The sequence below is a fragment of the Microtus pennsylvanicus genome, chromosome 14 (genome assembly GCF_037038515.1).
Source record: "Microtus pennsylvanicus isolate mMicPen1 chromosome 14, mMicPen1.hap1, whole genome shotgun sequence".
Taxonomy (NCBI): domain Eukaryota; kingdom Metazoa; phylum Chordata; class Mammalia; order Rodentia; family Cricetidae; genus Microtus; species Microtus pennsylvanicus.
The window spans coordinates 14,638,427-14,782,605 of record NC_134592.1 but is presented as its reverse complement, the minus strand read 5'-3'; the positions used below and the strand labels follow the sequence as shown (position 1 = coordinate 14,782,605).

At 40.9% G+C, this 144,179-nt stretch overlaps 2 protein-coding genes across 3 annotated transcripts; one reads left to right on the top strand and one right to left on the bottom strand.

Annotated features, from left to right (window-relative positions):
• Nucleotides 1-31,117: 31,117 nt before the first annotated feature.
• Nucleotides 31,118-128,874, top strand: Ppp4r4 (protein phosphatase 4 regulatory subunit 4). 2 transcript variants are annotated; one of them, XM_075947734.1, is made up of 25 exons: nucleotides 31,118-31,594; nucleotides 32,957-33,030; nucleotides 61,082-61,184; nucleotides 82,373-82,520; nucleotides 82,950-83,023; nucleotides 85,116-85,222; nucleotides 87,261-87,368; nucleotides 90,975-91,096; nucleotides 93,197-93,319; nucleotides 94,433-94,602; nucleotides 94,913-95,032; nucleotides 98,159-98,236; nucleotides 98,864-98,947; nucleotides 100,396-100,578; nucleotides 103,565-103,670; nucleotides 105,110-105,257; nucleotides 107,868-108,012; nucleotides 108,845-108,886; nucleotides 108,980-109,054; nucleotides 117,750-117,819; nucleotides 118,733-118,816; nucleotides 119,541-119,634; nucleotides 121,584-121,654; nucleotides 124,820-124,967; nucleotides 127,401-128,874. In XM_075947734.1, the coding sequence occupies exons 1-25, from the start codon at nucleotides 31,472-31,474 to the stop codon at nucleotides 127,423-127,425; spliced, it is 2,625 nt and encodes an 874-aa protein (XP_075803849.1). In that variant the 5' UTR covers nucleotides 31,118-31,471; the 3' UTR covers nucleotides 127,426-128,874. The 2 variants fall into 2 exon arrangements, with proteins under 2 accessions (XP_075803849.1, XP_075803851.1); XM_075947736.1 differs by lacking the exon at nucleotides 61,082-61,184.
• Nucleotides 128,875-131,173: 2,299 nt separating this feature from the next.
• Serpina10 (serpin family A member 10) lies at nucleotides 131,174-136,448 on the bottom strand. Its single transcript, XM_075947737.1, has 4 exons — nucleotides 135,749-136,448; nucleotides 134,056-134,329; nucleotides 132,912-133,062; nucleotides 131,174-131,520 (listed from the first exon to the last, which is right to left on the bottom strand). The coding sequence occupies exons 1-4, from the start codon at nucleotides 136,431-136,433 to the stop codon at nucleotides 131,329-131,331; spliced, it is 1,302 nt and encodes a 433-aa protein (XP_075803852.1). The 5' UTR covers nucleotides 136,434-136,448; the 3' UTR covers nucleotides 131,174-131,328.
• Between the last annotated feature and the right edge of the window lie 7,731 nt (nucleotides 136,449-144,179).

Here is a 144,179-nt window from a genome sequence, read left to right as displayed (position 1 = left end):
CAGATACTCTAGAGCAATGAAATAGCATTCGCACAGAGATTTGCACACATCGTGCAGAATGACTTCATTTATAAAGGTCCCTGGCACAAACCCACATGAGTAAACAAGGGATTTATGCAGGTGACACACATTCATTTAGAACAGTCAGAAGGTATAACTATGCCAGTCAAGGACCCGGTGAACCAGTCCTGGGGATACGCCATCCACCCGATGATGTGGCTGGCGGGTCAGGAATTTTGAGCTCAGGCACCTGGTTAAGAGCCTCTGCCAGTCCTACAGACCACCTAACCTACAGCTGAGGGGCTGGAGTCTTGCCAGCTAAGTTGGGAGGATTTGCTTCTGTGTTGACGTGTCCTCTTGTGTCCGTATTTGGAACTGCAAGCAAACAGCTGAGGAGTTAGGTAATAACCAAGATTGGGTTGGGGTGAGGCGGTTCTGAGGATTGATTAGCCTCTTGCACAGATTGAAATGGTTGCAGGGGTAGCTGTGCTCTTTGACATATCTATATCTATATCTATATCTATCTATCTATCTATCTATCTATCTATCTATCTATCTATCTATATATATATATCAAGAAAGCTGGTATTTCTCACAGAATTCCCACCTATGTTTTCTTCCCTGCTCCTTCCTGGTGGCTCCTGAAAACCATGTTGTGAGCCTGACCTCACTTCTCAGACCACAAATGGGAACCTGGAGAATCCAGTCCAACCAAGGTTCTTTCCCTGAGAATTTGGAAGCACAGAGATGTAGAGACAGTAACCGCAGGTTCTTTAGCATCTGACAGGGAGGGATGGAGCAGCCACATAGTCTGCACTGTATGTGGGCCGAGTGGGAGAGAAAGCCAATTGTCTGAGAAGAAGTGTGACCGTTCTCACTGAGACCTCAGAGTGCTGGCTGAGACTCCTTCCTGCCGCCTCTCATTGCTAGTCAGCCCTGCGGTGTGGCTGCGAACCACAGGTTCTGAGAGGCTCCTGATGTGGCATCCTCACTGTCAACTTGACTAGATCTGGTCACCCAGGAGACACTATCTGGTGTGTCTGTGAAGGAGTTTCTTTTTTCTTTTTTGTAAAATTCATTTATTTTTTATTGAAAATTTCCACCTCCTTCCCTCCTCCCACTTCCCTTCCCTCCCCCCAATCCCCTCCCCCTCCCTCTCCAGTCAGGGTTCCCTACCCTGTGGGAAGTTCAAGATCCTCCCTGTTCCCCCCGCCCCAGGTCCAGGAAGGTGAGCATCCAAACAGACTAGGCTCCCACAAAGCCTGTCCATGCAGTAGAATCAAAACCCAGCACCATTGTCCTTGGCTTCTCTGTCAGCCTCCACCGTCAGCCACATTCAGAGAGTCCAGTTTGATCACATGCTCCATCAGTTCCAGTCCAACTGGCCTTGGTGATCTCCCATTAGATCAGTCCCGCTGTCTCAGTGGGTGGACGCACCCCTAGTGAAGGAGTTTCTAGAGATGTGTGTCTAAGAAGGGAGACTGACCCTGAACCTTGGTGGTGTCGTCCTGTACCCAGGGCTCCCAGTCTGAATAAACAGGGAGAAAGAGAGTGTGCGCTCAGTGCTGTCTCTGCTTCCTGATTGCAGACTCCACACAACCAGCTGCCTCATGCTCCTGCCAGCACGCCTCCCTGACCATAATGGACTGGACTCTTCACTTCTGAGCCAAAATAAACCCTCCTTCCTCAAGTTCCCTTTGTCGAGAAGTTTGTCATCACTATAAGTAGTGAATACAGTTCCTCAACCTTTCTAACTAGGCTGCAGATCTCTTCTTGCTGGCCATTCCTTGTGCCCCATCCATCCATCCATCCATCCATCCATCCATCCATCCATCCATCCATCCATCCACTTATTCAGTCAGCAAACCCTTACTGAGACGTTCTACATGCCAAATGCTATGGTAGATACAGAGAAAAGAGCAGTGGAATGCTGTCATGTCAGGGAGAGGAACATTAAACTAACCAACAAATACACACACAGCCTGTTGTCGATGGTGTTGGGCATCTTAAGACAAGCTGAGGATGAGAGACTATTTCGTCTGCAGTGTGGGTTGCTGAAACAAGATTCTTGAGGCTAGTTAACTCATAAAGAAGAGAAACCTGGGAAGTCTGGCTATCCAAGGTGGACACCTGGACGGCTGTACCTCAGAAGGGATAAATACTGCCACCTAATGGTGGAAATCAGAAATGCAGGGGAATCCAACTGGGTCCCAAGTGGAGCCCCTTGGAAAGGCATGGCACCTCACCGTGCCCTCCACCATGGATTACCTATCAAAAGTTCCATCTCTTAATGCTGTCATAGTGGCAGCAGCTGGCTGACGCTTGGAGGAGATACATTCAAACCGCAGAAGGTAATATATCAAGAAGGCTTCTCCCCTAGGGTGAGGCTTGAGTCAGAACCTGAAGGAACTACAGAGTCAGAGGGCAGAGGGGGCCTGTGTGTGTGTGTGTGTGTGTGTGTGTGTGTGTGTGTGTGTGTGTGTGTGTGTGTGTGTGTGTGTGTGTGTGTGGTGTCATCTAGCCTACACACACAGTGCACTCACACACACACACACACACACACACACACACACACACACACACACACCCCACAGCAAGCACACCAAGACTTGCACGTCCCCAGACTGGGCCTCCTTGCCTTGGGAGAAAAGCCTTTCCCCAATACCCTCTCCACACAGTGTGTCACCTTAGGACGAGGCACCGCCCCCTCCTTTGTTCGCAGGCTCCCTTTTGGGTTTCCTCCATCCTTGGGAATTATGTGGTACTCCCAGCAGGGTGCGGAGTATCTCAAGACCCCACTGCTGGGTTATTAGAAGCCACATCTGCTCTGAGTTTATTTCCTCATTCAGGTGCTGTTCACGGACATCGCTCAAATGCAGTCTGCGTTAACTGTGAACAGCAGCGTTAACTGAGCCTGTTTCCCAAACCTTCCCAAGGAAGCACGTGAGACGGAGCGTCAGTCGGCTACCGGATGACCTGGAATCGACCGTGGTGGCCCATTTCCCCACTTTATTAATCTATAAAAGACACTGTCATGGAAAATGAATCCCAAGCCACAAGCCCTCATTTACACAATAGTGGGACAGTCCCTCACCGCACAGCCACCTACCTGATGCTTCCACGCCTCTGCCGAAATCCCGCCACCCGCTTCCCGAGTGAGCAGCTACAAGCACGGGGTCCAGGCAGGGAGGGGGCGCTCTGTGGTGCTCTGCCCAGCTCCAGTCTTGGCCCCTCTTCCTCCGTCCACATTTCTTTTTTTCCCTCTTCTTTTGTCCCACAGTGTTTCAGTCTGTGACGGGTACAAAGATGCTACTTGATAAAGGGTCCGCCGGCTGAGCCTGGCTAAGCCATGGTCCTGGTGATCAGGCTCCGGCTGTGGCAGCTTCAGCAGTTCCAATGCTTGCAGATGGTCTGGGGATCAGCAGAGGTGGCTTTGTCCCTGTGTTCTAGAGTGCAGCCAGATAAGAGACCTTCTTACAGAGATGGGAGAGACAAATAGCTCCTTCATTTTTTTTTCTTTTTCGGATTTTAATTGAGACAGGGATTCTCTGTATAGCCTGGGCTACACCGCTGGAACTCACTTTGTAGACCACGGTGGCCCCGGACTGATAAAGCTTCACCTGCTTCTGCAGACCTCTGCTGGAATTAAAGGCATGTGCTACCATGCTGGGCTTACCATTTTAACTTTCTATTTACAATTTTTTTCCTTAAAGAAGTGTGTGTGTGTGTGTGTGTGTGTGTACACAATAGTGTGCTGCTGTGGCAGTCAGCAGATAACTGGCAGGAGTCAGTTCTCTCAGTCTTGTGTGTATCTCGGGATCCAACTTAGGTCAGCTTGATGGCAAACATCTTTACATACCAAGCCATCTTGCCAGTTTCTCTCTCTCTCTCTCTCTCTCTCTCTCTCTCTCTCTCTCTCTCTCGTATGTGTGTGTGGGGGAGGGAAAGATAAATGATATAATCATATTTTAATTTCAAAAAGAGGAACGAGTCAAATGTCTTAATGAGACCCATTACTGTGTATACGAGAATAAAAACAAATTTTAAAAAAGAAAGAAAACAATACCTTAAGTAGCATATCAAATGATTGTGAGAAAGGGCATCTTTTAACTTGACTTCCTTCAGCTATGGAAAGCACAGAGGACCAAGTTTCCCGTGGTACTTGCAAAGATCAGAAGGGCTTTTATCGGAGAAGCAGCCTCAGCCAGGAGTTAGGCCTTCAGGGTGGGTTCTACCACCATGGACTTGAAATATCCATTAGCAAGGCCATTAAGTTGCAGCTGCAGTTGCTAGGGCAAGGGCAAGGCTGGGGAAGGGGCCTCCTGGCCACAGCAAAGCTTTGGATCCCTCTGGAAGCGACTAGCAAGCCTGTGGCAAGAAGCACTTCCCACATGATCTCCTGTAATGCTCACCGCAGCTCCATAAAATTGGTCATTTTAGACCTTGACATTTCAGTGAGGGCTCCCATCCCTGCAATTTACAGCCACACTCCTCATGGGTAATTACTTGAGTGGACTCTCATGGAGGACATTTCCCAGAACTGCTGGAGAATCTGGGGACACAGGTCACGCAAGTCCCCTTTTCTTCAGGCTCAGTGGAAAGGCCAGTGTGCTGTGTGTTTCCATCACTAAGGTGTCTGCTCTGCAGCCCTGTATCCAGGAGGCACCATGGCCGCACACGCTGTCTCCCCACTTCTCTCACTGACCCCAGTCCTGGGTCTTCGGGTACCATCCGGGAGACACTTTGTGGCCTGGAACAGATGGAAATCCCTCCAACCCTTCCAGTGCCATTCTGGTGTCTGAGAGCCAGGTGCTTGCATCTTCAGTGGAATCTGGCCAACAGCTGTCCTGAGAGTCTGTGCCAAGGCGCTCTGGTGACTGGGAAGGGCCAACGTGGAGGCCAGCAGGGTTGGCAGCAGAAGCCCTGATCTGTTTCTAATCTCCACCGTCTCATCTCCTCGGTATCCATTTCCTGTCTGGCCACCGCCAGCCCTCCCAGCCCTCGCCCCCCTCCCCCACCCGGGAAAGGGCTGTGTTTCACATACTCAGCCTAAGGCACACTTAACTGTTCTGTGCTTGAGGAAACTGGGGCTCCAGTGGCCAGCGAACCCCATGAAGATCTTCTCCGGCTGAGCTGCTTTCATACTAAGAGTGCAAGGCTCCAAATCTCATTCTTGCCCATAGCTCCAAGCTTGCAGACTGTGGTACCCCTCACATAAGTTGGGGGAAAACACAGATTCTGAATCAATAGGTCTGGGAGAGCCCTGGGAATTGGCATCTCTTTTTTTCCCCTACTGTTTACTTTTAAATATTTATTGTTATTTTATGTGTCTATTTGACCTGCACATAGATATGAGTATTGCGTGTGTGCAGTGCCGGCAGAGGGCAGAAGAAGGCTTTGGATCCCCTGGAATGTCATGTGGATGGTAGGAACCAAAGCTGGATCCTCTGCAAGAACAGCAAGTGCTCTTAACCACTGAGTCATCTCTCCAGCCCTGGATTCTGCATCCCTCACAAGCTCTAAGATGAAGCCCTTGAAGTAATCTTTGCCTAGCAAGTGTGTGTTGCCTTATCTATTTATTTTTAAATGTATGTATTAAAAATTTTTTCCCTCTTGATTCTTACTGTAACCCAGGGTCTTTGTTAGGGTTTCTATTACTGCTATAAAACACCATGACCATAAAGCAAGTTGGGGAGGAAAGGGTTTATTCAGCTCATACTCCCACATCATTGTTCACCACTGAAGGCAGTCAAGACAGGAACTCAAACTGAGCAGGATCCTGGAGGCAGGAGTTGATGCAGAGGCCATGCAGGGGTGTCTTATAGAACCCAGGACCACCAGCCCAGGAATTAACACTACCCACATGGGCTGGGTCCTCCCCCATTGATCACTAATTGGAAAATGCCTTACAGATGGCTCTCATGTGGGTATTGCCTCAACTGAGGAGCCATCCTCTCTGATGACTCTAGCTTGTGTCAAGTTGACACACAAACCAGTCAGCACACCCAATGAGACTGGCAGGGTATTACAAATGTATTTGTGTCTTCTCTTCTTTTTTGTTTTGAGTTAGGTTCTGTTGTGGTTTGAATGAGAATGCCCCCCAAAGGATTATATATTTGAATTCTTGGTCTCTCATTGGTGGAACTGTTTGGAAAGGATTAGGAGGTGTAGTCTTATTGGAGGAGGTCTGTCACTGAGGGCGGGCTTTGAGGTTTTCAAAGCCCGTACCATTCCCAGTTAGTTAGTTCTCTCTCTCTCTCTCTCTCTCTCTCTCTCTCTCTCTCTCTCCCTCCCTCCCTCCCTCCCTCTCCCTCTCCCTCTCCCTCTCCCTCATTCTGTTGTCTCAACATGTAAGCTCTCAGCTACTTCTCCAGTGCCATGCCTGCCTGCTGCCATGTTCCCTGCCATGATGGTCATGGACTCACCCTCTGAAACTGTGAGCCATAATAAACTTTTGCTGTGAAGTAGTTTTTAATTAGGCAAACATGTGTAAGATTTGTTTATGCTGCATTTGTCCAATTATGTAAAGATGTGTTGTTGTTTTACCTTGCTGGCCTAAGAAACCTGATTGGTCTAATAAAAAGTTGAACAGCCAATAGCTAGGCAGTAGAGAAATAGGCAGGGCTGGTGGGCAGAGAAAATAAATATAAGGAGGAATCTAAGCTCTAGCAAGAATGAGGGAGAAATAGAGGGAGACTTCTGGGGCCAGCCAGCCTGCCAAGAGAAGCAGGGAATGGGACAGAGAAAGAGAGAGAGAGAGAGAGAGAGAGAGAGAGAGAGAGAGAGAGAGAGAGAGAGAGAGAGAGAGAGAGAGTTTGTAGGACAGGCATAAGAGCATAAGATAAGGCTAAGCATTCATAGCTAATAAGTCTCCATGTCTTTATTTGGGAGCTTGTTGGTAGCCCCAAAAGAAAACCTGTTATACCCTTTCTTCTGTGAGTTTCCTTGGTCATGCTGCTTTGTCACAGAAGTAGAAAGATAACTCAGACAGGGTCTGATATATCTTAGGCTGGCTTTGAATTTGCAACTTAGCTGAGAATGACCTTGAACTTCTGATTTTTCTGCCTCCTTCTCCTCTGGAGTGCTAACAAAATAGGCGTAAGCCACCAGGCCCAGTCTGTATAGTTCTGGGGCTGAGACCCAGGCTTTTGGGCAAGCTAGGCAAGCCCTTCATCAACTGAGCCACATCCCTAGCCCACCTTAGTGTTTTACAGGCTAGTTGGCTAAAGTCCAGAGAGTTGACATGCCATCGCTGAAGCCCCCTGCTGAGCAAGCAGCATTCGGGAAGAGGGCACAGCAAATGATTCAACTTCTTGGGCTTGGCCCATCACACTGCTCTCCTCCAATGTTGCATAAAGACTTGGCCCCAGGCTGCCAGACAAGATCCTGTAGCTGCTGCAAACCATTTCATGTGTTTGATGTCACTTGAACCCTGCTGCTGAGAAGCAGCCTTGAGATTGTGACAACTGTTCCATTATTCTGAGGTGCCATTGTTCTGGCCTAGTGAGACACCCCATTAAAACAAAAAGAACCCTTAGAGAAGTTGCGAATGGCTGGAGGTGGAGAACACACACATCCTAGTGGGCCAAGCTTACTGTTTTCCTGTGCCGGATCAAGTGCGCTCTGAGAGCTGTCCTTGGCAGGGAAAATGGGCCAGATAAATGATACACTGAAAGAATAGAGGCTGCTGATCCGCCAGAAGGGCTGTGATGGAAGAAATGACAGACTCCTTGTAGGAGGACTGTGGGCTGTGCCAAGGGCACTGAGCATGGTCAAAAGAGGGGGCGGGCTGAGGCCAGGCGCTCAGTTTCTACATTTTCAATCGGGGCGGAACATGGGCTTTTATCTGCAATTAAAGCCTTCTAGCCTTTAACAAAAGACCATATACTCTAGGGTTCAGATCTTGGGGAAGAAAAGAAGAAAAACACTGAGTGACAGCTGAGCCCTCAGGCAACCGAGACTGTCTAGGTTGGAAGGTTGGACATAGGACAGACTAGCTGAAGAACAGAGGCCCAGGGATGGAGGTGTTAGCCCTAGGGCTGCCGATGCTGGTCCCAAGTTTCCCTGCTTGTTATTACCTCTGTACCTTTTCATGGACCAGATCTTGTCTGACTTTTCTTTAAATAGTTCAAAGGGGATCTGGGCTTAAGAGACCTGGCAGGAATCTATAAGGTTCCTATTCAGGGGTAAGGGTGCTAACTTCAGTGTTGCCGAAGGTCTACATAGTACAGTCCAGTCCCCAGTTTATGGCGATATTGGGAGCTGGCGGAGGCTTTAGAAGGTAGTAGAAGATACTGAAATCTCAGGGAATATGCTCTCGATGGTGACACTGGGTCCCAAGCTCTGTGCCTGCCACACATCCGAAGCAACAAGGGCTTCAAGTAGTGAAACCATGAACCCAAAGAAGCGTTTCCTCTTTTTAACTTGATTGTCTCAGGGATTCTGTCACAGTAACCTCTGACTAACACAAAGGGGTACGCATGAAAGGGGGTAAATCCTGGATATGGCCCCGGGGTGGGGGGCACATTCCAACAGGCTGGCATCCCTTTCTGTCCCTGTGCAGGACATATTCTGTCTTAGGTCTCTGCTGAGCTGCCATTTCTATCTGCCTTGTGTTTGTCTGGCTTCGAGTAACGTTTGCTGGTTGAATGAAGGGCTGTCTGTGCGTCAAGGCTTCTTCCCTTTTAGTTCTTATTCTCTTTCCTCCTAAGCTGGTTGACTCCTTCCTGTCTGTAAGACAGGTCCTGGGCTTGGTGCTGGCTATTTTTAAAAACCAGGGTTTTGTTTTCTTACTTGCTGAGCTCACTTACCAGTTTGGAGAGCATTTTCTTTTTTGATTGTCTTTGTGGGTAACAGCACTCTACATTTCTCTTGTGAAAAATTTCCCCCATGGCTTCCCCCTTTAGATTCTTCAGATAGCAGAGATCATGCGCACTAATAGCCTAGTCTTACTAGGCTCCATACAATCTCAGGAGCTCAGGTGCCCTTTGTCCCTGGATTCTGTGTCCTTTGTGGGGATTGAGTTTTCCCTGCATCCCAGTGTCACCAGGAAATTCTGCTCATATGTAAAACTGCAAAGAAGGCTGAGAAACGGGTCTTTCTACCGTGTAGCCTTTGGCCTTTCTTGTTAGACAGGATGGGCAGTAATGACAAGTATCTGCCAAAACAAAGAGTTTCAGAAAGTGGGACTAGCTGGTTGTGGTGGTGCCGGTTGGTAGGATTTACTGTATGAGGCAGAGAGACAGGAAGATCATGGTTTCAAAACCAGTCTGGGCTAGACTTTGGGGGAACAGTAGTGGTGGTGGTGGTGGTGATGCACACATTTAATCCCAGAACTCAGGAGGAAGAAACAGGTGGAACTCTGTGAGTTCAAGGCCAGCCTGGTCTACAGAAAGAGGGAGAGTTCCAGGAGAGCCAGAGATACACACAGAGAAACTGCCTTGAAAATGAACAACAACAAAAATGTGGGGCTGGAGATGTAGTGAGAGCTCTTGCCTAGCATTCAGATCCCTAGGTTTAATCCCCTCTGCGGTATAAACCCAGGGTGGCGGCACATGACTGTAATTCCAGAGTTTGGAAGGTGCGGGCAGGAAGATCAGAAGTTCAAGGACATTCTCATTTATATAATTAGATCAGGACCAAGGTGGAACAACTGAGACCCTGTTAAGAATCAAGAATCCAGACCAGAGAGATGGCTCTGTGGTTAAGGGCATTGACTGCTCTTGCAGAGGGCTGGGTTCGGGTCTCAGCACCCATGTGGTAGATCACAAGTGTTTGTAACTCCAATTCTGGGGATCCAACACCCTCTTCTGGCCTCAGCAGCCACCAGACATACATGTCGTGCATAAGCACACATGCAGGCAAAAAAACCTCAGACACATAAAATAAAATGGATCATTTTTTAAAAAAGTACCTCAATTCTTTGTTTAAAATCAAATCAAATCAAGGGGGTCTGGAGAGATGGCTTAGTGGTTAAGAGCACTAGCTACTCTTCCAGAGGACCCAGGTTCAATTCCCAGCCCCCCACATGGCAGCTCACACTGTCTGTAACTCCAGTTCCAGGACACCCAACAGCTTCCCACAGACATATGGGCACACCATGCACATGACACCAATGTAAACAAAGTAAAAGTAAATTATTAAAGTCAAGCCAAGGGCCAGTGAGATGGCTTTCTGGGTAAAGGGGATTGCTGCCAAGCCTGACTTGAGTTCGATCCCTGAGACTCTCATGGCAGAGGAAGAGAGCCAACTTCTGAAAGTTATCTTCTGATCCCCACTTGTTGTTACAGGGAGCCCACCAGGGATGACCACACAGACACAGTTTATAGACCGTTGACAGCTGACTGGACTATATTCAGGCATTCCTGACCTAAGGGTAGCCCTTAGCATTTACACCAAGGGGTTTTAAAGGCAGAGAGCACATCCTGATATCTTGCTCTGCAGCTGCAGGGGAAGGTTTGAACAAGAAAGCAGTTTCACAGAAGCTAAGATCGCTAAAACATTCTGACCTCGGGTTCCTAGAATAGAGTTGGGTAGTTTTCCATGGGATCCTCCATCAGGGAGATCAAATTCTAGCTAAACCTGAAATGGCCTCAGCAAGAATACGAGATGGAGGAACCTGTGCACTATCTTGCCCTGTCACAAGGTGTATGTATATACACATACATGTACATGAGGGCACAATAAATAAACGCGATAAAAATTAAACTGAAGCAAATGAAATCTGGCTTGCAATTGCCACTGTCAGGGACTGGGCTTGGCTGATTATCAGTTTTGTGGTGAGACTGCCTCCCACATACCTGTCACTGCTGTTAGAGTAACTACACCTTGGGCGTCATACTCTTTCTGCTCAGGGCCCTGAGAGGGCACTGCACCTCTGAAGAGGGAACAGGAGACAACAGCTACCTAGGGATTAGTCACAGGGATGCCTGCCCCTGCTGTGACAGCCAAATTTTAGATCAGGGTTCTTGCAGTGTCCCTTCAGTCACCCCTCACCCGGGGTTGTTATAGAATATTAGTTTCAGATGTGTTGTATTCATTTATGCTGTGGAATATTTGTTGAGTGACGAAAAATGTGTTGCATTCTTTTATGTTACATTTAACTCTATGAAGCTGTGTTGCTGTGCCTGTCTAAAACACCACATTGGTCTAATAAAGAGCTGAATGGCCAATAGATAGGCAGGAGAGAGAAAAAGGTGGAACCGACAGGCAGAGAGAATTAAAAAAAGAGAAGAGTGAGGAGTGAGAAAAGGAGGAGAGGAGGACGCCAGGGGCAGCCACCCAGCTACACAGTTAGCCACAGAGTAAGAAGGAAAGAAAGATATACAGAATAAATAAAGTTAAAAAGTGCAGAGGCAAAACATAGCTGAAGAGAAATGGGATAATTTAAGTTAGAAAAGCTGGCTAGAAACAAGCCAAGCTAAGGCTAGGATTTCATAAGTAAGAGTAAGTCTCCACGTATTTATTTGGGAACTGGGTGGCAGGCCCCCAAAGAGGAAAAAAAAAAAAAAGAAACTACACAGGGCCTCTTTTATTTGCTTTTGCTTTGGGGCACTGTGTGATGGGGGGGCCAGTGCATCTGTGGGTCCCAGGATACCCCAATATATTCTTTGGAAATGTTGAGGATAAATATTTAATCATTTCAAATGTCTTACAATTCATATTAATGATGCTGTCTAGAAGTGTCATTATAACTTTTTAAAGTGTGCTTAAAAATACATCTAGAAGGGTCTCTGGGAACCTGAGGGAACCCATGACCTTTATCTACACAGAGTCTCGTTATGGAGATATGGGGAGAGTGGGTGGCAGTCAGGGACTGGCAAGGAAAGTTGACATTGTTATCGTGGGAGAGTTCAGATGAATTTGATGAAAGGAATATTCATAGAGGTGAAATCAGGTGTAGGGGAGCCACAGGGCTATCCTTCAGGATACCAGGCAACCTGAGGGGACAGGAGGAGCTGTTAGGAAGAGGCCTGCGAGGATGGAGTCTCTGCCTGATGACTGCCTCAGCCAGACACAGACAGAGAAGGCCTATGGGAAGCGATGTGCTGACCACACTGTCCCCTCCTTCCAGCCCCTTACCAGTTTTTCTCTTTCATCATCAGCTGAATCAACTAGGAAGTCAGAGGCCAGGGAACAGACATCATGCAGGGGTCTAGGAACTGTTGAAGGTGCAGTATGGAGAGACAGATGGACAAGGTGAATAGCCAGCTCTTCTTCAGTGCTTGCCCCCCGCGGATGAACTCCGAGGCTGTTAACAGGCCACAGAACAAGACTGAGAACAGTGTGTGCATCAAGGGTGAGGACTGAGGGCAGCTTTTGCCGAAAGGCCCAGGGAGGACTTGCAGGGTCAGGTGGCATCTAGCTGGGTCCTGTAGGTGAAGTGGCCAGCAGAGGATCCCAGATAAGGCACAGGGGAGGAGCAAACAGCATTCTGGAATGAATGGAGCAAGGACTCTCAGGACTCAACAGTAGCCGGTGGCATTGTGTGGACACCGAGAGGAAGGCTTGGGGGTGGGAAGGGTTTGCATGTTCAGACAGGACTGGGCAGAGGAGGAAGAAGGAAATCACTGCTTCTGCTGCAGCAGCTAGCAGGCTACACTCTCTTTGAGAAGGCCAGAAAAGGACATTCAGAGGTCGTGAGCACCATCACTGAGTTCCCTATGTGTATGCCAGGGGCATCTGTGCCCATTCTCTACACTAATCACCACACTCCTGCAAGATAGAATCATTGCTTCCTTCTTATAGATGAGGAAACTGAGGCCCAGAGAGATGAAAGAACTTTACCAAAGCCACACAGTTAAGGGGTGGCAAAGTCAAGATTGTGTTCCAGACACAGTGAGTTTCCCATTGTATTGTTGTTCACATTGGAAACAAAGAGCAAAATGCGGGCTTACAGAAGTTGGGGGGGGGCAGGACATGCAAATCACTGAGGAGAGGTAAGGTGAGGGTGTGAGGCACTGAGCAGAACAGGTGCATTGCCCTTTGAGGGACCAGCTCTCATGACCATTGACAGACATGGGGTGGGCAGAGCTCCTTTATAGAGAGACTCCCAAAGCACATGGCAGGATTAGTGTGGTTACTAATACCCAGCAGGAGAATCCTCCTTAAGAGCCAGAGTCTAAGTCTGGAGGGATTTCGCCATACAAGGCATGGGGAGAACTTTTGGGTTAGCTTCCATTAGATTTAGGTATCAGCTCAAATTCTTGAATAGAAAAATGATGACAGCAATTAAGGAAGTCTAAAATCCAAGGTACACAGTGTACCACCCAGACTAGGCTTTGAGAACAACCCAGTTCCGTGAGCTCCTCAAGACAGGTGGCTCGTGAACACTGGCGTTGTCTATGTTTTCCCTGTAGCATCAGGCACAAGTGAAAACAGGGTCAATACAGCTAACACGCAAGCAGGGGTGTGCATTTGCCTCCTTCTCTGACTTGATAAATTTAAAGGACACTGCTATTCCTTACCTGGGAAATGAATGCTCACAACCAACCACCCACCCCGTGCGTGTGTGTGTGTGTGATGTGTGTTCACCCAGTTTAGACCAGAACAGCAAAGGATCCCCTCCATTGAGACAAGGTGAGAGCCCGGAAGGCAAATTTGGCATGGTGTTTGTTTGCTTTCGCTTTAATGAAACTGTCTAGTTCAATGTGTACTCTTACTATGGAGATTGAAAGTTGATGGATGAGGAGCGGGAGGAAGGTGGAGTGGATTGTTGAGCTGGTATGCAGGTACTTAAGATGCCTGGGCAGGTGACAGAAAGAGCCAGTGATTAATATTAAGACACATCTAGTCTGCAGGAGGTGCTGCATTCACCATAGGGAAGAAGCAAAGAAATCAGAGTTGCTGATCCTAGGACATCAACTCATCAGGGACCCTTCTACCTTACTCAGTGTTAGACGTCTAATGAGAGGTCTAAACCAGACCTGGGTATTGATATGGATCAACATCGCTGGAGTCAAGGTGTTAAAGGATTGTTTAGTAAAACAGACAATAATTTTGAAGGTGAACGTTCCCCCAGAGGCTCGTGTGTTTGAACACTTGGTTCCCAGATGTTGGCGCTGTTTTGGAAAAAGTTGTAGAACCTCTAGGAGGTGGAGCCTCATGGGGGAAGTGGCCACTGGGGGCAGGCCTTGAAGCTTTATAGTCTGACATCACATCCATGCCCTCTCTCTCTGCTTCCTGGTGGCCAGCTGTCTCACACTCCTGCGGCAGTGCCTTTCATGTTATGATAGGGCTGTAGTCTTCTCAAAACAGAATCACCCTCCCCCTTCCTTAAATTTCTTTTGTTACATGCTTTGTAACCGCGATGAGAAGAGTAACCAACATGAGGAAGATGGCTTTAATGCTGAAGTGGGGACCTGAAAAGGTTAAAGCCACAGAACGGAGTGGAAGGACAGTCACTAAGGATCAGAGGTGAAGAAAGTGGGGGGACATTACTCCAAGGGTCCAGGGCACAGAAGTACTGCAGGTCTGTGAGAACTAGTGCACAGCAAATGACCAAGCTTATTAATAATGCATGAATTCCGTCGGTGCAATGTGCTAAGGGAATAGGTGTGAGGTCTTATCACACAGCTAGGAGAGGTAACGGGTGGTAAATAGCTTGAGTGTGCTAATCATTTCAGAATGTATAATGTAGCAAAACATGATGTATACCTTAAATGCAGGCAACTTTGTAGGAGTGTGCATGTGCGTGTGTATGTGTGTGTGAGTGTGTGGGCTCAGGTGCACACACGCATGACACGTGTGCAGAGGTCAGGGGGATGATTTTAGGTATTAGTCCTTGGACACTTTTCACATTTTGTTTGAAGCGGGGACTTTAATTGGTCTGGGATGTCACCGGTAGGCCAGGATGACTGGCTCATAAGGTACTGGGACCTTCCTTGTCTCTGCCTTCCATCTCGCCATCTCTGGGAGTATATACCCATTTTGCCCAGCTTTGTCCATGGGTCCTGGGGAGCTGAACTCAGCCCCTTATATATGTGATGTATGTGTTTTACCCGCGGAGCCATGTCCCAGCCTGCACACAGCCTTTACTTCGCGGTCATATCCCATTAAAACTGGGTAGTAATGGATGACTTACAGTTCGGTAGGAACTGTTTGCTTTCCTAAGAGAAGTGATAGGTTCCTGAGTGACTGTGGAATTCTGGGAAACTTCAGTCGCCAAGAGTTTCCCAGATCCCAGCTTCAGGGACACGATGATTGCAAGAAATTTCCAGTTACTTTTGCTTCTCTTGCTCTTGAAAGGGAAGATGGTCATCATATTGCTAGTGGCCTGTGTGTCCCGTGGGACTGGAGAAAGCTCTGACCTCTGCCTCACTCTTCTGGTCTATGTACTTCATGATTTCAAGTCCTAGGTGCCCAGACATACAGGTAGACAATGTTTGAAGGGGGAAGGGGACAGGAAGTGGTTGATTGCTGACTGGTTAATCCTTCCTCCCTCACGTTCACATTTCTTCCTTGGTGTCTCCCTCCTTCACTTTTTCCCAGAAAATATTCTTCAGGCTCATAGGAAGTGTAAGCTTTTAAAAATGAAGCCCCTCCTGTTCCATTCTCCGGTGTTAAGGCTGTGCAATTAAGTTGGTGCGACAAGTTGAAGTAAGAAGCAGTAGCCACACACTAATACCACGCAGTAGTGGTTGCTTAGCAACGAACAAGAAGCCGTCCGTGTAAAGCAGGTTGTGTTTGCGTCCAGGCTGTGCTGTCTCTGCTAGAGGTAGAAGGGCCACTCAGCTCAGCATGGAGCTGGTTCTCCAGAACTCACTGCAGTCAAGTCGCCTGTGGAGTTGGAGAGGTAGTAGTCGTAGGCCAGAGCTGATTTTCTGAGCAACTAGTCTTATCTGTCCATGTTTGACATTTACACTGTGCTGGGCTCAGAGCAATTCTCCTGCAGTAGCTTAGAGGAGCTTAAGGTCGGCTTTAGCATCGAAGTCCATCAGATCCCCCTGTTTTCTGTTGCCGGAGTGGTGTTTTATTTTTGTTTTGCCTCTTGAGGTAGAGGTACAGAAAGGAGAAGGCAGGTGCCTAGGGTCATAATTGGGCAGCACTGTATTTGATGGATTGCTACCTGGTCCAAGTGTGGTACTCAGAGTCCCCCCAGATCATCAAGTTAAAAAACATATTTGGGCATGGGAGGAGAGCAATTTGGTGAAGTGCCTGTCTTGCAAGCATGAGGACATAGTTTTGCATTCTAGAACCTGCGTTTAAAATAGGCAGTTGTGGGGCTGGAGGAGTGGCTCAGTGGTTAAGAGCCCATGCAGCTCTTGCAGAGGACAGAGCCTACACTGGGTGACACAGTCATCTGTAACTCTAGCTCCAGGAGCCCCTGACACCTCTGGCCTCTGTAAGCACCTGTATTTACACGCATATACCATGCCCTTCCCCAACACTCACTCTCACACACTCAGAATTAAAAATAACATATATACATATGTACATATATACATATATACACATATATGCACACATATACACATATGCACACACATATATGTGTATATGAATATATATTTATAGTCAGATGTAGTGACATATGCTTATAATCCCAGCAAGGGGGAGGAGGTGGAGACAGGTGAATTCCTGGGGCTTCTTGACCAGCCAACCAAGCTGAATTGGTGAACTCCAGGCCAATGAGAGACCATGTCTCAAAGAGGAGCATGGTGTTCTTAAGGGTGGCACCCAAGGTTGACCTCTGGTTTCCACTTGAACCTGAACACATATGCACATGCACCTACATATACATATGAACTCCCATAACACATGCATTAAAGGTGGTATACTTTTGCACTATTAGCTCATGAAAGAAAGCATATTTTCCTTCCCTTTTCCATGTGATCTCAATTCTTCCTTGACCCCAGATCTGCCTACTTTGTCCCATGTATGGGGTCTGTATGAGTGTTATGAGAAATCCATGTGTGTCTGTTTGAGGGTATCAGGGATTTATTAAGATATAAAAGGTGGAAATACACTCACCAATCACCAATACAGGATATGGTAAATCCAGGTGCAGAGTCCTTGGAAAGCTGGGGACCAATTACATGCTGCTGCATGCTGCCTGGTTTGGTCTCCACCACCGAAGAGAGTGCGACCACCCTACCTCCTTCTTTATAAGAGGTCACTCTGGTTTGAGGTTTGCACTGTGACTCCTCATGGTATTCCTGGACGTCTATGATGTGTGTTTCCACTATCTCAAACCCAGCATGAAATGACGACTGCTCTAGCAAACCTTCTGGGTGAAGATGTGGGAAGAAATGAAGCTAGGTTGTCCTGTAGTAGGGTCCCTACTGCCTTCTGCATGCCTGGGACTCTAGGAGTGTGTACCGAATGAATGAGGAGATGAACGAAAGATTCCCATCCCATCCCATTCACAGCTACTTTGCATGCTCGCCATACAGACCAAGGCAGAACACAGTGGTTTCCACTACCTGATACTCAGGAGATTATTTTTCTGTAAATGACACTACATTTGCCTGTTGCTAGAGAATTATAAGTTCTCATTGTTAGAATTATTGTTCTCTGTAATTATTGTGGTGACACAGGGAGAGGAGTGGCGCTGCCCCCTCTTATGAAACAGGGAGTCGGTGTGAGTCAGGCGTGAGTCTTAGTGAGTGTTGTTGGTGAGTGTTGCAGGGAAACAGGTGGCGATGGACTGCCTCTGGTACCTTGTGCCAAGACAGACGCCATGCTGGCACCAGCTCTCAGGAGCCTCTCAGAGGCATGCTGAGAAAAATGTGGAGGTATTCACATCCTGGCTCCGTGCATCCCATGCTGAACGCAGCCTTGCTCACGTGGGCTTGATGCTCAGGTGTTTCAAGATGTGTGTTTAGGAGCCTTCTCTTCAAACACAAGTAGGCAGGTGTTGGGAAAGATGCGCAGTGGGTGGTTTCACCTGCTGAGCCCGCTAGCTTGTGAGAACTGGAGTTTGGATCCCAAGAATGCATGCAAATGCTGGATGGGCATGGCAGCCTGTAGTCTCAGCCTATGGGGAGGGAGAGAAAGGGCAGACAGGGGCTTCTTATAGGAAGCTGGATAATTAGAGACCCTGTCTCAACATAGAAAGTGGAGCGAGATCTAGGAAGACACCGCACATTAACCTCTGACCTCTACAGGCACACAGAGTTGCATCTCCACACATGGGAACATGCATGCATATACACAACAAACACACACACACATATTGAATAAATAATAAAACAAGCTAGTAAAAAATCCAGCCCACTTTTGATTGTAGATCCCACCTCCCAGGTCTCATGGTATTTGTACTGACTCTCTGCACCTCAGGTGTCCTCTAGGTGTCTGTCTGGACCACATGCAAGGCTCTGTCTCCTCTGCCCGAGTCTGAAAAGGTCCATTTGCCAAACACAGGATCAAAGTTGAGATGATTAAGCACAGCAGGATCCTCACAGCAGAAAGTCAAGCTCAGAGCATTTTGTAGCTCTGAGCTTGTATTCTGGCCCTGCCTGATTAATAAACCATTGAACATTCCTCCTTCTCCCCCTCCTCTGTGCTGCTGCTGCTGCTGCTGCTGTAAGGTAGCCTCTCTCTAATGTAGTCCTGGCTGACCTGGAACTTGTCAGGTCCGAAAGAGACTCCAATTTCCCAAATTCCAAAAGGCCGTCCAAATGTTTAGAAATGGCCTTTGGCTTCTAGGAGGATTTCTGGTGTTCAGACTGGGCTAGCATTAAATTTAAATTCATAGAGATGCCTGCTTCTGTCCCTACCTCCTGAGTGCTGGATTAAAGGTGTGCACTACTACATCCGGCCCAAATACCGCTTTTTAAGGACAGGCCTATGAACTAATATCCAATGACAGACGTAATAATTCTTTGGATAAATTTTTAAAATTGTCTGAGCAAGAGTTTTAATTATTTTTTTTTCTTATGTAAGGTTAGTTGACCAGCTACAGTGCTGAGCAGATTTGAGTTTTACCAATTTGATTATGTTTTAGGGGGTGGTAAGGGCTTAGGCAGTGCTAAAGAGACAAGGGGATGGAGACTGATGAAGTGTGAAAAACCCATGGTTGGAGGAAAGAAGTCCTTGCAAGGGAAATATTAACTCTTTCATCGTATATTGACTTTGGTGTATTAATAACTGTTATGGTCCGCAGGGGTTCACCCGAACAAACTTATGGAGGCAAAGCTACTTTAAACACTTGAGTCCTGGCTGGTAGGTTGTGTCTGCATGCCTCAGGCTTTCTTAGGGGGGCCCTAGTATTAATGCCTGGGGGACTAACTATATAAAGGGGGCAAAATGCCATCTTTCCAAAGGAGACAGGTGGGGAAAAAAGTCAGGGAAAGGACCTAGAAACACTGTTTTTCAGGGCTGAAATGCTCGAGAAGAACAGCAAAAGGAAGGGAATGTCTTTCTGGCGCCACAGCACAGCTTCAGAGACTTCCGAGACTGTGGGTAGCTGGTTCTGAGGCAGAGTGTCATGGCAACAGGGCACAGTAGAGCAAAGATGCTCACTGCATGGTGGCCAGGAAGTAGAGAGGATGGGGAAGGAACTGGAAAGGAGGTCGGTCATTTAAGAGAAGGCCTATAACAGTCTCCTCTAACTGGGTTCCTCTTCCTTGTCTCTACCACCTCTCAAAAATGCTAGCAGATCATGAACTCACTGACGGATGAGTGCTCTGGGAAGCCAGTGTCCTCATGGTCTGAATCACTGCCTCAAAGCCCCATCTCTGGTTATTTCACTGGGGACCAAGTCTTCAACACTTGATCCTTTGGGGACAGGGGCATTTCATATGCAAATCATAGCAGAGTCTTAATTAAATTCTTTCTCTCAAAGGAAGCTCATTTTAGATTAAGGGGTCCAGGAGAAGCAGACCTGCATTTGATTGATCCATTGAATCAGCATTTATTGAGTGCCTGATGTATGCCAGGCACTGTGTTATGCTCTGGGACTTCCCGGAGAGATTCAGCCAAGTCCTTGTCTTAAGTGTACCCTGAATGATGGCTGGAATGGTGGGCGAAATGTGAGTGGGTAGGAAGTGCTCAACCTCTTTGTGTTCTGTGAAATGACTTTTTCACAGCCCTCCCATGGTGGAGGAAGGTCTCCCCCCCCCAACCAGAGGTTGTTGTGGCTGTGTTCACCATGGTAACAAACAGCTTACGGAGAGCTGGAGCTCTGGTGTGGAGCCCAGCTGTTAGAGCTGCCTCCTCTGCTGTCTGCCTGCCAGCCTGATGACTCTGCTCACTGCTAAGCTCACATCATTTCCCTGGATAGGAGATTTGGCTGGAGGACAGTAAGCAGATGGGACGGGGAGAGGCCTAGTAGAGCCACTGTGGGTTCACAAAGAATAAGTAAGCCAAAAGCCTGACACGCAACGGCACTGAGCTAGGCAAGTGGCTTCGTCCCGTCTGAGCCTCTGTGAGACTGGTCATCTTAGATGGTGACAGGTTCATGGGAAGACAGAGCATCTGTCCTAACCCATCCTAAAGTCATAGCTCTCTGAGCCTGATGACTGTGGTTCAGAAAGGCAGGGCAGCGCACCTGGGGGAGCAGTGGGTAGAAAGGACAAAATGCAGATTCCCAGGCTTGGGCCTCCGACTAAGTTACTGTCTGGAGGTGGGACCCAGGAATCCTCCTCACCCCAGTGTGGCTTAGAGAGGGGAAAGTGATCTGTCCTTGTTGTAGGGCTAAGTAGTTAGACTAGCTCAGTGGACTCAAAAGGAATGAATGTAAGAATGGGTTTTTTAACAGAGAATCACAAATCGCTGGGGTCAGGGTCCAAATGCAGAAGGTCATTCCTCGTTTACAATGGCAAGGCTCCCTCTAAATGATGCTCCAATCAATAAAAAGAAATGAAAGAGGGAGAAAAAAAAACCCTCTAGCTGGTGCTTATTATATTTTCTTCTCAGCATTTGTGCCTACAAAGCCAGCCCACTTCCCAGCCCAGTCACCAGGGCAACCAGCACCCCCACCTTGACAGCTCAGCCTCATAGGCAGCTTCTTGCACCCACAGCCAGGGCCGAGGGACCCAGCCCTATAATCAGCCTCCCGCTGCCTGTGCAGGCAGCCAGCAGCAAGTCTCAGCCCATCACAGCTCCGCGGACACCCCCTCCTCATGCTCACATGTGGCGATCTGCTGGTTTGCCTCCCAGGAGACGTGGGGCAGTTGATTCTGCCAGTGTCTCATCCCTCTGAAGGGAGGGAGGGATTTGCCATGAAGGGCACAACCCCAAGTGGCAGCCTGCGCAGGAGAAAAACACACCCTCCAGAAGGGGAGTGGTGGCAGGTTCCCTAGCGGAGGAGAGGAGATGGCTTTGGGGGTGGTGGGAGTTGAGGAAGAGTGTGCAAAGTGATGAGCTCGTGGGAGGCTGGGCAGCACAGGGGAAGCGGTGGGGAGCTGGGCTTCCACTGCTCCAGTGTTATGGAATTGGCTCCCAGCTGGGCCTTCAGCCAGTCCAAGGCCACACACACCTAGAGCCTGACCCAGAACAGTTTCACGAGGCCAGGGATTGTCTGTCAGGGCTGTCGAAGGTCACCATTCTATCCAGCTCTTCTGGCTCCGGTGACCCATCAGTTGGCAGGTAGTTTTTTACCAGCCTACTAAACCCGGTCTTTCACTGTTAGAGTTCACCAGCACTTCTGGGCAGCCCTATCCCCACCTCTGTTTTCCACTATCCAGCAGCTGCCTTCACTTTTCCTATCTTGGCCACGTTCTTGGCCAGGCCACCTATCTGAGGTCTTACCGGTCCACAGGCAACAAGAAATGGATCTTTTCAACCCTTCTTGCTTAGTTCATGGCAGCCTTAGGCCAACCTTTGCAGGCTCTTCTGCCCCTGGACTAGGATGAAGCCTTCCTCTAGTGGACTGAGGGTCTGGCTCCCTCCAGGCGGCTTAGAGCCAGCTGTTGGTGGTGGTTGCGGTGGTGGTGGCAGCGGTTGCAGACCTTTAATCCCAGCACTGAGTCTACAGAGCAAGTCCCATTCATACACAGAAAAAACTCTGTCTCAAACACACACACACACACACACACACACACACACACACACACACACACACACACAGAGAGAGAGAGAGAGAGAGAGAGAGAGAGAGAGAGAGAGAGAGAGAGAGAGAGAAGCCTGCTGAGACCATTAAGTTGCAAGAACATTAACTAACTCTCCTAGCTGGTCAGAGGCACAAGAGGAAGCCACAAATGCCCTCTTGCCTTAGGTGGTTCCCAGGCCTGTGCTTTCTGTGCAGCCTGTTTGGGATGGTCTGTGTGGCCTGATGCTGAATGGAGTGGAGCCCGTTTGTCTGCACAGTGTCCTGGACTCTCTTCTCACCCTCCTTAACTCATTTCTTTCTCCATCTCTTTGCTACTCCCCCAATTGTGCCCTCCCCATTTAGAAGCAGTTAAAAGGAAACATTTCACTCATACTGTTTTCTTGAGAGCCTAGGATAGATTAGTGCTCCTATGCTAGTAGACCTAGGATAGATCAGTGCTCCTATGCTAGTAGACCTGGGATAGATCAGTGCTCCTATGCTAGTAGACCTAGGATAGATCAGTGCTCCTATGCTAGTAGACCTAGGATAGATCAGTGCTCCTATGCTAGTAGACCTGGGATAGATCAGTGCTCCTATGCTAGTACACCTGGGATAGATCAGTGCTCCTATGCTAGTAGACCTGGGATAGATCAGTGCTCCTATGCTAGTAGACCTGGGATAGATCAGTGCTCCTATGCTAGTAGACCTAGGATAGATCAGTGCTCCTATGCTAGTAGACCTGGGATAGATCAGTGCTCCTATGCTAGTACACCTGGGATAGATCAGTGCTCCTATGCTAGTAGACCTGGGATAGATCAGTGCTCCTATGCTAGTAGACCTAGGATAGATCAGTGCTCCAATGCTAGTAGACCTGGGATAGATCAGTGCTCCTATGCTAGTAGACCTAGGATAGATCAGTGCCCCTATGCTAGTAGACCTAGGATAGATCAGTGTTCCTATGCCAGTAGACCTGGGATAGATCAGTGCTCCTATGCTAGTAGACCTAGGATAGATCAGTGCTCCTATGCTAGTAGACCTAGGATAGATCAGTGCTCCTATGCTAGTAGACCTGGGATAGATCAGTGCTCCTATGCTAGTACACCTGGGATAGATCAGTGCTCCTATGCTAGTAGACCTGGGATAGATCAGTGCTCCTATGCTAGTAGACCTGGGATAGATCAGTGCTCCTATGCTAGTAGACCTAGGATAGATCACTGCCCCTATGCTAGTAGACCTAGGCTAGATCAGTGCCCCTATGCTAGTAGACCTAGGATAGATCAGTGCCCCTATGCTAGTAGACCTAGGATAGATCAGTGCTCCTATGCTAGTAGACCTGGGATAGATCAGTGCCCCTATGCTAGTAGACCTAGGATAGATAACTGCCCCTATGCTAGTGGACCTAGGATAGATCAGTGCTCCTATGCTAGTAGACCTAGGATAGATCAGTGCTCCTATGCTAGTAGACCTGGGATAGATTAGTGCTCCTACACTAGTAGACCAAAATTCTCGTTCTGTGTTACCTAGCCTGACCCCCTCATCTGATGGAGGGAGCTGAGGAATACAGAAGTAAAAGGATTTTCCCAAGAGTGCAGTTGGACTGTGGAGAAGTGGCTCTTGCTCCTGTCTCTAACAATTATAACAAGTGTTTGTCATGTGCCCATAGGCACTGTGAGTGCAGCAAGGAATGAAACTGACAAAAATCCTTGGTTGTATGGGACATGACATTCCAGTGGAGACCTGGAAGAGAAAAAGACCATAATCCATACAAAAAAATAAAATCTTCAAACTGTTGGATTGGTCACTGCTGATCTGGGGATGGTTGGAATCAGGGGTTGAATATGACACCCCCTAAAATTCCTGAGTGCAAACACCCCAAGATCTCAGAGACCCTGGAAGCCCTAGGTGGCTAGGTTAAATGATTAGTGTCCTTGGAGAAACTGGGACAGGTAATCAGGGATGCCTGTAAACCTAACAGAGTGATGGACTGACCAGGACAAAGCTGAGGTTGTCACTGCTTCTGGAGATGGCAAGTCTGCGGGTACTTTGGCTCTGGACTTTAACCTCCAGGACAGATTGTAGCAAAAACCTGGAAACAACCCCACCAATGATTAACAGACAATTAAATAAATTAATATTTTTAGGCCCAAAAATAGGAAACTGAGAGTGAAGATGAATGGCTCTATCATCCACGAAAATAAATCTTATGAGCATGTGGAACTGTTGAATGACAGATGTAAACTGCTGAAGATTATCTACACCTTGACACCATTACAGGGCATTCTAAGACAATAATATGCATGTGATCCAAATGACTCCCCGTTCAAAAAAATGATGAGATGATAACACAAAAGGCAGCCTATTATTTAGCTTTAGTAATGAATTGTAATCAGAGGGGAGCCCATGGAGAGCATTAGAATGTTCTGCTGGTTTTTCTTATTTGATTTTGTTTTGTTTTAAGTAGCAACCTGTGTTTTTGTTTTATCTTTAAGATAATTTGTGTAAGAGTTCATATTTTAGATTTTATTAAGTATGAAAGCTTGGTCTTATCTTAAGCTTGTTAGCCTGTAAATATTAATCCGTGTTTTGCCACATGGCTCGTTACCTCCCCTCCATGCTGGACGTCCCACTTCTTCCGTGTCTGAATGGCAATTCTCTGCAGCTCTGATTCCTTCCCAGAGTTCCTAGCTCTTCCTGGAAGTCTCGCTGATCCTCTCCTGACTAGCTATTGGCTGTTCAGCAGAGACACATCTTCACAGTGGACAAAAATATCATACCGTATGCACAAGTTCTCTTGTGCGTGTCTCTATGGGAAAACAAGTAAGAGTTTCTCCTGGGCATATGCTGTAAAGAATGTACACCTAGAAGAAGTGATATGTCCTATTTTACAAGCAAGTGACAAATTCTTTCCCCAAGTGGTTGTACCAGTTTTTGCTTCAGCCAGCAATATGTACATGTTCTCCTAGCTTGTCATCTGTACAACATATGGCATGGTCAGAACTTTGCATTTTTGTCTGTTTGGTGAGTATGTAAATGTGTTTATCCTATTTTGTTAATGAATGTTTGTTGAGCCTAGTTATTAAGGTATTATTTATTTATTTTGTTTGGGGTATATACATGTACATGTTCATGTGTATGTGCACATATGTGCGCAGGTTTACATATATTGGTGTGTGTAGCCTGGAGGTCAATGTTGGGTATTTTCTTCAACCTTGTATTTTGAGATGGATTCTTTCATTGAGTCTGAAACTCCTCAATTTGGTTGGTCAGAGAGCTCCAGGAATCTGCCCATCTCCAGCTTCCTTGGTGCTGGGATTTCAGATGTGTGTCATGAAGCCTAGCTTTTACATGGTGCTGGAGATTCAAACTCAGGTCTTTATACTTGCTCAAAGGCATTTTTCCAACAGAATCATCTCCCTAGCCATTGTTATTATTGATGACAAATTATTGGTTGTCATGGGATTACAGGCAATTATTCTGGAAAAGGTTTGTTAATCCCATAGATGCGATGAAAAAGACCTCAGATCCAAATAATAGCCTTTTAAAAAAAAATCGTGTACATGGGCTGTTTTTCCTTAAAGGTGGGGTTCAAGAGGTCAGCATTGGACATGAAGAAAATAAGGATTTTTATAGCTCAGGACTAGGGTTTCCAAATGGGAGATTTGATGGGCAAGTAGGCAGGGTCACGGAAGCAGAACATAAGCATGACAAGGTCATCATAACAACTTTTGAAAAGAAAACATGGTTGCAAGGAAATTATAACAAGTCCTGAAACAAAGGCACAGTTGCCATTTCCTGGAACAGGCAGTACAGAATCATTTGTAGTTAGTCACAGGTGGGGCATAGCCCAATCCTTGAGAAACAGAGAATGAACATGGTTTGTCTTTACTATGAAATGACTTTCAAGCCCAAGATGGAGGCAGACTGGTTTATCAGGTTGTATACATATTTTGCTCACTTTTTAATGTTTACTTGATTTTTAAAGAGTTCCCGGTTCTGGACAGTAATCCTTTCAGGATGAATTTGTCGCAGGTTTTCCCAGTCTATGATATGCCTTGTCACACTCTTTGATGATACAAATTCACATTTTTGAAGTAGGTTATGCTTTTTTATTAAAGAAAACACTTTTCTTATTTGGATGTTGTAAAAATAGTCTCATATCTCCTTTCAAAAAATTGAGAGATTTGTCTGCCAGTTTCAGTTGTTGTTTTCATTCCTGAAATTGTTTCCTGGGGTCTGATTCAGGTAGGAATCAAATTCCAGTTCATTTTCTTTGTGTTCTTCCTCCTGCTGCTGTGACCAGTCACAACCAGCCGGAGAGCAGAAATGACAGCTTTGTTCTCACAGTCTGGGAGGAAGATCTGGGAAGCGGTTTCCACGGCGTTGAATCTGAGGTGTCATATGAAGATCTAGGGGAGAACCTTCAAGGTTTGGGGGGGGCTTGCCTCCCCTCTCTTTTTGTTTTTGAACATGCATAGTGGCAAGCCTGGTCCTCCTTATGTGGACTTGCTCTGCTAGGACTGGCAAAGTCTGCCCTCTTTCATGCAAAAGGTCCTCTATGGATAGACCTACTCTGACAAACAACTGAGAATATTCACCAGAAGATCACCTTGAATCATAAATCAGTCACCTCAAAGACCCTTTTCCTTGCCAGACATCATGCACAGGCTCAGAACTAGGTCAGGAACATCTCTGGGGTCTGGAGAAGCATTACTTTACCTCCCACAAAAACCAAAGAGTTTACTACATCTTATTGAAGCTTTTCTGAACCTGAATCCACATGGTTACTAGTCTGCAGCAATAATAGTAATAGCAACCATTTATGCTTGGAAATTTTTAAAGCATCGAATGCATATTATCCTGTTAATTCTTTCAACCACAATTGATCCTAAATACTATTATTATTTAAGATTTACTTTTAATTGTGTGTGTGTGTGTGTGTGGGTGGGTGTGTGTGTGTGTGTGTGTGGGTGTGTGTACTAGTGCACATGTGAATACAGATTCTCAAGAAGTCCAGAAGAGGGTTCAGACCTTCTGGAGCTAGAGTTACAGACTGTTATGAACCTTCTGACATAGCAATAGCACTTAAGTCTTCTGGAAGAGCAGTATGTGATCTTAACTACTGGGCTCTTAAACATCTCTAGCTTTTATTGTTATTCTCTTTTAAAAGACTTATTTATTTATTATGTATACAGTGTTCTGCATGTCTGTGTACCTGCACGACAGAAGATCCCATTATAGATGGTTGTGAGCCACCGTATGTTTGCCAGGAACTAAACTCAGGATTTCCGGAAGAGCAGCCAATGCTCTTAACTTATGAGCCATCTCTCCAGCCTTCTTATTGTTATTTTTTTTTGTGTGTGCATGTGTGCATTTGGTGTATGTATGTGTGTGATGGGTGTCTTTCTCTACTGTTTTGAATAATATTTTTTGGGGACGGGCTCTCACTGAACCTGGAGTTTACTGCTTTGGTTAGACTGGCTGTCTCTGGAGCCTCCCATGATCCACCTACCTATTGTGGAGTAATCTTTTTGTACACTGTGAAAATTTGTCACTTGGATTGGTTTAATAAAAAGCTAAATAGCTAATAGCTAGGTAGGATTTTAGGGGCAGAGAGAATGCTGGGAAGAAGAAGGGCAGAGAAGGTAAACAGATGGGGAATGAGTTGGACATACAACATGGGATAAAGGTAAAAGTGACGTGGTAGAATGTGGGTTAATAAAAATATGGGTCAAACTAAGTTATAAGAGCTAGTTAAGAAGAAGCCTAAGCTATCGGCTGAATTTTCATAATTAATAAGAAGTTTTGTGTGGTTATTTGGGAGCTGACAGGCGAGACAGAAAAATCTGCCTACACCTGCCTTCACCTTCTCCCCGGCATGTGCCACCTATGTAGCTTTTACGTTGGTCATGGGGATTCAAAGCCAGATCCTCACTGAGCGCAGCAAGCTCTTTACCCACTGAGCCACCTCCCCAGTTCTCTAAATACTATTACTGGTTCTAACTTAGAGACATTAAAGGACAGAGTGACATTAATTAGGGTGGTGGGGAGTAACTGAGCCCTGACTAAAGTCAGGGCAGTAAGCTTCAAAATCCTTGTGTCTGGCCTCACGTTACTAGTAAATGAATAAATGAGGCAGAGCTGTCTAGTTTTCCTTAGTGTGCTCTTCCCTAGATCACATAACTTCTCTGAGCCTCAGTTTCATGACTGGTCAAGCAGTAACAGTGCAGCGTCTTCTCTGCACGTTGCAAGCCTGCTGTGAGTGCACACTGAGTCAGGTGTAAAAGCAGGGCAGGAAAGAAACCCAGCGCCCTGAGCACTGCTCTTCCGCATCTTACTGGTGGAGACAGAACTGAGACTCAGGTTTCCTAGCAGCCAGGCTACTTCCATTCCAGGATGGTCATGGGAACACTTACAGACGGAAGCCATCAAATTGTGCATTTTCTCTTCACCAACCTCCCTTCTATTAGCCAGCATCAAAGCCATGTCTATGTAGTTAGTCAAGCAACCGTGTCAAAGAGTGTCACCAAATCTCAGATGACACAGTTATAGCGTCCAAATATGCAATCCTTCTTAGCTGGAGCAGGGTCAGGTTCATAAGTAATATTTACTTTTCATGATTGATCAAGGATCAAAGGGAAAGGGAGGGGAGAATTTCAGAAATTAACAGCAAATGGAAGCCACATGGGCTTTGGTCCCTGCTGCAGCAAGCCTTTCTGTCGGACTTTCTTTTGTGGGCCCGCCAGCCCCAAATAATGACACAGAGATTATTATTAATTATGAAAGCTTTGTCTTTAGATTAGACTTGTTCTGTGCTAGCGTTCATAACGTAAACGAACCTGCTTTAATCAATCTATGGTTTGTCATGTGACTTTTTCCTCTCTTCCATTCTGTATGTCTAACTTGCTTGGCATCTTGCTGGCATCTCTCGTGTGCCTCTGGTTCAAGCTCTCTGAGTTCTCCTCCCTCTGTCCGGAAGTCCTGCCTAACCTCTCCTGCCTATCTATTGGCTGTTCAACTTTTTATTAAACCAGCTACAGTGACACATCTTCACACAGTTTAAAGAAATACTCCACAACGCTCCATGACTTTGCCCCCATCCCCATCATATTTCTGCTCCTTTCCATGGCTCCTTGACTACTACTCTTTGTAGACGAGGGAACATAAAATCAGGATGCTAGCTGTGGGCTCACCACCAATGATTTCTATTTTGAATTTCAAAAGAAACATTGGGAGAAAAACAACAGTGAATAGTGGGGAGACGCACTCTATCAGATATTAAGACAGACATTAGTTCCCCCTGCTATCCTTAGGGAATATATTTCAAGATGCCTACCAGATGCTTGAAACCTAAGATAAATATCTGACTTTGTATATTCTGTTTTCCCTCTATATATACATATCCAAAATAGTTTATGAAGTAGACACCTTAAGGGAATCATAATGGGAACTAACAATAAATAAATAAATAAGTAAAATAAATCTAACCTAAACACAAGTACTGTGGCACCACAACAGCCTACCTGATAACCAAGATGGCTGCCAAGTGACTAATGGGTGGTTGGTGTATACCATATGGATACTCTGAGCATGGGGTGATTCATGTTCCGTCTCAGCTAGGATGAACAGAATGGCATGAGATATCTTTACTTCAAGTAGAGCATGATTTAAAGTGTTGGGAAGTTTTCAGACCACAGATGATGGGCAGTAAATGAAACCATGAAAAATGACACTGTAGCTGGAGGAGTACTGTATAACTAAGGCATGGGAATATAAAGACAGGCTGGAAAAGTAGCTAAGTTGTTGGCCTGTGCATGAAGCCCTAGCTTTAATCCAGGGCTTCACACCAGGAATGGCATGCATACTCTCACTGAAGCTGAAGGCACCCTGTAAGCTCCAGAGATTCTTGTGTCTCCAGTCCCTACAGTGCTGGGGTTGCAGGTTCAAGTTTCTCTCTCTCTCTCTCTCTTTCTCTCTCTCTCTCTCTCTCTCTCTCTCTCTCTCTCTCTCTCTCTCTCTCTCTGTGTGTGTGTGTGTGCTGGGATCTGAATTCATTTCTTTAAGATTGCACAGCAAGTGCTCTTACTCACTGAGCCATCTCTTCAGTTCATCTTAGTCTTTAAAAAATTGTGTGTGCTTGTACACGCACGTGCACGTGCATGCAGGCATGTAAGATGGAGAGAGTGTGGAGGCTATAGGACAACTTGTAGGAGTCAGTTCTCTCTCTCCACCTAAGTATGTTCAACAGGCAGAACTCAAGGTGTCAGGTGTGGCAGCAAGCTCCTTTATCCACCGAGCCTTCTTGATCCCACACTCTCCTTTTCCTTCAAAAAACTAATGTGTATGGTGTTTTGCCTACATGTATGGTTGTGTACCACATGTGAGCATTGTTCAGGAGGTCAGATGCCCTGAAACTGGAGTTTCAGAAGGGTGTTGGCTTCCATGTAGGTTCTGGGAATTGAACTCTTGTCCTCTGGAAGAGCAGCCAGTGTTCTGCTCACCCGCCTTATTCTTGCTAGAACTAAATATAAACTAGTCTGCGAGCTCCTCTAGAGCAAGGCACTACTCCACCAAGGTCTTAAGTATCACTTTCCACTCACCCCACCGTGCCAAACACTAGCTTCTGGTACCCTAGGAAGAGCCGCTCTCGTCACAACCTGAACAGGTCCATGTTTCATTCTAAAAGGGCTGGCTCTAGCATCTCTTAGTAAAGCCTTACTATTTTTTCAGGATTCAGTTTAGGTCTCTCTTCTAGGAGACCCTTTGGGACTTTTCCCTTCCCCCAATGTCAGCGCCGTAGGATTGTATTCCTATACCTTTGTCCCCTACCCTCAGACACACATTGCGCACTAATCGTCCGATTTGGCCACTCAAAGTCCCAGTAGGCCCGGGGAGCTAAGCTAACAGGTGCTTGTCCGCATCAGCAGCGGGGCATCAGGGAAGACAGAGCAGCCCTCAAATAACCGGAAAGTTACTCTCACAGGTGCATGACAGCCCAACCCACCGTCCTCTCTCCACCTCTTCACTCTCATTGGCTTAGCCTGCCCGCGCCCATTCCCCGCCTTCAGCCCGCCTCCCGGTCGCCTGGGGACGAGGAGAGCTCTGCGCACGCGCCGAGAGGCGGGGCGCGCCCCTTGAGGGCGGGGCGCGGGCCGAGGGAGCCCGACCGGGGCGCGTCGTTGCGAGGCAGTTGCGTCCTACGGCGCGCGCAGCCCCCCGGGCGGGGGCGGGGGCGGGGCCGAGGCGGCCGCTGAGGCGGCTCCCTGCTCTGGTCCCGCCCCCTCCGCGCACCCCGCCCCCTCCACCCACCCCGCCCCCTCGGCGCGCTGCGCTCGGGCTCCCGCCGCGCTCGATCTCTCGCCGCCCGCGGCCTCTCGCTCCGCTCGCCCGCGGCCGAGAGCGGGACCACAGAGTCCTTCTGGTGGGCGGCGCGGGGCTACGCGCGTCCGGCATCCCGGGGCCGCTCGGGCCGGCCGGCGAGGGAGCCCCCCTCGGCGGTCCATGCATCCGCCGCCGCCCGCCGCCGTCGTCGCGATGGATTTCGGGCAGAACAGCCTGTTCGGCTACATGGAGGACCTGCAGGAACTCACCATCATCGAGAGGCCGGTCCGCCGGAGCCTCAAGGTGCGCAGGGCCGAGAGACGCTTCCCTCAGGGCGGTCCGCCCGACCCGGCGGCATCCGACGTCCCCGGTCGCCGTGTCACCGCAGCCGCCTTAGAGCCTCACTCTCCGCCGCAGCCGAGGGTCGGCCTGTCCCTGTCCCCTTGACTGAAGCCTGCCCTTTCCCCTGACTGAAGCCAGCCCCTCACTCTGACTGGAGCTAGCCCTGTCTCCTCGCTGAGGCTAGCCCCTTCCTCGGACTGGAACCAGCGGGGTCCCTAGACTGCGGCCAGTTCTGTCTCGGAACTGAAATCAGCACTGTCCCCTGACTGGAACCAGCCCGTCCCCCGACTCGGTCCCTCGACTGCGGCCAGCCTGCGCCCCACCCGGCTCCGGCCTCCCCCGCGAACGGCCAAGCCGCTGTTCTTGTAGCCAGCCTCGGTGTGTCCCTCATCCGCAGCAGGCTTCTCTCTGGGTCTGTGTTCCCAGGTTCTGGATGCTGGCCCACTTTCGGGTTCACACAGCCCTACCTCGGTCTCTCAACCGGACATCCCAGGTCCCATCCATTCACGGTCCTCACCCCGACCTCTTCATACGATCAAGCTTGGGTCTCCTGGTGCCCAGTGCGGCATGGCTTCCCTTCACCTCCCGAAGACAGGCACCCTTCCCAGAGTTGTCCTAGTTGAGGGTTTTAAAGCCTCTCCCATCCGGAGTCACCATGCATCCCTTTCCTCCCAGCCCCTCCAGGACTGTAGGTGGGACCCTGCTCCTCAGCCCCCTTGAGGGAGTCAACCTTTATTTGTCCGTCCCCCCCCCATTAGCTCCCCCACCCCGCAAAGTCATCTTCCCAGCCTTCTGAGACGCCAACCCTCATCCTTACAGACGGTAAACCTAGTTTCAGGACCCTTTCCCTCCTCATCTGGCCACTCCCTCATAGTTCTCTTGAACCTTTGATTTCCTTTCAGTCTGAGTCTCTTGGGCTCCCAACCGAGCTCCAAAGCTTGTCCTTTTCGATGCCATTCAACTCGTAGTCTATACCCCCCCCCCCCCAAAGCATTCTCTGGTGTGGAAAAATGCTTTAGTCTTGGAGGATTCTGTTGGAGATAAAAATATGTGAATATATGTATCTGTGTCCACATGTGGTATATATGCATATGAAGTTGGTTCCAGCAAGGTCCTGGACTCTGCAAGTTAGAGTAAAAACAGTCCCCGCGCCCAACCCCCCACTGGAGACCTTGATGTTTGCTATAAAGTAGAGGAATCATCAGACTGAATGAGTTGTCGTTGCTATAACTGAAACCTTTTCACCAATAGGGTCTTTGAGGGTCTTTGGGAGGCAAGAGGGACCAATGTTTGCACATCTAATTTGCATATTATACTTGACAGACACCAGAAGAAATAGAAAGATTGACCGTTGATGAAGACCTCAGTGATATTGACAGGGCTGTTTATCTGCTCAGGTATGTCTCAGTCTTTCTGTCAGATTGCCGCTCTTTGCCTGTGGGGCAAACAAGCACTGTTTCTGAAATGTCATGTTTCAATTGTCGATGGTGTTCAGATTTACTCTCCCACTTGAACAAAGTACTTTTTTTTGCATGCATCATAATTATGTTGTGAATTAGGTTAGGCTTGGGCTTATGAATTTGAGAACTGAAATCAAATAACATATCTAATTTAAAGAACATTGCCTGGAGGAAGAAAAGCAGAAGAGCTAATGGTTTGAATTGAATCACATCCTTTTAAAATTACTTTCCAACTTTGCTCATGCAGGAGTCAGTTAGGATAGATTAGATTTAAGGGTATCCAGTGATTAATTTTAAAGCTCATTGTAGAGAATGAATATTACATGCTATTTCCTATATAGAAAAATTCACAAATACAGATTTGTGCTCAGGATATATTTATATTAGTTTTGCAGTATTAGTTTACATTGCACAAGCGTTTCTTTTTTTAAAAAAATTAAATTGAATCTGGTCTAATTTAAGTTTCAGACCATCTCAAAGGCTCTATAGAATAGCTTCAGACAAATGGTTATGTTATATTATGTATGCGTCAGATGATCCTACATTATATCAAACACAAAGGTCTCTAATCCTGGGGGTGGAGGGCAGGGAGCGGGGACTGTTCTTACTCTTCTAACTTACAGACTTCAGGACCTTACTTGAATCAACTTCATATGCATATATGAACATACTAATACAAATGTTCAGAATCATTTAAAAGGTAAATATATTGATGAAAAGTCTTCAGAAATAGAAATGTCCTAGGCATTTTGTATATATTTAAAATTATTTTTATCTATTATGTATTTTTTTCCTTTTGGTAAATTAGTCTTCACTTTTGCTGTTGGGAATCAGATTTTGAAAACTGGTATTACCTCCTACAATGTCTGTTCTCCTTGTTTCCTTTGCTTACGTCTACTTTACTAGCTTCAAGTGCTGACCAGCTTCTTATTCTGTTCTTGATTATAGACGATGGATCACATTTCCAGTCCCATCATGTTTATTGAATGAGTATATAAGAAATTCCTTTTCTAAGATTCTTCCTCCTCCTCTTCCTCAGACTCCAGGCCTTGCCCAGTGAAGCAAACTGTTCACCACTGATCTGTATCCTAGCCTCTCTCTAGGATTTTTCTTAATTATTATTTATATATTATATATATATATTTTCTTAATTATTATTATATATAACCTGGTGGCACCTTGAGTTTCTGTTCTTGCTATTTATCAATATACCTACCATTCAGACCCTGTTGATTATGGTTTTCAATGAACATAACAAACAAAAACCAAGCCAAACAGATAGACAGGCAGACAGACAGACAGACTAGCACAAGGAAGCAAGCAAAGTGAAGGGGAGCTTGGTGGCCACACTTGTAATCCCAGTGTTTGGGATTGATGCAGGAGAATTGCTGAGAGTTCAAGGACAGCCTTGGCTACATAGGGAATACCAGGGCAGCCAGGGCTTCATAGTGAGACCTTTCCTGTCCATTGGCTTTCACCATGATTCTTGTGCACATGACTAAACAGTTGAAGAATATTGGATACATTTCTCTTGATATGCAGCCCCTGATGATTGCAAATAAGTCCTGCTTATTCCTGTGGCATACTTTTCTTTTAGTGTAAACCCTTACTTATGATCAGGAAACAGAGAGTTGTACAGACGCCTCACTCTAGATGTCATTGATAAACCTGTTTTTTAAGTTTATTTTTTACTTTGCTTTTACTGTTGATTAGAGAACTAAGTTGCCTGCCTGCCTTCCTTCCTTCCTTCCTTCCTTCCTTCCTTCCTTCCTTCCTTCCTTCCTTCCTTCCTTCCTCCCTCCCTCCCTCCCTCCCTCCCTCCCTCCCTCCTTCCTTCCTTCCATTCTTTTTTCTTTTCTTCCCTTCCTCTTCTCCTCCCCTTCCCTCCCCTCCCCTCTCCTCCCCTCCCCTCCCCTCCCCTCCCCTCCCCTCCCATTCCCTCCTTTCCTTTTCAGATATCCAACATAAATTTCCCTTATGGACCCTCATAAAGGCCTTATGAGACAGATATACCTCATACCCCTTTTCAAAGAAGAGAGTTTAAAAAGAAATACCTGTCTCCTTTGGTTTCTTATGGATAGGGGAACACTAGTTTGCTTATGTGTGGGTTCTTTTGTATTACTACCCTCTCACCACCTCCTGGGGGCAGGTGTGTTTGGGAAAAGTGGGGTTTCTCTAGAGGAATTAAGGCAGGATTACCTGAAGGGTTCTTTCTTCCCCAGGACTCAGGAGGGTGCAGGGTTGTTTTTACAGATGTATTCAAACTGTTTCTGTTAAAGCTTGCTTTCTTATCTGCTCTCTTGGAGTGAGCTTTCTATTTTAAATAATTTATTCTCTTAAAAAATTGTCTGAATATTCTAGAACCTAAGTAGGAACGTCAGTCTTTTCCCTCTGTAGATGATTTTCAGGTTTAATTTTGAGTGCTTCACTATTCCTAGTATTGGATTTGTGTATTTACTTGTGTGTTATATTTGCTTCTTTGGTTCTCTTATTGTGTATTTAAACTCTGGGACTCATTTAAAATATTTATTTATTTTTGTATATGGGTGTTTTGCCTGCATGTCTGTGCTCCACGTGTAGTCAGTGCCTGAAAAAGGCATTGGATCTGATGGAACTGGAGCCTCTATCCTGTGAAAGAACAGCCAATAATTATTAACAAAATTAATAAATCAATAATTTTATATAAAATAAATTAATAAAACAAATTAACCACTAAGCTATCTCTTCACCGACCCCCATTCTTGAAATATTAATAATACTGAATTAGAATGTGTAAGCATCAGTAGGCGAAGCTTTACATTTATGGAGGTTCTCATAGCATTTAAATTGAATCCAGCATCTATTAACAGACAAATTCAGTGTTTACTTTGAAAGTGTGACAGGCCAGTTATCATTGCCATTTTAACAGAAAGTTTAGAACATTACGATGCTTGAAGATTTAGCACAGATGATTTTGTGGTTTTGCATAAATATGATGCTGATAGACCCATCTGTGGCATTTAGAACCGAAGCAAAACAACTTCCCAATAGTCACAGCTTGTGTCTTAGTCAAACTCAGAGCACAGCATCTTTTTCCTGTTCTCTCTCTTCTGTGTGATTTTGGCATGTATTTTAGGAATGTACTCAAAATATGTGAATAGTTTTATTAGAGAAGAGTCTAAGTATGCATACTGTATTTTCATTAAGTTTTAGCAATCTTAGTATACAGTTGTTCCCCCCCCCCCTATTTAGAAATTCAGTTTCTCATGTAAAGGAAGCACTTCATGGCTTCTTTCTGGCATATCCAAATTGCCAGCCCTACTAGCCCAATGCTTTGGCCATTACTAAATAAGGAATACTTAAACACACACACACACACACACACACACACACACACACACACACACACTACTATATTGCAAGACATTGCAAGAAGAATTTTTTTCATTTTTTCAGAAATGGCATGCTATTTATAATTTATGAATTTTTTTTATTTCCGGAATTTTCCATTCAGAATCTTCTAATAGTAATTGTGGGTGAATAACAAACCACAAAAAGCAAAATCTTCGGTAAAGAAGAACTATTGTACCACATTTCGTTGATCTGTTCATCAGCAAATGAACATTTTAGGCTGTTTCTAGTCAGATCTGAACCTTTTGGAGCAGTAATGTTAATTTTTTTCAGTGTCACTTGGATCCATGTGGTCACCCTTCACTCTGCCTTTCCTCATTCCAGAATATCCCTTGTAGACCTGTCTAATATTTCACATCCCAAGGTCCATCTGCAGTCTAGCACCAGGAGGCCTTCCCCAACATTAAAGCTTCTCTCAGTTTCCCTATTGTTTTAGTACTTGTATCTCTCAAAAGACAAGTCAGGCAGTGGTGGCGCACGCCTTTAATCCTAGCACTCGGGAGGCAGAGGCAGGTGAATCTCTGTGAGTTCGAGACCGGCCTGATCTACAAGAGCTAGTTTCAGGACAGGCTCTAAAACTACAATGAAACCCTGTGTCAAAAAATAAAAACAAAGACAAATACTCTTTTATGCGCCTTAACTTGTATGCCTTTTCTTTACCAGATTTCACACTTATTGAAGGACAAGTCAAGTTCTTTTTAATTCTTTCTTGTTCTTTTTGTGAACTGAATATATCTTTTTGTTTGTTTGTTTGTTTGTTTTTGAGACAGGGTCTCTCTTTGTAACATATTCACTGCCCTGGAACTTGCTTTGTAGACCAGGCTGGCTTTGAACTCACAGAGATCCACCTGTCTCTGTCTCCCGAGTCCTGGAATTAAAGGTGTATGGCACCATGCCCACACAGTAAAGTATATTTAAGATGGTCAAAACCCCAGAGGAATTAAGCAACTTGTGGTATGTGTGTGTGTGTTTGTGTATGCGTGCACAAGCATTTATCGTGGGCAGTGGAATCAGGCTATATCCTTTTCTATTATTCATTGCTTTTGTGACTATAGGAAAGTTACTAAAGTTTTGGAGATTGATTTTTTTTCATTTGCAAAGTGAAAATATCCCTATTTCCCAAAAATGTGAACTGTGTGGAGCACTTAGCACACAGTGGGTGCCCAGTTAATTCTAGACTTCAGTCTCTTTTCTGCTTTCCCTGCTTCTCCATCTCTCAGAGCTTAGCATACATTTCAAAGTCATAAAGAGAATACTGCTATTATTTTTTTCTGCCAATAACTTAATAAAGTATAAGTAAACTTATCAACTGAAGTTTGCAATAGATTACTGTTAGCTTCCTTTGCTGAGTGGGATTGGCTTGCAGATGTATAGCTATACTGCAAATGATGCCCCATCTTAGCAATATGCTACTGATATTTTGCTTTGAATGTGTTCACTAGATAGTGCACCTAACCCATATTTATATGTTGCTTACTTTTAAAGCCACTTGAAAGTATTTTCTACTTTGTACTGTGAGTTTTTAAACATTTTGTACTCTGGCAGTGAAGGAGGTTCAGGGGCAATGAACACAGGGCAGTAAATTATGGTTCCCACTAAGAGCTCTACCTCACTCTGTAAGGTGGTAGCCAGGGATAGTACCAATGAGTAGCTTTCTGTCATCTAGGTTTTGATTTCTATCTTACAGAATACCTATTCCTCTTAAGCAAAAATTTGTATGGAAAACCTTACTGGATGCCTACGTTTTAAAGAGCTTCTATTTCTTTACATGTCTTTGCTTTTTCTTTATTATTATGATTTCTAGTTTTGAGGTCTTCTGCTTTCAGTGTTGTTTTAGTCGTTTATGGTGAGGTTCTGTTCTGTCTACTCTTTAAATACTTAAGGTAAAATTAATGAATTTAGAATCTCATTTAAAGAGGGACGTGTGTGTGTTATCTTCTAAAGAAAACTTTGAAATTACACAGAAATGTTCAAAGGTCATAAATATATAACTTGTTTAACTTTCATAAATGAACACAGCTAAGGAACTATCATCATTAAGACATATTACATTAAGACATCAAACTATCTATTTGATTGACCCAGTAGCCTCCCACAGACTCATTCCTTTCCCTCCAGCTTCTTTATAGGAACCACAATCTGTTTTTTGTTTGTTTTTGTGTCTGTGTCTAGTCTCTTTTGCTCAACATTAAAGAGAGGTTTATCCATATTGTTGCAAAAAGCAATAGGTAGTTTGTTTTTGTTGCTGTATGGTATTCTTGTAGGAATGTATCACAACTTATAATGCCAATGATGGATGTCTACCTTGCTTCTAGTTTGGGGCTTTTATGCATAATGCTGCTATATGCATTATATATAAGTCTGAGGTAAATAGATATATTTCTTTTAGTTATCTTTTCTAGAAATAGAGTAATTGGTCATAGCATACTCCTATGTCCAAACTTGAAGAACTGACTGATGTTCTCTGAAGTGCTTTTATCAGCTTCTAATTATGTCAACAGTGCATAAGTGGTCCCACTGATATATTTTTAGGAAACAAAGCAACAAACTTCCTAGCCCACCAGAGATAACTTAACCGTCATCTCAGTTAACAGTTTTTGTGTGTTTCTGTCCTTTGTCTTGACTTTCTTATGTCTGTTAGCTTCTCTTCTTCCCCACAGGAGAATTTCTGTACACTTTCACAATGGTACTTACTTTGTCTCGGCTGTGCTTAGAAGACTCTTGGTTACATGAGTAATGAGATGTTTTATGTGTTTTTTTTTTTTGAAAAAGAAGCAAAGCGAATGTTGGAGCTTTTTTTTTTTTTTCCTTGAAGGTACCACCCTTGTCCTGCTGCTTTTAATGAGCCCCAGAAGTCCTATTTTTTTAAAAAACTTCTGAGGGACATCCTCTGTGAAATTGATGTCCAACTGACTTACCCTTTTACATAGAAATTCCAGTACTCCTTTTATTTGTTGTTTGTATAGGACCATTGTTTTCTGTATTAAGAGACAGTTATAGATACAGCTCAGCTACTTGTCTTCCATCATAACAAATAGCAAATGACTTTAGTATTTGGTAAACTGTGAAGTCCCTGTTCTGGATTTCTAGGTCTCTAAATAGTAAGAGGCTTGGGGATGATGCCCATCTCTTTTTCCTTGTCTTCTGTTCTGAGGACAACTGCAGGAGGTATCTGCTTTCTTTTCCCCTCGTTCTGAAGCTGCAGGAAGCTCTTTCTGGGAATCAGAAGGCAGAGCAGCCTCATGGGATCTGCAGGATAAGCTTCAAAATAAAAGGTGAACTATTTTCATCATTGTAAAGTGACCCATATAAAGTCATTGGAGAGGTTTGGAGTTTAATAGCAAGAAACTGTTATGAGAGAGCTAGGCAAGTTTTCATCTTGTAAGTACAGTTATCTGACTACTTACGAAAATGCTTAGAAATTTCTATAAGAAACTATTATAGAATTATTTAAAATAAATGATTATATACATTTGAATACAATATAAGCCAAGTCATGTAGCTACAATAATGTAGCTATAATAAACATAAGTAAGTTTTACATACATTTATATTTTTACAAATAGCTAATCCATACATACTTTGGGGATGAAGTTAAGGATTAAATTTTATCCTAAAGAATACAAAATGGGCTCCCAGTAAACATTTGGAATTGTATTCCTTAGCTTGCAGCCTTAGATGAAGTTAACAGTGGTTTCTTAGTGTTTACATCAAGAATTAGTGTTTATTATACAAGTGATAAAAGTCATACCTTTTAAGTCTTCAAGTTGGGACTAAATGAAGGCCATGAAACCATTGAACAAACTCTATTGATCATTTAAATCTGTACATTTTTGGACATGGACATTTAATTTGTATAGTGTCTTTCATAGGTCATGTTGGCCATCAGAAGTAGGAGGCAAGGAGAAATGATGAGGCTTAGTTTCTCATAGTCCCTGTTTCTGCCATTTCCTCATAAGATTCTAGTGTATGATAATTACATCAGAATTGTTAAATATCTTATGCCCTTCTTGATAACATGCCTCATAATTTAATCTTCCTTCCAATCAGAAATGTTAATAATGGAAGAGAGTTGTAGTGCAGCTAGAGGTTACTTTATAATGACTCTTATGAATTTAAATTGAAGTATACCAAATATTTATCAAGCATGTACATGCTAGGCTTTTCCTGATAAATAAATGGGTGTGCATTAACAAATAACTGTATTCAAGGAAGTCATTGTTTAGCAGGCAAATAAATTTTATGAATTTTCAATGGCATAGAAGTCATTCCTAATTATTCACAAGTATTTTTTTTATCATGTGGAGACTGAGGCTTATTCACTTACTTTATTAGACCTTGGGTAAATTGTGTCTCTTCTCTGAACCCAAGCCTTGCCTAATCTAAGTAGGAATATTAATACCTACTTGTAGGATAGGCAAAAGGATTAGAGGGAATGAATGTAGCTTGATACAGAGTTGTGTCACGGAGGTTTTCTGCCCCGCTCAGTCCTGCAGCCATTCAGTCCCAAAGAAACACAGAGGTCTACATTAATTATGAGCTGATTGGCCTATTAGCCCAGGATTCTTATTAACTAATTCTTACATCTTAAATTAGCCCATAATTCTTGTCTGTGTTAGCCATGTGTCTTGGTACCTTTTATCAGTGAGGTGTTCTCATCTTGCTTCCTACAGAGGTTTCTGCCCTGCCAGGTCCTGCAGCCGTTCAGTCCCAAAGAAACCACAGAGGTCTACATTAATTATAAACTGATTGGCCTATTATCTCAGGCTTCCTTATTAACTATTATTTTAAAAATATTTATTTATTTATTATGTATACAATATTCTGTGTGTATGTCTGCAGGCCAGAAGAGGGCACCAAACCCCATTACAGATGGTTGTGAGCCACCATGTGGTTGCTGGGAATTGAACTCAGGACCTTTGGAAGAGCAGGCAATGCTCTTAACTTCTGAGCTATCTTTCCAGCCCTTACTAACTCTTACATCTTATATTAACCCATAATTCTTATCTGTGCTAGCCATGTGGCTTGGTACCTCCTATCAGCATGGCATTCTCATCTTGCTTCCTCTGTGTCTGGGTGACAACAACAGACTCAGCCTTTTCTCTTCCCAGAATTCTTCTGCTCTTGTTGCCCTGCCTATACTTCCTGCCTGGTTGCCCCGCCTATACTTCCTGCCTGGCTACTGGCCAATCAGCATTTTATTAAATCACTACAATATAAGTGACAGGGTACAAGACCATTGTCCCACAGCAGAGTTGTGTGGTCAGCAAAAGGTGATTTTTACTGTTCCTTTAAATTACCTGTTTTCAGGGTACAACATATTTTACTTTTGTTACAGAGGAAAATTTCTGTGCAGAAACTTTGTGTGGTCAGTTTTCTAGGCTATGATATCCGACCCCTCCTAAAATGTTATGCAAATAGCTTTATTGAGTATACGTCAAATAAATAAATTAAGCATACAGTTTAATGATTTTGAAAAACAGATACCTCGTCTGACCAGCATTTCAGTCAACACATAGAACATTTGCACTAGTATCCTTTTGCAATTAATCTTTCTCCTGACCCTAAGCAACCACTCATGTTTTTTTGTGACTGTTGGTTAGCTTTACTTGTTCTAGAATGTAGACATGTGTCTTCATATCTCTTGGATAAGTGCTTTAGATATAATACAATGAGTCATTTGTCAAGGATATTTTTTAATTTTTATAGCTTTGAGATACACTTGACATCCAGTAAGCTATATCTGGTGAGAATTTACATGTGTACTTATCTGTGAAACTATTATGAATAGGTAATAAATAAATTAGTCATCCTAGGAAGTTATTTTGTATTCTTTTGTCATGATTTTTACATCTCCTAGTTTTTCCTCTACCCAGAACAATTGTTGATCTGTTTTCTATTGCTATAGATTAGTTGTCAATTTGAGGGATTCTATGGACACGAATAGTGAAGATTATCTACTCTTTGCCCAGCTTCCTTTATTCAGTATAATTTCATTGAAATTCATAATTTTATGGTAGTGAGACATTTTGTTTATCCGCCATTCATCAGTTGATGAACATTTGGTTAGTTTGGGGGGAATTTTTGTAGTTTTTGAGTATTAAAAAACAAGTGACTATAAACATTAATTTACAAATCTTTGTGTGAGATGGCTATGGTGGCACATACTGTGATCCTACAATGTGGGAGCTAAAACCAGGAGGATCAGTAGTTCAAGGACAGTCTTAGCTACATAGTGAGTTTGAGGTTAACCTGAGATACATGAGACCATGTTTCATTTGTCCTTGCTCACTGTTTAAACACCAGAAGTAGAGTGGCTGGGTTGTATGCAGGGTCTATTATTACACTTTTATGAAATAGATAAACTGCTATTTTTTGGCAGCCTGTGTGAACAATCTCCTTAATTTTAAGCCAAGATAATGCAGATATAATGATGTTCCATAATAGCTATAATTTGGATTTCACAGTGGCCAGTGGAGGACATGTGTGTTAATGGAGCAGCCATGAACAGTCTTTTTTGATGATGTGTCTGTTTGAATCTTTGCTCATTGTTAGATATCCTTTCCAAGTGTTTTCTTCCAGCTGGTGGCTTGCCTCTTAATTCTCTTAGGTGTATCTTTTGAAAAGTAAAATCTTTTAAATTTGTTGAGACATAGTTTATTGATGTTTTTCTTTATAGTTAGTATTTCTGTGTCTTATTTAGGAGACATTTGCCTAACAGATCACCAAGATCTTTCCCCCTTTTTTAAAAAAAGAAATGTTAAGAATTTAGTTTTATCTGTTTTAGATCTATGCTCTTCATTTTAAGCTAAATATTCTAAATGTTACAAGTATTCGTTGTAAATGCTAAAAGGATTAGAGTTAATGTTTCTTCAGTATGTGGCTTTAGTGAGGGCCAGTTTGCTTTTATAAGACAGGTATTTGGGTTCTGTTTCTGTCACCTAAGCTCTTCAGTTGCTATGTTTCCTGGTTCAGGTGTTCAAAGTGATGACTGAGCCTGATTAAGACTGAGTCTAAGATAAGGAGATTGGACATCAGTTTCATATTCCAACCACTAGGTGGTGCCTGAGGAGTGAAACTGATAAAGTGGGCAGGAAAAAGCTTGTGAGGCCTCAACCCTACATGAAGAACTATAGGCAACCGAGGAAAGCTGGGAGCAGGAGATGTGATTTTCCCCATGGAAGAACACAGCAATGGGTTGTCTAGTGTCAAATTGTGTGTGAGTTAATTGATAAGTTAATTAGATTGATTCTGGTATCCACTCAACAATGTGTATGTTTCTCAAAGCATCCTGTTGGCCGTGTGTGTGTGTGTGTGTGTGTGTGTGTGTGTGTGTGTGTGTATGTAAGTTGTCAGTTTACTTATAAGAGGTAAGACCTCACTATATTCTATATCTTGATCTTACACAAATGTTGTCAGTTATGCCTCAGTTAATCTTAAAATCCCCCTTTTTATAGGTTACTTAGGATTTTGGTACTTCATATGTTATTAAGAGAAATGGTAAACTTGCCTAAAATAGTTATTTTACTATGAGGAATATCAAGAAGAAAATTGACTTTTTCTTGAGGAAAACATGCAGGTGTGAAGTGAAGAGTTCTATAGGAAGTCGTGGAAGATCCTAGAGGATCAGTAAGTAATTGTTTTAATCAGATTCTTGCTTTGTGGAAATTATGCTTTCACACTGACAGTTGGATGACTTTGAACGAGTTTCATAGTTGCTTTCTTTACTGTCACAAAGTGAAGGCCATGAGAGAGGTCATTTGTCTTTCTAAATCCCTGTCTAACTCCCACATTCTATTATGTCCTGTTGTTTCTTGTTCTTCATGTCACAGATAACTGGTTGAAGGTCTCTTTGTTCTTTTGGGGTAGAAATCACAAACAGGCAAGAGAAGTAGCTTCCATAGTGTTGATATCCCTGAGCTCTTGAGTGCCAGAGGCTTACAGACCAAGCTTTCAAATCAAGAGCCCGTTTGAAAGCTATACAGCCTTGAAAACTAGGGACTCATGGCTCCATGCTTTCTAAGCCAGAGACTTACTTACAGCTTGGTGCTCAGGTCAGTGGTTTACTGTTTGGGCTGTGAATGCCTGTGGCTCCTTGCACTCAGCAGCTAGTTTTGCAGAGCTTGAACTTGGGTGTTGGTGCTTCTTAACCCTGGGCAGCCCGATAGACCCACTTTTAGCAACTCTGGCTGCGTCCTCCCCTACGTGGTCTTTCTTATTCTGCTGTCCTTTATAGTCACATTCCTTAGTCTGTATTCCCTGCCACTCTCTGGAACTCTGAAGACATCTTCTAACTGCTGAATAAATAGAGTGGCCTGGGTTCTTTTGAATGTTATTCTGTAGCAGGTTTTAGTTGCTGCTTCAGGATGCTTGGGATTGAAAGCCCAAGGGTTCATCTATTCTTGGTATTCTTAGCTCAGTCTGCTCCACCTGTAGTAAAAACCCCAAATAGGCAATAGAAGCTCACTTGGGAGAAACCTTTATTGGTACCTAGTGTTGCAACACAAGGGGCAGTGCACCAGAGAGAAGCCCCTGGAACAGGCCTGAAAAGAGTAAAACCCAGCATGTTTATATAGCCATATGGGCATGACGTGCTTGTGAACAGCCTGTCACCAGTCACAGCCTTACTTCACAGTGCCTGGCTTCTAGTACCAATAGCATACTTTACATATACACAATAAGCACCATCACAGGCCTTTTGATGAGACAATGAGGAGGTGCTCCTTTTCCCATCTTAAGTGAGATTAACTGCAGAGTATATGACATCAATCACCCAGTTCACTGAGGCTTATTGTCACTGCACATTGGAGTGGTTGTTCCCGAGCAAAGCCTCCTGAAACAGAAGTCAGAACTTCTGTTCCTGACAGTTGGAGTGGAGTTTCCTCAGAACAATCATAGAGTGTTCAAAGTAGCCAACTGCTATGATGACAGGTTAGCTTATTGCCAAAGAAAGGACTTCTTAAAAACATTCCTTTACTTATTTTTCATATGTGTGCATGTGTGCATATACACGTCATAGCACACATGTGGCAGTTAGAGGTCTACTTCTGAGAATGGGTCTCTCTTTCTCCTTTGTGGGTCCTGGGGCTTGAACTTAGTTTGTCAGGTTTGGCACTAAATATTTTAGCTTGCAGAGCCATAAAACTGACCAGGAAGGGACTTGTTTATTGATAGCTTTAGGCAATCAGGCACAAGGTTTTGCAAGCTGTCAATCAAGTGGCTGCCTGACTCATCCCAATAGGTTTTGACCATTTAAAAAAAAATCAGAGGGGCTGGAGAGATGGCCAAGAGGTTAAAAGCACTTACTGCTTTGGTAGAGGACCCTGGTTTGATTCCTAGCATCTACATGGTGACTCACAATTGTCTGTAACTCCAGTTCCAGGGTATCCAGTGCCCTTTCCTGGCACTGTACACCTGTATGTGAACATGCATACATACAGGGAAAACATTCATATACATAAAATAAAAATAAATATTAAATAAACACCAAAAGATACTTTACAATAATGACTGCATAAACTGACTTTCTTTTAAAAAGTTGGCCTATGTTGATTTTACCAAGAGTTCTGTACATGGCTAGAATGCACTTTGATATTTCCCTATTACTTTTTCTTATTTTCCCCACTGCCTGTCAGTTCATATTCCTAATAGTCTCATTTTTACTTTCAGGTTTCCCATCTCCTGGATTACATGAGAAAAAACATGCAGTACCTGTCTTTGTGGGACTGTTTTAATTCACTAGCATGATGATTTCTAGTTCCATTTTCCTGCAAATAGAATAATTTCATCTTTCTTTATGGGTTGGTATATATATATCGCATATATCACAAAATGACGTATACAATGAATCTTCATCCATTTATTCATTGAGGGGCACTTAGACTGAGCTCATAACTTGGGTATTGTTAGTAGTGTATCCTTAATTATGGGTTTGCTGGTCTCCACAGTAGCTGTCTTTGATTCTTTTAGGTTTATACACAGCAAAGGGAATTCACATTCCTCACAGTACCTAAAAAGGCCCAACCCCCAGCTCAAAGCCTGGGTGAGGGGTTGGGTAGAGAGAAGGAGTCCTTGTTCCACAAAGCCTTTCCAGACTGACTTAGTTGGCTCAAGATCTTCTAAGTGTTATAATTGATTTGTTTGTATTGCATTTTTTCTAACTCAATTCCTTATTTACCAGCATATCTGTCAGCTGATGCCAGGAACTATTATGTGTTATTTGGACTCTGTGTGGGTCATATTATTCACTCTGGATTTTAGTCATCATCTCCATGATATCACTTCCAAATCTGGAGTTTAGGTAGCTGTCCCTGACCTTTTCCCCATGAAATTCAGGCCAAGATACTTTGCTGGCCCTCTGGTGTTGTAGTTCCACAATGTGTCTCCTCTAGAATGTCTTGCTGGCCTTCCAGATGTGAAATTGAATTCGTCACTTTTTAGTCTAAATGTGTTTACTTGTCATTAAAGCCTGACTGTCCTTTTATATCAATTTTTCTCTTCATTTTCCCATCAGTACTCTAAGTACCCAGCCACTAATTGCTACCTGACAAAATCTAGTCTAGGCATAAAGCATTATTAGGTTGTGCTAGAGAATTGAGACCAGTACCTGGTAGCCAGCATTTCTGAATAAGTGCTTCCTTCAAGGCTGATCCCATCAGTCCATTTGTCTTCTGTAGTTCAGTAGCTGAGTTTTGTCCTTTCCTGCAGAAGTTACTTATCACCTCTTTTTTTATAGGTGCCAGACTTCAGGTCTCTGTCTCCCAAAGGTTGCTTGTCTTGTTACTTCCCTTCTGAGCTCTTCTCTTACATTTTCTTGCTTGATCTATCTCTCCTGTTATGCCATAACATATCAAAAATACGTCTTAGAAACATTTTTAAAGGATTTTCTTAAAATAAAAACAAACCTAAACTTATCTTAAAAACCTAATAGGGAAGAGCTTCTAGACACCTTTGCATTTTGCATACCTTCAAACTTTCAGCACCCAACCTCAGGAGCAAAAGCAGACCTTCAACACATCCCATTTACTATGCAAAGTACTACAGAACTACGGTCTTCATTATTATAATTTTCTGCCTGTATCCTCACCAGTAGGAATACATTTTAAGTTGTGATTGGCTATATACAAGTGCATGTTTGTGTGTGTGCTTATTAGTATATGTATTTATAATGAAAATTTAATAGTAATTATTTTATGTCTATGTCTAATAAAACATCAATGTTAACACCAAAATAATCTTAATATGGAACTATAAAATGGGAAAAATCAAAGTAAATTACATAAAATTAAGATTTAATGATACCTCAGGTGTTACTGTATTTTATAAGTTAGTCCATTCCAGGTAAGTGAAGGTTTTGTCCTCTGTAAGTGTTGTGAGGTGTGAGGAGAGGGAAACTTAAGCTAATTCTGTGATGTGTATTTGAGAGTCAGAGGGCTGTTTTGTGTCTCTGGTAAAAAGTTGGCTGGAAAACCAACTCCGTTTTAGGAAGCTGGAGGTCATTCCACAGCCAGTCATCTCTTTGACTTGCTGATGTGTTTAATAAAGTTGAGGACTGTGGCTCTTTACAACTAGTACAAACCCCTGCTGATAGCAGAGGGCACATAGCAGGAATCATCAGTAAAATAAATTTTATAGTACTGATATCAAATAATCCATCTGACAACCTTTGTGGCAATATCAACTGAGATTCTGTTGTTGGTGGAATTGGGGATCAAACCCAGTTGTGTGTGCTAGGCAAGTCCTCTCTCATTGAGTTAATCCTCATCCCAGAGAACTTCTTTTAAAAAGATTGACTGTTAATCTGATTCTTGTAATAGGATTGTGATCTGAAGGGATGCACAGCCATAGATTATGGACTTAGAAATTGTAGGTTGAAATCTTGCCTGTAATCTTTACTAGCTCATAACTTTGAGTGCACTACTTTCATTCCTTGCATCTCAGTTTACACAATTATAAGCTATAACTATATATATATATTTAATGTAAAGACTAATAAGATACTTAGGGATAGCATTTTGCCTCATTTTGTAAACAGGGCCTGCAGTGTATTCTTGCTTTAGTTACATTAAAATAGATATGTTGATTTTTTTGTGATACTAAGCATGGTGATTATAAACAGGTTTGATGGTTCTCTGACTTTATAAATCTTTTAAGGCATCATTTTGAAGATTTAATGTTGGTTTTGATGAATAAAGAAATAAGTAACTATATAAAGCTTAGTTTTTGTTATGATATCAAAGCAAGGTCTGTTTAGCAACCAGTTCCTCATAAATTCAAACACATTGTCCCAGTAATTTCTGTGTGATCTTAAGTGAGAACTCCTAGGAAGGGCTCCTTGGCTGTGTATGAGCTAAGGTCATAAACCCTGCACTTAGTCAAATAGTAGTAGTAAGCAGAGTTCTCAGATATAGTAGTGACTGTGTTATCCCATCTTTTGTGGGTAGCATCTACTTCACTTCTTTCTTTACTGACTGGTTTAGGATTAAGTAAACTATGTAGGAAAAAGGGAACATTATGCTGTATAGTTAATATTCTTATCATGGGAATCTGTCTTCTTTTTGAATTTTGAGCTTTTAGATGGTTAGAGTAGGGTACTAGACTAATGACAATATTTTAAGAATATAAATTCATTGTAATTGCTGGGGATCAAACCCAGAGTTCCTCATATGCTAGGCAAACTTTCTGCTATTAAGCTACATACCTATCTTGACCTATTGTAACTTTGTGGGATTGGACAAGAATTTTATGAACTAGAACAGGTAACCTCATTTTCAGAGACTAGAGATAATGAATTTTCCTTCCCTCCTTCCTCCCCCTGCTCCTCCTTTTTTCCTTCCTTCCTTTCTTGATAGAGTCTTGCTATGTAGCCCAGGCTTCCCTTGAACTTCTATCTTTCTCATTCTCTCTGCTGCTTAATATTATAGGTATGTGCCACCATACTCTGCCCTTCCCCCTCAGACAGACACACACACACACACACAAATACTCAAATCAGCCTGCCTTCCTTTGTTCCTTCCTTCCTTCCTTCCTTCCTTCCTTCCTTCCTTCCTTCCTTCCTTGGTTGTCTCAAACTGATTATCACTTTTTGTATCTTTCCACAGTAGGGCACATAGCCTAGCTTAGGAGCAAGAGTGGAGTGAATGAAGTGGAAGGAGAAGTTCGAGCTTGGTTGTACATTATTAGTTATTTTTCTTGTTTTGTGGCTGTGACAAAACACCTGGTAGAAATGACTCAGTGAAGAAGATTTGTTTTTGACTCATGGTACAGTGGGATGGTGGTGGAGGTAGAATAGTGGGTGGCTTCATTTTTTGGTGGAGAAAATTGTGACATGCTACACCATGGTAATAGATGTGAGCAGAGGTAGCTAGACCAGAACCCTTGATGGCTGTAACCCTTAAAGACTGGCCTCTAGTGTTCCATCTGCCAATGGGGCTCTATCTCCTAAGTGTTCTGAGGTCTCATCAAATAGCACCCCCTTTTGGGGACCAGGGGTCCCAACATGAGTTTGTACGTATCCACACATCCAGCTATAGCAAAGGCTGTGTAATGTAGTGATTGGAAGCATAGGTTTTGAGTTGTGCAGACTGATAGCTTTGGAATCTTTATCTTCCTAAAGAGGAAATAGAATGTAGCCTGTGATAGTATCTATCCACTTGCTAAGATAACTGTGAGAATTAGCTTACGTTAAAGTAAGTCAGGTGTTTATTAGCACACCACCTGGTATGCAGTATAGCAGACACTATTTTATCTTGTTATAGGGGGAGAAGCAAAGATATAACGTTTTTGGTGAACATGTAACTGATGTAGTAGTGAGGGCAGGGTTGGCACAGAAGAAAGAAAACTAGCATGTTAATATTAGAAACTGGAGAATTCAGAGCTGAGGAGTTAGGATTGTGATGAGTGTGAAACTGGTCTTAACCATGAAAAAATGCAAAGTCAAGGTTCTGGCCAGCAAGCGAGATCAGAGTTTAAGCTTCTGAACATGGTAATAAGATCCAGCTTTTGACAACAGGAGTGGAATGCGGATGTGAAGTAGAGATAAATAACTATTTGCTCTGTGCCTTGTGCCAGGTATGGGAGTGTATAAGATCTGGCCCAAACACCCTTGACTAGAAGAGGTTGGAAACTGCCTTTTTGGTCCCTTAGTCACCTGAATGGTGCTTACTATCACAGCAGAGGGGTGGCAACAGTCACAATCAAACTTTATTGTGGTAACAAATGCTTGAATTTTTATTGGCTTAATGTATCACTGAAGAGGCTTTTAAAATAGGTGCATCTCCCAAAGGAAAGCAAATAATTAGTAGCACTAATTTAGAATTTGAAAGATAGCTGTCCTACATCCATTTATTTAGTCTTATATTTTTCCCTCTTCACTTTTTAACCTCTAGTGTACAGCTTAGATGATTAACCCAGTTCTTTTCAGTGTTAGAGAAATGGCTTGCTGACTGGCTTTAGAGTGAATTGTTTGAATCCTTTTTGTTTCTTAGTGAGTATCCTAAAAATAAGCATGCCCTAAACACTAGGGCAGAGGGAAGCCATGGGGCAGCCCATGAATGTTCTTCATGCATCACTTTCAACAGAAAACTGGAGGCTTTGAAGTCTTGAAAACTTAATTTTTTAAACAAAAAGAGTAAGATTAATTAGATAATTATTTAAAGATTATATATGCTGCATTAAGGAAATGATTTTACACTGACACCTCTATATTGTTCTGGGTCCCTTCCACTAAGTGATGGTAGTGCAGATATGAATTAATTGCACACACTTGTTATGTTTACCCTGTCACCAAAGTTAGCAAATGCTAATCACAGGCTCATAGCCTTAAGAAATTCTAGTTCAGCACTCTAATTTAGCAACCAAGCCTACTGTTCTCTGTGTCTCTTTTGTCCTATTGGCAACCATTTTCAGATTGTTCCTCATACTTTTCTTGTAATGTGTATTTACGCAGAGGCTCTTAGTTAGGGTTACTGTGCTGAAACACTCTGACCAAATCAACCTGGGGAGGAAAGGGTTAATTCAGCTTACAAGAACTCAAGCAGGGCAGGAACCTGGAAGGAAGAGCTGAAGCAGAGGCTTTGAGGGGTGTTAACTACTGGCTTGCTTCTTGTGGCTTGCTCAGCCTACCCCCCCCCCCCCAGGGAAGACACCACCCACAATGTACTGGTCCCTCCTCCCTCAATCACTGATTAAAATGCCATTGCTGGTGGGAGTGCAAACTGGTACAGCCAATTTAGAAATCAATATGGTGAGTTCTCAGAAAATTAGGAAACAACTTATCTGAACACCCAAAGGATGCTCAATCATACCACAAGGACATGTGCTTAACTATGTTCATAGCAGCATTATTTGTAATAGCCAGTACCTGGAAATAACCTAAATGCCCCTCGATCGAAGAATGGATAAAGAAAAGGTGGTATATTTACACAATGGAGTACTACACAGTGGGGAAAAATAATAACATCTTGAAATTTGCAGGCAAATGGATGGATCTAGAAAACATCATTTTGAGTGAGGTAACCCAGACCTAGAAAGACAATTATCACATGTACTCACTCATAAGTGGCTTTTAGACATAAAGCAAAGAAAAAATAGCCTGCAATTCACAATCCCAGTTAACCTAGACAGCAAAGAAGATCCTAAGAGGGACATACCTGGATCTAATCTACATGGAAAGTAGAAAAAGACAAGATTTCTTGAGTAAATTGGGAGCATGGGGATTAATGAAGAGGGTAGAAGGGGAGGGGGAAGAGGAGGGAGCAGAGAAAAATATATAGCTCAATAAAAACAATTAAATAAATAAAAATGTATACAGAAAAAAAGAAAAGAAAATGCCCCATAGACTTGCCTACTGCCCAGTCTTATGGAGGCATCGTCTCAATTGAGGTTCCTCTCTGATGACTATAGCTTGTATCAAGTTGACTTAAAACTAGTTAGGAGACATTTATGCTGCTTTTGTTTCTATCCCTATCACAACATCAGTATTGGGAGGATGGATGAAGGAAGTGAGCACGTGTGTTTGACAGGCTGCTTCATTCGTGCAAACTGCTACTGTGATTGTGGCTGGTTCCACTCATTCTGCATCTGTGGTAACTCTGTAGGCTCTTTCTACTTTTATGTCCTACTTTGCATTTTATTGTTGTGAGAAGCACCATAGCCAAAAGCAACTTGAAAGGAAAAAGTTATTTAATTTTATAGCTTATAGTCCACCTTGAAGGGAAGTCAGGGCAGGAACATGGAAGCAAAGACTGAAGCAGTGGTCACAGAGGATCACTGCTTCCTGGCTTGCTTCTCCCGGTTTCTTCAACCTGCCCAGGGGTGGCTCCTTCCCAGTGAGCTTGGCCCTCTCATATCAATCAAGAAAATGTCTCACAAATTTCACAAATTGCTTACAGGCAGCCTGATGGAGGATATTTTCTTATTTGAAGATGCTTTTTTGAGACAACTCTTGTTGCATCAAGTTGACAAAAAACCAATCAATATACTTTTTAAAATTATTTTTTCATTATTAAAAATCATCTAGAATGGTGGCTCCCAAAATGCATGGCCCAGACCACAGCAGCAGTATCACTGGGTACCTGTGAGAAATCAAGTCTTTAGGCCTCAGTGAGACCTATGAACCTAGAGGATCTGGGATTTGGCTTAGTATTATCAAGTGCTCTGCTGATCTCAAACATGCTAAGTTTGAGAGCCACTTCTCTAGTGTGTCATACTTCCCAGCTTGAAGTTAGCACCTGTGTATTTCTGCTAAACTGAACATGTAGTCAAAAATAGGAAATAACCATTTTAGCTAAGTAGTTCTCTAACACTGCTGTTCACATTATTTAGCTAATAGTTGTTTTCCCTAAACCAGAGTTTCCTGGATTTTTGTTGTTGGGAAATGGATGTTCTTCGTTGTGGAGAGCTGTCCTACACACTGTAGGATGTTTAGCAGCATCCTGGGCTCTACCTGCTGGGTAACAGTATATTGTAAATGGACCCCAAACAGGGGTAGGAAGGAAAGGAGGAGTTCACTGACCTGTTCCCTATTAACTGATGATGCCCACTATGCTATCCATAATACCTTTTTCTCTTCCTGTCAGGAGAAGAGCCAGGTATTAATTGATTATAGAAATTTAGTTTTTGTGTTTGTCAGCAATTATGAGAGTTATAGTTTAGGTCTATTTTCTTTTTTTCCTGTTTATATCCTAGGTATAGTAAGCAGTGTCAGCCTCTGAAGCATCACTGCTTTGTTAATATCATATTGCTATCAAAATCAATGGCAGTGTGATTTTCTGTTGTTAAGTAACTTGTTCATTTTATTTGGATTCCCAAATAATTTTTATTTTCTTTAAAGTTCAACTGTTTATGTAAGTGGTGGTTGTACTGTATTGATTTCTTGGGAATATGGTATGCTCTTTCATTTTTTTAATTTTAGAAAAAAATAATTTTAAAATTTATATGTGTGGGTGTTTCATCTGTGTGTGTATGTGTCTGTACACTACATGTATCTTTGGTGCCTGTGGAGGTCAGAAGAGGGTATCTGATCCCCTGGAACTGGATTTGCAGATGAAAAAGAGCTACCATGTAGGTTGTGGGAATCTTACCTGGGTCCTCTGCAAGAGCAGCAAGCGCTGTTAACTAATAAGCCATCTTTGCAACTCTTAATTAAAATTTTTAAATATTTACTTAATTTTTTTTGACCATGGCATGTATGTGGAAGCCAGAGGACAACTTTGTGGAGTTAGTTTTCTCCTTTTTACCTGTATATAGGTTCCAGGAATTGAATTTAGGTTGTCAGACTTAGAGGCAAGTGCATTTGTCTGCTGAGCCATTTTGCCAGTCTTTAAAAAACACGTTTTCTTTGACCATTTCATACATGTATTTAGTGTACTCTGGTTGCTCGCCCTCTCCTCCTGCCACCCTCCCTTCTTCATACAAATGTCTTCCATATTTATGACATGACTGTAGCACAAATAATAAAAATCCAGAGACAGATATTGGGGTTCAACCAGAAAAGCAAATCAGCCAAGCCACTAGAGAAGTCTTACCTCTACCAAGACTGGGTGATCATAGACTAAGCAACTAAGCAGCCAGAGCCCCTCTCTCTCCTCCAAACTGTATTCCCTCTAGTGCTGGGATTAAAGGTGTAAAACTTTCTAGTATTGGGATTAAAGATGTGAGGCGCCACCAGCTGGATTTGTTTCTGTATTGATCTTGTTTAGCTCAGGATAGCCTTGATTTTACAGAGATCCATCTGCCTCTGTCTCCCAAATCCTTGGATTAAAAGTGTTTGCCACCACTGCCTGTCTTGTAGTGACAAGCTTTATTTATGAAAACAGAAATAAAATATCACTATATTTTTTCTTTTTTATCTAAAATTAGAAATATATAACTAATATAAGAAAAACTATATACAATAAATATAATAGCAGTATAGAGTATATACAGGCATACAGGCAATAAGTACATTAACAACGTCTAGTCCATTTGCATTTGACAAATTCAGAGAAAATACTCCATATCAATCCTATCTTGGTGAGTCCAAAGTCTTGTACCTTTACTTTCTATCAGAACTTGCTTTCTGCATCTGGTAAACAAGGAAAACTATAACTATCTAGTTTTCAATCCTCTTAGAGACCCATGAAGGAAATAATATTAACTGAATAAGCGAGCAAGCAATTTTCAAAAACTGTGAGAAATGACAAAAACAGCTGACTTCCTGGACTCTCACCCAAAGTTCCTCTGCAATGTTGGGGTATGCATCTTCAGCCTACAGGCATAGCATATCTGACAGACTTTTTTGTGAAGCAGGATATTGGGAAGGGCAGTCCCTTCTTGTCTTGACAATGTTTGGTGTCACTTTCTTTTGTGTCCTGCTTGTTCTATTAGGACAGCATACTGTCAGCAGTCAAAGCAAGGATATTTTCTTGCTCCATGGCTTACTTTTGCCACAAAGAAAGTAAACTTCTTGTGGAGTTTCTTCAATGCCTTTATCTTCTCTGAAGTAGAATGGTACTGCCGGGGACAGACCTGCCTCATTGTCATAAAAAGAGCCTAGGTTATTTTAACATCTTAAATGCTATGTTTTCTAGATCTCTGAAGTGTTTGAAGATGTATCTAAAATATAACTTTGACCTTGAAAACATACCTAATTAAGTAGAATGGTACTTCCAGGGGCAGACATGCCTCATTGTCATAAAAAGAACCTAAGTTATGTAGAAGGAGCTGTGGGCCGCTTCCCACCGCCTGGCTCCCAGCTAGCTTTACCCGAAATAATTACACGGAAACTGTATTTTTTTAAACACTGCTTGGCCCATTAGCTCTAGCCTCTTACTAGCTAATTCTCACATCTTGATTAACCCATTTCTAACAATCTGTGTAGCACCACGAGGTGGTGGCTTACCAGGAAGGATCTTAACCTGTGTCCATCTTGGAGAGGAGAGCTATATCGTCTGCCTCATTGCCTTCTTCCCAGCATTCTGTTCGGTCTACTCCACCTATCTAAATTCTGCCCTATCAGGCCAAGCAGTTTTCTTTATTAATTAACCAATGAAAGCATAGATAGATAGAAGACCCATCTACATCAAAGTTATTTTAATATCTTAAATGCTATGTTCTCTAGATGTCTGAAGTATTTGAAGATATATCTAAAATATATCTTTGACCTTGAAAACATACCTAATGTGACTATAAGTTTGATTATAATAGGTGGCTAATTACTAACCTGCACTCCCTTATTATCCTAGACAGTTGGTAATAATAACTTTCAAGGACTAGAAATTTGCCTTATATTGTTAAATGAGCTATATAGTTATAATACCTTGAAAAAGAATAGAAATGTATGTACAGTAGGTTCTAACAGAATTAATCTCAATATACAAAGTTTATATACAATATACAAAAGTCCAATCCAATGTAAAATTTTTTTGTTTGTTTGTTTGTTTTTTTTTTTTTGAGACAGGGTTTCTCTGTGGCTTTGGAGCCTGTCCTGGAACTAGCTCTTGTAGACCAGGCTGGCCTCGAACTCACAGAGATCCGCCTGTCTCTGCCTCCCAAGTGCTGGGATTAAAGGCATGCGCCACCACTAAAACTAGTAGTTGATTTTTAGAAGTAGATTCAATAGCCTACCCTTTTATCATTTCTATATCCTCCCTTTTTTCAGAGTAGATTCAATATTTACCCTTTTGTCCTATCATATCTATATCCCCCCATTTTTTTCTTTTCAAAATGAGAACCTTAAATCTAATTTCTTTTGTTTAGCTTTTTTCCTGACCATTACTGTTGAAGGAGCTGCGGGCTGCGTTCCTGCCACCCAGCTCCCAGCCACTGGCTAGCTTTACCCGAAATAACAACACACAAATTGAATTCTTTTAAACACTGCTTGGCCCATTTCTATTAATGTGTGTAGCGCCACGAGACAGTAGCTTACCGAGAAGGATTCTAGCCTACGTCCATCCTGGGTCGGAGCTTCATCGGGTCTGTCCCAGAGAGGAGAGGAAATGGCGTCTCCGCTCACTTCCTCTTCCTACCAGCATTCTGTTCTGTTTACTCCACCCACCTCAAGGCTGACGTATTAAATGGGCCAAGGCAGTTTCTTTATTAGCCAATGACCTTCCTCCATCACATTACCAAGAATAACTTATTACTAACCCCCCAAACAATAACAAATATCCACAATCCATTGAATGACCAAACACCACCCACCCCACCTCTTGGGAATGTGAACATTGTATTTTTAAATTTACTTCCTGCTGTCTGGGGGTGATGGTATCTTTAGGGGATCCTGAAAAGAAAAATTTGAGTTAATTGTCAAGTCCTGGGAGAGGTAGCTGTATCTTTTTATTTTTTGTCCAGTCTTTGCGTAATGGGAAAGTGTAGGCCTTATCTCAAGTCCTGGCTAGAGTAGCTTTTAGGTTGGATCATCTCAGCTAGCCACCTTGAAATTATTCTGAGCAGTTTGTAGTCCAAAGCCAATAATTAGGTGGTGTTTTTCAGCTTAGTAGTGTTATCATTGTCCTGGAGGAGTCATCGTCATCGCTGTGGGGCCCCATGCTCCCTATGGAGACTTCAAAGGTTGCTGTTAAGTATGCTCATGGTTCACTGGAGAAAACTGGAGAGACTCAAACCAAAATCATGTACAGGAAGGTAGATGAAACATTTTTCTAGAATTAGTTAATACTCTATATGACCATTAATACATGACAAAAAGTTTAAAGTATATCTCTTAAAAATGTTATACCTTAAGAAAACTTGTCAAAGGGTCAATATAAAACTAAAGGATTATGAGATTAGTAGCAATAAAATAGTCCTTAAATTTTTGTTTTTCTTCTGTCCTCTATCAGGTGACTCTTCTGACACAAGAGAGAGATTTTAAATTTCACTTTAATAATCATGTTTTGGTTTAGAGAAGGAGAGAGCCACACTCCAACTACAAAGCTAGTTTTAAATTGGACTAGGACTACAAAAAGACCATATTATATGTCTTTAGAACAGCAGAAACAAACATTTGTGAAGATTTATGAAAATTTACCATGTTGCAAATGTGATATTTTGATAGGCTTTTGGGATAGTTGTACTATAAGCTCTTTGTCAGGGTCCACTTTCTTCCCATAGTTCGTTAATTTCATCATTAGTAAAAGTTAATATAATTTCTGCAGGGACTATTGCTGCTAATTGACAAAGTATCACTTTTCCTTTTAGAATTAACTCAGAGACCTTTTCCATATAAGTTTTTAATTTTTTACTTGGTTTATGTGGTAAAAAGATCCATTCTAAGATAATATCTTCCCTTTGCATTAAAATTTCTGTAGGAAAATGTTTGGAGGGTAATAGGACCAGAATGCGTTTAAGATTCGGATTCACATGATCCACATGTGCCTTCTGTAACTTCTCTTCAAAGTCAATTCTCTTTAAAAGATCTACTTACAAAGGTAAGAAAGTGAAATGATTGTGAAATCCTGTATTCCATAGTCTGCTGTAGTGCAGCAGGTCAAGACTTGATCCTGGCAGCTTTCTTACCTTTGTAAGTAGATCTTTTAAAGAAAAAAATGAAGAGAAATGAGAGCAGCATGAAATAAGGGACTGTGCTAATCTAGGAAGATTGTCAGAGGTGGAAACTAAAGTTGTCCAAAAAATTACTTGTCATACAATGAAAGGTAACCCCTAAAATTTGTCTACACCCTAATCTAGAATGCTGGAGTGTATTCTTTTTTTTTGTTTGTTTTTTGTTTTTGTTTTTTCGAGACAGGGTTTCTCTGTGGTTTTGGAGCCTGTCCTGGAACTAGCTCTTGTAGACCAGGCTGGTCTCGAACTCACAGAGATCCGCCTGCCTCTGCCTCCCGAGTGCTGGGATAAAAGGCGTGCGCCACCACCGCCCGGCTGCTGGAGTGTATTCTTAATTTTTAGAAGAATCCTGAAATGAAGAGATCATCCTATATTATCTAGGTCTAGTAACATGCGTATATAAAGGAATTATCCAGAGTAAAACGTAGGACAGGAGAAGGCAATTTGACCACAAAAATGGAGATGCAGGAAGCTAAGAGGGCCAAAACTGGGTACCACTGATTTCTTGACTTGGGGCTTCTGGTCTACAGAGCTATGAAAACAATATTTCTTGTTGTCTCAGGTTACACATAGACAAATACACTACTGTTGTGATTTATATGTGAGTAAAGGCTCATGTGTTTGAAAACTTGGACCTCAAAAGGCAAACATCACATGTTCAAGATTACAAAAAGTAGCAAAAAAAAAAAGACTCTAAAATAAGAAGCTATTCTGAACCATACCTTCAGGGTTTAAAGATTATAATCCAATTCCGTGTGTGTGTGTGTGTGTGTGTGTGTGTGTGTTTAATGAGAAAGTAAGGCAAAGACTAATAGTTCTTATCACAATAGACAGAGACCACAAAACATATAATTATAACCTACTATTTGTCTGCAAAAGAAAATTAAGAAAATAAATAAGACACAAGACCATCACAGTCATCATTAATTATGAAAATGTAGAATTGAGGTGATAGAACTCAGTAGAAAGTTGGAAAATGACTCAATTAGAAAAGATAGTGAATGAAACAATTACTGTTGAAGAGAAATGGGGAAATTTTAAATATAAAAATAGAAGGTTTGAAAGTAAAAAGAATATGAGAGAACATAATACAGAAGATGAACAAAAATACAACATGATGATAGGAGGAATCTTAAGAAAAAACTAAGCAAAGCATTTTATTTAAAAAACTGGCTGTGATGGTTTGAATAAAAATGCCCCCCATAGGCTCATATATTTGAAGGCTTAGTCACCAGTGAGTAGTAGTCTGCTGTAGTGCAGCAGGTTAAGACTTGATCTTGGCAGGATAGCTTCATTCACAACTAGAACATGTTTCTTATGACTGGAAAAAACCTGAATAATTCTGAAGAAGCAAACATATTCCTTAAACTATTTGAAAACCTTATATTTAAAGTTCACATACATTTTGTAAAACCATGAATAATTCTTGTCGTAGTTACTTTTCTGTTGCTACGACAAAACACTATAAAAGAGTTTACTGGGGCTTACAGTTTCAGAGGATTAGCATCCATGACCATCATGGCAGGGAGCATGGCATCAGGCAGCCATGGTGCTAGAGCAGTAGCTGAGAGTTTACATGTTGAGACACAACCTTAGGACAGAGAGAGGGAGACTCAGAATGGCTCTTTGGAAACCTGAAAGCCCATCTCAAGTGTCACACCTTCTTCAACAAGACCACACCACCTAATCTTTCCCGATCAGTTCTACCAACTAGGGACCAAGTTATTCAAATATATGAGCTTGTGGGGCCATTCATCTTCAAATGACCGCAGTTTGAAGAGAAGTAAAAATAATTTTAATTTATTGAAAGTATGTAAATAAATAAAATTTATGCCATAATCATTTAATGTGTGTGGTGTCTGTTCAGAACAGGTGGCATTTTCTTCAGTACTTGACATGCATCAAAACTTGTATCACTCAGACTGTATTTTAAAGAACTATTTGTAGTTCATGGAAGTGTTCTTTCCAGAAGGATTTGAATATTTCCCAAAGTATTTAGGCCTCTAGAATACTACAGATATTATTTTGGGAACAAAGCTGTAATGCATGTTAGACCAAAAAGACATTATATAAAATGTACTAGTGGCCTGTAAGAGCTTTGAGTGTATCTTTCAGAAGTTTCTTGCATTTCATGAAGCCAAACTATATAAGTCATTTCAGTGAACTCGGCATTGTGGTTTTGTGTAGATTATTTTAATTGTTGCTATAATTATTATTTTACTATATTCTATCATTATATATTTTTATAAAATATAGAAAACTTTCACATCACAGAGAAAAATGTGGTAGATATGTAAAGTATTAGTAAAATGGTTAATACTTTATGACACGTATATTAACAGAAAATTGTATTTTAGCATATCTGTAATGTCTATATGTATTTGTTATAAGATTTATTTAATAAGATTTTATATCTGGTTTTACTTTTATATTTCAATGATGTGGTTGAAACATTGTAGGAAGTCATTAAAAACGGTTATTTTTTTTCAAATTGACCCATTAAATTTAAAATTCAGCTCCTAATTTTAAATTTAAAAATTTGCATTTTCCTTGTAAGTGCTGGTCAAGATATCCAAGGAACAAGTGTGATTGCAAATCTTCCAATTTTGATGCGACAGAATCCTACTGAGACCCTTCGGAGAGTCTTACCCAAAGTCAGAGTAAGTTGGTATGAAATAAGATTCAAGTTTATCGATTTTTTTTCTTTCCCCAGTAGCATGTTATCACTATTAAGAAAAAATTTTGGAGCTTTGATGGTTTATCTTTTACACCTACTAATGGAGTAGAAGAAATGTTATGTTTATTTTCAATTATAATAAACATATTTAGGGAAATTAGTTGTAAAGGGTTCCTTGGTGATTTTCAGTAAAGACATTCTAAAGGTAAATTTGTAATAGCTTAAAAATGTAGCTATCTTTATAAAATTATAGATATATCATTTGATATTGTTTTCAAACATTTCAAAAATTAGCACACTCATTTTATGCCTTTACTACTGATAGTAATTTAACTAAGATCCTGTGGATAGGCTTGTGCTGACTTCTGAGGAATCCTCAAATGGAGTTCATTATGATCATCTCAGTTTTAGTTTACATGGATTTCACTCCTTCCTAAGTTTCTTGAGAATTAGTTTCTTGCTGTGACCATAAATATTTTCTCTACTGTCATATTTCTCCTCAAGTATGTAATGTCCATTGATTACTAATATATCATGCTAGATATTAATAATTGATAGTTATTATTTATTTGCACCTGTATGCATATGAAGAACTCCCTTTTTTATTTTTTAACAAGTATTTTGTGAGCAATCTGGACAGCTGTCTTTATGTTCTCTAGCATCATAATCACTAATGGGCTCAGAGGTTGCCTGCTATGGGAGATAATATTTGCTAATATTTACTTACCTTCAGCTTTCCATTTGGTTATAACTGCTTACAAATGAATTTATAGATATTTTCAAACTGTAATCATTAATATATCTTTGAGTTTTGTTTTTGAAATTATTTATAGCATGGTTGCAACTACTGTCATTTTCATAAGAAGCCCACATTTCTACAAGTCAATATGATTTCTTACTGGCTACCATGTTGATTTATGAATTCACTGAGCTTTGTTATGTCTCTTTCCCAGAATCATGTCTAATTTTGAAGTGGATAAGTATATAGATCAAGCCTATTTGTACATTTGATTTTGGTAGTGTTAACTGACCTAACATTATTATCATGACACCAGAGGCACGAAGTAAATGGTTGAAAGAAGTTCATATAAGTAAGAAAATTAATTTAATGTAAAACATCTCTGCATACTGTGTTGAGTTGACTAAGTCTAGTTCACAGAGATCAGAGTGTCCAAAGTGCATACCTGGTTCCCAAAGAGGTATTATGATCTCCAGGACTAGAGTTATAGATAGTTGTAAGCTGCCTTCTGGCTTCTGGGAATTGAATTTCTGGTCCTCTGGAAGAGCAGCCGTCTCTCCAGCTTCTAGCATCCAGTTCTCCAAAACAACAATAGAGGATGAAAGGTAGACAGCAGCAACCTTTGTAGGTTCTGAAATAGTTCTGACAAAATTTTGCTAATGTGCTCATAGTCAAGGCAACTAAGTATAACTACCTAAGAAATTTTGCATATATGAGGACCTGAGTTCATCTCAGTTCCCAGCACCAAAATACCTCCCCTTTAGAAAAAAGAAGAAAGGAGAATATACATTCATTTCGTATATACAGTGTATTTATATGCAGTTTCAGATGTATCTTCTGAAACTATAAGATATGCTTGCATTATGGAAGATATGTTTGCTTTATGTTCTTTGAGAAAGAACTTCTCTGTGTAGCCCCAGATATCCTGGAACTCTCTATAGATCAGGCTAGCCTCAAATTCAGAGCTCTGCCTGCCTCTGTTTACTGAAGCCTGGAATTAAGGGTGTGTTTCACCATGTCTAGCTGAAGATTTTTTTTCAAGACAGGGTTTCTCTGTAGCTTTGGAGCCTGTCCTAGAACTAACTCTTGTAGACCAAGGTGGGTTTGAACTCACAGAGATTTGCCTGCCTCTGCCTCCTGAGTGCTGGGATTAAAGGCGTGCGCCACCACTGCTGGGATGAAGATATGGTTTTAATACAGAACATTAACTGATTAATTGATTCAAAACAAGTACCCACTAATGAATTTGTTTTAAGAAAACCTTTATTGATGAATGATTTCTTTCTTTTTTATTTAATTAATTAGTTTCTAGTCAGAATCTCATGTAACCCAGGCTGGTGTAGAATTCAGTATGTAGCTGAGGATGATACTGAACTTCTGATGATTTTCCTGCCTCCACCTCCCAAGCATTAGTATTGGAGGGTAACATTCCTGTGGCCAGTTTGTGTAGTGCTAGGGCTCGAACCTGGGGCCCTGTGCAAGCTAGGCGAGTACTCTGCAGCTGAGCTATAACCCCAGCAGCTCTTCATTCTTTCTTCAGGATAACTAGTAAGCAAGCATTTATTAGGACCTTCGTCTCTCTTGCCTGCACTGTGTGGAGGAGATACAAAAAGGTAGAAAGGTCTCAGGTGGGATCCCCCATCAGGAAAGTCCTTAAGTCATGCAGCTGGGTGAAGGAGCAGCAGAATGTAGTAGAGTACTGTGACTCCAGGAGATCTGATGCCCTCTTCTGGCCTCCATGGACACTGTACTCACATGTGTGAATGTGCACACACAAACACACAATTAAAAATAAAATCTAAAAACAAAATAAATAAAATATTAAAATTCCAGCCAAAAAATTAGGATTATAGTTGAACTAATTTCAATTATTTCCAAAATTTTCTTTCTAAACTGTATCCAAAGTGGATGTTAAAGGGTTGTGTACTTGTCTCAACGTAGAATTTTAGTAAGAATCAAGAAGGAAAGTATTTGTTGACTTCCAATTTAAGTTCTAAAGATGTGAAAATATTTCAAGATATAGTTATTTTATTCATGTTATATAATTTAATTATATGATCATTATTGATCTAGTATTTTTCCAGAACTTAATAAACTGAATTCTGAGACATTAGACTTTAATAATATACTTGTGCTTATGTTATCTGGAAGTGAATGGATTTTGACTGTCAAGATAAATTTCTAAATTTCTGTATCCTTTTATAAAATTACAAATGAGGGTTATTGTAGTGGCATTTTATTTGTATTTTATTTGGGCACCAAATGAAAGACAATTAATAAAAACTCAGAGACAGAAATTGGGGTTCAACCTGAAGATCAGAAAAGCAAAACAGCTAGCCACTGGCTCATACTTCTACCTCAGTCCAAAATGACGATCCTGCCTCCAGGAATCTCAGGATGAGGCTGTGGCTATGAGCCACCTCCTTTCATTTTATATTCTTCTCTAGGCCTGGAATTAAAGGCATAAACCACTAGGATTAAGGGCATGCACTACCTGGTTTTTATGGTGACTAGTGTGCCCTCTGGGACTAAAGGCATGTGTCATTACTGCCTGGTCTTTAAGGCTAGCCAGTGTGACTGTTTTACTTTTCTGATCCTTAGACAAGCTTTATTTATTAAAATACAAATGAAATGCCACTACAGGTGATATCATTACACTTAAGATAGCATAATGAACTTCATTATAATACGGCACCAAACATTTCTTCCTGTTGAACTTTTGAATTAATCTCATTTGCTTGTATTTTGTTCCAAAACTGTGTCATAATATTGTACAGTAGAAAAGGTGTGTCGTTAGGCTCAGAAAATGACTGTAATGAATATTTACTAAGGTCTTTGTGGGTGCCAGATGCTGTACACTATTGAATGTTTTATACATTTGAATCTCTGAATTCAAACAACAGTTCTGTGATGCCTGTTCATCCCACGAAGGGACAGCTTAATCAACCAACTTCCTGTGGCAGTTTAGTCAACCATATTTATTTGTTTTACATTCAACCAAAGTTTCCTCTCACTCCTTCCCTCCCATTTTCCCTTCCCCTGCAATCCACTTTTTCTCTGTTTCTGTTCAGAAAGGGGCAGGCCTTCCATGGATATCAACAAAGCATGGAATATCAAGTTGCAGTAAGGCTAAGTTCCTCTCCTTGTTTTAAGGGGCAGGGTGACCCAGTGTGAGGAGTAGGACTCCAAGAGCCAGTCAAAGTGCTAGGGACAGCCCCTGCTCCCTTTGTTAGGAGTTCCACAAGTAGACCAACCTACGTAACTGTAACTGTCACACATTTGTAGAGGGCCAAGGGCAGTTCCATGCAGGCACTGTGGTTGTTGGTTCAGACTCTATGAGTTCCTGTGAGGCAGGTTAGCTTTTTTTTCTGTGAGCTTTCTTGTGATGCCCTTGACTCCTGACTCCTATAATCATTCCTCCCTCTCTTCAGCAGGATTCTCTGAGTTTGGCCTAATGTTTGGCTATATATCTACATCTGTTTCTGTCTGTTAGTAGACAATGGCTCTCTAATGACAATTGGGGTAGTCCCCAGTCTGATCACAGGAGATGGCTAGTTCAGGCTACATTTCCACGATTATTAGAAGTCTTAGCTGGGGCCATTTGTGGAAGTTTCACTTGCATCAGGTTTCTACCTGACCCTGAAATGCGCCATCCCCTCATTTCCAGTTATCTTTTCAGTACTCTCCCCCTCCATCTACCCCTCAACCAGTCTCTCAGGTTCCCATCCCCACCAGCCCCAGGCCACCCAACAAGTCTCTTCTATTCCCCTTCTAGGAAGATTCGTACGTCCCCTTCTTGGGTCCTCCTTACTACCTAGTCTCTATGGGTCTGTGGATTAAAGCATGGATATCCTTTACTTTATAGCTAATATTCACTTATGAGTGAGTACAAACCATGTTTTCCTTTCTGGGTCTGGGTTACCTCAAAATGATATTTTTTTCTAGTTCCATCTAATCATTTTCAAATTTTCTGATGTCATTGTTTTTAACAGCTGAGTAATACTCCATTGTGTAAATGTACCATATTTTCTTTATTCATTCTTCGGTTGAGGGGCATCTACATTGTTTCCAGGTCCTGGCTATTGCAAATAAAGCCGCTATAAACATAGTTAAGAAACTATCCTTGTATGATTGCGCATCCTTTATGTATATGCCCAAGAGTGGTATAGCTGGGTCTTGAGGTAGATTGATTCCCAATTTTCTGAGAAACTGCCATATTAATTTCCAAAGTGGCTATGCAAGTTTGCCGTCCTACCAGCAATGGAGGAGTGTTCCCCTTACTACATATTCTCTCCACCATAAGCTGTCATTTGCGGTTTTGGTCTTAGTCATCTGAGCTTTGTTAACCTCTTGACTGGCTGATCTGATTGCAGAGATCTCTAATGTGTAATTCACTTCTCAGGCCTCAGCTACTTTGTCTGAATCTCAGCAAGCTACACACAGGACCTATTGCTTCTAGTTTGCCTTCTAGAAGCTACTCACCCAGAGAGGTCTTTAAAAAGTACCAACCAATTGTGTTTTATACTCTTGTGAGAAGAGTATTACTTCAATGGTGAAGTGAAGTGACAGAATACTATCCCCTTCCCTTCCCTCCCTTCTGTTCTGTTCCCTTCCCTTTATTCCTAAGAATCAAGCCCTCTTACCAGTAAACTGTAAATGTTACCTTATTCTAGAACAAGGTAATTTCAGGATGTGGGTAAATAACAGATCCGGAGATAGGGAGATTGTCTTGGATCCTTTGGATGGAGCTTAAATGCTGTCACGTGTGATAGCTCAGTTTTAACTGCTGCTTAGTTTTGCTGTCTCCCAGCCTTAGTAGAGGTAAGACTTCTCTAGTTGCTTGGCTGCCTTGCTTTTCTTGTTTTTGGGTTGAACTCCAATTTCTGTCTCTGTTTTCTTTTTTTTTTAAGATTTATTTATTTATTATGTATACAACATTCTGCCTCCATCTATGCCCGCACGACAGAAGAGGGCGCCAGATCTCACTACAGATGGTTGTGAGCTACCATGTGGTTGCTAGGAATTGAACTCAGGACCGCTGGAAGAGCAGCCAGTGCTGTTAACCTCTGAGTCATCTCTCCAGCCCCTGTCTCTGGCTTTTTATTATTCATGCTACAACGTATCTCTTAGAAGAGGAAGGCAGAAGATGAATGAATGGGAAAGACAACAGTAAAGATAGGGAAAGATATACGGAAGCCAAGAAGTGACAGCATAATAGCTGGAAGTGGTAAGGAGGGGAGTGTGGCATTGAACATCTTGGCCTGAGTAATACTGCTTTAGCACACCTAGAACTGTGAGAGAGTAAATTTCTGCTGCTTTTACATATTTAGCTTCGGTTAATTTTTAATAGTAACTACAAGAAAACTGAAGGAAACAAATTTCATTTCAGATAGAATAAAACTTGCTATCATGTCCTTTCTGACCTTGGCACCTATTAGTCTTTCTCTCTTTTCCATAAAGGTAGAATCTTTGTCACTCTAGTTTGCCATTTTATCCTCAGAGCCTGGAATGGTGTTTGGAAATAACAGGCACTCTCAGCCTGCTTGAGAAAGAATGTTGATTAAACTGAATGTCCTCAGAGAATCAGTATCTACCCAAAAGACCCTTTGTGTGTTTGACACTCTGGCCCCACTCACTGAAGCCTTCTTGACTGAAGACAGCATTGATAGCATGCTACGACACTGACTTTTGCTCTCAGACATTTTACAGGAGTAAGAGGAGAAAGTGGAAGTACATAATAGAAGACAAAAGAGACATAGTCTATAAATCAGTGTGAAATTTGATTATTTAAAGTTGGTAGATGCGATTTAGCAATATTTTGATTCTGCAAAGATGTACCACTTCTTTTATTACTGTTTGTGACTTTATTTTTATGAGTGATACAGTAAGAAAATACGAAAAATATCTCCTGATGTAAATGATACAACATTTATACTGAATAGAGATAGATTCTTAAATGATCTCATTTTGAATTTGAATAGAAGTCATTTACTTTGCAAATAAAGATATTTGTGAATGAAAACATGAATACGCTTTTTAAAAAGTCTTATTTGAAGTAGTACAGTTGAATGGACAAACAATAATGATTCATGGAACACTTAATGTGGGGCAGGCACTGTGCTGCATGCCTCAGACACATCCTGTAAACAATTGTCAGTTCCATATGATGTATTATACTCATTTAAAGTTGAGGAAATATGCACTTAAAGCTCAATATTTGACTGCAGTTTTTTGTTAGGAGGTTTCTAAGAAGTATGAAAGAATATATAATTGGTTTTGATAGTTCTCTGAAAAAAAAGTCTTAACTAAGGAATGAAGGAATACAAATGAGCAATACAAATTGCTTCTATCTTCTTTGGTTTGCATCTCAGAAAACGTTACTCTCTTCCTCACCAGAGTTGACATTTTTTGAGATAAAAGTTTAAATTCCGAGAAAAGCAAAAGGGTTTTATGAAAGCAGCACTATTATATATCTGAAACAGAACATGATGTTCCAGGAACCCTGCAGGTCACAGATGGCCTGTGGTGGAGCATAGCATTCCATTGGCTGACACTCTGATTGCAGGCAGGCAAAGAGGGGAGGGGGAAGATTCCCACAGTGCTATAAGGTTAATGGAGGTTTCCAGCATCGGGGTAAGAATCAACTGTGCAGTGCAAGAGGCTTTGTGGTCTAGAGGTATGAAGTTATAAAACACTCTCCCAGTTCACTAAGAGAGAGAGACAACTGGAGAAACTGGAGCAGGGACAGACTCTGGGGACTGCTCTTTTGTGCGTTATAGTGTAAAATAAAATTATGTCGATTATAATCTTTTAAAGATAATGCCTGTGTTATGTTTTTTTAATCTTATCTATTTGTAAAGGATACAAAGGCTATTTTATTTTAAGGACAAATAGATTAACATTACTAATTACTTTATAATAACAAAGATCTATGGAAACATTTACATATGTAGATTGGACAAAAAGGAAAATTAATATAAGCAAGTCTGTAACGGTGTAAATGAATGCAAACAGATTATAAAATATATACACAGCTTTAATGGGGAAATTAGACTTACAGTACCACGGTTCCCGTAGAGAACTGGAAGCAGAAGGGGCAGCTGGGCGCACGCCTGGCAGATTTATAGGTAAACATTCTCCGGAGGTGGACACACCCCCTAAGGCTGGGCTTAACCCTACATCTCCCCCTTTTGTCTAAATAAGACAGAACTAAACCAAATACAACTATAACAAATAATAAATATAACAAACAATATTGAGAACAAAAGTTTTGCTAGACATTCTATCTCAAGGAGTCTAAATGTAGAGAGTAACTACAATTATATAATCCTCAACTCCGTTAAAGATCTGAGAAGGGAATAAATATTACTTAACAAACGAGAGATATCCAAAATGTGCAACAATTGACAGAGACAACTGACTACCTGGGCAGTCACCCAAAGTCTCGTTTGCAAGGTTGAGTCAACCAACTTTGGCTAAGTCCTAACATAACTGACATACCATTATTAAAGGCAAGGAACTTTCTTAGAACTATCCTACCCTGTCTTGGCAGGATAAGACAATCCTGTTTCATCCACTTAGGGATATTCTGTATCTTTTTCAGAAGTTGAGGTATTGGCTTTTCTTTTTTTTCTTTTTATTTTAAGATTTATTTATTTATTATGTATACAATATTCTACCTCCATATATGTCCACACGCCAGAGGGTGCCAGATCTCATTACAGATGGTTGTGAGGCCCCAGTTCTGCCAAGAAGACAAGCTCCCAGTGGAGTGTCTTTGGTGCTCAACATTCTCTCGGGAGTAGAGTGGCATTGCCAGGAGTAATTGTGTCTCGTTGGCACAAAATTCTAGGTTAGATTAAAGGCCATTTTCTACAGCTCTTCGAAGAGGCTGAAGATTATACTATCTATACTAAATATAATCTCTATGTATCTAAAAGACCTGATTAACCTAAAAATAAATATGACAAACATATAATTCTCATACCTATCTAACTTGAAGACTAAAAGAATAAACAACTGTGCAATATATGAAGGCAATGATCTTCAACTGTAAACAATGTCATTACATATCAAATGTAAACAATGTTATTATATAAATAGTATCGCCCGCCACTCTTACAACACAAGACAGTTATTTTTTTTTCTTATGAGACAAGGTCTGAGGTAACCTGGCCAGTTCCAGATTCTTTATGCATCAAAGAATGGCCTTGAACCTCTGATCCTCCTGCTTCAGCTTCCCAAGTGTCAGGGTTATAGGCCTGTGTCACCATGCTCAGCAGTTAATATTTTTAATAGATCTAAAATTTGATTTTTGTTTCATAAAATTCTTGTAAAGAACAGTGTTCCTATATTTGTTCCTTGGTCATTTAGTCATCCATCCTGACTGTAATAAAAATGAGGTGGATTTTCTGAAATGCTTTTAAATGTATAGTTGAGCTTAAAAGAGTATGAAACAATTCCTGGCCTCAAAAAACAGTTAGCTCCATTCCCTCTTAGGTTGTAGAGGAGTTGTATGAAAATATTATTCTCTTTCTATAACTAGGTTAGCTACTAAATCCACACGCTCATATCTTTTCTTGAGCCTGTCACAGAAGTCCCAAGGCTGCTTCATGAGTTGAATTTTAAAGAGTAACATGTTGCTTCGTTCTTTAAAGAAGGTGGGACATGGGACCACTGGCTTTTTTGTTTGTTTGAATACCAACTCTTTCTTTGTTGCTCTGGCTAGGCTTGAACTCACAATCCTTGTCTCTACCTTCTGAGCACCAGTTGCAGATGTGCTACTCAGAGTCTGTATCAGGTTGGGATAACTCATGACTTTGTCCTCACCAGTGCAATAGGTCTCCCTTGTCAAGGGCAGAGCAGTAACAAGAACCCTCCTTGGTGCTGTAGGTATGGTGGTGATTAACTACTGTTGATAGAAGGAAGCAGCTGTGCCTACTTCCCAGAACCTTCTCTTTGGTAAAGCATAGGCTTGATGAGGGAAGAGCAGTGAAGCTGCTGGTCCTCTGTGAAGATCCATTGTTTTTGTGGGAGTGTGAAGAAACAGCAGCGTGTTCTAGGAAAGATACTGTTATGATTTATGGTGCAGGTGACCCTGGCAGGTCCAGGTAGGAAAGGCTGCGGCAGGTGACAGACAAATTGGCCATACAGAGAAAACTTGGTTACAGAGTTTATTTAGTGGGTATTGGGAAGGATATAAGGGTAAGAGGGTTATGGAGGGAAGAGAGAGAGAGAGAGAGAGAGAGAGAGAGAGAGAGAGAGAGAGAGAGAGAGAGAGAGAGAGAGAGAGAGAGAACGGAAAGAAGGAAGGAAGGAAAGAAGGAAGGAAAGGGGGAGGAAGGAAGAAGGCAGAGGCTGCCTCTTCAGAAGGAAACCTGACAGGCACAAGAACAGCTTGCCTTGGTGGGAAGGGGGAAATTGGAGGTGGGTGGAGCTTGTATCTTAAAGGGACAGAGTACCAAGGTGACAGGGCAGGCCAGCAGAATTATAATTGTAACATTTCTGGCTTTCTTTTATAATAAAAAGGTGAGGAGTTAGGCATGACAGGGAATGAGGGCATCAAGTTCTCAAGACTGCTTCCTGCTGATTTGTGGATGTCAGAGTCTTGGGGGACCTGAGAAAGCTGGGGTAGCTGATGGCTTCACTCCTGTTCAGGATTTGTGGTGTGGAACTGTCTGGAATCTCTTGGACCTGGCAAGGTGTTGGCAGAACATTGGACAAGGTAAAGTTTAGGGAGAAAAAAAATTTTCTTTAGGTCCTTGAGGAGGAGGGTGTCAGGACCAGGGAACTGAGAGAGGGGTGTATCTGACCTGTTTTAGGTGAATCCTTCAATTTGGCTCCCTGGAACTCACAATAATTCTTTGAGTTTATGAAAACATAAGTTTTAGACACATTGTATAAACAGCAGCATATTTGTGCCAGAATGACCATGATAGATGTTTTGTACAATGAAAACATTAGAAACATTAGAAAACAACCAGAGACAGTTTAAAATCTTGATCTTGCAGTAGTGGTAGTACTCTGTCAGAGTTAGATTAATAGCTTATCAGCATTTTATTGATAATGTTAAGACTATGAATAGCAACACAATGAGAGAGAAAAATTTGATAATTTGTATTTGTCCTTTATAGCGTGCAGATACACACCTTAATAACTTGCATTTGTATACCTTAAAACACCTTCTTGGTTTGAGATTTTGCATCTTAAAACACCTTTTATTTAAAACATGGAAAGAACAATGGCAATGGGTTTTTGATCCTACTGCACGTACTGGCTTTGTGGGAGCCTAGGCAGTTTGGATGCTCACCTTACTAGACCTGAATGGAGGTGGGTGGTCCTTGGACTTCCCACAGGGCAGGGAACCCTGATTGCTCTTTGGGCTGACAAGGGAGGGGGTCTTGATTGGGGGAGGGGGAGGGAAATGGGAGGCGGTGGCAGGGAAAAGACAGAAATCTTAAATAAATAAATAAATAGATAAATAAATAAATAAATAAAATAAAACATGGAAAGAAGTTATACTGAAATTTGTTTGGTGAGGTTGTCCTTTTTAAACTGGCAAAACCTCTCAGCCATCAAATTGCATCAGAGATCATTAAGAAGGATAAAATTTTATTTGAGTTATTGATTTAAAAAATGACAGAGAACTCTTGATCAGATAGCACATACACCAGTCCTACAGTTTCTATGGGCCTATGTTTGGAGTTAGACTTACTGCTCTAAGTGAAGAAGAGAACCAAGCCTCTAAATGATCAGTTCCAGTGTATGCTGTTATCTGCTGTTCTGGTCTTGGGGTAAAATCAGAGCAGCAGCTTGGGGAAGTAGTACTATGAATATCTTAGATGGAATGCCCTATGCCTGGATACTGACAGGAAGGCAAATCTCCATGCTTATCTAGTGGAGAGGAACAGAGGCCTGGCAGTGAGAAACTGTTCTCACAAAACAGTTCTGAGCTGTGGAAATTAATTCCCAAATATGTAACAGAAAAGGGAAGTCAGCTCTAGCAAAAAATCTACAGCAAAGCACACTCACTTTTTCACAAAGCAATAATGCCATAAAGCCTTGCCTTTTGGTTTAGTCTTTACTAGATCCCTTGGTTCTGATAAGTCACTCATGAGAAGATGACTGAGCAATTACTGTATAATGTTGCTACTTGTAGCACTGACCAGCCTTGCTGGCTCCTGCCTGAGATCCAGTCACAGACAAACTTGGCCTCTATGGGAGGCAGCACAGCGGTGGGATAAGCAGATGGGTGTGAGATGCTGGTGGAACAGAATTTAACATGACTGGATTGAAACTTTTTATATCTGCCTGTTCACTGACAGAAATTAGAAAGCTTCCGTGTTGGGGTCTGCCATTAGGTGGCCAATATAGGTTGTTATTTAAGGGGTACATAGGCTGTTTCCCACAGCTGAGGGAGGGATGAGAGAAGAGATCCAACAGCAAAATATTCTAGGTGTCCCTAAAATAATGCAAGGGTAGAGCATATTGGTCAAGCCATACTAAGGCTTGTCAGCACAGAGGACCACTCCGAGTAGTCTGAGGGACAACAGTCTGAGACAAGAAATGAGATCCTAGTCCTCAGCCATGGGGAATTACCAGAAATGAAAGTCAGCTAAAGCTGACTTGGAGAAGGTGGCCTTACCATTTAGTTGGTGTTGTGTGCAGCGATGGAGCGGACACAGGAAGTTGGAAAATGGTACTAGTTCAGGATCCTCATGGGCCTCAGCCAGTCTGCCCACAGGTGGGAGGGAACATGGAGGGATCCTGGCTGAGTCATGCTCCAGTGTTGTCATTTATGATTTATGTTAGGTGACCCTGGCAGGTCCGAGTATGAGACCACAGCAGGTGAGAGACAGACAGATACACCATGCAGAGAGAGCTTGGGTATAGAGTTTATTTGATGAGTATTGGGAAGGAAGGGTATAAGGGTAAGGGGCTATGTAGGGGAGGAGAAAGACAGACAGAGAGAGAGAGAGAGAGAGAGACAGAGACAGAGACAGAGACAGAGACAGAGAGACAGAGGAAGAGAGGAAATTGGAAGAGGGGGAAGGGAGAGACAGAAGGTGCCTCTTCAAAAGAAGGATGAACAGAGAGAGAGAGAGAGAGGACACAGATCAGCTTGCCTTGGTGGGAAGGGGGAGATGGGAGTGGGTGGAGCTTGTATCTTAAAGGGACAGGGTACCCAGGTAACAACAGGGCAGGCCAGCAGAGTTATAATTATGACAGATATCAGGTGTCCTTTCTTCATGACAATGCAATGGTTACTTCTTCTGGAATACAATGGAAACAAGCCTCTTGACCTTGAGAGAAAGGAAGGAAATGTTAGATCCAAGACTCTGTACCCAAATAATGCATAGAGATCTGCCTGTGGGGAAGTGGCAAGAAATTTGACCCTGCCAAATACTGCCCTGCTCCAAGAAATAGTCAGATAGGTACACTGAAAAAGCTTCATTCCTGCAGCCTGGTCTCAAAGGTCCTACTAAGATGACACAGAAATAAGGAATGAGAGTCTCTTCTCCCACAAGGCCAATGTATAGCTATAAGCAACGGTGCTTTATAAATAGGGAAGATAAAGTATGAAAAGAAATCTCTGCTTGAGAGTACTGTTGGGTTATGGGGAAGAAACCTGTGGCATTTCAGACTGCATGCTAAACACAAAGTAACAGTGCTACACTGTTGAAGGAATCTAAAACCAGCGATGCCATAGAAGTTACCATAGCAACAATAAAACTTGAACCTTTGTGAGTTACTGAGTAGATTTATTTGCCACCCCCAATAACCTTGGAGAGGAGGCATGTCTGTTTCAGAGTTGTTGCATCTCTCTTCAGTGAATAGTATTGAATAGAAAAATTGCTAACCCCCAAAATAAAGGGAGGAAATGACCAAGTATCAGTGATGGCCCAAGAAGTATGAGATAGAGATAGGTAAATTGAATAACTATGATAACTTGTTAGAAAATTTGGTGGAAAATGATATGCATGCTATATAGGAATCTCAACAGAGAGGTGGTTCAATAAAAATAATCAAAAGGAAATGCTAGAAGTAAAGAGTAATATCAGACATGAAGCATGTGTTTATTGGAAGTTTGGACACAACTGGGGAATCAGTGAACATGAAGACAGATGTTATCCATGCCAACCTCAAAGACAACAAAGAGTATAAAACTTAGCAAAGAAGTGACCTAGTATTCCAGTTGGATCTCAGAAAGACAAACTGGTAAATGGAAGAAATAATGTCCAAGACTCTGGAATTAGTAAAAGACAAGAAACCTTAGCTCCAAGAATATATAAGGACACCAAACAGGAGAAAGACACACAAATGCACATAGTCACACATAAACACACAAACACTCTCTCTCCCAGGAACACAGTGATAAGGGAAAATGAGACAGTCTTGAGATCAGCCAGAAAGAATGGAGCAGGAAATACTACTTAGGGTAACATAGGTAAGAACTGAATTTCTGATTAGAAACACATTGCTGGTGGGAATGTGAAATGACTCACCACATGGGAAGACTGAGTTTCTCAAAAATTTAGACATATACTTAGTATGTTACTCTGTTGCTTTCCTTCTGTGGATTAAGATTGACACTCATGTTTGCATAGAGACTTGGTCATGAAGGCATTGAAGTTTATGGTTAGTTACTTGCAGCTACTGCTGAAAACAACTGAAATATACATCCATTAGTAATGGATAAATAGATTGTAACAGCATAACCATGGGGTAATACTTTTGTTTTTATGAGACAGGGTTTTAGTATGTATTTTAGTTTGTCCTTGAACTTGTATAATTCTGTACCTCAGATTCCCTAGTGTTGGTACTATAGGTGTGTACGACCATACCTGTTCTTCATGCTCATTTCTAAACATATTTCATTTTAGGTACCTACTGGCAGTTTTTTTTTGTTGTTGTCTTTTTTTGACACACATATGGCTTCTCTAATCCATGGTTTATTTTATGTTGCTAGTTTTGGAAAATTCTGAACTATAATTTTTTTTTAAAAAATCAAATGTGCTTCTACTTCATCCCTTCCAAGTTTCCCATTTCTCATATAATTAGACCTCTTCTTCATATCCTTTGTCTTTTATTTTTTCTGTCATTTTCTTCTTTGTGATTTATGTTGAGTGTTTAGTCTTGACCAATTGTCTAGTTCAATAGTTTGTGTCTAACCTAATTTTAATTTTGATAACTATTTTTCAGGTCTGGAAATTCTACTTAATTTTTGTAAATCTTCTACAACCCATTTAAATATATTGGAATTTTCTGTTGAAATTCTTAATTGTATTTTTTGTTTTCTTTAACCAGGCAATGTATTTGATAACATCAGGACCTGGCACTCCTTTTAGTGTATTTGTTTTTAAGACAGGGTTTCACTATGTAGCCCTGGCTGTCCTGAACTCTTTCTAGAAAAGGCTAGTTTTGAATTCACAGAGATCTGCCTGTCTCTGACTCTGGAGTATTTGGGATTACAGGCCTGTGCCACCAGGCCTACCTAGGGTGTTTCTATTTCCTGCTGTTTTGCTGATTCTTTTTTGTATTGTCTAATATCCTCACCTTCCTGGATATTATGGACTTTGTGCCTGATCTTTTATTTGCCAAGTTATTTGTTGATATGGTTTCAGCCCCACAACATAGCTTCATTTAGAAGGGAATATTTTTCTTTTATCCAACTACTTAACTATTGTACTAAAGTCTCTTGTAATCCCATTTCAGGTATAGGATGTATTATGATTCAGGTATAAAATAACCTTGAAGGTACTTGGGTCGAAGACTTAGTTCCCATCTGGTGGCACTGTTGAGAGGTGATTGAATCATGAGGGTGCTAACTTTATCAGTAAGTCAATCATTGATGATCATAGGTAATGATCTTAGGTGATGATCATAGGGTTACTGGAAAGTGGGGCCTGCTTGGAAGAAACAAGTCACTGGGTACATGTCCTTGAAGGGTAGGTCCTGTCCCTGGAACCTCTCCCTCTGTTGTATGGCAAAACTGTCTTTGGGGAGATCCAATACACATGTACTCACTCCAGATAGGAAGCCCATAACAGAACAAAGTATGGATACCATCAAAGTCCAACTTGACAAACAAGTGAGTTTTATTTGGATTACTTACAGGAGTATGGGTGAGAAGTTATTTACAATAGCAGAAGTGACTCAAAGACAGCTGCCTCACCAAGGTCCACCCCAGCATGGGTGACAGCTCATAAAAACTGGGAAACCTGGAGCAAACTGTACAGCTTGCAGGCAGTTCAGCAGGTTGGAATGTGTTCTTTCCAAGAAACTCTGGTTTAAACTTTTTCATTAAGCTTGGCTGCTTTCTGTTTCTCCTAGGCAGCTGGTCTGGTCTCAGAGACATCTTTGTAACCTCACTTGCCTGAGAGTCTTGCAGCTTTATTGTTTACTCTGAGAGGGAGGGGCCTAGTGAATCTGGTCAGTCTCAGGGACTTCCTGAATTTATTTTCAGTTCTTTACCTTCCTGCTTAAGAACCATTTCTTCAAGATGCATAGGACACTTAGATGCTAGCTTCCTCTTCTCCCCTTTGTTTCATTCATGAGTAAGTGACTCTGCCCCCTTTTCTGGACACTCTTCCCTCTCTGCCTTAATGTTCTGCATCATCACAGTTGTGGAGCCAGCCACCCATTAGCTGAAGCTCTGAGCCAAAACACACCTCTCCTCTTCTCAGTTGCTTCTGGCATTTATCCAAGTGCTAGACTACCAACTATAGCCAGAGTGCTCCTCTCTGATGGCAAGATGGCTTCCTGGGCTCTGAAAGCCTAGCAGAGCAGCCAGTCTCTTAAGCTACCAACCTCTCCTGTTTCTTTTCTCAAATCAGCAACTATTGAAGAGGAGAAGCAATTGAAAATTATGTGCTTGCTTTACCGTGTTTACATAGGCTCTTGGGGTTCAGTGGGTGACTTTTCACTACCTTGTTAATGTCTATGTGTTTTCATGGAGACAGTTTTTATATTTTTGTCTAGATTTTAAAAAATCCTTGTTGGGAGTATTAATGAGAATTACCCATCTGCCATTACTAAAAGAAGAAGTTCACTTTATTTTTCTTTGTTTTAATTTCAGAATGTTAACATTGAGATTTATTTATGTGCACATGTGTATAGGTATGTGCATATGTGTACAGGTGCCTGAAGAGACCCTGGATCTGGAGTAACTTCCTGTGTGAGTGCTGGGGACTAAACTTGTATCCTCTGGAAGAGCAGTATGCACACTTGACTGTGGGGCCTTCTCTCAAGCCCTCAGACTGTTTTTGTTTATATAACTCTATAGGTTTTAGGTATGCATATCTTCCTCTACTATTTCTGTAATAGTACTCACACAGGCCAATTAATTAATTTCTAATGATATGTTAGGAATACTCCGGAACCTGCAGTTAAATATTTTGTAGTTTCCCACTTTCATCTCTATTTTCTCTTTGAGAAATCTCATAAATCTGTGCCTTTAAATTCATCTACATGAATTCACTTACTGTCTTACTTTGGTTTTCTATTATTGTGATAAAACACTGTGGCTATGAGCAGCCTGGGGTGGAAAGGGTTTATTTGGTTTACATTTCTTGACTCACAGTCCACTGGGGGAAGCCTAGGCAGGACCCTGGAGGTGGAAACTGAAGTGGAAGCTATGAAAGAACCCTGCTCACTAGCTTGCTTTCCATGGCTCACTCAGCCTGCTTTGTTGAACCAGCCAGGGCCACCTGCTGAGAGGAGCCCCCCACTTCCTATAAGTTGTGTCTTCTCACACCATTCATCAAGTTTGCTTGTAGGTAATTTGATAAAGGTATTTTATTAACTGAAGTTTTTCTTCCCAGATGGCTCTAGCTTGTATCAAGTTGATAAAAATCTAACTAGGGTACTTAAAGAGTATGAGATCTGTATATGTAGCGTTCTTCTTGTGATACCTATTTATGTCTTAATCAGCAGACCTAAAATTGAGCTTGTAGAATTTCTTTTTGTTGTTTTATATTTATTTATTTTATATGCGTGTTTGGGTGTATTTTCTGGTGTGCGTGTGTGTGTGTGTGTGGTGTGTGTGTGCGCACACAAAACTTGGCAAGAGTTGTCTCTCTCCTACTGTGTGGGTTTTGGGGAATCAAGAATAGATCATTACCCATGGAGCCAGAGCCATCTTGCTGGCCTGCTTATGGCATTTCTCCCAACATATGGATTTCCTTCACTGTCTTCTCTGCCAAGGTGTTTCAGTGTTTTCTTGGCTTAAGAATTATCCAGATACCTTTGGTTCTTATACTACTTATTCTCTTATGTAGTCTTGTTTATTTTTTGTCATAAATGCTTCTTGAATGTATCCACTTTTCCCAGCCACACTGTGCCAGTGCTGGTCCCAGCAGTTGTGATGGTTTGCTCTGGTAAGCACAGTAGCTTTTCAGGGTTTCCCTATCCTTGCTTCCCTCTCATGGTGTGCTGCTTCTCTACTTCTAATTCTATTTCAACTCTTAGTAGGCAGGACATTTTAAAGCATTTAGAACTACACTGTATTTCTTTTTATGTTTAAAGGGTCTGGTGCTTTGCCTAGTTGAGCTGCCTATTTACTGCCAAAGCAAACCTACCTCTTTGCTACAAGCAAACGGATCATTTTTTTTAGTTCTCTTTTTCAGCATGTTTCTCCACACTTCCCAGTGCTGGATGCTGGGACTGCTCTCTTTATTATGCTTCTTGCTTTCCTGTCTTCTCCTATTGCAATCTCTGTATAGGTTTTTCTTTCTCTTTAAACAGGCTGTTACTTCTCAGGAAAGCTTTCTTCAACTCCTCAGTTATTATCTGCTAGGGCTCTCATCATTAGCTCTCATCACAATTTTAACAACAGAATTAGCAGAATATAAGGCTCACTCCTGGTCTTGATTGGTTGCTAAGTCTCTAGCACTCAGCATAATCCTTGAATGTGATTGGCTATTTCTTGAGTGTCTAAATGTCTGAGAAGAGCAGTGGTCATTTGAAGGTAGAGAACCAGATCTTTGATTTTTCCCAACTTCTCAGTCCTTAGCCTGACTCTGGTCCTTAGCAAATGTGAATGAAAATATTCTGTCAGCCTAGGAATTTGATTCTTGAAAACACCGGATCTGAGAGTAAATGAGGTAGAGTCAACATGGAAGCGCTTCAGCATTCCCTGCCCTGCTGTATCCTGGCTCATCAACACCACAGGCACAATAGGGAGCAGCACCAGGTGTAGATGGAGTTTTCTTTGGGCCACCAGCTCACAAATGACATGGAGACTTATTAATTATGAAAGCTTGGCCTTAGCTTAGGCTTGTTTCTAACTTTCTCTTATAACTTAACCCATTTCTTTCAATCTACCTGCTGCCACAAGGTGGCTTTTACCTCTACTTCTGCATGTCCTGCTTCCTCTGCAGCTTGTGACTCTCCTACGCCTAGATTCATCTCCTCCTTTCTCTCTGCCCAGAAATTCTACCTAAGCGCTTCCTGCTTGTGAAAACAGAGTTGTAGAACAGGTGAGGAAGGTGACAGGAAGCTTAGGTTTTAGGACAAGACCAGTGAAGATGTGGGCAAGGTGCTGTTCCTTCTATGAACTCAAGGGTAGTGTAGAGAAAGATACTGGGTGGACAGTGGTCATTATTTAAATGGTCGTTTGCACAGTAACTTGGTAAATTGTATAAATAAAAGCTGCTTAAATAATTTAAATTTGTATGATGGTCTGTTGTAATTGGAGCGGCGGGGCTGCGTCCCCAGCACCCTGGCCGCCTGGCTAGCTTATACCCCGAAATAATTACACGGACACTGTATTCTTTTAAACACTGCTTGGCCCATTATATCTAGCCTCTTCTCGGCTAACTCTCGCACCTGGACTAGCCCATTTCCAATCATGTGTGTAGCACCCCAAGGTGCGCTTACCGGGAAGATTCTAGCCAACGTCCATCCTGGGTTGGAGCTGAATCGCGTCGGCCCGGGAGAGGGGAGCATGGCGTCTCTGCTCCAGAGAGCAGAGCTGTCGAGTCTGAGCTCACTTCCTCTTCCTCCCAGCATTCTGTTCTGTTTACTCCACCCACCTATGTTTTAACCTATGAGAGCCAAGCAGTTTCTTTATTATAATTAACCAATGACCTTCCTCCATCAATGGTCATGTTGTAATTGACTTTTATTATATAAGAAAATAATACCAGAAAGGTTAGTTTTCTCAAGATCACAAAAATTTAACTTTATGACAAGTATCATGATATTCTGAAAATTTTTCTCTGCCAGTCACAAAGTTGCTGTATAAGTGAAATTCTCACAATTTCCATGATTGAGCAAAAAAATTCTGTTCTGCCTTTATATTATACACACATCCTTAAAACTTACAGGCTTCTAAAGAAGTACAGTTATCTCAGTATTTGGTAAGGCTCCTTAGGTTATTTTTTAGCCTTTGATGTACTAAAAGTGTATGTTTTAGTATATGCTTTAAATTTGAATATGTATGCTCACATTTTTAAATGTTTATGAATATAATTTATTGTTTAGAAACATCCTTATGTTTAAGAAACTCCCTTAAATTTAGTTTACTTCATGGTAATTTATTCTCTGATCAGTTGTATCAAGGGGAAAGAAGCCACATTTATACTTTTTTTTTTGAGACAGGGTCTCACTGTGTAACTCTGGCAGGCCTGAACTTTCTCTGTAAACCAGGCTGGCCTGGAACTCACAGAGATCCTCTTCTTCCCAAGTGCTGGGATTAAAGGTGTGTGCCACCACATGGACCATTTGTACATTCTTAAGTATTTCCTTTTATATGAGAATGTATAAGTTTATTTATTTATTTTAGATCTGTTCTATTTTTAATTATGTGTAGTCATGTATGTATCTGTTTTGAAGTATGTGCATATGAATGGAGTTACCTGCAGAGGCAAGAAGGATCCATTGTATCCTTGGAGCTGGAGTCACAGGCAGTTGAGAGCTGCCCGACCTGGGTGCTGGGAATTGAATTCAGGTCTTCTGCCAAAGCTGTACAAGCTCTTAGCCACTGAGTTATCTCTCCAGCCCTTATTTTTGAAACAGAAATACAGGAAATGAGAATACATGAAATTGAGCTTTAACATTATTGTGTTCAGTAGGATGACATTTGCATATTGACATTAGCAGTGTAAAAGTTCAAATCCATCAAAGCCACCTACTCTGTTCTTTAAAGGTTTACATGTGCTTTATCATTTTCATCCAGTAAAGCAAAATAGCATTATATTATATAAATTCTTAAAACATTTAAGATTTCTTAAGAAATTTATCATCAAATGAATTAAATATTAGGGACAGATTAATACGGTCCTCTTAAGTAATAATGGTGCCTATCCCTAAAAGTTATATTTAGTGATTTGTGGAGTATGACTGTTGGCTTTCTGCAACCTTGGCTCTTTTAAACATTACCCTTCTGACCTCTCATCTCTGTAAATAGCTAATTCTTTCTGATCATACAGGAAGTCCTGCATGTTGCAAGCGTGGAAATGCAGCTAACGGCTGCAGTGTCATTTCTGACCATTCTACAGGAAGAATCAATGTCAGTCCACACCTATGCACACTCCTTCCTGCAAATCATTCTCCTGAACCTGGAGCACAGGGACACAGGTCAGGTCCACGTGTACTTAATTATGCTCTTGTTTATGGCAAATGGCTGTGGTTCATTTGCCATCTATGGGGCTGATGAAAATAGCTGGGGTCCCTCTAAGAAATGCCCTGGGAGAAAGAGAACACACTAGAGCGTTCTCAGGGGTCTTCTTTCCTTAGATGTTTTCCTGTACATTTATGTTCATGGAGTTATCATACAGTGAGAACAGAATACCTTGAGTTAGAATTATCTCCCTCAAATTATATTTCAGTTTTTTAAATTTTCTAAAGTTAGTCAAGACAAAAGTTGTGGAAAATGTCTTAGAATGGTAATAACAATTATTACTCGTACTTTGTAATACAATGTTATTGCAGCTGTTAATGGATGAGTTGAGAGTGCATTTGCACCTGAGATGCTTTAACCTGGCATGTCATGTCTGTGCCCATTAGGTGTCAGCAATGCATGGCTGGAAACGCTTCTCTCTGCAATAGAATTATTACCAAAAGAAACCCTGAGGCATGAGGTAATACTGTGCTTTTTCTTTTTGTAAATAGTCAACTTTATGATTTTTTTAGTAATAAGATTATTTTTCATTGTGAAAGCAACAATACTCATTGCAGAAAATTTAAGTAATTTGGAAAATGTAAGAGAGAAAAATAATGTATACTTCTGTAGTTAGCTGCTTGTAAGTGTTTGATAGATATCCTTCAGATTTTTCCCTCTGTGGTCACTGCTTGTCATGTCAGTAATCATATTGAATCTGGGTGTGGTCACTTTTCACGGAGCATTATTTTCTGTGCATAGTTGCAAATTATTTTATTTGTTACATGCTGGAAGCTATTTTGAGCCTTAAGTTTTGCTATTGAAATAAGGCATCTCGGTAGAGCTTTAGGTAGCTCTTTAACTGTAGCATCCACACAAGTGTCACCTGGTGAGAGGATATTAAGATTCTTAAACTCTACTAAATATGTGAAATGTAGTCACCCTGAGTTTTTATTAAAAATAGTGTTTCACTGGGGATGTGGCTTAGCTGGTAGAGTGCTTACCTAGTGTGCGCTAAAGCCCAGATTTGATCCCCAGTTCATATGCATATGACCGCATGCATGTGAACCAGGCACAGGGTCATATGCCTATAATTCTGGTGCTCACAAGGTGAAGATAGGAAGATGAGGAGTTCAAGGTCCTTCTTGGCTGCATTGTGAATTCAAGGTCAGCCTGGGTTACATGAGACCGTGCCTCAAAATCAATTAACAAAAATGGTGTTCCAATTTAATTTGATAGGCTAAAGGCACACCTGCGTTTTAATTGGAAAATTTAAATTATACTGTCTGCTGCTTTTTCATATATTATATCAAATTAGTTGTATTTTTTTCCTTTTTGAGACAGGGTTTCTCTGTAACAGTTTTGGCTGAACTGGAACTCACTTTGTAGACCAGACCAGCCTCTATTCACAGAGATCCTCCTGCCTCTGCCTCCTCAGTGCTGGAATTATAAGGGTACACCACCACTGCCCAGCTAGAGAGCTTCTGTATCTTTTTTTATTGTTTTAGTTGTGCTTATTCTTTAGAAATTATCTGATCATATCCTTTAGCACTATTTACATATACCATCTCTCTGCCATCTTTTGTTATGTTTGTACATATTTGTATAAGAATTATTGCCTTTTAATTTCCAGTATGGTTCATTCTGTCCATCTTGAAAGGTCTTATTATAAATTAAGATGACAGACTAGAAAAAATAGACAGCAAACTGTCCTCAAGCAATCTTGACTATTATCCCTGTATATATTTCTTTGCAAACATACCATGGTAAAATGTTATTCATTGAAATATCTTCCACCGACTGATTTTATTATGTCTTTTGTCATTATAGTTTGTTATTCTATCACGACACCAGAATACTCTTTAAGATGACATGTTTTAGCCAGTTAAAAGAATCTGTACCTGATGGCAAGTATTTAGACATATTGAACTGCTGAGCACAGTGCGGAGATGTTTTCTTTGTGTTTTTGAAGAACAGTGTAAATGTAAATGAGGCCGTTGCTACTCAAGAGTGCTCAGCATTTTTAGCATGTGCTCTTTGATAGATTCCTTGTGATGAGAAATAGCAAGGTTAAAAATTGAAGAGTTGGTGCTAGGATAGTAGATCACTATTCATAATTCTTTACAGTGTGTCATGCTATTGAATGTTTGAGTGCATAGTATGTGCATAATATAGCACAAGACTTTGGTCATTATGTAACAGAATTTCAAAATAGATTTTTTTTTGTATTCTTTAAGATAAATATAAAACTTCTTCTGAAATAAAATTCAGAGTATCTGGTAATTAATTTGCTTTTCTCTGTTAAAAATGTGTTTTTTTTTAAATTGTCTTTGTATGCACTCAGATCACTGCAGCATTTGCCATGAGCTTTACTTCAGTGTTTTCTTCTAATTGGTTTTAATTCCATAGTTTGACATCTTACCTTAGCCAAGAAGACAAAGAAACTGCTCCAGGTCAAAAATGGCTGTGTATCTCAGTTGTAATGAATGTTCTTTAAAAGTGTTCAAAACATGAAAATGTTCTTTGAAGAAGTTGATGACTTCCTACATTTACTCTAACTTGTTTCCTTTCAGATTCTGAATCCACTTGTTTCCAAGGCACAACTTTCCCAAACTGTCCAGTCGCGTTTAGTTAGCTGTAAAATTTTAGGAAAACTAACCAACAAATTTGATGCCCATAGGTAAGTAAGTATATGTAATTTTGTGTTTTTTATCAAATGAGTTTATTTAAATATGTAATGACTGTGTCAACAATGGTTACTTTTGTATTATTCCACATTATTCACAGACTTAACCACTCTAGCTACCCTTCTCAGACAGAAATCTACTTGTTGGAAGCATTTCTTCTCAGTTTCATGGATTTTCTGATCAAGTCTTCTCTGTCCTATACCATGTTTTCTTGGAACTAGCTCTTGTAGACCAGGCTGGCCTCGAACTCACAGAGTTCCACCTGCCTCTGCCTCCCGAGTACTGGAATTAAAGGCGTGCACCACCACCACCCGGCCAAGACAGGGTTTCTTACATCACTATTATGATGTATGTCTTTTCATCTCTGTTTCTTATATTCTTTTTCAGCATTCCCTGGTTCTTGTAGGGCTGTCCAGTTTGGGGTTGAACACTCAATGATCACTACTTACTCTCAGCCCTTTGACTAGATATGTATCTCTGCGCTTACTTCTCCTACCGCCAAAAGAAATATCATTTTTAATTGAGAGCAGCACTAATATATGGGTATAAATATAAATACTTATGAGGCAGTTTGAAACTATTCATTTAGAAGAACAGCTGTAGTATGCTTCCACCTAAGGCCTATACCCTCCTTAGCTGTGACTTTTGACCAGATTTACAGTATAGGCATGGATCCCTTCCCATGGAACAGAATTAAAACCCAATCAGAAAGTAGTTCATTACAACTACAACAGTCTTGCCACTTTTGTATCAGTAGTCACATCTTGTCTCATGGGTCAGTATCAAGATCAACCACTAGGTATTCTATTCTCCATTGGTCACCTGCATTGTACCTTCTGACACCATGAAATCTAGCCAGCAGGGTAGAAGTTTTTATATCAGTTATGGCTTGATTTCTCTATGTCCTACAACTAAAATATGTTGTATCTTGAGTATTAGGGTCTTAATATATTATTACATGGGAAGCCAAGAACAGTATCACTAATATGGAGCTATCCCACATCTAGCACCAAGATCATCATTTAATAACCCATGTCTTCTGTAGAAAGAAGTATTGTATACCCATACAGAGCACTGCCTTTCAAACTCCTTTATAAAACATTGTACCTTAAAAATTACGTGACAAGCTGGGCGATGGTGGTACATGCCTTTAATCCCAACACTCAGGAGGCAGAGGCAGGCAGATCTCTGTGAGTTCGAGGACAGCCTGGTCTACAAGGGCTAGTTCCAGGACAGGCTTCAAAGCTACAGAGACACCCTGTCTTGAAAAACAAAAATAAAAATAAAATAAAATTATCTGACAAAGCAGTTATTTTCGTTAAAGCTTTTCCATATACCCTTAGTTTTGGTTAACCAACTGTCTTAGTCAGTGTTCTGTTGCTGTGAAGAGATGCCAGGACCATGGCAACTCTTATACAAGAAAGCATTTAATTGGACAATTTCAGAGGTTTAATCTATTATCATTATGGCAGGAAGCATGGCAGCAAGCAGGAAGGCATGGTGCTGGAGAAGTAGCTGAGCCTTCTACGCCCAAATCTGTAGGCAGCAGGATGAGAGAGACACACTGGGCCTGGCTTGAGATTTTGAAACTACGAAGCACATCCCCCAGTGACATACTTCCTCTAACAAGGCCATACCTCCTAATTCTTTTCAAGTAGTGCCACTTCCTGATGACTAAGCATTCAAATATATGGGCCTATGGGGGGTCATTCTTATTCATACCACCACACCCACCTTCCACCTTATTTATCCCTCCATTCTCCCGCCTCAATCCCTGCTTAAACCTTTAATTCCCAATATTCCTCCTTTTCTGTTTTCATATCATATGAACTCTACTAGTCTTCCCTCAAGGCTACTTCCTCCCCCATCTTATTTGCCTGTTCTAGCTTCCTGATTTCTACAGACACTCCATATTAAACTTACAAATCTAAAAACTCTCTCATATGAGGCAATTTGAAATTTTGAAAATCATTGAAAAATTAGTCTAAAATGTTCATTCATTTACATGTTTTTTAAATCTGTCTTTCTCAGCATTAAAAGAGAAATACTTCCCCTGGTAAAATCACTCTGTCAAGATGTGGAATATGAAGTTCGATCTTGTATGTGTCGGCAGTTAGAAAATATAGCTCAGGGCATTGGGTAAGTGTACTTCCAAGTTCTTATTCCACACAGTCTTAGATCCAGATTGTGTGGCAAGCATATCCTGCTCATGCATTCCATGAAAGTGTGTTATTCATTTTTATGTGCTTTCTTCAATTGCAGGCCTCTCCTAATGAGTCTACAGTAAAAGAGATAAGAGGGGATGTGTTTAGCATAGCAGTATATATTCAATTAATGTCGGTTTCTTTCTTTCTCACCATGGTTACTCAGTAACCAAGTCCAACAAGGGACCATATCCTAGCAGGAACAATATCTGGAATATGTTGAGCATTTCTTTTAGATGACCATATTTTAAGTGTTTTAGGTGGGTTTGCTGTCATTGAAGTATGCCCCTGTACAATTCCAAGCTTTGTGTGCTTCTGGATTTGTGGTTCTTCTTTTCCTTTGAGCACAAGAAGAACCACATACTGTTGAGGAAGTAGAAGCATAGGACAGGCAGTTCACCCTCTGCTTAAAAACAGCTCTCAGGTCAGGGTACAAGTGTAGTATTAAAGGAAACATCTAAAAACTATCTTAGGAAGTGATTTTTGCTTTAAGGATTCTAAAGTCATTGGTGAAACTCTGAAGTCTTATTTTTAGTAGATACTGCATTGATGATTTCATCTGTTATTGTTTTTCACTGATAAGGACAGTGAGTCTATGGTAATGATGGTTTTGTAAAGCTTTAGGATGTTGCTAACAGACTCGGCATAGTCATGTACTTTGTGTTATGTCTGCTAATCAGTTCTTTTGTTTTGATCTCAAAACTATTTTTCTGATAGGTCTTTTGAAATTACATTATCCATGTTGAATTACTGTGGACTATAATTAACTCAGGTTTATAATTAACATAGGTTTAGGTTTTACCTATGCTTATGAGCCAGAATCAGAATTTGGACAATGTACTGCTTCACTTAATAAAGATGAGAAATATGTACTTATTTGCTTTTTTAAACCACCTAACATTTTTCTACTGTTTTAAAAATGGGAAGGCTAAGTTTCTTAGTTATGGTTCTATTGCTATGAAATGACACTGTGACAAGACAACTTATGAAAGAAAAGAAGGCATTTGGCTGGGGGCTTGCTAACAGTTTCAGAGAGTTAGTTCATAGTCATCATGGTGGGAAGTAGACAAGCATGGCACTGGAGCAGTAGTTGAGAGTTTAATATTCTAATCAGCAGGCAGAGAGAGGGAGGGAGGGGGAGGGAGGGAGACAGGGAGGGAGAGAGGGAGGGAGGGAGGGAGGGAGGGAGGGAGGGAGGGAGGGAGGGAGGGAGGGAGAGACACAGAGTCTGGTGTGGCCTTTTTATGCTCCAAAGCCCACCTCTAGTGATGCACCCTCACTAACAAGGCCACATCTTCAATTCTCAAGCAGTTCCAGCTGGTGACCCAAGCATTCAAACAATCAAACCACCACACCAAGGATGTTCAAATCCAAATTGGATTATCCCTTAAGAATTAATTAATGAAAGTAAAATTACAGAGAATATATTCAACTTCTGTAGGTTAAAATATTTTTAAGGAACCAATTTTCTTGATCATATATGTACATTTATTTGCTGAGTTCTTTTGTCCTATTAACAAATGCACTTATAGGACTTAATGGTATAACTGAAAAGTAATGGTACCTTATTTCTAGTTGTGACAGTCAGCTTTCCATTGTTGTCACAGATGCTGTAACAACTTATGGGGAGAAAAGTTTTATTTAGAGTCATTCTTTGGAAGTTTTTCTCTTACTTTTGGGTCTCTAGGGAAGCAGCCCATCATGGTGGAGAGTGTGGGGGAGCACAGCCATCACTTCTTAACCAGGAAACGAAAATGAGGAAGAAGGGACTTTCTGCTTCCAGTGCATGTCTCCAGTGTCTGGAAAACTCCCAATATGTCCTATGTCATAAAGTTCCCATTACCTCCTTATAATAGTCAAAAAACAAAACTGTTTTTGGCTTTAATGAAAAGAGAAAATTAATTATCTTATTAATATTTAAAAGTATGTAAATTCTCATTAATACAATGTGGTTGAGGATTTAATGAGGTGACATTTTTGAGATGAAAAAGCTGTGAGAATGAAAGTTTAAATAAAGCTAAAATTAACTCTTTTAAAAATTAAAATAGGATAGAAAATTCAAATGTATAGTGAATAGTTTTACACAATCATTCTCCGAGTTCAGAAGAGAAAGATGCATTTATGAATTGCTTAGAGGTATGCTATTAGATGTGGTGGGGCAGGAACTGTCTACCACGTGGCCAGCTGCGGTTCATGATGATGTCCTATCTAATAACAAATGCAGTAATTGCAGACAGCATAGAAGGAAACTTCATTCAAAACTTGTGTGAGGAAACTGAAGGAACAATCTTCAGTTGAAAGCTTTTTGTTTGTTTTATTTAGTTATTTATTTAATTTGACTGGGTCTCACTATGTAGCCTTTACTGGCCTGGAGGTCACTATGCAGAACAGGTTGGCCCCAAACTTAGAAATTCACCTGTCTCTGCCTCCCAGTGTTGGAATTAAAGAAGTGTGCCACCCCTCCCAGTTTTTTAATGTTTTTTAAAATTTATTTGTTTGTTCATTGTGGTTGTTTGTTTTGTATTTTGAGGCCGGGTTTTGCTGTGAAACAGGTTTGGCTGTCCTGGAACTCACTCTATAGACCAGGCTGCCCTTGAACTCACAGAGATCCTCCTGCCACTTCTTTCTAAGTGCTGGGATTAAAAGCATGTGCCGCCACTGCCTGGCTATTATTATTATTTTTTTAAAGATGGTCTTACTGTGCAGCCCTGGCTGGCATGGAACTTATTTTAGAGGCCATGCTGGCCTTGAACTCACAGAGATCTACCTGCTTCTGCTATTTTTTTTAAAATTCTGTCAATATGCTATACTGGGTCTAATTTATGCTATCTTCCTTACTGCATTTAAGAAAGCCGGTTATGTGTCAAGACTTCCTTTATCTGAGTCTGAACCCTTGTCGTCAGTAGGAATGAAGTGCTGGCTTTTTGCTGCTTATGACTATGTTCTAAATGTTATTTATTCTCCAAAAGCATCTTTGTACCTTATTCTTTTATGTTGAATATCCAGTGTTGCATGTCAATCTTCTGTGTGGAAACTAATTATTGTAAAGTTGTACTTCAAATGATTAGAAAAATAACATATGCCCCAAAATCTATCAAATGATTTTGCTTGAATTTCTACAAATACTTATAATATATTTTTTCTTAATTAGTTGGAATCATTTCTTGAAATTTCTTTAAAATAGAAAATGGCATAATTTATAAAGCTTAATATGCGTCCAGGTCATTAACATTTCTATAGTTTACAGTAGTTTACAGAAGAAAATAGAATTAATTTAATAATGAAATTAATATTAATATTTATTTAAATATTTTTAATTCTTTGAGAATTTCACATGATATATTTTATTTTAATTATATTCCTTGACAGTCCTCCATAACTCCTCCTGCATCTACCCTGTATTACTTACACCCTTGGCTGCTTTCCCAACCAGATGGCACACCTGGGCACCGGGACTAACTGTGCTAATCACTTGTGTTCATTGGACTCTTGCTGCAGGTTTGTTGGTCTGACTTACTTTCTTCTACTGCTTATTGTGCAGGACAGAACTGACAAAGAGTGTGGTGCTCCCCGAATTAATAGAACTCTCTAGGGACGAGAGTGGCAGTGTGCGACTTGCTGCTTTTGAAACCTTGGTTAACATGCTTGACATGTTTGATACAGGTAAATCTGCATGTGCAGGTATCTTTATTTCTGAAAGACTATTTTCCATGTTTTATATTACTAATAAGGAACAGAGACTAATTCAGATTGTTTTGTTTAGTTTAGAGTTTTATGATTTTTTTTCCTTTTTGATGTCATCCATGCTTCTACTCTTACCCTCATGGTATCTAGTGCTGCTGTATGTCTCATACTTCTCACTTCTGTCTTCTAAACGTAACTGACATATGTAGAAGTTGAAGAATTTGTCCTGAGAAGTAGCCCTTAACTTCCTTAACTAACTGATGTCAAATCCTGTAATATGTCTAAATGACTATAACATGATCATAATATGCCTAAATGAATTCTTTCTTAATAACATTTTAATGCCAGAAATCTGGTCATGGGAGGAGAAATTTGGAATAGATAATTCAGTGGGGATGTGTAAGAAGGTGTTTCTTGTTCTTATGCAAACCAAGCCACAGATCAGCTAGCTGCTCTACCAAGTGTATACCTAGACCTAGACTGGTGCCTAGCTCTGGACAAGTAGTTCATCACGACAAGGTAACACTTGGAGGGCTAAATGTCAAGACTGAGGTGTGAAAATCAGTTGTGTAATTGTAGGACTGGGTTGACTGGGACTATCAACATTTTGTCTGAACTGGGAGGGCCCCTGGAGATTATTGTGGTATAGACAATAATTTTGTGTAAATATTTCAGAATGATCATTGAGGTAATATGATAAATCACAGGAGCAAAACTGCACATAATTGGATGAATCTTTTTGCCTTTAATACTGGGGGCAACCCCAGAATCCAGACTCAAAGGAAATGTTGGCATTGATTTTTTTTCCTTCTTCACTGCCCTGGGCTTTGATTTTGCAGACCTTACTTTATTTCCTCCTGTTCTTCCTCCTGGTGCTCCAACTCCAGCACATCTCTCGCTATGTCCACTTTCCTCTCTCTGATGTTGCCTCTAAGTTTCTTTTCCCTCCTCTCCTCTATTTTTGTCCTATACAACTTTTAGGCTTCTTGTAGTGTCTAGTTCAAATACATTTTCCTCTCTTTTATCTTTTCAAGTTACTTATATGAGAGCTTGGAAGGTTACTTCTGTGTTTAAACCCTATGTCTTTAGCTAAAGTTTGTTGGAAATTAGCTATGTTCACTTGTGTATATATTATGTGTGGCTATTTTGGTGCTATGGGGACAGAGATGGGTGGTTGGAATAAATAGCCTACACAAACTAGATCATCTATAAAACCTGCTTTCAGATCCCTGCCTTTGCCTTTAAAATGGTGACCACATTGTCTCATTATTTTGTGTGTTTAGTTTCTTTGCTGATTTGTTCTTCAAGTTATAAGACCATTTATTATTCTTCACCTAATGAAACTTCTCCCCCTTAATATTTTGCTTGTATTGTTAAGCAGGCAATACTGTATGTATTTCATCTGGTAACAACTGAAGATAAGGCCCTGAATTATGATATAGTAGCAATCATAAGAACAGTAACATTTCTGCCCATTAGAGCTTCTCACTTCTAAGTGCTGGTGCATGTCTAATAGCGTAATCAAATTTTGAGGGTTTTCAAGAGTACCTGGAAGGAAGACTTAAATATTTCTAACCTATCAGAAGCATATGACCTAGATAGATATATTTAAAGAATTGGTCAACCTCTAAAGAGCCATCTAAAAACTAAAAACATAAAATTAAGCAGGCAGACATGTTACATTTCAAACTGACTTTGATAAAAAAAAAACATGGCATGGAATGAATGAGAGAATTAGAAGTTTCCTGGGCCTGCTGTCTGTCTACTTAAATTGAAAATGTTAGAACTCTTCCAGTTATTCAGATTCAAGACCTCAGGCACCTTATTATGTTGCTTGTGATGACCCTATCTTCATTCTTGCGTGACTCCTTTGAAGCCCAAACTTAATATTTCTGGTGATCTTACTCCTTGTCTCTAGTCCTCTTCCTGTCACTGTTATCAGACATTTCTATCCCTGTTAGTCTAACAAGGACATTTTTCTTCTGGAGGGGATATGTGTATTAGTTTCCACGTGGTAATGTGAGCAACTAGCTCTAAACTATATACTATAACTATATGTTATTCTGTTTTGTCTTTCAGATGACAGAAGTCAAACTATACTTCCTTTAGTGAAATCATTCTGTGAAAAATCGTTTAAAGCAGATGAATCCATTCTTATTTCTTTATCTTTTCATTTAGGAAAGCTCTGCCATGGACTCTATGGTATGTTGCAAAACTAGTTGTTTTTCTCTTTAGCTCCTACTCCTTTCGTTTAGCTCTTTACTCATAGCACTTGTTCCTAAGTATGTGAAGTCTTTAGAACACACTTAGAAATGGCATTTTCACGAATGGAACCTTATTTGAAAGAGTCAAATAAGCATAGCTCTTGGAATTTCTGGTCATGTTGCATGTTTAAGTTGGAGTGTGCTAATAGAAGGTCAGGTATGTTAACTGTTGGTGTGAAGTGAAAATAATTTTAAAAACCTTTTTTGTTTTTGTTTTTTCGAGACTGTTTCTCTGGAGCTTTGGAGCCTGTCCTAGAACTAGCTCATGTAGATAAGGCTAGCCTTGAACTCACAGAGACCTGCACGCCTCTGCCTCCCGAGTGCTGGGATTAAAGGCGTGCACCACCATTGCCCAGGAAAAATTAAATAAATAAACCTTTTTTCAAATAATAAATATAGCATGTGAATAGTTAAGCTTAGAATGTAGACCAATACCCAAGAGTTTAGGTATTTGAGAACATCCTTAGTTTACTGTAACCATGTAAGAATTGAGCTGGTTTCTAGCACAGTAACATACTTCATATGGATTGTAGACACCTAGTAATTGAAAAGTGTTTTACAATTTTCCACAAATCCTTATTTCTATGAGAGCTGATGAATGTGCAGTCATTCTGTTGATAAATAGTATTCTAATCACTGTGACATTCTCCAGACTACGTTCTTAGGTTCCTTTTCGTAGATACACATGCATTTTTTTCTGCAGAGACTTAAAACATATACCATAAACAAACAGCAGTATTGTAAGTACAATCCTGATGATGATATCTTAGTTCTTTACAAACAGTGTTAACTAATGTAGACCTGATTCTTGTTTTCTCTAGTTTATGTTTTTAAAATTAAAATATTATTCAAGAGAGCACAAGGTGAAAAATATGACCTTTAGCTTTCTTCAGAGTAGTTCCTTGTTCATTGCTATAATTGTGAACCATCTGTAAACATTTGGCTTAAATATTTTGTTCTAAACATGTTTTTATTGCACTTTGAGTTTCTTATTTTAAATTTTTGTTTGCAATTGAAATGTTGGACACAGGTTTCACATTTAATGTTTTAGGAATTTTCACTCCAGATCAGCACTTGAGATTTTTGGAATTTTATAAGAAACTTTGTACATTGGGTTTGCAACAAGAAAATGGTCACAGTGAAAACCAGATTCCATCCCAAATTATCGAGCAGGAGAAGAAATACACTTCAGTACGGAAGAACTGTGCTTACAACTTTCCGGTAACAAAATGCTTCTTTGTATTTACAGGCTGTGAAGATTATGACATTAGAATATAAGAGCAGAATCCATTAAACTATTTACATACTTGACACCTGCTGTTTAGCATTATATCTAAATATATAGGAAATATGAAACAAATATTGGCAGAATTTATATTTCTGTATATTATGTGCATGCATTTGGGTTTATAAACAAAATTTTATTAAATATGCTTAATAGGATATGATTTCAGTTTTAGCGAAATGATTATATTAGGTATTGATGCATGTTTTTCTCTCCTTCCCATTCATTTCCTTCCACCTCCACTAGGCCATGATTGTTTTTGTTGATCCTAAAAACTTCCACATGGAACTCTATTCTACATTCTTCTGCCTTTGTCATGACCCTGAAGTACCAGTCAGATACACTATTGCTATTTGCTTTTATGAAGTAAGTCTGAGAATGAATTCCATGGTACACATGTTGATTCTGTCTGTATATATTAGATGCTGTTTTAATATTCTGTATGCTGTATTTACAGACTTGTTATAAGATAGAGATCCCATAGCTCTTTCATGCTATAGTTTTAAGTCTTATTTTTGAATTCCCATAATTCTCTTTTTAGTGTGTTTACAAAATCCATTTACATAAATACATTATATTCATTTACTCATTAACCTATTTTTCAACATATTTAAACTGAATCCTTAGTTTAGGGCAGACACAATAGCTATAATTTTATATGCTTTGTATTTTTTGTACCCTGCCCTTATGTTTAAGTAGCCTTAGGATAAATGGAAATTTGAGTAACAAATTGTTTACATTTATTGTTTTTACTGTAAATGAAATATAATGAGCATAGCTTTTAGCACATTCCATAAATTATGTACAAAAGTAAAACAAACTTTTGTGGTGAGCATAACTGATGTTGAAATCAGGGGCCTGTTTCTTAGAAGATGGCAGTAAAAACACATGTATGTAGCAGTTGCTAGGCATATGTTCATTCCTCTTCTAGTTGCTATGACAAAATACATGACAAAAGCAGTTTAAGAAGGAAGGTTTCCTTGAGGTTACAGGTCGGGGCACATTCCGTCATGGAGGGAGCACAGGCAGGAAACAGAGAGCACTGAATGCTGCTTCTCAACTTGCTCTCTCATTTTTATTTAGTCCAGGGTCACAGGCCACCAGATGGTGCTGCTCGCAATTAGTGTGTCTTGGTTTGCTTCTCTAATAAGTCACATGACCGAAAGCAACCTGTAGGAGAGAGGGGTTTATTTGACTTACACTTCCATATCATAGCCCATCATTGAGGGGAGTCAGGGCAAGAACTCAAGTAGAAACTCAAAGCAGAACTCTGGAAGAATGTTGTTTTACGGGCTTGCTCTATGACTCTTTCACCTAGCTTTCTTACACAGTTCAGCCTGGGCTATCCCATATCCACCATCAATAAAGACAGTGCTCCACAGAAATCACCCAGTCTAATCTAGGCAATTCCTCAACTAAGCTTCCTCTTCCCAGGTGATTCTGTGTTGAGAAAGTTGACAACTAAAGCTAACTAAGACATTGTGGGTCTTCCCACCTAAGCTACTCCAATTTAAAAATTCCCTCACAGATGTATGCTGAAGTTTGTCTGCTGGTGTTAAGTCTAGATTCTGTCACATTAATAGTCAGTAGTAACCATCACAATATGTAAACTATAACTTGTCAATTCAAAATAGTTATGTGACAGCCTCTTTATATTGATATAACATCTTTTCTTTCCTTATAAATGGTATAGTAAATTCTTATTGCCAGTAAGAATGTTTCATCATCTTCCTTGCACTCTATCCCATGTCAAAGCACCACTAGATTAGCTGAGAGAATGAAGGCTATTCATAGCCATTATAAATGTTATTTAAGGTTCTTTGGGATGTTGAGTTGTATTCTTCTTTAAAATATCACTTTTCTGGGGCTAAGGAGATGGCTCAGTGGGTAAAGTGCTTGCCTGAGTGTGAGGATTAGTTCAGATCCCATGTAAACCTTGGTGGGCATGGCAGCCTGCCTGTGATCCACGCCCTCAGGAGGCAGAGACAGGACATCTCCAAGGCAAGCTAACTAGCTAAAATAGCCCAACCTGGAGTCCTAGGTTTAAGTGAGAGACCTTCAGTATATAAAATGGAGAGTGATCAAGGAAGATACCCAATATCAACTTTATGTGCCCACATACATGTGAATATGCACACACACATGCATACTCCCAAACACATGTGAAAATGAAAGCAATGAAATAAAAATGTAAAAATTCCACTTTTCTGAAATGTATGGATGAAATCATAGTACAAAGTCTAGAAAATATTCCTCTTAAATGATATGATTGTTTAAAATAATCACGTTACACAGTTGTATCAGCTCTGTAAATTAACCCACAAATGCTTGCTTTTGGAGGAGGAAAAGGCAGAATGTGCTTCCGGTGGGTCCTGCAGGTTATTTGTTCATTTAGGGTGGTTTCCATGCAGTCTTCTGAAGACTGCATGGGAGTCAAGTCTGAGAATATCTATGCAAATGTTAGTTTCTCTTATCTACTTTGTTTAACCTTTGATTTTAGTTATATTTCGTAGCAGACAAAACAACACACACATCAGTATTTCTGTAATAGGAGTCACTTTGGAGATGGCTGTTCTATATATTTTATGGATGTCTACTTTTTGTATTTTCATAATGTGCGTAGGCTGAAAGAAATGTTCAGTTCCCTAAAATAAAGGGCTTATTTTATTTTGCCCTTTAAATAATGAAAATTCCCAGTGTATTTACAAGTTTTCTAATCTAGTGTTAATACTAGATTTGATAACTGCTAAATTGTAACTTTATTCTTATTTTTCAGAAAATGCCAGTTTGAAAATATTTCTAGCAACTTAAAAACAACCCAAAGCCAAAGATTTTAAAGTACTGTCTTTATTCAGGCATCTTCCCATCCCCAACCCCTGTAAACAAAACTGACTCAAGCCCACTATAGTATATATTCTTTTCCACCTTTAAAAGGTAAAGTACAAATAGATGAACTCCCTTTGCAGACTCTGAGTTTATTCAGAGGAATGAAACCAAGAGCACTGATCTAGACTGACTGTGACTCTGTTAGATCCTCTCAGACCGAGGACAGTCTGACAGGCTGAGGACGACTGTTCGCAGTTGAGAGTTATGACACCCCAGTGGCCACCAATCCAGTTTCTGTCTTTGAGAAGCTTTAGTGGAGATGTATGCCTATATATCTCAGGTATTCTTTGAGATGCCTTTGATTGTTCTAAGATTTAAAGTGTGAGTAATGGCATCTGTGGGTTATTATGAACTGTGCAGAAGTTCCAGCTCTGGTAATCGTATCCTTTGCACTTTCTCTCCCAATTTATGCACATCTCGCCCTGTGGCCGTACACACTATCATGTTAGGAAACAGACCTATGCAAAACTCAATTTACTAGAAATTAACTTTATATTTATGTTGTAACTTATTTTTAGGAGGAATGTTTAATAAGAATGTAGCTTAAAATATGTATCTTAACTTTATATAGTCTCAAATCTGAGAGATCTTATTGTTGTATTTTAGGTATCTAAACTTCTGAATTCTGGCGTATATTTAATACACAAAGAACTGATAACATTATTACAAGATGAATCACTGGAGGTAATATATGTTCCCACCCTGGTGTTTACTTCTTTTGTGGTGAGCCAGACTATATCAGTGCTTGTGTCACTACATCACTGGGAGGGTCTTGGAAATTAGAACTTCCAGGACATCTGCTTTTAAAATGGAAGTGTGTGTTGTTTATTAAGGAAGATTAGGAAGTGCCAACAAGTAGACAAGAGAGGACCTTTAATTAAATTACTGTTGACATTTTGTTACATTTTTCTCTTAATAGGTGTTGCTTTTTTTCTGTTCACAATTGTAATCATAACACATTTTGGATTTTTGCTCAGTATTGTTTCAGGAGTATTTACCTTGTACATAGACTCATGAAGATACTGAAATTCTTCCATCTGGTGCTGTTTGGCACATTTTATTCACCAAAATGACCATTAGCTTTAGAGGACTTAGCTCATCACATGATACTTGAGGGTGCCACCTGATGTGATAGTTTTGAGGAGATTAGTCTTCTCCAGTTTAGACAAGTAGATGCCACAATTTTTTTTCATAGAAATATACCTAATGTTGCTTGGTCAAAAATATTTCTGTATATAAATTGAAGTATGGAGTTAACTAATTTAGAAGACAGATAATAACCATTATAAACGTAATCAATATCTCTTTAAGGTACTAGATGCTCTTATAAATCACCTCCCGGAAATCTTGGAACTTATGTCTATTGGTGGAGAAAGCAGTATTCAAGAAAATAAGGTAAATCTCATTTTTCAGAAAAGATACAAGTCTGTGGTCTTATTGTACAGGGTGATTGTGAGGAAACGGTGAATGCATGAGAAGTATCAAAATAGTACTTGCTGTTGTGCTGGCCAATGTCTGCCTTCTGTGCATTTGTCAGGACCCAGGAATGGCAGGTAGTGCGTCCAAAGCTGGCTTTAAAATTTACACAAGGGGTCTAGAGAGATGGTTTAGCAGCTAAGAGCTCCACTGCTCTTGTAAAGGCCTGGCTTTCATGCCAGCATCCTTATTGGGCACCTGATGATCACAGGTAACTAAGTTCTGTTTCCAAAGGAATCTAATGCCCTCTAACAGCCTCCTTTGGCACTGCATTCAAGTGTACCATCCCCCATCACCACACACATGCACATAATTAAAAAATAAAAATAAATGTATATAAGCAAGTTTGTGTGAGTGTTATGCTATAGAAAGGAAGCACAGGTTACTTTCATAGCTCTGAGTCATATTTGGAAGCATTACTGTGAGACACAATTATTTTGAAATGTCTCAAGCTCTCAGTTTTTATCCTGTTATTAAGGAATTTGAAGGCCCAAAAGCCATAGGCACCTGCACACCTGTATTTCCACAGATGGTGAAATGATGTAAGAACAAAATCTTCCAAGTTACCAACTCCTTTCCCCTCAGGCTATTTCCTGTGCTTCTGCTATATGGGTGACACACTGAAGTGGGTAGAGTATTTGAAAACTTCTAAAGAAAGGCCCTTTTCTTTTCTTTTTTTAACATTTATTTAACTTTATGTGCATTGGCATCAGATCTCCTGGAACTGGAGTTACAGATAGGTGTGAGCTTCCATATGGGTGCTGGGAATTGAACCCGGGTCCTCTGGGAGAGTAGCCAATGCTCTCAACCACTGGGCCATCTCTCCAGCCCCAAGAAAGGCCCTTTTCAAAAACATTAAGCTTACTGGTTATTTACAATAAATTAGTGACTAAATTAAATAGCACTTGCTGCATAGCCATGTCTATGCCTATGAATGCTGCCAGCATAAACTGCCCTCTGCAGCTACTATGTAGTGGTTCCACCTACCACACAATTCTTATTATTGCCCTTGGAATTATATTCATATTTTCAGTATTAATGTTTATTATGAGCATAATAAGTGGGACAAAGGGTAGGAATTTAGAAGGTCAAAACTTGCCCAGAGTAATATGTAAGGGTTTTTGCATTAGTTAGTATAGTGGCCTTGGTAAACTACCAAGGGAGAATAACAAGTCCATGCTCTAGAGATTTCATTTCCTGGTGTCATAAATTTTACTCAAGAATTTTTAAAATATTTGTTTCTGTCTGGTGACTACCTCCCAGTGACTTCTGAGATGACTTCTGAACTCTGAAGTCCTTTGGTGTATGTTTACATTATAGGCTGCAGTTTTGGATTTAGTCACCATCACCCTTCTATTGCTTTCCAGTTGTCTTCTCTGCCTGACTTGATTCCTGCACTCACGGCTGCTGAGCAGCGAGCTGCATCCTCTCTGAAGTGGAGGACCCATGAGAAGCTGCTGCAGAAATATGCCTGTCTGCCTCACATCATATCAAGCGACCAGATTTATTACCGTTTCTTACAAAGAATGTTCACCATCATGATGACAAATGTGAGCTCTGAATTTCCCCTGATGGTTTTGAACTTGGGGATAATTTTGTCATTACCAAATTCTTTACCTGTTCAAGATATGTGAACCTTATTTCCTGTCAGCTTGGAAGGGCAGCATCTCCACAGGTCCCTGAGGAGGGGAGTCAAGTCTCCTCTGCTTCTCTGATATACTCTTTGCTCTTTTACCATTAGCTGCGGGGAGGTATGAACTCCATTTACACATACTCTTTGTCCACTACCAGAGGAGTGTGGTTAGACTCACCTCACTCTTTTGTGTTGTTTTCAGAAGCAGTGCATGGTAGCCCAATCTGTCCTCAAATTTATTACATAACTGAAGATGACATTTATCCTCCTGCCTCTGTCTCCCAAATGCTGGTCATAAGTGTGTGGCACCATACTTAGTTTGTGTGGTGATGGGGACTGAACTCAGGGTTTACCTTAAACTTGTTAACAGTACTTCTGGAGAGAAAGGTTGACAGGACTCAGTAATGTCAACTGCAGAAGAACCTCTGCTTTGCTCTTTCTTCTGAATGTACCCACAATGTCAGCATCTCACATCTGCCAGGCTTTTATTCTCAAAACTCCCCAGCAGTCCCTGTTAGTGTGTCTTTTATAGGGCCTAAGTACAGTTGCACTGAAAGTATGGATGCCTTAGTGTAGATAGCCCATTCAAGTGAAGGTAGTAACAACTTGAAAACAGCTATGTGAGAACCTCGTTGTCCACCTTTTACGACACTTCCAGGAAGGACTGTTTAGCCTGTAATCCACTGTGCCTGCACGATGGCATCCTAAAAACAGTTTTGAAAGTTGTTTTTATTTATTTTTGAAAAATCTGCAACTTCTCAGGATGTAGCTTAACAACAGGGCATTTGAATCGTGCATAAGGTCATAGGCTCAATCTCCTGTAACGGCAAAAAACAAACAAACAAAAGCTTATTTATGTTTCTACTTTACAATCTGAACTGAAGTATCTTAACTTTTTATTTCATAAAAGGGAAATGAGGAATCCAAGAATCATCTGCAAAATTCTAAATCAGTTTTAGTTTCAAAGATTTAGAAAGGAGAAAAATATTACTGATATTTATCAACTTAAAAAAATAAGAAGCACAGTATATTACCTACTACCTAACAAGTTCATCATACATAGCAATGGAAATCTGAGGAATTGAAGGTTGTGCTATAGATATAATAATCTTAAAAAATGATTTGTTAAGAATAACTTCTGTAACTTATTTATTTATTTATTTACTCTGTGTGCATGTGAGTATGTGTAAGGGCATACAGATACCATGACAATTTATGGAAGCTGTTCTAAGGCCCTTATCATTGATTTCTGTCCTAAAATGAATATTTACCTTGCATTATAAGACATATTACATGAAGAATAAACTGAGCATATTTTCATATGTCTTGAATATATGGATTTGAAAGTTTGTCATACTAAACCAAATGCAAGAAGAGAGGAACAGGCTTTTATTTAGTTCACTGTCTGAAATCCATTTAAGCCCTATATTTCTGCTTATGTGCAGTTCTTAAATTTTCAGTTCTAAACCAAAGCAAATACTGTCCTTTTGTATCCAACAGTTAACAATATCACATAGCATAGTGCCCAGTATAATGGACACTTGTGTAGATGGAAAAGGGCCCAATCAGCACTGACTCTACACTACACAGCTGTGGTTACCTGTCAGAGATTACCACTATATAGTAGTCTGGGTGTTAGGTGAAGAAATATTATAATATTGATAAGTATGTCAGGATGGTGAACATGAATTTACAATGGAAACAGTATGCTTGGGTTACAGATTTTTCTTAAAGGTATTGGATTTTTCCCTCCAATTTCCAGTAAAGTTTACTGGTTGAATTCATTTAGAATCAAGGTTCTGTACAGTGGTGTAATGAAAATCTTAAGGACAGAGAGTTTGGAATACTGGTTGTAACATGGAGTCCTGCTAGATGGGGTTTCTGTCCTGCCCAGTTCCCACAGTCTTTAGGTTCCAAAGAAGATCACACAGAGAGTCTACATTAATGATGAACTGATTGGCCCATTAGCTTAGGCTTCTTTTTAACTCTTATAACTTATATTAACCCATTATTCTTATCCACATGGCTCAGTACCTTTTTCATCAGGGCAGGTCACATCCTGCTTCTTTGGTGTCTGGACAGGACTGCGGGAAGAACTTCCTTCTTCCCAGAATACTCCTGTTCTCATTGCCCTGCTTCAACTTCCTGTCTGGTTGTCCCACCTATACTTCCTGCCTGGCTACGGGCCAATCAGTGTATTTAAAACATAATTGACAGACTACAGAATTGTCCCACACCAACTGGTGATGCTACCTGTCAGCTGGCTGGGTCCTTTTGCTCTGTCTGGTGGCACTCTCTAATATTAACACCCTTGTGGAGTGTTTTGGAACCTTTACCTCCACACTGACACATGTTACAGCTTTTGTGTAGGCATAGGAAATTGAGCTTCCTTAGCCCTGAACAGTGAATAGCATTGCACCTCCTGGGCTTAGATATTTAGTCTCCACCCGTAGATAAGATACCATCACCCAAATTCTTCAGCAATGTACTTGAACATGGGCTCTCTAAATTTCTGCTTTAGAAGTGGCATGGTTTTGGTTATGTTATTGGCACATGGCATACTCCTGGAAATGTTTGTTGAATGTGTAAAAATAATAATCTGTTGACCGAAAGGATTGGTGGCTGAGGAACATGTCATTTAAGATGAGCTGGCAGGGAAATGATAGTTAAACATGGGTAATTTGGATGTGACTTTGCAACTGAATTAGCTTGTGATAGGACATTTTATTTCCCTGAGTGACATTAAGCATTAGGTAACAGAGATCTCCCAGAAGGGTGTGAGCCCAGAGTTTGAAAGATAGTGAACACTTTTCATTTAGCCAATAACTAGTTGATTTGGTGGGGACTAGTTGAGGACGTATCTTAGGGTAGAGTAATTGTCTTTCCTATTTTATTTCTTTAAGAATGTCTTACCTGTCCAAAGAGCAGCTGCACGAACTCTATGTGTTTTTCTACGCTATAATCGTAAACAAGAGCAGAGGCATGAAGTCATTCAAAAATTAATTGAACGTAAGTAATCATTTTGGAAAAAAGTTACTGAAGTAGTTGACCTTAATTATATCTACAATGTATTACATACCATTTTTCAAAGATAAAGCAGGTGAATATCTGATTGTGCTTTTAATGGAATTTTATAGGTTAATTTATCTTGGAAATCTTTGTCATGACCAAAATTTTCATAGATGAAAGTAGTATTTAATCAGAGCCCTCTTTTGTGAATTCCAACACTTAAGAAATTTAAATACATAAATGTATGTTGAAAGGCTAATTTCTACCTTAATGAAATAGCATTTGCAACTAAAGCACAAATAGAATATTTTTTTTACATCTAGTAATTTACTTTATAATGCTGTTTTAAATATTAATTGAATGAACCAAATATGGGCTTATGATTCTTTCTTGAATGGTGTTGACAGTACATATTAATGTTAATAGTGAGCTGTGATGATTTGACTATTTAGAAATTAGGTTAACACATGCAAATTTATTGTGATTTATTAAGGGATAAACATCATGGCAAAAATCTTTAAGTTGTTAATTCTGGTAGCAAATATATACATTTGTTTAGTGAGCTATTTAATCATTGAACACTTGCCTTGACTATAATTATGCTTAAATATTTTTTAATAAAACTATTATCCAGTACAGACAAGGAAGAGGACTTCCTGACTATTAGAATTCACCATATTAATCATGAATCACCACTTTTCAGGGGGAAAATACTTCCATAAAATTCTACTTAAGGAAAACTGTGTTCAGTATTTCTTTCGTTTGTTTGTTTTGCTCAGTATTTTGATTTTTCATTTTATGGCCTGTTTTAATTCTGTTTTCATTTTACATTGGTAGGGACTTAAATTTAGGATAAGTCTCATTTTAAAGATTATGTTTGGTTTTAAGTATTAAGAACTTTGCCTTTACACAGTTATGTGAAAATGAGGAGATTATGCTTTAAAAACTGACCTAAACCATTGTCAGTAATTGTGTTTACGTATGATTTTATCCATGTCAGACACTTTTAAGGAAACAAAGAGAGAACAATTAGTTTAGTTTGGAGAGACTTGGAGGGTTTGCAGATCGCATTTGAATTGTTTTAAGTGTGTACATTCACTCAGATTGCTTTCCAGGTTTCAATAAGACACTGTCAATAAGACAGGGTACTCAGCATATAGGCAATGTTCAAACATAGTAACACTAGACATTCAGTCATCGCAGTCCATCAGTGCTTACTGGGGTTTATTCAGTGTTAATAAAATCCTTTCCTAGTTTTTGGTGTGTAAATATTCTAGTCTACAAACCTAGAGTATACAAAGACTATTTTCTCTCATCTATTATATTTGTTAAATAAGTTACAGGTATAATGAAACTTTGCAAACATTTTTTATATTTAGCTTTATAATATTTAATTTTATGTAGGGAAAATTAGGTTATGGTGTTTTTGTTGTTTGTAGAGTTGGGCCAAGGAAAGAGTTATTGGAATAGACTTCGGTTTTTGGATACCTGTGAATTTATCATAGAGATCTTTTCCAAATCATTTTTCTGCAAATATTTCTTTCTACCTGTTATTGAACTAACCCATGACCCAGTAGCAAATGTGAGGTATGTATCACTCTGCAAGGTTTGAAAATATTGCGTTTCTCATATGTCCTTTGTGGTAAATGTTTGAAAACTCTCTTAATTAAGTCAAGTAAGGAATTGATGCGTACTTTCAGAGTCTTAGTAGTTGTTTTTGAAGATTGACTTAACAGCCACACATTTATGGGATCCTGCATGGATAATATATGGATATGTAGCAATAAAAATCAGGCTAGTTAGCATTTTTCTTTTCCTTAAATATTTGTCATTTTTATTTGCTCAGAGCCTTCAGACTGGTCTTTATTTATTTATAAAATATATCATGAGTTGCTATGAACTATAGATATCCACTATATTGCAAAGGCGTCAAGATATTCCTTGTATATTAACTGAAGTTTTACATCCTTTGCACCTCCTTCCAGCCTTCCTTCCTCCTACCCGTCTACTTGCTGATGACCACCATTCCACTATTCACCTTTTTAGCTTCCACATCTAAGGAATCTAAGGAGCAACATACAGTACTCTGTGTTTACTTTATTTTACTTTACGTACACCTTCCTGTGCCCTTTGTGTTGTAGTAGTGTTTCATTCTTTGTTAGAATTGTGCTTATATACCATATTTTCTTTACCAGTTGGTGGATAGCTCAGTTGGCTTCATAGCCTGGTTAGTAATAGTCTTGGGATAACAATCTCAGTCTCTTAATTGATGTCGACACCTTTTGTCTTACTGAATTGAGCAAGCACAAATCAAAGCCAGCCTGCCAGTCTGGCTGAGTAACTATTATTATTAATATGATAAGATCCCTAAAAAGTATTTCTTACTAAAAGCTATAGTCCTTATTTTCAAGAACTTTGTTATCTTGTGGCCCATGAATCAAAATGTTTTCTAGATATGCTTTGGGTAATAAATTGTGTGCTTCTCTACATAAATGTTTCAATATTTAATTTACTGCATTTAGACACCGTTAAGGCTAGGAAAATCCTATATTGGTATTTCGAGGACCCTTCTCCCCAGTGACCAGAGTGAAGTCATTTCTCCAGAGGGGACTTGAGGGTTATTAGTTACAATGTCCCCAGTGTCTGTGCTGAGCAGTGGTTGAAATGGAGACAATTGGTGCATAGTATTGAGAATCCCAGAGAAGAGTTTCTTCACTTTTCATATGCACAGAAGCAAGGGCTACTGTGTAGAAAAAGCTCTCAGCTAAGCATATGCCAAAAAACCATCCTGGAAACCCTGCAGTGGCACTTAGCTGCCTCAAGATTTGCAAAAAGAAATACAGAGCATTAACCTGGAGAACACACGATGAACAAATGAATCTAGCAGCTTTAAGATAGACAACTGCCCAGCTTCTGTCCCCAGAACTAGCCTAAAAAGAAGGAAAGGTGGAGTTAACAAAGCAGAACATCTCATTGACAACCTTCTCCTGGGAAGGCTTTCTTCAATCTCTTGGATCTCTGCTCACCTCCCTTGCAATCCTTAGCCTCCTTGTTTCTTCTTAGTGGATCTAGACAATGGTAGAGCCTTAGCATGTTTCCCATTTCTCTTCTTCCCTCACTGACTTTATTATGTTAACGATCTCTCCATTCCCTTGCCTAAACTATCATTTTTATGCATTACTGACTTTATCTTTTGCAAGGACATCCACCTGGACTCCAGGCTTACTGAGCTAGCTGCAGATTTATAATTCCCATAGAATATCTAATGGGCATCCCAGACTTAATCTGTCTAGCATTCAGTGCTGGGTCTGCTTTGTCTGCATCTCTTCCTGCTGCAGTGTTCTGCATCTCAATAAGCAACTGGTTCAACTTCCCACTGCCCAGGCCTAAACCTAAACCCCTTTCTCTCCATCTTCCCATCTGCAAGTCCCTGTGGCCACTCTGCTGCTCACAAAAGACATGCAGAGAGCAGGCTTCTCTGGGCACCTCTACTGCTCCTTGCCCAAAGCACCATTAGCTCTTGCTTGGGGTTTTCTCCATTGCTTCTCTTCCCTCCTTAACCACTTACAGTCTAATCTCAAAACAGCAGATGATAATTAGGAAAGTTAAGTTAGATCACTATACTCCTCTGCTCATAGCCTCCAGTGCTTCTCATTGCATTTGAAATAGAAGCCAGGCTCTGTACAGTGTCCTGCAGAGCCCTGCATGAGCTGGCCCCTTGTCACCACTCAGGTCTCCTACTAAGCTCATCTTTGCTATATTCTTTCTCGAGGCTAGTTTGCTAATCCAGAGTATCACCAGGCAAGCCTTCCTTCTTGGCCATAATGCTTTTCCAGACACTTGTGAGAGACTTGCTCCCAGTTTTTCTAGATCTTTTCTTACATACATATTTTCAGTGAAAACATTACTACTCCAACACTGCCTTTCAGATTGACTCACCACTTTCTGGCAGACATTTTCTTTATAAGCATTCTATTTTTCATGCCTCATACCAGAATGTAAATTCTTGAAAAACAGAGGATTTTATTGGTTTGGTTCAATTTTGTGTCTTGGTATCCACAATAATGAATGCCTTATAAATAGTAGGCACTCCACACATGCATGGACAGTTGAACTCTGAGATTTTCTAAAGATTAAACTTTTTCTGTTCCACATTCCTATTACTGTTAGTTATTATTAAGCTCACTCTAAATGCAGAATGAAACTTTGCTACATGCTGCCCAAAGTGAAATCAGCTCTGAAGATTCCTGCAGACATGCATCTTCTTCAGCAGTTAGAAATGTGTGTGAGAAAACTCCTGTGTCAAGAAAAAGATAAAGATGTCCTGGCTATTGTGAAAAAAGTAAGTGTCTCTCCTGCTTAGAAAGCATGTGTCTTGTAGTATGGCAGTGTTAATTTCAGCTTCCCTACCTTAACTTGATAGGATAATAATCTATGGTAAGAATTAATACATGATAGGTGTGTTTGCTGCTGCTGGCTCTACCAGTTCCTTTGAAGGGTGTTTCTAAAGGTAATCATTTTTGTTACTAGCAGTATGAGTTCCTTGTGGGAGAGCTGAGCACCTGTGAGGTGTCTGTGAGCCTGGCTCAAGTGATGACCTATACCCCATTCACTAGATTTTATCTATTATTGTTCTCAATTCAGGAAGTTATTTTTTTTCTAGAAGAGTGTGGGAAGAACCCTCAGAGTGAATCCAGTGGTCTGTCTGGCCTTGTAAAGGCATTAGAGCTAGAAACTGGCTGCTTGAGAACACGCTAATAGGTGGTGAAGATCTGATATCACCCAAGCACATCTCTTTCCAAAATTTATGCCATATGATTTTGCTCTAGCATGAGGATTTGTTATGTGAATTGTTTGAAAATGTTGAAAAACTAAGGTATGAATGGGTGTGACTTTGGGACACAGTTTTCGAGGGCTTATTGGTGGTTACAGATTAGCATAGTGTAAACTCTTCTCTTATTGGTGGTTACAGATTAGCATAGTGTAAGCTCTTCTCTTATTGGTGGTTACAGATTAGCATAGTGTAAGCTCTTCTCTTATTGGTGGTTACAGATTAGCATAGTGTAAGCTCTTCTCTTTGAATACCCCCGGGAAAGAGTTTTTTGCAGAAGTACTTATTGATTGTATTTCATTACTGTTGGACCAACTGTAATCTCTAAAAACTTCCCTTGTAGACAGTATTAGAGTTGGACAGAATGGAAATGTCTATGGATATGGTGAGTACATTCTACACTTATAGTAAAGAGATACTTAGAGTCAGCAAGAAGTTGGCACAAATGATTAACAATGCCATTTTAAATTTTAAACAGTTTCAGAAAAAAAATTATGAGAAAGATTTGTTGGATCAAGAGAAAGAAAGAGAAGAACTACTGTTTTTGGAAATGGTATGTTGTCCCATGCACGCTTCTTTCTGACTAGCTTTAGATGGGCTTTGATAGTATACCTAAAACTAATTTATTTCAGTTTTGCAAATTTCCTGAAAGACTGAAGAAAAGTCTTCATTTTCTAAAGTTTTATCTGTTATAAATTGGAAGAAAAATTATAGTTGAGAGTGTTTAGGAAAATGAGTTTCTTAAGTAAAACTAGTGGGTATGCAACCACTTGTATTCAGTCTCAGTTGAGACATTCCCACCTGCCCCTGGCAATCCATTCTCAGAACTCATTGAGTAAGTCTCTACCACTATGGTGATCATATTTTCTAGAACTCATGTGGCTTTAAATGTCCCTGATGCCAAAGATACAAACTAGTGTTTTCTTTATAGGCCATCCTATCTTGTTTTTTTCCAACTTTTACATCAAAATTACTTTTTTTTTATTGAGCTTTACATTTTTCCCTGTTCCCCTCCCTGCCTCTCCCCTCTCCCCTTTAGCCATACCCCAAGGTCCCCATGCTTCCAATTTACTCAGGAGATCTTGTCTTTTTCTACTTTCTACTTCCTATGTAGATTTGATCTATGTAAGTCTCAGTGTCCTTATTGTTGTCTAAGTTCTCTGGGATTGTGGTTTGTAGGCTGACTTTCTTTGCTTTATGTTTACAAACCACCTAAGAGTGAGTAGATATAATTGTCTTTCTGTGTCTGGGTTACCTCACTCAAAATAATGTTTTCTAACTCCATTTTCCTGCAAAATTCAAGATATTGTTTTTTATTCTGCTGTGTAGTACTGCATTGTGTAAATGTACCACATTTTCCTTATCTATTCTTCGGACAAGGGGCATTTAGGTTGTTTCCAGCTTCTGTCTATGAAGAACAAAGCTGCTATGAACATAGTTGAGCAAATGTCCTTATGGCACTATTGAGCATCCTTTGGATATATACCCAAAAGTGGTATCACTGGGTCTTGAGGAAGGTTGTTTCCTAATTTTCTGAGAAATAGCCACACTGACATCCAAAGGGATTGTACCATTTTGCATTCCCACCAGCAATGCAGAAGTGTTCCCTTTTCCCCACAACCTCTCCAGCATAAGTTGTCATCAGTATTTTTGATCTTGGCCATTGTTACAGGTGTAAGATGGAATCTCAGAGTTGATTTGATTTGCATTTCTCTGGTGACTAAGGATGTTGAACATTTCCTTAAGTGTCTTTCAGCCATTTAGATTCCTCTGTTGAGAATTTTCTGTTTAGGTCTGTACTCCATTTTTTTAAATTGGATTATGTGTTCTTTTGGTGACCAATTTCTTGAGTTCTCTGTATAATTTGGAGATCAGACCTCTGTCTGATTGTAGGGTTAATGAAGATCTTTTTCCATTCTGTAGGCTGTCGTTTTTGTCTTGTTGACCATGTCCTTTGCTTTACAGAAGCTTTTCAGTTTTAGGAGGTCCAATTTATTGTTTCTCTCAGTGTCTGTGCTGCTGGGGTTATTATATTTAGGAAGTGGTCTCCAGTGCCAATTCATTCAAGTGTATTTCCCACTTTCTCTTCTCTAAGGTTCAGTGTGGCTGGCTTTATGTTGAGGTCTTTGATCCATTTGGACATAAGTTTTGTGCATGGTGATAGATATGTGTCTATTTTCATTCTTCTACATGTTGATATCCAGTTATGCCAGCGCCACTTGTTAAATATGCTTTTTTTTTTCCATTTGATATTTTTTTACTTCTTTGTAAAAAATCAGGTGTTCGAAGATGTATGGATTGATATCTGGGTCTTCTGTTTGGTTCCATTGGTCCTCCTGTCTGTTCCTATGCCAATACTAGGCTGTTTTCAGTACTATAGCTCTATAGTAGAGTTTGAAGTCAGGGATTGTGATGTCTCCAGAAAATCTTTTATTGTACATAATTGTTTTGGCTATCCTGGTTTTTTTTTTGCTTTTCCATATGAAGTTGAGTACCATTATTTCGACATCTTTGAAGAGTTTTGCTGGGATTTTGATGGGCATTATGTTAAATCTGTAGATTGCTTTTGGTAAGATTGCCATTTTTACCATGTTAATTCAGGAGCATGGGAGATCTTTACACTTTCTGGCTTTTTCTTCAATTTTTTTCTTCAAAGATTTAAGGGCCTTTTCATACACGTCTTCCAATTGTTTGGTTATAGTTACTCTGAGATATTTTATGCTATTTGAGTCTATTGTGAAGGGTGTTGATTCTCTGATTTCTTCCCCAGCCCTTTTATCATCTGTGTACAGGAAGGCTACTATTTTTTTTTTTTTAGTTAATCTTGTATCCTGCTATATTACTGAAAGTGTTTGTGAGTTGTAGAAGTCCTTGGTAGAATTTTGGGGGTCGCTTATATAAACTATCATATCATCAGCAAAAAGTGAGAGTTTGACTTCTTCTTTTCCAATTTGTATCCCCCTGATCTCCCTTTGGTGTCTTATTGCTCTAGCTTGGACTTCAAGAACTATATTGAATAGATATGGAGAGAGTGGACAACCTTGTCTTGTTCCTGATTTCAGTGGGATCGCTGGGAGTTTCTCTCCATTTAGTTTGATGTTGGCTGTTGGCTTGCTGTATATTGCCTTTATTATGTTTAGGTATGTTCCTTGTATCCCTGCTCTCTCCAAGACCTTTATCATGAAGGGATGTTGTATTTTGTTGAAAGGTTTTTTGACATCTAATGGGATGATCATGTGGTTTTTATTTTTCAGCTTGTTTATATGGTGAATTATGTTGACAGATTTTTGTATATTGAACCATCCCTGCACCTGTGGGATGAAGTCAACTTGATCATGGTGGATGATGGTTCTGATATGTTCTTGGATTCGATTTGCCAGTATTTTATTTAGTATTTTTGCATCAATGTTCATAAGTGAGATTGGTCTGTAATTCTCTTTCTTAGTAGTATCTTTCTGTGGTTTGGGTATCAGGGTAATTGTAGCCTCATAAAAAGAGTTTGGCAATGTTCCTTCTGTTTCTATTTTGTGGAATAATTTGAGGAGTATTGGTATTGGTTCTTTTTTGAAAGTCTTGTAGAATTCTGAGCTGAAAACATCCTTGGTCCTGGGCTTTTTTTAGTTGGGAGACTTGTGATGACTGTTTCTATTTCTTCACCAGTTATAGTACTGTTTAATTTGGTTGTCTAATCTTGATTTAATTTTGGTAAGTGATATTTATCCAGAAAGTTGTCCATTTCCTTAAGGTTTTTCAATTTTGTGGAGTACAGGTTTTCGAAATATGACTTGAATATTCTGTATTTCTGCCGTGTGTGTTGTTATTTCCTCTTTTCATTTCTGATTTTGTTAATTTGGATATTTTCTCTCTGCCTTTTGATTAGTTTGGATAAAGGTTTGTCTATTTTTTGATTTTCTCAAAAAACCAACTCTTCGTCTTATTGATTCTTTATACTGTTTTCTTTGTTTCTATTTTGTTGATTTCAGCTCTCACTTTAATTATTTCCTGCTGTCTATTTCTCTTAGGTGAGTTTGCTTCTTTTTGTTATAAAGTTTTCTAATGTTCTGTTAATTCACTAGTGTGGGATTTTTCTAGCTTCTTTATGTAGGCGTTTAGTGCTATGAACTTTCCTCTCAACACTGCTTTCATCGTGTCCCATAAATTTGGGTATGTTGCGTGGTCATTTTCATTGAATTTTAGGAAGTCTTTAATTTCTTTCTTATTTCTTCCTTGACCCAGTGATGATTCAGGGAAGCACTATTTAATTTCCATGTGTTTGTGAGGTTTCTGGAATTAGTATTGCTGTTGACTTCTAGTTTTAGACCATGGTGATCTGATAAGACACATGGGGGTTATTCCAATTTTTTGTATTTGTTGAGGTATGTTTTGTTACTGAGTATGTGGTCAGTTTTTGAGAAGGTATTATGAGGTGCTGAGAAGAAGGTACATTTTTTCCTGTTTGGATGGAATATTCTATAGATGTCTATTAAGTCCATTTGAGTCACAACATCTGTTAGTTCCTTTATTTCTCTGTTCATTTTTTGTCTGATTGACCTGTCCAGTAGTGAGAGGGGAGCATTAAAGTTTCCCACTATTAGTGTATGGGGTTTAATGTATGATTTAAGCTTTAGAAGTTTTTTTTTTTCACGTATAAGGGTACCCTTATATTTGGGGCATAGATGTTCAGTATTGAAATTTCCTCTTGATGGATTTTTTCTGTGACTAATATGAAATGTCCTTCTTTGTCTCTTTTGACTGATTTTAGCTTGAAGTCTATTTTGTTAGATATTAGGATATCTATACCAGCTTGTTTCTTAGGTCCCTTTGATTCGTATATTTTTTTCCCAACCCTTTACTCTGAGATGAAGTCTGTCTTTGAGGTTGAGATGTGTTTCTTGTATGCAGAAGAAGGATGGATTCTGTTTTTGTATCCAATATCTTACTTAGCCTGTGCCTTTTTATAGGTGAGTTGAGTCCGTTTACATTAAGAGATATTAATGACCAGTGATTGCTATCTCCTGTTACTTTAGTTGCCATTGTTCATGATGTTAATTTGTATGTTTTCCCCTTCTTTGGGATTTGCTGCTATGAGACCATCAGTTGTGTTTTTGTTGATGTAGCCAACTTCCTTGGATTGGAGTTTTCCTTCTAGAATTTTGTGTAGGGCTGGGTTTGTGGCTAGGTATTGGTGAAATCTAGATTGTCATGGAATATCTTGTTTTGTCCTTCTATGGTGACTGACAGTTTTGCTGGGTATAGTAGTCTGGACTGGCATCTGTGGTCTCCTAATGTCTACATAAGGCTTGACTAGGACCTTCTTGCTTTCATTGTCTCCACTGACAATTCTGATCGGTCAACCTTTATATGTTACTTGGCCTTTTTCCTTTGCAGCTCTTAATAGTTTTTCTTTACTCTGTATGTTTAGTGTTTTGATTATTATGTGGCAAGAGGATGTTTTATTTGGATCCAGTCTATTTGGTGTTCTGTAAGTTTCTTGTATCTTCATAGTCATATCTTTTCTTAGGTTAGGAAAGTTTTCTTCTATGATTTTGTTAAATATGTTTTCTTGCTTTTGAGTTTAACTTCTCCTTCTTCTATACCTATTATTTTTAGATTTGGCCTTTTCATGATGTTCCATATTTCCTGGATATTTGGGGTTAAGCTCTTGTTAGATTTAATGTTTTCTTTAACTCTTAAGTCTACTTCCTCTATAGTATCTTTAGTGCTTGAGATTCTTTCTTTCATCTCTTGTATTCTGCTGTTCATGCTTGTGTTTGTGGTTCCTGATCATTTTCTCATGATTTCTGTTTCTATAATTCCCTTGGTTTGTGTTTTCTTTATTGCCTCTATTTCTCTTTTCAAGTGCTGAATAGTTTCTTTCATATGTTTGATTTCTTTTTCTTGGTTTTCTTTAAGTGATTTGCTGATATCTTTCAATTTTTTTGTTTGCCTTTTTTTTCATTTATTTAAGGGAATTTCTCATTTCCTCCTTTAGAGTTTCAAACATTATCTTGAAGTTACTTTTTAAGTCATTTTTTTCCTGTTTCATCCATATTTGGTTGTTCAGGTCTTGCTGTTGTAAGGTCTTTTTGTTTTACTGGTATTGTGTTGCTCTTTGCAGTGTTGCATGTGTTCTTACCTTTTCTACTCATCTTTTCTTCTAATAGGTGTGGTTGGGGCTGTCTGAGATTCTGTTGAATAATCTTCTAGGTGCCAGTAAATACAAAGCTCAGATGTTTGTTCCTCATGGTACAGTCAGTATCACAGTTCTAGTTACCCTGTTGGTTACTCCATGTTCCTAGAGATAGCTTAGCTCTCCTGTGATTTGCTCTGTTCCCTTGAAGTTTGCTGTCTTGGGTTTACTTTGGCCTTTGTTGCTGGCTTTGCCCTGTTTCTTTATATCCTGGTGTGGAACCTCTCCTGCAGAAGTCCATGGGTTGGAGTTGGACCTGGAAAGGTTTCTGACTTCGGTCTACTGCCTCGGAGGTCCTAGGCTCAGGTGTGCCCAGAATCACAAAGGACCTGCTTACTCCCTCAGAGGTCCCAGACTCATGCTCAGACACTCAGAGGTTTCAGTTTCCTGCCTATTCCCTTTGATGTCCCAGACCAATGCCTGTACCCAAAGAGGTCCTGGCTCAGACCTACTCCCTCTGAGGACCCAGACTCACACCTGGCCCCACTGAGATCTCTGGTTACTGCCTATTCCTTCAGAGGTCCCAAGGTCACTCATGCCCAGACTGGCAGAGGTCCTAGATCAGGCCTAGTTCCTGGGAGGTCCTAGACTCACACCCGGACCCACCGGGGTCCTGGCTTAGGTCTACTCCCCTGAAGGTCCCAGATTTACGTCTGGACCTTTAGGGGTCTCTGGCTCTGGCTCACTTGCTCAGCGGTTACTCCCCTGTAACTGTTCCAGTGGAGATTACTGACTCTGGATATGGTTGCTGACTCAATTCTGGTTCACCAGTGTCCCAGGACTGGGTTGGCTTCCGGGACTGGATTTGCTCCTGGCATCTGCTCCCGGTGGAGCTTGTTTCCCTATCTTGTTTTTGTAAGTCCATTTTGAGAACCTAAAGTAGGCTGTTCACATCATTAAGAGCTCTTCTGTCACATGCACATATTGTGAATATTTTCTTGAACTCTGCCTTCTCTTGATGTATTTAACATTCTTTGGAAAGTTTTAAATTTGATGTTCCTTTTATTCTTTAAAAAGATTTATTTTTGATTGTGTGTGTGTGTGTGTGTGTGTGTGTGTGTGTATGTGGTATATGTACAGAAGTGTGATTTCCCTTGAAGGCCTGAAGAGGGCATCAGGCCTCCTGGAGTGTAGGTGGATATGTGCCACCCACTTGGGTTGCTAGGAACCAGACTCAGGTCCTCTGCAGAGGCCTCAAGTACTTTAGCCACTGTCTTGTTTCTCCAGCCCTAAAGTCCAACTTATTAAGCCTTTCTTTTATGATTGCTGTTTTCTTTAAGAATCCTTTGTCTTTTTGACTTCACATGTTCCTCCATGATTCTACAAATTTGAGTTTTGAAATTTACACTTAGACCTTTGCCCAATTTTAAATTAATATTTATATCTTTTGTTATTAGCTATTTTGGCTCTACTTACCAAAACTCCTTTTCTCCCACTGAAATTGCTTTACCACCTTTCACAAGTGTCAGTCATCTTTGTGTTTCTTGACTTCCTCTTCTGATCCACTCACTTATTTGTATGTCTGCTTTTTAGGCAATACCAACTTGCTTTCATACTTTTTAACTGTAGGTATTTTTAAAATCAGATAGGGTATGTTTTTGAACTCTTTTAAAAAAATTTATTTATTTATTTTATGCTTTGGCCAGTGTAGGACCTTTGCATTTTGATAAAAGGTTGACATCTAGTTTGTCAATTTTTATTTGTCAAAAGTGTGTTGGCATTTTAATTAGTGTTGTGTTAACTGGAGCTAATCTAGGGGCTGGAGGTGTCACTTAGTGTTAGTGTGTGCTACTTTGGAAGGCCCAGGGTTCCATCTCTAGCACCAGCAAGAGCAGAAACAAAGAAACAAACAGAGGTTTTAGAAAAAGCATCCAGACAAATAGAACTTGGATTTTTATTAACTTTTTTAGTTAGCATACAAGAGAATGGTTTTCATAATATTTTTATACATATACAGCATTGTGTTTTGCTCATACTCATCTCCTCATACCTTGGGACCACAGGCAGGCAGGCATACCTCAGTCAAGTGGGGACATCTCTGCTGTAGCTATCAGGTGCTGCCTGATATTTGTAGACTTTGGATTAGTGGAAGCTAGTGTCCGCTGAAGAATAATTCTCCTCTATTTTTAGTTATGTATTGTATGTGTGAGTGCAGATGTCTTCAGAAGCCAGCGTCAGATCCCCTGGAACTTGGAGGCAGTTGTGAGTCAGCATGAGTCCTCTGTAAGAGCAGTATTTGCTCTTTCCATTGAGCTAGTTCTCTAGTCTCCTAAACGCACATTTTAAAAGTTTTGTCTGATAGTTAAAAAGATGTTGAAGCAAGTACAGCAGTGGGCAATGTATGTCTGTTTAAAGGACTAAAGCTAGCCCAGGTTAATTTAATTCTGTCAACAATATTCTCTTAAAAATCACAAGCTCCACTGTGGAAATGCCTGCGATCTTAAGTTTATAGTCCTCAGTTTTTCTATATATCATGCTTCAATAAGATACTTTAAATATGTTTGGTAGACTTCTTTTTCCTCTCAGTTTTTTGTTTTTGTTTTATTTTTGTTGTTGTTTTGTGAGACAGGGTTTCTCTTTGTAGCCTTGGCTGTTCTGGGACTTGCTCTGTAGACAAAACTGGCTTTGAATTTACAGAGATCGATTTGTCTTTGCCTTCTGAGTGCTGGGATTAAAGTTGTGTGCCACCACCACCCAGTGAAGGCCTCTTAGTCTTTTTAAAGAAAAACATTTTGTTGTTTGCCAAGTAGGAATTGAAATGGCCATACTTAAAGATATGCTATGATGAGAACCAGTGAACACCTTGTAGGAAATAAATACTCATTATAGAGTGATGCCGAAGTCATTGTTTTAGTTGAACAAACTCCCAAGAGCAATATTTTGTGATATAAAATACCACAAATTAAAACAGTGGCAAGCCTCCAAATTCTGTACCAAGGGAAAGCCCCATTTTTAGAGGTATTTTTGTGAGGTATATTTGTATCTCTGAAGGCTAGAGTCATTTTCCCCAGAACAAACTCCCACGCTGCACCTGTAACACGCCACTGTATCCCAACAGGAACAGCTTGAGAAGGAGAAGCATCAGAACGAAGGGAAGTCCTCCAATGAGAAAAGCTTTGAGAAGAAACGTAAGTAGTTCTGTGTCTTCTCACTCAGTTACAGGATTAATGTTGGGTGACTGGGGAAATCCAGGTCCCTTTCTGTAGAGCAGAATACATGCAAAAGGAAGCTCAAGAACAACTTCACTGGTTTTAAAAGAAAAACCTGGGAGTGGGCTGTTAATCCAGGTAGCTGCCTGGAGGAGGAAGATGGAAAAGAAAAAGAGAAAGCCAGGAGGTTAGCTGGAGTGGTGGACGGGAAGGCATGCAGTTGCGAGGGGAGCTTTAGAGAAGGTGAAGCCCAAAGCATTAGGGAAAGCACGCTGAGAAATGCAGACCTGTGAAGCTGTGTGCCTGCAGTTCTCTAAGCAACTGCGCAGAAGCCAGGAGTTCTGGGGAAAAGGTAAATTATTAGAGGGATTATTATTCTTCCCTTCTCTTTATCAAGGCAAATCTGCCTTCTTGAAGCATGATGGTCCCCTAGCCAGGTTTTTGACCAGCCCAATTGGATTAGTTCTTAAGGGAGCAGACTCTGGCTCACCCAGAGGTTGATTCCATTCTTTTGACATTTAGGCAACCAAGGCTACAGTAACTTTGTATCTTTGTATCCTGAAATACTATGTGGAGCTTTAATTTGATAGGGAAAATTACTTTTTTTGCTTTTAAAAAGAAGTTACTTTTGAAAATTGGCTGACTAATGTGGTATAGGTATTAGGAGTACATAAGAAAAGGGAGGCAACAGTGTGAGGCTCAGAGTCCCTGGAAAGGGAACCTTAATCTTGGATGACAATTACAAGGTTGTGGAACTGACCCTCAATAGTGGAGACTGAACCATGGAAAATATAAAGTAAAAGTATTTGGGAAATAGTGCTGGTTAAATAGGGATAGTGAATTTTACAGGAGTCAGATGAAGTTACACAACTTAAAACAGAGTTTATTTTAGGCAGAGACCCTAGGACACTAACGCAGAGCCTACCCAAGAACATCCCCGTTTCTGTTCCTGGACCATCTAGCACTCCATCAACAAGTAAGGACTCTTTCTGTTTTATGATTCATATAATGTTTGTTTTAAAAGACAAATTGCAGTTTTATTTGCTTTTAGATTATATATATGATTCCTGATGTGTCTTTTTATTTATTTTTTAATAGTAAAAACAAAAATGAAAATTTATTCAATGTGGCTACACTGGAAAGAGGAATAAAGGTCTAGTGAGGTCCACCTTCCCTCCCTGCTAAGACCATTTCCAGGGTCCTGTTATGAGGTTCAGGTTTAATTAAAGGCTAAAGTTATGCATATTTGAGCAGTCAAGGTCACTTTGCAGTCCTCTCTGCCACTGACTCACTGTCTCCTCTCCAGGTGATCTGACAGAGTGCAAATCCCTTATCCAGGAATTTAGTCTCTCCCTTCATCCTGCATGAAATTCCTGGGACACTCTAGTTTCTTGAGCTCTGCTGTTTCAATATTTTGATAGCCAAAGGATGGGTCAGAGTTGTCTGTGTAGAGCATCTTTATCCCTGCCAGGCCATTACACTTTGACTTTGAAAGTGCCCTTAGCTTTTCCAGTTAGTTTCCCCATTATTCCTCTTGGGTGGTTTGAATTAGAATTACTGCAGTCAGCTCAGACTGAAGAGTGGAGACTTCACCCATCTAGGTTTTTCTGGACATAGTAGGATTTGAGGAGGACTAGGGGGTTGGAATGGTAAAGGGGGAACTGAGAGTTTGTATTTTCCTTCATTCTGCTTCATTCTAGGCAAAGAAATCAAGAAATCCAAATTGATTCGAAGCCAATCTTTTAATAATCAAGCTTTTCATGCAAAATATGGCAACTTAGACAAGTGTGCTAGGTATGTGCTGTCAACTGTTCATTCTTAACTGGAGTTTTTATTTTGTGGTCACCCTACTTATTAACATATTTACATATGTAAATATTTATATCACAAACTCAGAATTAATTTGAATTTTTTATGGGCTGACAATTTATCAATTTCTTCTGTAAAGATTATCACACTAAAAATAGAAGGTACTTAAAGGTATTTACTATTTGTATCAAAATGGGTATCTCAGGAAATCTTTTCTCAAGGAAAAAAATGTTTATTTATTTTTTGTTTGTTTGTTTGTTTGCTTTTTCGAGACAGGGTTTCTCTGTGGTTTTGGAGCCTGTCCTGGAACTAGCTCTTGTAAACCAGGCTGGTCTCGAACTCACAGAGATCCGCCTGACTCTGCCTCCCAAGTGCTGGAATTAAAGGCGTGCGCCACCACCGCCCGGCTAAGGAAAAAAAATTTAAAAAATGGGCATCTTTGCACTGTAGGACGACTGGTTCCATGACATTATATGAAAATATCACAGAATATACCCATTCTCTATGAGAAAGGTGGAATATATTATACATACCTCTTAACTTCCAAATGAGTGTGAGCATGCTCTATCTGCCAACAGGCTGCACATCCATGTACATTGTATCATTTCTGCATATGGACAGGCCACAGGTGTGTTTATCCAGTAGGCAGTCACAACAGAGATCTAATAGTAGATATATATCTGCTTTTTGTTTATAGCCCAGGTCAAAATTGTAACCAGCTAAGATTAGAAGAGAATCGGCATGATTAAACTACCATGATTTGTAATATGTGTTAAATGCATATAGCATTAACAGCTGTAGGTCACTGGAAAAGCCAAGCAGTTTTAAGAAAACATGAGGTTGCCTGCACAAAACCTCTGCACAATATCAAACGCCAGTCAGTATTCTGGCATGGAAGGTGTAGGGACTTATGACCCTTACCCCTAACTGAGCAGCTCCTGACAGCAGATGGCTTCTGGGGGGAGCAGGTTTGTTTCTTTAAGGTTGTGACCCCTGCTGGGTCAACTCTGTTCTGGTGGATGGTCCCACACCTGTGAATATATGGGAAGTACAATCTGTACTTGGTGGGTTATTTAAAAAAAAAAAAGACATGGCGTTGAGAGATATGGTGGGAAGATAAAAAAGGGAGTGGATCCAGGAAGAGATAGGGAAAAATATGGTCAAAATACATTGTATGAAATTCTCAATTAATAAAAATATTTAAAAGATATTGATACAAAACATTACATATTATTTATTCTATATTCTATATAATTAGTATATTATTAAATTATTATATCAAAAGATATTGAAAATTAGAAAGAAAGCACAAATACTTTAAAAATATTATTTCTCAAGATAAAGAACAGAACATGTTGAATTGATAGACCAGACTTTGTAGACTCCCCATGGGAGGTCTTACTTTTTCTGAGGAGTGGATAGGGGTTGGGTGGGGGAGTGGGGGGAGGGGAGGGAGAGGGAACTGTGGTTGGTATGTAAAATGAAAAAAAAATTTTAAATAAAAAATTTAAAAAGAACATATTGAAGAAAAGTATGTTTTGTTTTTTCTGTTATTAATCATACCTTGTTCCAGACTTTCAGCTCTAGCTTTTGGTATCATCAGTAGATCCATGCATTTCTCCTAGCCAACAGTGTTCTCAGGATGTATAGACAGGACTGTAGCTAGTCCCAGGAAGGCTTTACCCAACTTACCTACCTTTGTTGAGCATCAGAAGAACATCTATAGTTTTGACGAAGCAAAGGAAATGCTTTTAAGTTGTAGAAAAAGTATGTATTTGGAAGCATGAAATGTAAAAAAAAATACTAAATGCAACAGGCATGTTTCATAAGAAGTAGAAGAAAGTATTTTCAAAACAAGGTTAAAACCCCAAGTGTTAGGTAGCTAAATCTGAAAGTGTGGTTTTAGGTTCTAACTATGTCACTTTCTTTCCTAGTAAAAGCTCCACCTTAGCTCACACACCTTCCGTCTCAGGGCTGGTGAGGACTGCCATGCTTTCACTAACTGGTAAGCAGTAGCACACACTCTTCCCAAAATGGCTGCTTTAGTAAAGTATTATTTACTTTAAACGGTACGTCCTTCTAATTCTAGATATGATGCTTTTTAAAAATTTATTTCTTTTTCTGTACATTGGTGTTTTGTCTGCATGTGTGTCTTTTTGAGAGTGTCAGATCCCCTGGAACTGGAGTTATAGACAGTTGTGAGCTGCCATATGGGTGTTGGGAATTGAACCCAGGTACTTTGGAAGAGCAGTCAGTGCTCTCAACCCCTGAGCCATTTCTTCATCCCCAAGATGTTTTTCTTAAATGTGTGTCCTCATCAAGTCCTTAAGCAATAAACTTTTCTTGTCACTGGGGAAATTGAGGTTCCTTTTTGGGATCTTAGTTTCCTTAATAAAATAATTTATAAATAGACTTGAAACTGGGGGATACTTTTATTAGAATTTAAGACAAAAGCAATAGGGCAAGCAAGATGTAAATCTTAGCAGTTGCTAAGAGAATAGAAATGAAGAGAAAAAGAGGAAGCCATGCCGTCTGAGTTAAGGCAAGGTGGCAGACAAACAGCCATAGGGTGGGGAGGGGTGCTTTAGAAAAGGAATAAGAAGTCCAAAGTACCAGAGAAAGTGTGCTTGGGCTCTGGACAGCATTGAAGAGGAAGAAAAGGAAAAAAGAAAAGTTAGGCCTTTCTGAATCAAGCCACAGGAAGTTGGGCAGATCCAACAGAACCTCAGGGGGCTCCGAGGAGCAAACAATGGTATGTTTCTATCCAGAGGTAGATGCCATTATTTTTGCTAGGATGCAGCCATTTTCTCTTAATGGGCCATTAGTACTACCATAACACAGCAGCTGAGGAAATATTTGACCATATACTATTTTAAACTGCATCAAGACTCAGAGCTTAACACTTGTAAAGAGAGAGTAAGAACTAATTGTCGGTTAGTTAGACTGTGATCAAAGGGCCTGCTGAAGACAGACATTTCCAGTAATTTATAAGGAAGTTGAGCAGAATCCATTTACCATCTTATGTACCTGAAAGTTTGTTTCAAGGACCAGAAGATTCATTTAAGGCCAGGTGGTAAATGTTTTAGCTACTGTGGTCTAGTTACAGTCACTCAACTCTTGTTGCAGTGTGACAGCAGCCATAGGTGCTGCCTGCTGAATAAACATGGTGTGCTCTATAGCGTCTTAAGTACCCAGACAGGCATTTGTTTCACAACATGTAGTTTGCTGACTTGTGGATTTTACAGTCAAAGATAGATTATTCATAGAAAAAACTAGAATGTATTACTAAAAATTACATGTGGCTATATATATATTTCTAATGTATATATTGGTTGAGAGCTATAATAATGATTGATAAATACTAAGATAAATAATAGTAACCCTTAATTTCAGAGGGCCTGAAAATTTAAGAGTTTAGTTATCTTTTGTTTTTAAGTTTTATTTTGAGTAATCTGTCTTCCTTTTTACTATGCTAATTTTCTTCTCATGAAAAATATGTATGTATACGAGATAGTTTGCAAACAGTGTTTTCATTTCTAAAACAGAATCTCTATAATCAAAACATTGATATTCGCACAAAGACATCAACATGGTAGACCAGATTATCACTAGTGCTTTGGTCATGGTACTTGTATAATGATGTCACCATATGTACATTAAAAAAATGGCACTAGGCCCATTGGGTACTTATATTATGAAACCCAAAACTTCAGCCTCAATTAATATCTGGCATTATATAGAAATCATTAGCTCACTATGTAGACTTAAACACAAAAGATAAAATTACATTTTTTTAAAGAAGTTATGGAAGAAAGTCTGGAGCAGGTAGGTATATCTAATAGCCATACTAGTAAAAGAGTGACATATTGCGTCATCTGGGCTTTGAGATAGGGCCATAGAAAAACATGAGTCAAGACCTGGCTTGGAGAAAATATGCATAGTGTATCTTATCTCAAAGGATTTGTGTCAAGAATGTTCAGAGAAGACTAGGCAGCTAAGCTTAAAATGGACAAAAGATTTGAGTGTGAATGTTTAAAGATAAAGATATAAGTGCATAAAAATGCTTTGCATCACCAATCACTAGGGAAGTACAACTGGAAAACAGTGGGAAAGTGGAGCATAGCAGTGTTTGCCTGCAATCCTAGACTTGAGAGTTGGAGGCAGGAATATCAGGAGTTAACTCATCCTTGGCTGCATGCAATACTGATGCAGCCTGGGCTGTAGGAGACCTTCTATTAAAACAAAACAAAGAAGTAGCTGTGTGGAAAATGCTGTACTGCTTGTTGCTTATAACATGTTTGAAAATGAAGTGCTCATAGTATGACTTTCAAGGATGAAGAGTACTTTGCAGACTTCCATACATAGAGAGGGAGAGGAAATGAGAAAGATAGGAGCTAGATAATGCTTTGGCAATTTTTTTCTGAAGTTAAACACACCAAAAAAACCCAGCACATCTATTCCTAAGCATTTATTGAAAAATATTAAAACATAGCCACATACAGATGTATACACAACTGTTCATAGCGGTTTTATGTATTATAGTCAAAAACCAAAATCAAGCTGGGTAGTGGTGGCGCACACCTTTAATCCCAGCTCTTGGGAGGCAGAGGCAGGCGGATCTCTGTGAGTTCAAGGCCAGCCTGGTCTACAAGAGCTAGTTCCAGGACAGGCTCCAAAGCTACAGAGAAACCTGTCAAAAAAAAAAAAAAAAAGGAACCAGAATCATCCAATTGCCTCTAAGTAAACTCTTATTAGGAGAAACGTCAGCCCATCTATACAACAATGAAGTGCTAATATTCCTATACAGATGAACTTCAGTTATACTGATCATATGAAAAAATAAGACAGTATATTCTGTATAAGTCTTTTTATGTTAAATCCTGAAAATGCAAGCTAATCTTTAGCAAGGGGGAAAGTGGTGGTTTGTAGAAAGAGGAGGTAGAGGAAGAATGATTATGAAGGACCCAATGGACCATTAGTATATCATGTTTTCATGTCCTGATTGTGATAATGGCAGTGGATTATGCACATGCCAAATCTTAATGTAGTACACTTTACTGTAATATAAATTATAAGGGGGGAAAAAAACCACTGTCAGGAGTCTTCTCTCCTTGGTAGACATCTTTCTGAGTGTATCAACACCTCTGCCTCTCCACATGTTAACTTCCAGATGACTCATTCCGGACTCGCAATACCAGTAGCCTCCCAGCCTCCTTTTCTCCTAGTCCTGTTTTGCCCAGTACTTCCCGTGGGACAGGTAACACAGCTGATCCAAAGAGTAGTGGAAGTAAAGATGTGCAGCCTCGGAAGGCTACCTTGTAAGTACCAATTTCCCACTGGTGAGTGTGCTGTTTGACTCAGGGCACCTTACTTCCCACTTCCACACTTGAAAGAACTAAAAATGTCTGTAGCAAGGGAATGTTGTAAGATGAAGGTAAGTGAGAGCCTTGACTATGTTAGAGTGTACAAGATATTTGATATTACCATGTGGCAAAGACATTGTCTAGTAGGTACCTAAACACCCACTAACTGATGTATCTGATCACCTGGCATTCAGAAAGGTGGCTACAGCTGATGTCACAACAGCACGGGACCCAGAGTGTGGCTGAGCTGAACGTATTTGTAGACAATACTTGTGCTTTGAAGTTAAAGTTATAAAGGGCCTGCTTTCTTTCCCCATGGTTCCTTTGTGTGCTATTTGCTCCTTGTTTGAATTTGTGAGTTTGTTTCTTTTAGACCTTTAAAAGAATGATACCCTAAAAACCATTACAATAACACTGCAAGGATGTCCAAACTATAGTTACAGCTTTGTTCTTTTATACAGAACAGCCATTCAAATCACAATGAAACTTACTAAATTCATGGGCTTTTCCTTTCTATCTTTTCCCTCCTTCCTCTTTTTCTCCTTCCCTCCCTCTTTCCTTTCTTTCTGTTTTTGAGACAGGGCTCACTCTATAGCCCACTCTGGCCTAGAACTTGAGCCCTTTGCTGTAGCCTCCCAAATGCTGAGATTAATTACAAGTATACCTCACTATGCCTAGCTTACATTTTTGAATAAGGTTTTTAAGCTACTTCTTTCTATGGAAACTCTTCTCTGGCTGGCTGAAGTTTCTTTTAGGAGCTAATTATAATTCATTTTAAATTCTGATTGACCATTTGGTATATACTTAGAAATATGTGTATCCCATTTCATTCAGAATTCAAAAATAAAGATATTGGATGAAACTCAGTGGGACTAAATACTCCAAAAATAATCATAGCAACAGGTGATTCAGATAATGCAGAATAGTGGTGCCAACTTGAAGGCTGTTCTTTCTACAGAAAGCTCTAGTGCTATTTAGGAGCTATGGGAGCAGAGGTGGCATACGTTGGTATGCAGCACTCTAGGCTAGACTCATGTACCCACTCAAGTATGAGGAAAGTCGCTGTGTATTGCTGAGCCTGGCCCTCGGGCTTATATATATCTGTCAAATAGCAGATCTGGCCCATAGCTCCTTTAAGGGACCTCTTTTTATCCTGAGATTTTTCTCTTTAACCCCAGACCCTCTTTTTTAATTATTTTTCTTTTTATTTTTTTTTATTTTTATTTTTTTTTGGTTTTTCGAGACAGGGTTTCTCTGTGGTTTTGGAGCCTGTCCTGGAACTAGCCCTTGTAGACCAGGCTGGCCTCGAACTCACAGAGATCCGCCTGCCTCTGCCTCCCGAGTGCTGGGATTAAAGGCGTGCGCCACCTCCGCCCGGCTTATTTTTTTAAAAAAGAAAATAAACTGTCTTTTTTTTTTTTCACTAGAATCCAGACCCTCTTTTTTTACTGCCCTGAGCTTCTTCTGAGGAACATGGTAGCATCATCAGAACTAGTTTTATTTTTTAGAGAAAAGACTGCTAAACCAGTATTTTGTGGTGGCTTTCCTTTATTCCAGATACTTTGTCTGTTCTTATGTTGCCGAACATGCATTTCATTTTTACAAACTGTATTTCCTATTTTCTTGAGTAACCGATGGTTACCAAAATGAATTCACAATGAAGACCCATGAGAACTGATACAGAGTTTGTACCTGTTTCAAGTGATCTGAAGGAAGGCTTACTAGCATACACAGCCGCTTCTTCACACATGCCAGACTGTGCAGCACCTGGCATATGCTCCTAGCATGCCCATTGGTTGGGTGGGTGATTGGTATCTATACTGGCCTTTTTATAGTGTTTCAGAGACTGTCATATCCAAATTGAAAAGAAAAGAGGTACTCTTTATTTAAAACAAGCCTGTGAAGTGATTGCAGAAAGTATTTCCTCATGAAAAACTTCTAAGTTTTACTTAGAAAAATTCTGTGCAGTGCATGCACTTGCCTTACCAATGACACCTCTGGTGCTGACAAGCAGTGTCTCAGAAGGGAAGTACAGGTGTGTGGCATAGCGTCTGTCTTCTAGACTAGACAGTTGATATTCCTGTGCAATTTCCTTTATGGTCATACAAAATCGAAAGTGTAGAAAAAGTTATGGAAAGTGAAGGGGATGATACTAGGTGTCCACAGGGTGGTCTTTGATACTTACAGGTAATTCTGAGTAATCCTTAATGTGTAATTCATTTCCTCTTAAACAGAGTTCTCATGTTGTAGGCTTACTCAGAGTAGCATTAATTTACATTTCTTTATTTACTTTATATGGATAATTGTTTTATGTCTTCTTTTTGGTCTCTTTCTCCTTCCCCGCTTCCCTCCCTTCTCTCCTTCCAATTTATTTCCTTCTTTCATCAGAAAATCCAGAAAATCCAATCCTTAAGTCAACTGCTTGGTGAAGGAGGCAAGCAGTCAGCAGAGACTGTGACGGTGGAAAAGAGCTCCAATGATGGCCGGGCTTGTTAAAGTGTGGAGGGGAAGGGGACATCATGCAGCTGCTGTGAAACGTACCTTACTTGGAATTAGATTTCCTAGGAGGTATGATATGTTTTAGCGTGGGCTCTGAACCTCAGTGTCCAGTATAGTGCAATGAGCTCCAACTTGAGATGTGTATCCAGACTGCAGGAGAGACATGCCTGTCTGTGAGAAGCTGCTCTTGGTTACTCTAAGTTGTACATTTAGAAATTCCATAGCAGTCTGGATAAGCTGATTGCTCCTTGGGTAGCAACCTGGGCAGGGACACGGGAGGTAAGGAAAGCACTGTATTTCCTCAGAGCTCTCTAAGCCAAGAAGAAAAATCAAACCAAACACTGTCCTATGGGTCCTGGGATCCTGTGACAGTGTCAGCACCTGGACAACCCCAGTCTAGATTCGGCCATGAAAATCTGTAAAGATTCATGAAAATTTTAGCTAACAAATACCTTAAAAATGATAGATTGATGATTTCCTTAATTCCCAGAATTTCTTTTATAAATGCTTTGTTTACATTTTGGATTGTATCTGTCCTTAATTTCAAATGATGAATCTAGTTTGAATCAGCTGTTATTTCAAGCTATCATGCTCACGCTACGTCAACAGCAGCCATTTGTACTGATGCTAATACTTCCATCAAAGTTTGCCTGTGGAACATAGATTGTCCTTAACTTTAAAGTATCGGTTCCTGAGATAGAATGTATGAAGCTATTGTCAGCTTCTCTATTTCAAATGCAATCAGCATATACCTATATTGATATCAGAAAATACTTGTTTTTTAAAGATATATTGATGTATCATAAAGATGATCTAATTTGTGAATGCATATGTGTGCGTGGTTACTTTTTATAATGTGAAATGGATAATGAGCTTGTTTAAAATAAAGCAGAGGTTAATGAGCACTTGTGAGAAAAGTTTTAAATACTTTCCTACAGCTCTTACTCTATGAAGAAAAGGCAGTTCATCTTTAAACAATGAGCAAGTGGAGCAGATTTATGTTAACTCAAAAGGACTCTGGGACAGCTGCTTACTGCTTTTTCATTCTTTGTCATTCCTTTCCTTCCCTATGACCTCTTTAGGGACCATTGAGGGACTCATAACACCATTCATCAAGGACAGTCAGGTCAGAAGTGAGAGTCTAATAGCTATGAGAAACTTGATTGTTCTGCATAAGGGAATTCAGTTTAACTAGTTTATGTCTCCTACTAGCGTTAGTGATGTGGGATTGAATCTACTGTGGTCTGGAGAATTCATTGTGCATAAGGGGACCTCAAGGCTGCATCAGTTTTTCCAGTACTCTGGTTCAAAAAGTCGGCATTGACTCTGTCTACTTTAAATAAAATGGAAAGTTTCAATTTGATTGTTAAATAATACACTTAGTAGTTATAAACTTTTTATATTCTTGTTATATATGTGGGATAAGGGGGAAGTGATATGACAGAATAGTCACCACTGCTTATAAAGTTGGAAGTCAATTGCTTAGGCATTAAATTCTCAATTAAACAGTTATTCAAAATTACTTTTGGAAGTATTTCTTTTCACAAGTATTAAAAACTTTATAAAAATTTGAATCTTTGTTAAAAATCATATCCCAGAGACAAATATGCAGGAAGATTAAAGTGCAAGTGGGTAGCAGATAGGAACCCCCACTCATATCTTCATTTTGTCGGCAAACCTAACCTCCTTGAACTAGGTGTGTTGACAGTGCTCTGCTTCCTCTGCAGTGCTGGCCTACCTGCCACTGGCTTTGGCTGTGTTTACTTCAGTATGGTTATAACTGTAGGCTTGCTTTACTAGATTTCATCTCTCACAGTGGGAAAAGAGCCAGAAATTCCTCTTTTCTGGCCCCAGGTTCAGTTCCCAGCGTCCACATGCTGACTCACAGCCACCTATAACTGTAGTCCTATGGGATCCAAAGCTCTCCTCTGGTGTGCGAATATCCATGCAAACAAACATCCATATACATAAAATAAATCTTTAAAAAAAATAAAATTTCTCTTCCTACTATTTCCCCACAAGCACAACCAAATAACTGAACATAAGTACCTATGAATGCCAGTTAGAGCTGTCCTCTCTTGCCTCTCTTCCTAGGCCCAAGAGTTTTCTGGTCCTAAGTGAACACCATTAATGCCTGGGATAACTACAGAGTGAGTTAATGTTGAGACTATGGTGAGGAAGTCTGTTCGTGTTACTCTTGACTTTAGCCATTAGGTCACTAAGGAACTAATTAGCTTTAGGTGTGTTTATTATTAGACAGCTGATAGAAGTACAACTAAGAATTTCGTCAACACAGCTGACATTTTGAGACGAGTTAGCCTCATTCAGGAATCTCTGATTAATCCCAAAGTACTGTCTTTTTGTTTGTTTGTGTTTTAGAGACAGGATTTCTCTATGTAACAGTCCTGGCTGATCTAGAACTCACTGGCCTCGAACTCAGAGATCTGCCTGCCTCTGCTTTGCGAGTGCTGGGATTAAAGTGTGCGTCACCACCACCCAGTTCCAAAGTACTGTCTTATCTCATTTATATAAGATAGAAAATGACTACCCAAGAATGCTTTAGAGAGATTTTCATTTTCCTTTCATATTGGGACAAAGTCCATGCTTACTTTTGTTTAACCACAGTGGATAATCAAGGCAGTCTCTGAGAGACTTTTAGAGAGGGAAGATGGAGACTTGAGACTAGAATAAGAAGGAAGGATTGACTTACCATGGTCCTACTGAGTGGCCTTGGGCAAGTGTTTTCCTCCCACTGAGATATAAGACTTGATATATTCATCATGTACAGTGGGCACTATAGTCAAGGCCCTCCACATGATAAAGGCTCATGAAGATGTGTCCTTAATCAACAATGAACAAGACTTATACTTTTTGTTGGCAAAAGCTAAATATAATTGAGACTGTATTCATTGCTACAGCATATGTATTTATATGTACATATATAAACTCTTAGGAAGAAAGGAGTGCACAGAGGAAAAAGTGCGTGTCATTCCTGAAAGTCAGGATGTGGCCCTAGTTCTGGCCCATTTGTTTTCTGTATAAAACAAAAGCATTGAACTGGATGATCTGTGGTTCCTGTGATGGAAATATGTGACTAGATGTATCATGGAAATGAGGGAGTATTGTTGAGCCAGACATTGTGATTAGGATAGATTATGGTGATTTCATGCTAATTTTAATAAAAATGAAAAATTCTGTGATTAATTAAAACATATTACAATGCAAAAACCCTCTGAGCATGGTGGCACACACCTTTAATTCCAACACTCAGGAGGCAGAAGCAGGTGGATTTCTTCAAGTTCAAGGCCAGCCTGATCTTCATAGAGTTCCATGCCAGTCAGAGCTATGTTGTAGGCCCCTGTCAGTGGAGGGTGGGTGGGGATGGGGAAGAAGAGATAGAGGGAAAAAAGAGACAGAGGAATTCTGGGATAAACTAAATTAAAACCCTGATTTTGCGTGAGAGAACTAGAGGGAGAAACATGCCTGTAGGAGAATACCCATGTGCTCCCCAGAGTCTGTCCAGAGACACCAGCTGCCCTACCTACTGCTCTCAACATGCAGACATGTGAACTGCAGAGAAAGACTCTGCTCAGCTAGTCTTCAGTCAGTCAACAAAGGCTCTCAGGAGCAAGTTTAAAATGCTGGACAGATTGCACAGAATCTCCTTAAAATATGAGTCATTTTAATTTCTGTGTTAATCAGAGAACAGCCACAACAAACTGGCCAGATGCAGAGGAGGGCACACTCTTTACCATTCACCACCGGCGTCCTGTGGTTCAGACCCCTCTGACTCAGCATCTGATTACACACGCCTAAGTCACAGGACAGTGGGGTTCACCACTCTGCCCAGGAACAGAAGCATCTTGGACATCTCCTCATAGATCATGAAATGAAAAGGTCGGTTCACTTTGATGACAGGAGGCATGGAGTAAGCGACAATCTCAGACAGTGTCCCTGCCACTGCCTCAGTTCCTCTTTCATCTACTTCAAGCACCGATTGTTGTAAGACCTAGAAAAGGAAAGGACGCGGAAGACTATTTGTGTGGCAATGGGAAAAGGGACTTGACAGAAAATCTCCACAGTAGTTCTGCCCACCTAGCCATGTTCCTGAGGTTCAATGTTGCAGCCTATCTTTGCCAAGGGGTGCATGAGATTGTGCCATAGACTGCCTCATAAATCAAAATAATACCAGGAGGCTATGGCAACTGGTGTGGGGTATGTGAGATGCATCCTACGCTTGGGATCAGGGAAGCTGGCTGGTAAATTTCTACATGTGGGCATCTAGTATGTATTTATTGAACATGTACTTTGTAATGCTGCTTCTTGAGCTGAGCTCCTGGGCCTTGAAGGCACTTTGGGCTGCCTGATATTGCTCTGACGCATTTCCTGTGGGCAAGCCTCAGGGTTTATGGTGCCTTCCTGGACCCTGGTTGTCTTTACTCAGGCTGAGGTTACCCTGCTGGCACCTACTTACATGGGTAGCAATTTAAATCTCTCAGAATTGACAATTGTATGAACAAATCTGAATCAAACCTTGTTTGTAATGATGAGGGACAGAGTTGCAATGAGCACAGGCCAGGAATGCTCACTAGTTCACTGCAGTGCACAGAACTGCTGCAAGAACCAAGATTACTTCCCAGAAGAACACTAATTAGCAAAAGAGATTTGGTGCGAGCTAGCAGTGCTAACCAAAAGGACACCAAAGGGTTTGGTATATCCAGGCACCTCAAAATATCTTCCAGAGGTACCAGTTCTCATACATACAAAGTATGTGCTTATTAGTACCAAAGCTGAATAAACTTGTTCTCAGTATTTCAGAAACAGGACCAAAAAGTGTGAGTTGGAGTACTTACCAGTTAACATATTGCAAAATAATCAGCCATTTGTGTATTAGGCTGTTTTTCAAAGAAGGGATGAGACCCTCGTCTGAAGAATGGGAAGGAGGGGGAACAGTGGGGAGAGGAAGAACAAGAGGGTCTTCTAAGGGTAAGTATAGAGGAGGTATAATGTCCATCACAAGGCATGGCAGGCTGGGCCAGGTGATGACTAGGGGTTTCTTTCATACTAAAGGTGATATGATTTCATGAGCCTTTTTGATATTCAACACAGGTTATAAGGTTATAAGGCAGTCTGTCTGAGGAGCAGATGCCTCTCCCTAGACCTTGGGAGACAAGAGGGATGGAGCTCTTCCAATGAGAACCTAGTTTAAAAGGTGTTTGAGTAGCATGGCTTGAGGTTTTTAGAACACCCGGCTTGGATGCTACTTCAAATTATTAGAACTGGAGTAAAATTCCTTACCAAAGCTAGACATTTAATCACAACGACATGGTTTGCACAGTATTTGTTGGTTTCAATGGCTTTGTAGCTGAGGACTGGGCCTCAGCGCAGCCCCTGACTTGCCTTGGACACCTGAAGATTTCTTGCCACGGCTGAGAGTTCACTGAGGTCAGCTGAGGTGGAAAAGATTCTCCTGATTCCCATCTGCTGGAGCAGCTTGTGCATCTCATACCTCTGGTCCAGCTTGAACTTGGGGAAGAAAACCTCCATTTTCCTGTGGCACATGGACAGATGATGGTAAAATGGCTAGGGACTGCTGATAAGGACATGGTTTCTTCCTTCCTCCAAGAATATTTGCCCGACTTTACATAGTTCTTGTGATCTTTTCATAGTGTTCTGTCTCAGAGAAAATACTTTAGGCTTATGAAGAGTCACTTTGTCTCCCCCAGAGAGCTAGTTTCTTAGCTCACTATGCAAAATCCAAAGAATTAGCAAAGGATGCCACACTCCATGTCCACTTCCTTATGTTGAAAAAACAACCCCAACCAACTTCCAAGCTGCGTCCTGCATCCCTTCAGACTGCTGGAGGATGCTGTCCCAGCCCAGTACCCCAGACCAAGTATCCCCAGAGAACATGGGGATGAGCAGACAGAGAAAGCAAAGAGGGCTTTCAACTAGCCCAGCCATCTTAGCCAGGAAGGCTCCAAGGTTATTTATTTTCCCTCAGAGTTCTCTGAGATTATGAGATTTGGAAAGATGAGTTTTGTGGCTCAGAAAAAAAAGCTACTAATGACATCAAATTAATCTTAATTTTCAGTTTTCTTGCTCTATAAAGAGTAGTCAAAAGTACATATACCAAGAGGTATCTCAATAGGCAAATAGTTGTATTTGCTGAGTTAATAAACAATAAACCGCCGGGCGGTGGTGGCACACGCCTTTAATCCCAGCACTTGGGAGGCAGAGGCAGGCGGATCTCTGTGAGTTTGAGACCAGCCTGGTCTACAAGAGCTAGTTCCAGGACAGGCCCCAAAACCACAGAGAAACCCTGTCTCAAAAAACGAAAAATAAATAAATAAATAAATAAACCTAGGCCTACACTGAGGATGCTAAAGATAGAATAGAAAACAGGACAGATATTGCTTCTACCTGCAGGAGCTTGGTACTCACAGGGAAACATGGGCAGTAAGCCACAGAGCATTGGGTAAAACTGTTGGGAGTGATCATGAGGATGGCAGGCCAAATCTGAGAAGCAGGGGAAGCAACATACCTGGTTTTCATATCCTGGAGCCATGTCTCCACAAGGTCTATGGTCAGGTAGTCCTCTAGAGCCAAGTGGTCACCTGTTTTCTCCATGAGGACCACTAGCATGGTGGCATTTCCTTGGTAGGGCAGTTTGAGGATGTGACAACGGAACTTCTTATCAAAAGTGGAGGCAAAGTTGCCTTCTCGGTACATCATGGGCACCTTAACAGCCTTGTATTTGTCCAGGTGGAAATTGTCAGCCTCAGTGGAGACGGGATCAAATGGAGTCAGCCACTTCCCTGAACAAGTGAGAAGAAAGCCCCTATGGAAGCAAGCCTCCACAGAACACACTGGTTTTGCTTGAGTGGTGGAGGAGAGACTATCCTACCTACCCCATTTACTCTGAACAGGGAGTACCACTCCTTTTTCGAGTTTGCTTGAACCATAGCCCAGGCAATGAATTCCCCAAACATCAAACTTTAGCTCTAACCATGACCCATCATGGAACCACCCACAAAGACAAAGATGACCCTTCCTCTCATTTGTTCCCTTATTCTGGATCTGAACAAAACTTCATTTCCTGGCGGATGGCTTCCATTGACTCTCTGCATGAGGGACTCCTGGCTACCACATGGCCCCATCATGCCCTTATGCAAACATATACTTTACTGATAGTAGGGGTTTTTCCAGTTCAACATTGCTTCATGTGGCTCTGAGAGGAGAGGCCACTACACGACTCTACTGAGTATCTGTTTTGGGGTCCTGGCAAATTACCCTTCAATCTAGGGCTTTGTGAGTCTCCTGGTATAGCTTTAAGTACCAGAGGCATCCACACCATACCCTGTGCCCTGTTGGAGCTGGAAGAAATTGGGGTAATGAGGTTATGGGATCCTTCTTTGTATCTAGCCTCTACCATCCATTTGTGATCCTGATCAACCTAGCTTCTTCAATCTTCACCTGCATCCCTTTAAGAAAGGAGACAGTGGCCCTACTCTGCTTGCTACATTGACTACCAGGAATAGCAAAGATGCCACCTATTCCTGTCCCATGGTGGGTAGTAAGTTCCAAGCACAATGTGCAGTACCTAGCGTATGTCAGCTGTGGTGGCTTTGTACCTATAGCAAGTTAGAATCCCAATTTTTATATTAAAAAAAAATCTAAGATCAGGGTACTGGAGAGGTGGCTTAGTAGTTAAGAGCACATACTGCTTGTACAGAGAACTCAAGTGTGGTTCCTAGCACCCATACTGCCTGTAACTCCAATTCGAGGACGATCTAACACCTCTGACCTCTGGGTTTACCTGCACACAGACACACACATGCACGCACGCACACATGCACGCACGCACGCACGCACACATGCACGCACGCACGCACGCACGCACGGACACTTTTGGCCCAGATCACAAAAACAGAATGGGAGATGCAGCCCAAGTCTCACTGATAGTGAGCTTCACATTCAATACACCTGTGCTACCTCTCTCAAACATTAGCAAGAAAACCAAGCAGAGGAGCTGTGGGAACTGAGGACCACAGGTCTGCAGGTGGTAAGAGATGCCTCAGAGAGAGCATCGTTCCCTCTTCAATGTGTGCTGGACCTGTAAAGCAGAGCTCATGCTTGCAGAGCATCTTTTGCACTAATTACACTGACCAGAAGAAGAAAAGGGAGAGAGGGTTAGGTTCCCATGGCTTTGCAGCAACAGAGAACTAACAAAATACCTTTGAACAAGATGTAGTCCACCAAAATTAACTTTGTTTCAGGATTAATCTCATCAAAGAGCTTGGGAATTTTCCCCCGAGTCTCTTTGTTAATGTAGTAGTTCATAAGCCCTTTGGCCTGTGAGGAATTTCGAAAATTTGTAGGCACACACTCTGTATCAAAATACTTCTTGGATAGATTGAGGTAGGTCTCTTTGATATCAAAGTCCTTGTGGATGAAGGCAAAGCTCCCCTGGGTGAGGTCTAGCTCCTGATTGTTGGAGAGGGTTTCTCTGAGCCTCTTGAAGAGGGATGGGAGGATGAGGGGTTCTGCCTGACTCAGGGCCTGTAGATGGAGCCCATTCTCCACCTGGACTTTGGTCTCTCCCTTGGCCCCCAACATCAAGTTCACCATGGCCACAGACAGGCCAAATGGCGAAAAGATTACATTGCCATCGTGTCTCATGGAGATCTTCCGTAGCAGGCTGAACCCAAAGTTTGAAGTCTCATTGGACAGCTGCTGCTGGCTAGTCCTCAGCCAATATTCTTCCTCCTCTTCATTGCTAGGAATCCAAGTCTGGTTCTGAGGATCCTGAGACTCTAACTCTGCCTGGGCCTCTGGTAAATGGGAACTGAAGTTTAAACTGGTCGCCAGACACACCTCTGCCAGGAGGACAGGAAGCAACAGGCTAGAAGCTGCCCTCATATGCTCAGCTGTGGAGGCCAGGGGCCACTTCATCCTGGGAGGGGGGAGGGAAGGAGAGAGGGAGGGGGGGAGGGAGAGAGAGAAAGTCTTAATACCTAATAAAACATTTTTGCTAGGTGTGGGCTTCTCTGGGTTCTTGCAGGTTAGCTATATCCTAGACTGACCTGGAGCAGATAGGTTGGGGGACACCACATTGGGGGAGGGGATTACAAGCCTTCTTCCAAGTCCTGTCCTCTGCCAGGTTCTTGAGCAGCTTGTGGTCCCTCCCCCAGTTTCTGCTCACTGGCTTTCCTCCGGCAAGGCCAGGTATGGCTCTTTTCTATGGAATGGGCCTCCGAGCAGGACCAGGTGGGAGTTAGGGCCATTTACTGATCTGCTTCGGGCTTCGCCTTTATCATTTGGCTGCAAGATATATCATACAGCCCCTCCATGCTGAGCCCTAGGGCCTTGATGTGTGACACCTTTGACTGGGGATTTGGAGGGTCTAAGAGGGAGTCTGACCAAAGGAAGGCATCCCCACGTAGAGCTTTGTGATTTAAGGCCTTCCTCCTCTGTGTGCCCTGTATACAGTTCCTGGAAGGGCTCCTCCCTTCCTCTACCCACAGCCCAGTAGAAGCTCACTTTGCCCTGGCAGTGGCATTCTAGTACCATACTCTTCCCTCTGATGCCAGCTGCTACCTTTCTGAAATTTCCTCTTCACACTCAGATCCAAAACCTGGCTCTGGGTCTGTGCCATTCAATGTATTCATCCATATTACCAGTATCCTAGAGTCTGACTTATATGCCACTAAGATGTCCCCAATAGTCCACTCTCTGCTGACCCACAGGAAGGCCTGGATAACAGTAGGTATCCTGTGGGGGATGCTTGACAGTTCCCAGAAGTAGAGCCCCTCACTCTAACCATGGGACCCCAAGTCAGAATGTGACAAGCAGCTTCCGAACTGCTCCCAGTCCCTCCTCTGTACTTGTCCCAAACCACATCCAGCCCTAGGACACAGGCCCTTGCCACTTGCTTTGCTAAATTCCCCACAGAAACCAATCCTACCCTTGCCTTCCAGCCTGAATGACCCGCTGGGTTTCTCAAATGTCACTATATAGGATTTGCTTCCCAGTGCCAATGACAAGACCACACTTCGTAGGCCACCACATTGCTGTAAGTGTTGAGTTGTTAGCTCCTTCCAGGTACAAAATATCCCCAGTATCATGCCTTCATTTTGGTTATGGACACCATACCTCTGTTCCTTCACAATTCATAACTGAAGCCCTACCCTCTAAGGTGAAGGCATGGCAAGGCGGGGCCTTTGAGAGGTGGCTGGAAGAGGTCATAAGCATAGGGAGATTGGTGCTAGCTTGTGTCCTTAGAATACGAGACACCGGAACCTTCCTCTCTCCACCAAGGACACATTGAGAGGACAGCCATCCGCAAACCAGTAAGTGGGTCCTCACCACACCCAACCATGCTGCCCCTCATCTTGGACCGCTAGAACCGTGAAAACATATTTGTTAAGCTTCCTGAATTTGTTATTTTCTGTCCCAATAGCCCGAGTTGCCCAGGGGAATTCCATCACTGTGTTTAGTTCAGCTTTGTAACTTAAGCCCTCCGATTATTCCTGATTTCACAGTTGCTTCTGACTGTCTCGGCCATCAGGGAACTTTGCCAGTGCACCAGCTTGATGTCACCCTTTCCTAGGACTAAGTCTCACTGTTCCTGAAGTAGCCCTGTAACGTCTGTTACCGGTGTTACGACACCTGCTTACTGAACAGTGTAACTTGTCCTTTCAGGCCTTTGTTTGTCGTGGGAACCATCCACGATATATGCAGGGTGCTCCCTGGATGGTGCTCCCGGGAGCAGGGCACCATCAGGTGTGCTGAGGACACACCTGCTCACACAGAGCCTGAACAGCAGGAAATGGGCTGTTGACCTGACACTCAGCTCTGAGCAGCGTGTGTGGAGCAGTGCCTCCCTTGCCTCTCCCCAGCCCTGGTGGGACCAGGCTCGCTTGCCTGGGCAGTGAGCTATGGCAGACAACTACCAAGTCTTCAGAGCCATTCCCCTGGCCGCCTCCTATCTCTGGCTGACATGCCTTTTATGCCACCCCAAGACCAACTTGGATTTACAGCCCTTTGGGGTCTAAGCTAAAAGACAGCATGCCTTCCCCCCAGATCTCACCTTGAAGCCCACTAGGAGAGAGTGGAAGCAGCGCTTCTCCCCACCCCTGCCCTGTTAGACATGCAGGAGGACCCCGCCATCCACCGCCTCTTACCAGTTCCGATCTCTGGTGTTAAGAAGATCATTCAGAGCAAAGAGGCAAGCAGAAGCTTGTGGCCCAGAACATTGAGCAAATATTTGTTATTCCAAAGTGTGGTCCCCTTGGGGTGTTACTGATTAACACCCTGCTGGGATATGGTTGACTTTCTGGAAATTCGGCAGATCCTGTGGCCCCAACAATAACCGGAATTCGCAAGAGGCTCACTCTCGCGGGGTGGGGAGTGAAGGTTCTAGAAAAAAGGTTATGGTGGGCCTCATGGCTGCTTCTGGGAACCATTAGTGAATTTGGTTGGAATTTAAGACCCACTGTCTTTTCCCTAAGGAACTGTCAGTCTAGTGCTGGAGACCAGGTTCCTACTGGGTCACTTCTTCCAACAAAAAGCCTGTTGCAAGGTCCACGTACAACTGTCTGTGTTGAGACTAATCCTCATGAGTAAGTGCTGAGTCAGAGCTGTAAAAGACCCTTTAAGACACAATAGCAGGTTGTCATGTGTCAGCTTTGTTATGTGTCCCTTCCTACTCTTGAGATGAGACTTAAAGTCAATATAGCTTACCCAAAGAATAGAAAAAAAAAGTAATAGGGTCTGGGTTTGAGGTTAGTTGGTTGAGTGTTCCTGGGTTTGATCTGAAAGATTGCTCTGGATCATCCTGATGTATAGAGGTGGGCATCTGACATGAAGTGTGATTTTGTGGACTTACTGACAGAAGCATGACCCTCGGTGGTATCAAGTCCAAATGCATCCAATCACTGGGACCAAATGGGAGCTACTTGTTTGGCTAGTATGAGTGACTTCATTGCACTGGAATTATCTTAGATTAGGATTTGAGTCAGGGCCACTTCTGGTCCTGTTGCAGCACCCCACATACCCTGAGACAGTTCTTCTATCTGTAGAGAGCTGGGAAATTACACAGGGAAACTAACTAGGATCATTTGGGGCCAATCGCGGTCATTGCAGCTCAAGATGGATGCAGGCATGCCAAGCTGAGTTCTTACAGAGACTGTAAATTGCCTCATCTTTGCCGGGTACATAGTCTCTTGCTTCATTCCCCTACACCCTTTATATGTTGTGCATGTCCCATATCACAGTTTCCATCTATTTTTGATATAGGTATATATAAGTACATTTATTTATTAGTACTACTAAAAGAGATCCATGGATTCTCAAGAGCATTCGATACTTCTCAACTAAGGACTGATTTATTTTTTTCATAATGCTTGCACTTATGTATATCTCTAAGGATGCATTTATGCCTCCAATCCATATCTAGCCTCATAGGACCATTCCTTGTCCTCCTTTCCCTCTCCTCCCTTGATCTTCTCTTCCTTCCCTTAGTCTACCCTTCTCTCCCTTCCTTTCTCTGTCACTCTGTCTACCTTTGTCTCTTTGCTTATCTCTCTCCTCTGTCTCTGTGTCTTTGTCTCCTCTGTCTTTCTCTGTCCCCATCTCCTTCATCTCTGTTTCTCTCTTGCTTGGGATCGAACCTAGGTCCTCACACATCCTAGGCAAGCACTCTCCCACTGAGCCGTATCCCAGCGTTCTTCTTTGCTGTCCTGGCCTGTATTTGCATTTCCCTTCTTTGCTCTGTCCCACAGGCATATAAATAATATCACAGTGTCATATGCTTACACCACTCTGGAAGCAAATCTGCAAAGAAAACTTGGAGATTTGCTGGCAGTGTTTTCTCCTTTAAAGTGGGAGCATATGGTCCAAATGCCATGTTCAGAAGATCCTTGGCTCAATTCTTTTTCTCTCCTTCTGTGTGGTTATCTGAAATGTGCTGTTATGCTTATCTTTTCATTTGGCTTTGAGACTTTTATCATCTTCATTGTATTGTTGAGTCTGTAAGATGGTACTGTTATTTCCAGAGTCTAAGCCATATGAAAAGTTGCAGGAGGTGGTGTACCATCACACACCATCCCCCCCACTCTCATCTACCCCCCCTCCTGTGCATCATTTAACCACTTCCTTTCCAGCTTCTTTTCTTGGATTTCTTTATGTAAGAATAAACATATGCATTTGTCTTATTTATTTCTTATGAAATCATCATGGCACCCATAGGAACTGTCACTTCTTTACTTCACGGTCATGTCTAGTGTCCACTCAACAAATTTCCCATGTTTAGGCTTTAATGTTTTGCAACTGCACTTCAGGAAGATTATTTTTAAAGCCACCAGATGTGTGTCATTAGCTTAAATTCTTCAATGTCAGGCTTCTGGATCAAGGGTAAATGCTTAAAACTATAAGGTTTTGTTTTGTTTTTTTTTAGAATAAAGTTGGAATTGACTAAGAGGATGTTTTAATGTAGATTTAAGCATGAACATTAAATGGGAGAGAAGTATAAGAGAAAGACGGTACATACCTTGAAGTTGGGGCAGGCATGAGCACACAATCACACACACATAAAAACACTGACCATTTTGGATTGGATATATATATATACATATATATGTATATGTGTGTGTGTGTGTGTGTGTGTGTGTGTGTTTGAAGGCACTGACTGCTCTTGCAGAGGACCTAGATTTGGTTCCCAGCACCCACATGGTGGCTCACAGCCATTGTTAACTCTAGTTCCAGGAAATCTAACACCCTCTTCTGACCTTCATGGGCACCAAGCATGAATATGGTGCACATACAAAAGACAACACTCACACCCATAAATAAAACCTTTTCAAGAAAACTTAGCATTAGAGGCAAGCTAACTCTCAGAACGTGTAAATGTGACAGAATTAGGTGAACTAGTCTTTGTGGGTGTAATCAAGTTAAGGATGGAAGGAAGCCATTACTCTCTTGAAGAGGGTCCTGGCTCGGATGATGAATATTCCCACAAGAGAAAGGCAGAGGGGGACGTGAGTCAAAGAACCATTATGGGGAAGGCCACATGAAGATGCGTGCAGAAACTAGAGCTGTCTCCACAACCAAGGAATGCAGATGGCTGCTGACACCTGCAAGCTAGGAGGGAGACACAGAATTATAGACTTTAACCTTGAACTTAGCCCTCCCAAACTGCATGGCTTCTGTTGTTTAAGGCTATTTAGTCTGTGGTAACTGGTTACGTCAGCCTTAGGAAACAAACACCAAGTATATTGTCAACTTCTCTTCACAGGGAAAGTCTGGCCTCTACTAAAGAAGGATGAGAAGGGCCCTTTTCACACCCAGGCCACACCCCCATGTATTCACATTTGCCGCTGTCCCATTGCTTAGCAAATGGGAATTCGGGGTAGTTTTTAGTTGGTGACTTTTAAGTGAGGTTGAACATGTAGCCAAGTGTTTAATCACCTATAGTCCTTAAAGTTCTGTCCCTAAGCATCCTACATCCATGAACTAGGTCCCATGCTCCTAAGGGACCATAATCTCTCTCAACAGAATCACCAACTGGATATCATATATTTAAACATATGAGTCTACGGGCAACATTTTATACCCAAACCATGCCCTTGCCATGGCTTTTATAGCCATCGATAATGCAACATTCATTTCAATAGTCCCCAGAGTCTTAACAGTTCCAACACTGTTCAAAGGTCCCAAATCCAAAGTCTCTTCTGAAACTAAAGCAAACTCTTAGCCGTGAGCCCCTATAAAGTCAAATCATGAGTTACATCCTTATTCTGTATGATAACACAGAGTAAATATCTTCATTCCAAAAGAGAGCAGGGGGATAGCAAAGAAAGACTGGGCCACAGTGAGAACCCAAAACCAGCTGTGACAAGTGGTGACATTGGTTAGGCTCCAGTGGGCCTGGTTAGTCCCATTCCTGTGTCTCTGCTGCCTATGGCACACATGGCCTCCCTCACGAGTCCTAGCTGCCACTTAGTCTTTACCTAAGCACATCTCTCCAGACACAGAATTCAGTTCTGCTACTTGTTGCCTGCTCTCATTGGTTTTCCTCTGGAACTTTAATGCAGATCTCCATGACCCCCATAACCCTGGAAATCTTTGTGCCTGCAGACACCCCCAGCTATATGACATCAACGTCTGTGCTCATCTTGAGACTAGCTCATCGTGGCCCACTTGCACCGTGGATGCAGCATCCCCTGAATGCCTGCGTGGCTGAGCCTGAGAAAGTACCCACCTCGGTGGCTGTTTGAACTGCGTGCCCTTGAGGCTCAATCTTCTTAAGCTCTCACTTTTAAAGGAAGGTGTTCCTAATGACTGCACTTTTACACCCTGGACCCTCAGATGGAGGGCAGGACCCTCTTAGGGCACACATTCCTTATGGTGCCCGAGCAAAGTGCATGGCTGCCTTTCAGTTGTGTCTGTCATTTTAACAATTACAGCTCTTTCTCTGTGCTCACCTTGCCCGTAACATTAAACCCATCCTCCCCGACTCTGTATTTCTCACAGCCTTCTGCTCCACTTCCCACTCTAGATCATTGTTATAAACGGGGCTTAGAACAGCAAGTAAGGACCATGGCATGGTCTGAACGTTACACTGTCTTGAAATTCCACCTGCCAAACAAATCTGCATATTATTTTAAGATCCTGTCTCAAAATGTCTAGACCTGGGCAGAACATAGATTCTTTGTTAAACTGCACCACGAATGGCCTCAAGTTCCAGCAGGGTCCCTGCTCCCATCTGGAAGCCATGAACACAGACCTGCTGTCCAGATGGCGTCAGCATTCCTGAAGTCCTGCCCCGCTGGCCCCTAACATAGTGCCTACACCACTCTGAGGCCCCGTTAGCCCACTGTCAGGTTTAATTCCCACCTCTTGGCACCAGTTTTCTGCACTAACTGCTCTCTTTCATCACGGTGGCAAAATACTGGACAGAAGCAACGTACAGATTGAAACCTGGAGCCCGAATAAATGTCTTCTGTATATTGTTTAAAGTAGTGGGGAGCTTCTGGCACAGCCCCCGTCCCCCAAGCCACATCTTGAAAAACCAGGAAACAGACGACAAGAATAGAAGAAAGGCTGGGCTAAACTTCTTTAAGGGCATATCCCCTCATAGCCTGCACCCATGAACTTGACCCTGTAACTCAACAAGTTTCATGACCTCCTGCACAGCACGGGGGACATTTTCCTTTTCATACTGTGTACCTGCATTTCTTCTCTCGTCTAGATCTTTGATTCCTTTTATTCCTCTGTACAATGTCTCACATGTGGAACGGCTCGAATTCTACACCCCCCATTCAAATGGTTACCCAGTTGTCCCAAGTCATTTATTTAAAAAGCCCGTTTATTTATTTATTTATTTATTTATTTATTTATTTATTTATTTATTTATATTGAGTGTGCTCTATCTGCATGTATGTCTGCATGCCAGAAGAGGGCATTAGATCCCATTATGGATGGTTGTGAGCCACTATGTGGTTGCTGGGAACTGAACTCAGGACCTCTGGAAGAGCTGCCAGTGCTCTTAACCACTACGTCATCTCTCTAGCTTCTAAAAATCATTCTTTATCAAACATTATTGTCGTTTGTGCTTGAGTCATTTCCAGACTTTTTTTAACCCTTTAATTATCAGTCATCTTTAAT

Coding starts and splice junctions, on each gene's coding strand:
- Serpina10 (XM_075947737.1), bottom strand. CDS start 136,433: ATGAGGGCAGCTTCTAGCCTGTTGCTTCCTGTCCTCCTGGCAGAGGTG. Junction 134,330..135,748: donor GGACTACATCTTGTTCAAAG/GTATTTTGTTAG, acceptor TCACTTGTTCAG/GGAAGTGGCTGACTCCATTT. Junction 131,521..132,911: donor GAAATCTTCAGGTGTCCAAG/GCAAGTCAGGGG, acceptor TTCCTTTTCTAG/GTCTTACAACAATCGGTGCT.
- Ppp4r4 (XM_075947734.1), top strand. CDS start 31,472: ATGCATCCGCCGCCGCCCGCCGCCGTCGTCGCGATGGATTTCGGGCAG. Junction 61,185..82,372: donor GAGTCTTACCCAAAGTCAGA/GTAAGTTGGTAT, acceptor CTGATCATACAG/GAAGTCCTGCATGTTGCAAG. Junction 109,055..117,749: donor AACTACTGTTTTTGGAAATG/GTATGTTGTCCC, acceptor GTATCCCAACAG/GAACAGCTTGAGAAGGAGAA.